The sequence below is a fragment of the Lagenorhynchus albirostris genome, chromosome 12, assembly GCF_949774975.1.
Source record: "Lagenorhynchus albirostris chromosome 12, mLagAlb1.1, whole genome shotgun sequence".
NCBI classification, from domain to species: domain Eukaryota; kingdom Metazoa; phylum Chordata; class Mammalia; order Artiodactyla; family Delphinidae; genus Lagenorhynchus; species Lagenorhynchus albirostris.
This window is the reverse complement of record NC_083106.1, coordinates 26,241,056-26,362,951: the sequence shown is the minus strand read 5'-3', so window position 1 is coordinate 26,362,951 and position 121,896 is coordinate 26,241,056. Positions and strand designations below refer to the sequence as shown.

The following is a 121,896-nucleotide window of genomic DNA, read 5'->3' as shown; positions in this document are numbered from 1 at the left end:
TTGGCATATATATCAACAAAAGCAACAGCATATTTTCCAGATGTCTTGACAGGGGGGGAAATTCCTTCAGTAGTATATTAGTCTATACAGGATGCCATAACAAAACACCACTGATTGGGTGGCTTAAACAATAGCTATTCATTTTCTCACAGTTCTGGAGACTAGAAGTCCATGATCAAGATGCTGGCAAATTTAGTTTCTGGTGAGGGGTCTCTTTCCGGCTTGTAAATGGCCACCCTCTTGCTGTACCCTCACACAGCTATCCTGCTGTGTACGCGCAGAGAGAAAAGAACTCTCATGTCTTTTCCTCTTCTTATAAGGACTCCAATCCTTTTGGATTAGGGCCCCACCCTTATGACTTCATTTAACCTCAATCACCTCCATAAAGGCTCTATCTTCAAATTTGGTCACATTGGGGGTTGGGGCTTGAACATATAAACTGGGGGTGGGGGGAGGGGGAACACAGTTCAGACCACCACAAACAGTAACACAGAGAGTCGTGCTCCACCATCATTTCTTGATAACTGTGGCAACGCAGTAGATGATATACATAAGCTATATGTTAGTTTAATGTCTCAAATTGCTTCTTTATTTTGGGCCTAAATTATTCAAATTGGATAGCTTAACTGACTATAAGACTAGATAATTGCTCCATGCGCTCTCATTTCCCTGATTTAACTACCTGAAAAATAAAAAAAACAAGCTTCCTTTCAAAGGGTGCATGGTCTTAGATCCCATTTAATTTAACACTTACTCTTCAGAATTTATTTCTTGAGAGCAGAAGTCTACTACGAACACAAAGACAGAAATAGTTAATAACAACAATAACAACATACTTTTGTCTTTCTATTTCAGGCATTTAACTAACTTTTTCAAATGACTAAAAAGCCAAGAGAGAAAGAAATCTAAACTTCACTGAGCGCTTACTATGTACCTGGCATAATACTAGGCCCTTTGCATAAACTGACCACTAAAATCCTTACAACAGCCCTAGAGGCTATTATTATATCCATTTACAGAGAAGAACTGCCCACAGTTGAACGGAGAGGGTGGAACCCGGATTTCAAACCAGATCTGCTTAGTTCCAAAGCCTGTTCTCAGCAATATTATTTGGGGTAAAACTGAATATACATAATGTCAAGTAGATTAAGATACTTCTATGTTGTTAAAAAGCATGGGATTAAGACTGTGTGTGGTTATGGAATGGTCTCCAAGATATATTGTGGGAATTTTTAACTGATAGTTGCATATGGTTTAAAATTAAAAGATTTAAAAAAAATATCCAGTGACTAGCAAGTCTTGATTCCATCTTATCTCCTAGTGTCTCCATTACTGCTTCCCAGTGGCAACCACTATTACCAGTTTCCTTGTGTTTCTTTTGAGATATTCTATCAATTGAATAACAGGACATCTACACACATACACACATTTTGAAAACACAAATGGTGGCATATTAAAGCCCTGTTCTGCACTTTATTTTTTTTAGTAAACACTATATTGCTCTCTGACCAGGGGCACTGAAAAGTTAGAGTGAGAAGGACACTGCTTCTCACTATATACTCTTGAATAATTTTTTTAACCACGTGCATGTATTATTTTTCTCAGTTGTAAAATGTACATACAAGAAAACGTCTGCATATTTTTAATATTTGGATAAAGATCTTAAAAACAAATAGTAAGATTTTAAAGAAAACTAACTCAAGGCCATTTTATGTCTCTTTTAATTTTGTGGCACAATTTCTTCTTCTTGAGGAGCATGATTTTCAGCAATATTTACTTTCTGAATTAAGCTTTGGGTTGTGATGCTACCTAAAATCAACTCACCTCTAACAGGAAATGTTACTCTGTTGTCTATGAAATATAGAATCCAAGTTTTGGAATAAAGTATGGCTACAGCCTGGTGGTCTTACTTTGAATTAAAAAAACCTTCATTTACAATCACTTTTCTTTAAGACAAATCTTGGAGTCATGATATTAAGAGATAAAAAGAGTCAGAATCTATCACACTTATTTTACACCTGAGAGAGAGTACCAAAATGTAAAGCAATGTGTCCCAAAACATAAAACAAAGATTCCTGACATTCAGCCCACTGCTGTTTCCATTAAAAAAAAAAACCTTAATAATCATTATCCTTATAAATATTTTATTCATTAAACTTGTCATAAAAAGGATATGACCTGCACAACCCCCCCCCAAAAAAAAGAGCAAATAAGAAAAGCAATTACAATTCTTAAAAATGATATTAGATGAATGTTCTTTTCATATTCAGAAGTTAAGTTCTAGAGATGAGTTAGAACTTCTGGAAGTATTCAACCTCGAGGGAGAATATGAAAGAGGACAGAGAGCTTGTGGGATAACAAAGCAAAGACTTTTCCTGCGTAGGGGGTAGCATTAAAGAACACCCAGAAAAGTTAGTGGGTGTAGGGAACAAAAGAATCTTTCAGAAGAAATCTGTAGGCAATCTGTGTTAGTGAGGTGGGGGAGGGGAGATTTTATTTTCTTTTTTAGCTTTTTGAAAGTTTTCTCTCTGAAGAGTGGGGGAGAATAAAATTAAATTATAAAACTTTTCAATTTACTTAAGAACATTAAAGTTTGTTTTTAATGCACCAGACTTTCTGTAAAATTAAGACTATTTTTTAGAGCTGTTTTAGGTTCACAGCAAAACTGAGGGGAAGGTACAGAGATTTCCTATACATTCCCTGACCCCGCACATGTGTTGCCTCTCCTACTATGAACATGTCCCACCAGAGTGGTACATTTGTTAAAACTGATGAACCTACATTGACACATCATAATCACTCAAAGTCCATAGTTTACATCAGGGTTCAGTCTTGGTGTTGTACATTCTGTGGGTTTGGACAAATGTATAATGACATGTATCCATCATTATGGAATCATACAGAATATTTTCACTGCCCTAAAAATCCTCTGTACTCTGCCTATTCATCTTTTCCAACCCCCTCAATCTCCAGCCCCTGGCATCCACTGATCTTTTTACTGTCTCCATAATTTTGCTTTCTCCAGAATGCCATAGTTGGAATCATACAGTAAGATTGGCTTCTTTCACTAAGTATTATGTATGTATAGTCCCTCCGTATCTTTTCATGACTTGATAGCTCATTTATTTTTAGTGCTGAATAATATTCCATTGTCTGGATACACCACAGCTTATTTATCCATTCACCTATTGAAAGACATCTTGGTTGCTTCCAAGTTTTGGCAATTATAAATAAAGTTGCTATAAACAACCATGTGCAGGTTTTTCTGTGGACATAAGTTTTCAGCTCCTGTGGGTAAATACCAAGGGGCACAACTGCTGGGTTGTATTATAAGAGTATGTTTAGTTTTGTAAGAAACCACCAAACTGTCTTCCAAAGTATCTGTACCATTTTGCACTCCACTAGCAATGGATGAGAGTTCCTGCTGCTCCACATCCTCACCAACATTTAATGTTGTCAGTGTTCTGGATTTTGGTCATTCTTATAGGTGTGTAGTGGTATCCCAGTACTCTTAACAATTCTCTAAGTCATATGGCTTCCAGATCCTTCACTGCTCTGCTTGCCCTTCTCAGAAGCTCTATTTTATGAAAAACTGAGGCTCGAAGAGATAAATTATTTGCTCAGAATCATACAGTCAACCACATCTGAGCTAAAATTTGTATTCATCATGATTTGCAATGGATTGACACACAATGCAGCCACTTTTTTTTTTACTGTGAATAATGCTGTACCGTAAATCATCACGCAGTCTGGGGACTATGAGAAGAATGCCAGACAACTTCTAAGATTTCTCCTTCACATGAAAGCATGCCTGCCTTTTTGCACAGGTTTGAAGGAAATCAGTGCTGTTTCTCTACTTCTTAGTTAATGAAAATGATAGCTTTTGAAGAATATGCTATTTTCCAGAGCTAAGAAATCCAAGGCAGGTAATGAACATACTAGGTTTTTAATGTCTGTTACTCACTTTTAAGATGACCATGTATGTTCCTTTTGTACTTGGTAAGTTGTTTCTCTATCTGAACTTATCTTTCTTAAGAATATATAAACACATACACAGTCCTGAGAAATAGCATCGTACTATTGTGCATATTTGTCTGAGAGAATGAAATATATATAGTCACCTAGGTTTGTGTTCATTGTAAATGGTAAGATTTATGAATTGTCGAGTCAACCTTACAAAGAATCCTGGAAATGAGTGATCTTGGTCTGACTGTCTTTTCTCCTTGAGGTCAGCTCTAGGACACCATATTCTGAGTCTTTATGCCACTTAGTCATGATGGGAATTATAGTTGACCTGGATTTCCCCATTGACATTTCCACTTGATTAGCTGTGTTTCATTCTAGACTTAAGTAGGAGGAAACTTCTGTTTTTCTTCTCAGACATATGCTCTCAAATCTATAGAAGTCAGAAGTCCTAGCGGAATCACACAACAGACATTTCTGGTATGTGATTCACCCATAGGGACTATGTGGGCATCAGTACAGGGCCTCCAGGTGTTACTTAACAAATTAGAGCCATTTCTTACTAATTCAAACTAATTGGACAAAGAAAAGTCTGAATTAGTAAAATCTTTAATCATATACTTAAGAAAACCTTTTAATTGTAATAATTTCAAACTTACAGAAAATTTATAAGAATAATACTTGAAGTGCCCATATATGTTTTACCCAGATTACCAAATTTTTAACATTTTAAACCACACTTGTTTTTATCTTTCTCTCTACTGTGCCTGTTTATATTATTTATTTTTTCTGCACCATTTGAAGAGTTATCCTTTTATAATTCCCTTTACCTCGTATTACTTCCTAAGTATTTCCTAAGAATAAGGGCATTCTCTTATGTAGCTACAGTACAGTCATCAAATTTGGGACACAAATGGATACAATAGTTTTTATCTAACTACCATTCATAGTTTTCAATTATCCCAATAAGGTGTGCATGACAGGCAGCAACTACATTCCTCAATCCTCTTGGCTGCATAGAACCTTAGAGATCAACCTGTTCAATATCTGTAAACCTTTTCAAAGTTTTTTCCTTCGTGAGCTCCAGAAACATTACGATTTCATAAGCAATCAATCAGAAGTTAATATCAACATTAGAGAATGAGAGTAACCACACTGCATTCACATAATCTCAGCCTAAAAACAAAGAAAATTAGAATTTCAGGCTGGCCTTTGATGCAGAATTATAAATGTCCAATTCCTGTTTGGCTTTTGAAATATTTAGATTAGTTTATCTAATCCTGTTATAGTTTTAAAGACCTCCTGGCTAGAAATGATTTATTCAGTTGAAACCTTTCCCTTTTACATAGGAAGAAACAAGAATCTAAGGAAAGTATATTACTGAAAAGTAAAGGGCAAATTGAGATTGAACCTCAGTATTCTTTGTCCTACAGCCTACTTGCCTTTAAAAGAGGAGTCTTCAAGTAATCAATCAAAAAACTCACGGGAAGGGCTTCCCTGGTGGCATAGTGGTTGGGGGTCCGCCTGCCAATGCAGGGGACACGGGTTCAATACCCGGTCTGGGAATATCCCGCATGCTGCGGAGCAACTGAGCCCCATGCGCCACAGCTGCTGAGCCTGCGCTCTGGAGCCCGCGTGCCACAGCTGCTGAGCCTGAATGACACAACTGCTGAGGCCCGTGCGCCTGGAGCCTGTGCCCTGCAACAGGAGGGGCCGCTGCGGTGAGCGGCCCGTGCACCACGGCGAGGAGTGGCCCCCGCTCGCGGCAACTGGAGAGAGCCCACACGCAGCAGCGAAGACCCAACACAGCCAAAATTAAATAAATAAATAAATAAATAAATAAAAACAACAACAAAGTACATTTCTAGTACTGGAATTTCAGGCAGTCCTTAACAGGAAAAAACAGGTCACTGGTGGATCAGGGGGTAGGCGTGGGTTTGATTGAAAACGGGCACAAGGGAACTTTCAGGTTAGTTAGGCTATGAAAATATACTACTAGGTTAGGCTCTCGTTAACTAGTTTTCCCTGAGACCAGGCCTTGTTAAGAAGAACCGAATGCGCTGGCTTATTTCAAAATGGTTCCTTTTCTCTTCCCCCTGCAGGAAGCACAAAGTGGTTTTTTCCCGATATTTACTGTGAGAAACTGGCTGGCCTCCTAGGCGTAAATCTCACAATACAGTAGAGCATGACTCTTTTCACCCCCGTTACCATAATCTTTGTTTAAATTCTTATCTTTTGCTTGAACTATTGCTAAAGTCTTAACTGGCCTCCCCATTTCCAATCTGTTTTCCAGTTTGTGTTGCCAGAAGATCTTTTAAAATGAAAACTTGGTCATCTAATTTCTCACATTAGAAAACTTTGACGGTTCCCCATTGTTTACGTTACAGTAGAAGTCAAATTCCCTTGGTATTGCACACAAGACTCTTCATGAACCAACACAATATTCTAGTCTCTCCGTCCAATACTCTTCACCATACCCCTTTCATCTGGGCAGGCTGATACCTGGCAGCCACAATCTCCTATGGGTCATGCTGTTTTAGGTCTCCTGTTATTCCTGCTCCTATAATGACCTCCACCTCCTTGTCTATTTAAAGAAAACCTTATCATCATTTACACAAACATTACTTGTTTTCTGAAGGTTTTTCTCCCATCCCCCATCTTCCAGCACTGACAATTCCTTTTAAAAATAGCCCCTATATATTTCTCATAGCATCTACGGTTTTTTGATTACACTTAACTGATGACACAAACTATATCGTATTGCATTTGAATCCCCAGTGCCTAGCACTGTACTTTGTGTATAAAGTGGCCATATGACTAGGTTTGTACCTGTTGACCTGGCTTAATTATTAACTGCACTCTCTTTTATTCTCAGAAGGGTCTTGTTTAACAGATAAGCAATATATGGCCACCCTCTACATGGTATATGCCTGGTAAATATTTGAATGGATGAAGGAGCCTTCGTTTTCAGCTCTGGCATCTGAGCACTTACTACTATACAATAAATATAGGAAGAATTTTAAAAAAATTTTAAGTTAGTTTCTTACGATGTTTTTTGCCTTAGCTTGACTACCGCTGATTTAACTTTGCTTTAATTTACCTCGGGCAACACGGCGCTCAATTGCCTTCTGGGCTCGCAGCACGGTTTCAGACTTTGCTGTAACTTGTCTCATTTTGTAATCATCAGCCACATTTCCTGATGCCAGGCTTTCAAAAGGTCAATAAATCAATAAAAACCAGATAGCCCGCAGTGGAGGCTGATATGTAAAAACAAAAGGTGTCAGAATCACCACCTAACTCTCAGAAATACTGCCCTCACGTCTACTTCGTCACAGCGGGCGCCAAGCATCTGTTTTGCCCAAGACAAAAATGGCCTCCGTCAGAGTCAATTCCCTTTCCTTTGCGGACCAATCGAAACCTAGCATTCAGGGCACCCAGTGTCCTCACTTCCGTCTCAGCTTCTAGGATCTCTAATTCTCTTAGCGAGTCCGGACCGGTCGCCTCCAGCTCGGAAGGGCTTCGGCGGTTGGGGCGGCCAGGCACGCAGGCGGCGGGCGGGATGAGCGCGGCGCGTGGCGGAGCGGTGCGGACGCTGCGGGTGACCGGCCGCCACGGCTATGCAGCCGAGTTTTCCCCGTACTTGCCGGGCCGCCTGGCCTGCGCCACCGCGCAGCACTACGGCATCGCGGGTGAGGCCGGGCCGCGCTGAGCCGCCGGGGCGGGGGCGGGTCCCAGCTGAGCGCCAGCTCCCTCTGGTGGTCCAAAACCACTTCCGACAGTAGACGGCGCCAGAAAAGAACACCAGGGGAAGCAGAGGAGGAACGCCTGGCTCCCTGACCGCCTTTGTCCAGGGTGGGGAGTTGGTTTAGAGTCGAGTCCATCATCTTTTCCAGTTACAGTGCGGAAGTAGCGTGTGGAAGATGCCTAGTGCCCCTAGTCCTTATGCCTTAGAGCGCACCGACACCATCGCCCCTAGTGACACACACCCCTCCAGGTACACGTGGCCCTGCGGAGAGCGGGCTGAACCTGTGGGGCCCCTTCTACCGGTCAGACGGGACCAACAGCTCTTGGAAGACGGTCTGCAGGGTCACCCCAGTACCCACTAATTGGACCACATTCCCCACAGGCTGCATTCCGGCTGTGCGTCTTAAGGATGCTCCTGAGCAGACGCCAGGAGTTTCCCCGCAAGTGCCAACACGAAATTGTTCACGTTCTTTTCTCGCTTTTTCTTGTCTCCGGAGGAATACAAACATTTGCAGGCAGTTAAGAGGTTCAGGTTAATGGTCTCTGGTCCTGGACTAGGTTGAAAGGCGGGGTTCTATTCTTGACTTACCATCTCGTAGCTGTTGTATACGTACTGAAGGTCTATGAAAAAATTCATTGCATAATGTCAGCTCTCGACAGTATTTTTTGTTGGGTCCTACAGTGATTTAGTGATTTCTGAAACAGAGAGGGAGAGAAATATTTGCCTTAATATTTTCACCATTAGCTTTTAGTGGTTGCAAATTCAGGTTTACAATACTTGCCTACCATTTAGGTTGAAGACTCGTGAGTTTGTAATGATATTTTAAATTAGGTCCTTAAAAAAAACGCCTTAAGAGGAATTGATACTTTTTTTAAGTCAGTCATATTTAATAGTTTTCTTTCCTTCAACCCAATAACAAATATAACTTTTAAAATATGCTGATCCTTTAGTAAAATAATTCCTCTTTGGTAGATAATGATATGTTGTGTTCAGCATTTTACCACCAAGTACGTGGTGAGTTCCAGTAGGCATTTTGTTTTAAAATTCCATGCTGAATTTATTTTATTTTATTTTTAAAGTATGGAACCAGTACTCTTTATTTATTTTATTTTTTAAAAAATAAATTTATTTATTTTTGGCTGCATTGGGTCTTCGTTGCTGTGCTCGAGCTTTCTTTAGTTGCACCAAGAGGGGGCTACTCTTTGTTGCGGTGCACAGGCTTCTCATTGCTGTGGCTTCTCTTGTGGAGCGTGGGCTCTAGGTGCACGGGCTGGGTAGTTGTGGCTTGCCGGCTCTAGAGCACAGGCTCAGTAGTTGTGGTGCACGGGCTTAGTTGTTCCGTGGCATGTGGGATCTTCCTGGACCAGGGATTGAACCAATGTCCCCTGCATTGGCAGGGAGATTCTTAACCAGTGTGCCACCAGGGAAGTCCCAGAAGGTATTGTAGATTTATTGTGAAGGCAGTGTGATGTAGAAGATACACAATCACTGGGGTCTGTTAGCCTGAGGTTTCTCACCTGTAAATAGGGATGATAACACCTGTTTGGAAGGTTTGTGTGCCTGTCATCCTGCCTGGCCATAGAGTATGCACTTAAATATCTCTCCCCTGTTAGAGCTGTGTCTGGATTCCAAGCATAGGTGAGATGGTAAGCTTAATATTTAATTAAGCACAATGTAGAGAGAGAGACAGAAATGGAGAGCACGGTCCTGATCATTTTGTATACATGGCCTCAAGTAACTTGAAATTTGTGACTGTAAAATTAGGTACTCAGTACTTGATACCTCTTTGCCTTGACATGGTCCCCCAGCGGGTTCAACAGCATGACCTCAGCATTTTTCTCCTTAGGCTGTGGAACCCTGCTAATACTGGATCAAAATGAATCTGGGCTTAGGCTTTTTAGAAGGTAAGATGACTCTAACTATTAAACTTATATGTGTTCTCTGTTGCTTTTAAGACCTTAATAGAATTAGTTTTGAATCTTTGTGATCAATAAGATGTTTTAATTTGCCGTATAAAAGAACCTTCAGGATTTGCATAGTATAGAGCTTATTTTTGCCATGAACTTGTGATTATGTCACTTTTCTTCTAAAGCTCTTGTCTCTTAGTATTCACTTATACATTGTAAAACTTAAACATAAAAAAATGTGAGCTAGTTGGTATACTGTTTGACATTCCTATCTTTGCTTTCTTCTTAATGTACTTTAGCTTTACTCATTCAGGAGCTAATTATCCATTTTGTGGATTATCGCTTCTTTCCCTTTCTTCTTTCCATGCCTGTCTTGTCTGTGTGACTGTTAGACTCATTAACGTCTCCATCAGAGTTAGTCAAGGGTAGAGAAAGGAAAGGAAATTTCATCAGAAAATAACTACCTGCTGATAGCTCAGGTGAAAGATTTATGGGAAACACTGAAATTATTGATCTAAATTAGTACTTTCAAGTGCTTGTTCTTCCCTCCTATGAAACACAGAAAGCAGTGAGCACCCAGGTGTGGCAGCATGTCCTCATGTAAATGGTGCCGTATTTCTAGTTGGGAGCCCTGATTTTAACCTAGCTGTGCAGTTTTCTGGCTGTGTGACTGGGCTGTTCTTTTAAGCTCTCTGAAGTTGTTTCTGAATCTGGCAAGTGGCTGCTCTACGAATCTCCCATATTTGTGAAGCCCATGTGAGATAATGTGAGTTAAAATAGGTGATAAACTGTAAAAAAAAAAAAAAAAGCAATGATTGTTATTTTATGTTCAGCTGCCTATGTAACTAGATTTTTTTGTTTTAATTTTCCTGGTGTAGCTTTGACTGGAACGATGGTTTGTTTGACGTGACCTGGAGTGAGAATAATGAGCATATCCTGGTCACCTGTAGTGGTGATGGCTCGTTACAGCTCTGGGACACTGCCAGAGCCACAGGGCCACTGCAGGTCTACAAGGAACACACTCAGGAGGTAGGAAGGGAATCTTTCTGGGCTGATTGTTTTTCTTTGGTTGAAATCCATTTGGGGGTGGAAACATGGGGAGATGTCTTCAGGGGACAAGAAGTTTAAGCTTTAGTGTTTCTTGTACATGTGTACATGTTAGATGTCACTTGTTATTTGATTATTCAAACATAAAGTACCTTTTAGCCTAAGGAGCTGGAAAAGAAGAAAAGGTCAGGCTTCTCATTAGTCAGTAAAAACACCTCCGGCAGGAAGTATACCGTGGCGCCGGTTCCTCCAGAGGCGCATCGCTTTCTTTACGCTGTAAGGAAGGATATGCCTCCATATGCTGCCTTAAGATAGAGGTAGGTGGACTTTTCACAGAGACATCGTAAGATTGCCTTTAGGACTTCACTATGATTCCTAAGGATTTTCAGAATATATGGAAGCAAGAGCTTGAAATACTGACTATAAGGCAGAGCTTACCGAAGAAGTTTAAAAACTAAATCTCTTACATGTGCTAGATATCGTGTGTGTGTATGGGTAGCATAGAGAATAGTTTGGCCTTCAGTCATATTAAAATACATATATACTTTTCATGAACATGATGGTAAAGACATTCTCTTTTGGTGTTTTACCTTAAATGTTTTAAGAATTTTCTCAAGGTAGCAATAGATGCTTCAAATGAAAACTTGCAAATTTACTTTCAAATTTGTGCCTGGCTCATGGAAAGACCTCAGTAAATGCTTATTAGGTGCAAGAATGTTAGTCTCTTGTAATAATAGACACATAATAGGTTATGTGAGGATTCTAGACATCATTTTTATAGTTCTAGCTATTAAAAATGAATATCTCTAAGATCTGACTGAAAATAATAGAAAATTTTAGTTCCTCCATTTCATTGTAAAGGAGGCTCTTTGAATAAATGTAGTTATAAATGATCGTGTTTTCATAGAACCACTGAATACCAAGACAACTTTGGTAAAGGAGGAACTTTAGTTTCAGCATGTTCAGTGCAAAAATCCCCACAAAGCAGCATGTCCAAAATTCAGACATTTTGGTACCTTCATGATTTTTGCCATTTTCTTATACCACTTAGATTATGATTAACTTAATGTTTTTCTTTCTTTTTTTTTTTCTCTTTTCTTTTTTTCTTTCTTTTTTAAAAATATTTTTCCTCTCAAAAGTTTTCTTTCTTTTTCTTAAATCTTTGGGCCTTGTATTGCTTATCTATATAAATTCTAGGGCTGTAGCTAACAAATCGTGAAATAATATATCCAGTTTTATTAAATGGTAGATACTGATTTAATGTTTTCCTTTAAATGAACTTTACATAGTTATTTCACTTATTCTAAAACAGCACATATTCATGAAACCATGGAATTGATAGCTTAGTATGTACATTTATTTCATGTATGGTAAAATAAATTTATAACGAATAAAATAAAATGTATGTACCAGTTAAAATCATCTCTTGTACAACCAATGGTGTTTGTACTGCTACTACTCTGGAAAATACTGTTCGAGAATGTTCCGTGTGATGGTCACGCAGTCTTTACTTCAGCTCAGTGAAAGTGAATTTCACTATCTCATGTGATAATTTATTTGACTTTTTGATTGCTCTATTGGTTAGATAATTGCTCTCTTAGGCCTAAATCTACCTTCAATATCAATGAACCGTTGCTTCAAATTCCTTTCTCTGACATGGTGAGACCAAGTGCAGTCCCTCTTTTCCAGGAGAATCCTTGAAAATCGCTGTCATGCCCCCTGTAAGTCTTCCCTCTTCCAGACTGTACATTTGTAGTTCTTTCGACCTGTCCTCAGGTTACACGGTCTCTATATCTTTCACCCTCCTGGTAAACTCCTTTGGGTGATCTCTTGTTTTACAGTGTTGCTTTTAATGTTGTAAAACCTGATTTATTCCAGAAATGTGTTTATTAGTGCTGAGCTTTATATGACTTCACCACCATGATCTTGAGCCTCTGTTTCTAATGATATTACCTAACATGGCTGTGCATTTTCCTTAGCCACGTTGTAGTGCTGGGTTACTTTCAGTCCACTTGTAAAGATCTTTGTACTATTGTTAAACCAGTGGTTTACATCATTCTATAATTATGTAGCTGGTTTTTTGAACTGAAGACTTATTTATTGTTTGTTTTTTCAGACTGTTGTTCTAGGTTGTCCTTCTTCATTTTCTTGTCAAATGCAATTTTTTTTTTTTTTTTTTTTGCGGTATGTGGGCCTCTCACTGTTGTGGCCTCTCCTGTCGCGGAGCACAGGCTCTGGACACGCAGGCTCAACGGCCATGGCTCACGGACCCAGCCGCTCTGCGGCATGTGGGATCTTCCCGGACCGGGACATGAACCCGTGTCCCCTGCATCGGCAGGCGGACTCTCAACCACTGCGCCACCAGGGAAGCCCTCAAATGCAATTTTAGATAAGCATTTTGTATCAGTTAGATGCCTTGGCTGTTACCATAAGAGAAAACCAAACTAAAAGTGCTTTCAACGATCTGAGTTTTTTTTTTTTTTTTTTGCGTTATGTGGGCCTCTCACTGTCGTGGCCTCTCTCGCTGCGGAGCACAGGCTCCGGACATGCTGGCTCAGCGGCCATGGCTTATGGGCCTAGCCGCTCTGCGGCATGTGGGATCCTCCCGGACCAGGGCACGAACCCGTGTCCCCTGCATCGGCAGGCGGACTCTCAACCACTGCGCCACCAGGGAAGCCCGATCTGAGTTTTTTTATTTCACATAACCAAGGATATGGAGCTGGGAATGGGTCCAGGTTTGTTTAATTTAGGCTTGGCAATGTCATCAGATACCCGGGTTTCTCCTGCCTTTCCGCTCTGCTCTCCTCGGTGGGTTTCTTTCTTCTAACGCTCCACAGAATTCCAGTTATCATCTCATCACATGCCCAGTCGTAACTCTGTCACTTGTGAGGGAAACAAGTCACCACTCGTACTTTCATCTAAGTAAGATTCACCCCTGGGATGAGGAAAGGACAGAGCTTTTCCTGAAGGGCAAAACTGGGGCTCTGTGAGCAAGGAGAAAGGGAGATTGGTGGTTGGGGAGTCCCCATCACTATGTGCCACAATATTACTTCTTGTCTTTCTCACGATTGTTAGTAAAAGTTGAACCACACCAAGGCGGATGACGAGCAGAGAACTGTAGGACCCTCAGAAAGGTTGTCCTCCATGAGATTGTTAAAGAATTTCTGGTGATCAATCTAAAGCTCAGTAGTATTATACCAAATATTTGGCATTTTTCATTAAAGAGAAATACGGCATTTATTTAAAGTTTGTCTCTTATACCAAATATGCAAAAACACTTAAAAGGATTGATTTAAGGTCAAATAGAGTTTTGAGGAGCTAATAAATATTTGTTGAATATTCAACAAATAGTGTTGAATGAAGTCCAACAGTCAGTTTTCAGATAGTCAGACAAGTACTTACTGAAGCAAAAAGGAAAATTCCAAGACCTAGATATATTTTAGGCCTTAAGGAATAAAGGTCCTGGTGAAATGAAAGAAAGAAAAACATGGAAGGTTTCCCTTTGCATGGCTTCTAAACTTAGCATCAAAGCAGGAATCGGATTCTTCTCTGTATTATTTAACTGCAGAGGCCGTTATGTCTTTTGAGCCCCATAAAATGCCTTCAGCTTAGGCTGCTGCTGAATATATAATAAGAATGGAAGAATAAGAAAATTTTAAAAAGTTCAGCAAGAAGGAGAAAAAAGAGAGTAATTGAGAATTTTGTTTCTGACTTCATGGCTTATAGCACTGTGCTGTTGAGAGTGAGTTAAAAGTGACTTTAAAGATGACAGACTCAGTTTAATATTCATTTCAGCATCTAATTCTCAGTGTTGTTATTACAGTTTTTTAAAATAGTTAAAATTTGTCTTCATTGTCAAATAGTGAGGCTTATCAGTTTGCTGAAAAATTTTAAAAGATATTTGATCCATTTAAAGTTTTTGATCATGAATTTATAAATAAAGGTAAAGAATCAAGGCATTTATCCTGCTTTTCCTGTATGAATTTCACTGTGGGGTAATCAAATCGTTGGTGCAGAAATTTTCTTGTAATAGAATTCTACCTAGTAAATGTAGAAGGGATAATAGAATTAGAAAATCACCATTTAGTAGCCCCTAATGAAATAATGACCCTAGGCAAGGGTTATCTGTGGATGCTAAAACCATTAATTTAAAAGTGACCCATCTTATGAACGATCTTAGGATCACCAGAAGTGGATCAACCAGAAATTACACACCTCCTAATACAATAGAAAGCTAAAAAAAAGATTGAACTGAATCAATCAAACCTCTAGATCTAACTTCCAATTTAAAGAAAATAGGAAGGGTAGAGGAAAAAGTTGAACACCACCATGAGGAAACAATTAGCCAAATCCAGAATGTATTTAGAACATTCCATAGGACCAATAACTTTGTTTCTTCAACAAGTAAATGTCATTGGTGGGGTAGGGGGACCTGAACCAAGGTGGGAAAGGGAACTTTCCTAGATTAGAAATAACTTAAGAGACATAACAGCTAAGTATAAAATATGGATTTTGTTTGGATCCTATTCAGATAAACCAACTATAAAAGGACGTTTCTGAGACAATCAGGGAACTATGAATATGGACTGAGTATTAGACGATGTTAGGAACTGTTGTTAATCTAAGATGTGAAAATGGCCTTGTGCTCATGTAAAAGGTGAAGACATTCTTTCTCCTGAAGTATTTGTGAGTGAAATGGTCTGATGTTAAAATACTCCAGTAAGTAATGGAACAGATGAAACAGGATGGGTAAAATATTGATAATTATGGAAGGTATGTGATGGATACCTGGGGATTTATTATGCTATTCTCTCTACTCTTATGTGCATTTTAAAATATCTATAATGAAAAAAAATTTAAATTTCACATTAAAAGAAATATGTAGCCCTTTCTTTTTTTTTTTTTGTGGTACGTGGGCCTCTCACTGTTGCGGCCTCTCCCGTTGCAGAGCACAGGCTCCAGACGCACAGTCCCAACGGCCATGGCCCACGGGCCCAGCTGCTCCGCGGCATGTGGGATCCTCCCGGACCGGGGCACGAACCCGCGTCCTCTGCATCGGCAGGCGGACTCCCAACCACTGCTCCACCAGGGAAGCCCTGTAGCCCTTTCTAATCGCTCAGTAATTAAAAGTCCGTGTCCCTTTCCTTTGTATTGATACAGATAAGTATGAACATTCTGGACACAGTTTTTATTTGATGATTTTTAATTAAATAGACCAACTTAAAAAGGGCAATGCTGTACAGTAGATTAAAAATGAGCTCTTTGGGAATTGGATTCAGTAATAAAATTTGTCCTCCTCAAACTGTGGTTCTGATGAAGTTCAGATTTCATAAAGCAGCACAAAATATTCTTCAGTGTTTTTCATTTTTCTTTGTGTAGTTTCCCAATTAATTTTCTTCAATTTTCTTTCTACCAAGAGTAATTTCATTAAGATAGGCCTTTAGAGGACCCTGCTTTTAAAGCATAGCTGCATATCTCTCTTCTTTTTATATTTCCCGTATCCACTATTTGAGTGGGAGTGGAGGGGGGAATTGGGAATAGGGAAAAGACGTAAGAGTAGACTAATGTGAGATGTGCTTTCTAGTCTCCCGCCCTTGTTATTATTTTCTAGTGTTCTTACTTTACATTATTTTTCTTAGTAGTTTTTAAAAAATCACAACCTGAAATTGTGTATTTATACTTACAGCCTATCTTCCCTTGCTAAAGTATAAGACCCATGAAGGCTGGGGCTTTTATCTGTCTTGTCTAACACTATACTCTCCCTCCCACATGCCTTGTTCGTAGTAAGTGCTTAATAAATATGTATTGAATAGTTATGTGACTTGAGGTTGGGATAATGGAATCTAGTCATCCTTTTTCAGCTGTCTCCCAAACATCTCTCTGGTTGTAAACTTTTTTCAGGGCTTGAGGTTAATGCCCAAACCCTGTTCTTCCTAGACATTTCCACTTGACTGTCAGGCTGTCACCGCAAACTCACTGTGTCTAAAATTACACATTATCTCCCTTCCTCCAGTCGTCCAGCTTTGTTAATGCCACCGTCACTGACAGTTCTGAGGCACAAAACCTTGGTGTTATCTTGCAGTCATTCACTAGTCCTATAATCCCTAGGGTGCTTTATGTCCCCGTTTATGTCTTTGGGGGAGTTTCTGGTCACTATTTTCACCTCTGCTTTCTTTTTTTTTTATTGACATTTTAGCCAGCCCTCAGGGCCCTGCTAGGATGCTCTCTTCTGGGCATCAAGCTGAATTTTCCATCCCTCCAGCTTTTGTATTTATGGTCTACAGTTTTCATTTTTTTGTTTTAAACACAATATCCTGGCTTATACTGTTAGTTTCTTTCCCATGTCCTAGTATATTAAACACAGTAAAACAAACAAACAAAAAGTATATGTTGATTGAGTCACCTTTATTTCCTTCTTTTTTATCCCATTTTTAACCTCACCATGTATGTCCTATGCTTGATTTTGTCCTAGACCCTGGTGCTTGCCACTTTGTTATGAGTCACATAGAAGAGCTGGCAGCAGCCCTGGTATCAGCATAGTTTTCTTACGTCGTGTCTCTTGTTCTCACTGGGGCTGGGTTCTCTCTGAGCCCGCGGAGGCTCTTGCAGTTTTAAAAGGTGAGAAGTTGTCAGGTTTCAAGTCCTCTGTCATGTTGGAAGTGTGTAGAGGTAGAGGAGTCTGAACTAATGATGTTATCTTTTAATTGTATTTGTTCAGTTATCCTCTAAAATGAAAACAGTAGCTCTTTATAACTACTTAGCAACAGCACAGGTTGTGGAGATAAATTTGGTTGGTTAAATCATTTTAACTCAGTTTCTTGAGTGCCTGTTATATTGCAATGAGCATGAACAAAATGGTTCTGTTTATGATGGTTCTTCCAGAATATAGCAGGTGTGGCAGTTATTTAACACTGAATTTAGTGAAGCATGGTGCATGCTGAACTAGGAGTAGGTGTAAGATGCTGTGGAGTGCACAGAAGGCAGCATCTGACGCCTCGATGCCTGAGGGGTTCATCAGGGAGGCTTACTTCACAGAAGATTTAAAGGGGCTGAGTCTTGACAGATGAGCGGGGGTTCACCAAGTAGATAGATAGGTAGGGGCTTTAATATGGGTATGGATAATCCATGAAAACAAAATGCAATCAGTCTGGGCCCAAATGGAGCTCCAGTGAAGGGCGATACCAACAAGGGCAGGGTTTTGTTTCCTTAATATCACAGTGCAAGGTCACTGAAAAGTTCCATTTTAAAGCGCCGTCATGCAACATATCGTAGAGACAGCCTAGCATCATGATTGAGGTGGACTCTGCGATTAGGCTGCCCAGGTTCAGACTTCAGCTCTGCAGCTTACCAGCTGTGGGAATTTGGACAAGTTACTTAACCTCTTTGGGCCTTGGCACGGTATCTACTGCACAAAAGTGAAGATGAAATGAGATAAAATATGTAAAGTGCTTATGACAACATCTGGCAAACAGTAGGTGCTCAATAAAGATTTCCTATTGTGGTTATTTTTGACTGTTCACATCAGCTTGGAGCAGGGGTTGGCCAGTTAGTACTCGTGGGCCAAAGCCAAATCCAGCCCACTCTCTCATTTGTAAAGTTTTATTGGAACACAGCCATGCCCGTTTATTAAGTATCATCTGTGGCTACTTTGTGCTCTACAAGGCTGAGTTTAGTAGTTGTGACAGAGACAAATGGCCCATAGTATATTTATTATGAATATAATAAATATATTAATATAGTTATTATATAAATATTTAAGGCCTAAAATATTTATATGGCCCTTTACAGAAGAAGCTTGCTGAGCCCTGGCCTAGAGGGTAAAATCAACCTCTTTGGGTCTCAAGCTCTTCCCTGATTGCTTCCGAGCCTGCCTTTTTCCATCCATAACTGACAGATGGCTGCAGCAGCACTTTGGATTTTGCTGACCTTTCTGTATACTTTATGAGCTACTCTCTGTTGCTGGATCATGATTTCTTCAGTGTTCCAGCTGCTTTTCTCTCTTGTGCAAGAATATGGGCCGCAGCAGGGCCAGATCTGGGTGGTGAAACACTCACCTTAGTACATAATTTAAGTACATAATTTAAGGGGGCCCCAAAAGCTCAGTAGTCAAGATAAATAATCTCTTAATGCCGTATTTAAAAAATCAAAATTAATGTAAGAAAAATCTACGATGAACAAAATATCAAAGTTTTAAGTAAGGACATAATCGGTATTACTAATTATTTTTTGTTTTAAACTCAGGTTCCAACATGGCTAGGCATAGCACTAGGCAGCAGAGAACAGGGAATCCATACTTAAGCCACAACAAACCCCAGATAGTCATGCTTTCTGCATAAATATGGTAGAGTTTTTAGATTCAAAATAACCTGCTGGCTGATCACATTTAATGGCATACTCAGGTCCATGGCAGGACTACTTTTGTAAAGTTTAATTATACACATATTTGGTTGAACTTAGCTTCCAGTAGTGATCTGTATGTAATCCGTTGTATCAAATAACAGAATTAAAAGTATTTCCATAAGTTTTCATATAATTCATTTGAAGTGGTTTACTGAGAGCAGCATTGGATAACTAAAGCTGTTTACCAAGAGATCTGAAAGTATCACGTCATTCTGATAAGCTTTTTCAAAGAAAGACCAGAAAGGGATATTAATTGAATTTTAATGCTTTCTGATAAACATTGACCTGGCAAGCTTTTTTAGATGACTAACTTTCTAATCTGCTCTGACATTTCTTCAGGGTGCTGCAAACAGTGATTTGTTGGTAGGTTTAAAAATATGTATAATTTGTTTTAGTGAAGAAGGTTTTGGAAATATTCTGTAGGATCCTGCTAAAGTAGAATGGAGTCTTATCTGTTAAGGGTAAGGCTGGAGGAACGGACAAGATGACCTTTCCCTTTCTCAGACACCATATTGAGATTTGCAGGACTTTATTTGATGTTTCAACGAAGTGAATTAGTTGTTCTAACTGGCTGTCACTGTTACAAACAGATAAATGTAATAGTGAACTTGATGCTCTTTTGCATTCTAAATGACACTTTAAAATGTTTTTAGGTGTACAGTGTTGATTGGAGTCAAACCAGATGTGAACAGCTTGTGGTGTCTGGCTCGTGGGATCAAACTATCAAACTGGTATGTCCACATTACTGTATTTAAAACCAAATATTCCCTTCCTCAAAGCTTCCACTGAAGTTTTTTCTTTTCTGGAATATACTTCTATTGCTTTTCAGTTAGGCAGTAAATTTTCTTTTAAAAAAATATACTAAAGCATTTATTAGAATTTAAAATTTTCTAATCTTCTAGGTATAAACTGATAATTAGCTCAGTGTTGATTATTTTGGCCCCTTAAATATCATCTTGCTTTATATAAAAATAGACTTTTGGGCTTCCCTGGTGGCGCAGTGGTTGAGAGTCCGCCTGCCAATGCAGGGGACACTGGTTCGTGCCCCGGTCTGGGAGGATCCCACATGCCGCGGAGCGGCTGGGCCCGTGAGCCATGGCCACTGAGCCTGCGCGTCGGAGCCTGTGCTCCGCAACGGGAGAGGCCACAACAGTGAGAGGCCCGCACACCGCAAAAAAAAAAAAAAAAAAAAAAAAAAGACTTTAAAGAAATCCTTGAGATATGTATGTATATTGTGTGTGTATATAGATACATATATATGGTAATATAAAGCATAATGGATTTGCCTCTGTTAAGTAATTGACCTATTCATTTATTTGTAGTGGGATCCAACTGTTGGAAAGTCTCTGTGCACCTTTAGCGGCCATGAAAGTGTCATTTATAGCACGATCTGGTCGCCCCACATCCCTGGTTGCTTTGCTTCAGCCTCAGGTAAAGAATTCACTTACCAAAAGCGTTATTTGTAGGGAATGGTGGCCTCACTTTCCCCAGTAGGTGGCACTGTGTACCTTAGATTTGGAGAAGAAAAGGGACTACATTCCTATTTGAACTCTTGAGACTCTTTCATTCTTTCTCAGTCTCTAGGTAAGAATTAGCCTGGCCTGCTTCTAAACCTTTGACTTAACGTGTGCCTTTTTGGTGAGGTGAGAGGTAAGGGACAAAGTGAGGGCTTTGGCATCAGACTTGATTGAATTTGGAAACTCTCTTCAGTGGCCGATTGTGGGGCGTCAGGGTGATGCGATGGGTTTTCGCATCAGTAATACGGGGCTAAGAATGTCTAACTTACGGGGTTGTTGTCAGCATGAAATAAGGAAACATGTAAAATGTCTAGCACACAGTCAACCTCCTTTGCTTGATATTTACCCTCTTTTTAGGGATAGTCTCTTTAATTCATTGCCACTAAGCCATAGCAAGAATATGTTTGGTATGATCTTTTTTCCTAACTGTTTACTTTTGATTCATGTCAGCAATTCTAAGATAAAGCGGATACTTACATTTATATGTCTCTATGTTTTTTGTAGAGAAAAGTCATTTTACAGAAATTTAAAATTACACTTTGTACTGTTTGCATAAGGATTTACAAATTTGGTTTGTTGGCCGATTCCTAAATCATGTATAACCTGAACAATCTACTTTATATATAATTTGAAGAGAAACATTGCACAGTTTCTCTGCAGTGCCATTTAAAACAGCTTGGTCCACCTGCCAAATGGTCATTTAAATAGCTGTCCTCATCTTCACTCGCCGCTGGCTGCTCTGGAGTGGGTCTCCCCTGGCCATTGACCTTCTTCTCACACCCTGTAACCCTGCCGTCACAGCTCTTGTACTTTCCTCCTCTTACCTTTTCTTTCTGCCAGTCTATCCTGTCACCCTTCTGTTGTCCTGACTTTACATGAGCAAGTTCAGTGGAAGGGTCCTTCCATAAGGTGATGGGGAGTAGAAGCTGAGATAACAAGAATAACACTCCCTTCTTCCCATGGTTAGAAGGTAGAATCATTCCCAGTGGGGAAACAGTATGTTGGAAGGCATTTAGAGGTTATATTCATGTGGTTAAGGATATGGAATATTAATTCTCAGTGATATTGTAGTATCTGCCACAGTATGACTTTTCATACTGTGAATTTTATAAGCACAACTATTAATGAATAAGTATGGTTAATTAATGATTAATTAATGATTAATGGTCTGTCTTAGGCAGATCATAACCAGTTATAAATCTTTCAAAGTTGGGAACCAGTCTAGCTCCTTTTATTAGCTACTGAGCTGCTTTGCTTAGATGGCTTTATTTTTGGTTGCTTTATCAGAACAAAGGTTGAGTAACAGTTATAAGAATGTGTTAATTAATCATAAATATTTGTGGTGATTGACAAGATAATATCAGCTCTTTATTTCTTGCTTCTTTTATAACTTTCAAAAAATAAATTTATGAAGAGAAAACAGAAATGGTATCTCGATAATTCCTGTTTGAGCATATACGTAGTAAAGAAATTCAGACAAAACAGAAACATGCCAAGTAAAAGTAAGTGCTCATTCCCCTCCTCCTATAGAACTACTGTTAACATTTGCTTGTATTCCTCCATAAAAATTCTTATGCTCATTCCAGAATATATGTTCAAAAAATTAAAAATATTAATGGGGAATATTCTTCAGGAAAAAGTCAGATATCTTTAAAGGCTGAATTTGCTTAGTGATGTTAGGTTTTACACGCTTATAGGTATAAAACTTTTGTTGTTGTTGAAATTGTACAGGAAAATAATTTTGCAATTTTGAGTCAGAAAATCTCCTGTCCCAAATTCATTTTCCCCACTGAAAACATTGTTATTATAAGACAATTTTTGATTGTGGAGATTTCTTAGTAGCTGTAGTCCAGTATTACAGCTGAATTGAGTGAATCATACCACCATTCAGAAAGAGTTCTTAGACTATAGGTTTAAATACACTTGATGGAAGAGAACATCTCCCAATTATATATTATGAATTATACATATGCATTTATATTATATATTTAAGTTTATAAAATTAAAACAAATCTAAAGTAGAAAAAGAGGTACAACAGGTTTCTTTTATTTGATATACCACCAATAAACATTTGTCTAAAGAAAGATTTCTGATACTATTTCCTTCCTAAAAGCTCTGATACCTTAAAATACATTGCTTCACTTTTCTTTTAGATAATTTGTATAATGTATTGAGTGCCATTAAAGCTGTAAAAAGCGTAGAAATAAAACAAAGGTGAGCAATTTAATTGGCGTAAGCAAGGGCAGAGTTTCTTTTCTAAGGCTGCCTTTTTGAGTCACTTTCATCTGCCTCAGAAGACACATACTGGGAAGGAGAAACTGGTATCTGCTCAGGGTATTCCAATGTAAGGAATGATTCAATTAGACCATTTGGGAAAATGTATGCATAAATATAATCTATATGACACTTGTTATTTTCCAATGTGTTTATTTCAGGGCAGCAACACCTTATAGATTAGACAAAACAATAACAACTTTCCCGGTCTAGATGATGTCAGTTTATTCTGATAATGAGAATGCTGATAGTGTCAAGGCAACAGTTATTTTAAGGTTTGGACCTTGAAATGGTGAATGGATGTGTCTCCTCCATCTGTTAGAGGTTTGCCAATACCATGAATGAAAAATTACAACTAATTGTTGTTTTGATTTGTGTATTTGATTACTAGGACTAGTGAACACATGCAGTATGTCAACTGGCTGCAGTAGTTGTTCTTTTGTGAGTCACCTGTTCATGTCTTTGGCCTGTTTTGCTACTGAGAGCTGTTTGTTGTTGTTTTTCTGTATTGATGTATGAGCTCTTTTTTTTTTTTTTGCGATACGCGGGCCCCTCACTGTTGTGGCCTCTCCCGTTGCGGAGCAGAGGCTCCGGACGCGCAGGCTCAGCAACCGTGGCTCATGGGCCCAGCCGCTCCGCGGCATGTGGGATCTTCCTGGACTGGGGCACGAACCCATGGCTCCCCTGCATCGGCAGACGGACTCTCAACAACTGCACCACCAGGGAAGCCCTGAGCTCTTTTTATATTTAGGAATTAGTTCTCTGTATCTTACGTCTGTTACAAATATTTTCCCAATTTTTTTCTGTCCTTTAACCTATTTATTATATTTTAATTTTTACTGTATAAGCATTGAAACTTTTTGGTAGTCAAAACTATCAATTTTTTGCTTGATAGGTTTCTGACTTTCATTTAGGATAAATAAGGAGTTGGCTCAGTGAAAAGTGGGAGGCCTTAGATGGCATAGCAAGAGAGAACATTCCAAGCAGAGTAGTATATTCAAAATTAAGAACTTGATGTGTTTGAGAAACTGAAAGAGGGCCAGAGGGACTGTTGCCTAAGAGGAAAAGGGTAGTAAAAATGAGGTCAGGATCACAGGCAGGGGCCCAGATCATGCCTTGTGGGCTGGATTCAAGACTCTGGATTTTATCCTATGGACAGTGGGAAGACATTGAAGAGGTTTAAGCCTGGGAGTGATATGATTAGGCTTGCATTTTTAAAAACCCATTTTGGCTGTTGTGTAGAGAATAGTTTGGAGGTGAGCCAGAGTGGTTGCAGAGAAACAATTAAGAGAGAGATGAAGGCATGGATAAGGATAGTGGCAGAAGGGATGGAATAAAGTAGGCTGATTTGAGTGGTATTTCGAGATGATTTTATAAGATGTGGAAGAGGTGGGAGAGGGATGAATAAAGCATAAGTCCTAGATTCTTGGCAAGGACAAATTCATGGATGGTAATGTCATAACTGAGATAAGAAATACATTTGCAAACGAAGATCTTGAGTTAGTTTTAGAGCACATTGAGCCTGTGGGATACACATGTGGGGTTGTCAATAGCAGGTGGAGTTTGGAGCTGAGAAATCAGGCCTTATGAATAAAAATTGTGTCGTTGGCTCATAAATGGGATCTAAAGCCATTGCAGTACATCAGAGCACCCAGGAAAGACTAAATAGAAGAAAGCTTAGAATAGAGCACAAGTTGGCAAACTATTGCCCTCAAATCAAATGACCCACTGACAGTTTAGGTAAATAAAGTTTTATTGGAACACAGTCATGCCCATTCATTTATATATTGTCTGTCTATGTCTGTTTTCATGCTATAGTGGCAGAGTTGAGTAGTTATGACAGAGACTGAATGACCCTCAAAGCCAAAAATACTTACAGTTGGGCTCGTTACAGAAAATGTTTGCTGACCCCAGGTATAAGTCTCATTTGAGGGGAGATAAAGGGATGGAAGGTCTTTTGCACAGTGTGGTTATTTAGGGGAGGAGAGAAGGCACAGTAGCAGGGGAGGGGAAGAGTGCTTCCTGTATTGTCTCCTCGTTTCATTATCTAGCATCTGAAGATAGGCAATTGGTAGGATAATTGCTCCTTTCTTGCTAATAAGCTAAATCAATGCCCTGAGATGTTGAATCATGTTGAGTGGGTTCCACAGGAAATATAATATCACAGAAATCCTTTCTATTTGTTATGTTTTTTAATTCTAAAACTTAAAAATGACCAAATGTCCCTGAATTCTGAAGTATGACTAGGTTGGAGAACCTCAGAAGTGGAAACCTCCAGGTAAATTGTGAACAGACAAATACGTCCCATTTAGATTAAGCAATTTTTTTAGATCCTAAGATAATAGTGAATTATAATAACTTCTGTGTGTAGAGGTTCAGTTAACTCAGAAAATGTTTTGTTTGCTGATTAAAATTAATAGTATTTTCTAGAATGAAGAAAGGTACACTGATAAAATTATTCCTACTATTTTTAAAATTTCTAAGTTGTAGTTTCTCAGTCCATAATTTGAACCAAATCTTTTCTGAAATATCAAGTCTTTGGGGATGAGACCAGTAATATATTTTTCCTTGTCACATTTCCTTTCCCAAGCCTAAATTTCTTCTTTGATTTTTTTCAGTCTTTCTGTGGCACAACTAGCCATAAGGCTGGGTGTGTATTAAGTAAATGATAGCAATATTAACATACTTGTTTGAATTAACTAACCCTTTAGCTTGCATATATAACTTGAGTTAGTCATTTTTATGCTTTTAATGGAAATGCTAATGAGTTTCATGTTGATAGTGAATCAGATCTGCAAGATGACTGCAGTTAAGCATAATGGTTATAATTTGACCATTTTATAATTTTACTATTGGTGAAAAGCCCTAATACAGAGACTGTTAGTACAAGTTCAATTAAAATTCTTGTAAGGATGTGAATTAGTTTGACATTAACATCATTTTCTTAGTGTAGGGATGCCCTTTGGTCTTATATTCTACAGTTTCAAAGTATTCGCCTCAAACTCTGGAAGGAATTAGTGGTGTAGAATAGATCCATCTTCAGAATGAACTGAAACATACTTCTCTTCTAGTGAAGCAGAGAAGGCATGTCTGCTAGGAGCTCTAATTGGTAGCATTTGTAATAAACTAGAATTAATAATGAGTATAATTTAGAAAAGTATTAATAAATAAAACCGTAAATTACTGATACATTTAAAAAATTCCTTTACCTTACTATTGCATGTAATTTTATTAATTTGTATTATTATTTAAGGCCCCCAAATTATCTTTCTTTGTTTTTAATTGTTCTTTTACTGACCATGACCAAAGGTAAAATCTGATAGCGACAAAGTCAGGCAGGGGGAACCTACAAGATGGCGGAGGAGTAAGACGTGGAGATCACCTTCCTCCCCACAAATACATCAAAAATACATCTACATGTGGAACAGCTCCTACAGAATACCTACTGAATGCTGGCAGAAGACCTCAGACTCCCCAAAAGATGCCTGAGGGCAACCTACATGCAGAGGTGGGGCCAAAACCAAAGTTGAACCCCAGGAGCTGTGCGAACAAAGAAGAGAAAGGGAAATTTCTCCGGGCCACCACAGGAGCAGCGAGTTAAATCCCCACAATCAACTTGATGTACCCAGCATCTGTGGAATGCCTGAATAGACAACAAATCATCCCAAAATTGAGGCAGTGGATTTTGGGAGCAACTGTAGACTTGGGGTTTGCTGTCTGTGACTGATTTGTTTTTGATTTTTATGTTTATCTTAGTATAGTTTTTAGCACTTGTTATCATTGGTGGATTTGTTTATTGGTTTGGTTGCTCTCTTTTTTTCATTATTTTTATTTTAATAATTATTTTTTAATTTATTATTTTTTAATTTCTTTCTTTCTTTTTTCTCCCTTTTCTTCTTTTTAAAAAATATTTATTTGTTTTTGGCTGCATTGGGTCTTCATTATTGAGTCTTCGTTGCTGCACACAGGCCTTCTCTAGTTGAGGTGAGCAGGGGCTGCTGTTCATTGCAGTGCATGAACTTCTCATTGTGTGAACCTGCAACCTGCGAAAAGGAGACCACAGACACAGTAAGTTAAACAAAATGAGAAGACAGAGAAATATGCAGCAGATGAAGGAGCAAGGTAAAAACCCACCAGACCAAACAAATGAAGAGGAAATAGGCAGTCTACCTGAAAAAGAATTCAGAGTAATGAGAGTAAAGATGATCCAAAATCTTGGAAATAGAATGGAGAAAATACAGGAAACTTTTAACAAGGACCTAGAAGAACAAAAGAGCAAACAAACAATGAGGAACAACACAGAAAACAAAATTAAATATTCTCTAGAAGGAATCAATAGCAGAATAACTGAGGCAGAAGAACGGATAAGTGACCTGGAAGGTAAAATAGTGGAAATAACTACTGTAGAGCAGAATAAAGAAAAAGGAATGAAAAGAATTGACGACAGTCTCAGAGACTTCTGGGACAACAGAAGTGCATCAACATTTGAATTATAGGGGTCCCAGAAGAATAAGAGAAAAAGAAAGGAACTGAGAAAATATTTGAAGAGATTATAGTTGAAAACTTCCCTAATATGAGAAAGGAAATATTCAGTCAAGTCCAGCAAGCACAGAGAGTCCCATACAGGATAAATCCAAGGAGAAACATGCCATGGCACATATTAACCAAAGTATCAAAAAATAAATACAAAGAAAAAATATTAAAAGCAGCAAAGGAAAAGCAACAAATAACATACAAGGGAATCCCCATAAGCTTAACAGCTGATCTTTCAGCGGAAACTCTGCAAGCCAGAAGGGAGTGGCAGGACATATTTAAAGTGGTGAAAGGGAAAAACCTACAATCAAGGTTACTCTACCCAGCAAGGATCTCATTCAGATTCAACGGAGAAATTAAAACCTTTACAGACAAGCAAAAGCTAAGAGACTTCAGCACCACCAAACAAGCTTTACAACAAATGCTAAAGGAACTTCTCTAGGCAGGAAACACATGAGAAGGAAAGATCTACAAAAACAAACCCAAAACAATTTAGAAAATGGTCATAGGGACATATATATTGATAATTACCTTAAATGTAAATGGATTAAATGCTCCAACTAAAAGACATAGGCTGGCTGAATGGATACACAAACAAGATCCATATATATGCTGTCTACAAGAGATCCACTTCAGACCTAGGGACATAGACAGACTGAAAGTGAGGGGATGGAAAAAGATATTCCATGCAAATGGAAATCAAAAGAAAGCTGGCATAGCAATTCTCATATCAGACAAAATAGACTTTAAAATAAAGACTGTTACAAGAGACAAAGAAGGACACTACATAATGATCAAGGGATCAATCCAAGAAGAAGAGATAACAATTGTAAATATTTATGCACCCAGCATAGGAGCACCTCAACACATAAGGCAAATACTAACATCCATAAAAGGGGAAACTGACAGTAACACAATAAAAGTAGGGGAGTTTAACACCCCACTTTCACCAATGGACAGATCATCCAAAATGAAAATAAATAAGGAAACACAAACATTAAATGACACATTAAACAAGATGGACTTAATTGATATTTATTTATCAGAAAACAGCAGAATACACATTTTTCTCAAGTGCTCATGGAACATTCTCCAGGATAGATCATATCTTGGGTTACAAATCAAGCCTTGGAAAATTTAAGAAAATTGAAATCGTATCAAGTATATTTTCCAACCACAACACTATAAGACTAGATACCAATTACAGAAAGAAACTGTAAAAAATACAAACACATGGAGGCGAAACAATATGCTACTAAATAACCAAGAGATCACTGAAGAAATCACAGGAAATCAAAAAATACCTAGAAACAAATGACAGTGAAAACACAATGACCCAAACCTATGGGATGCATCAAAAGCTGTTCTAAGAGGGAAGTTTATAGCCATGCAATCCTACCTCAAGAAACAAGAAAAATCTCAAATAAACAACCTAACGTTACACCAAAAGCAATTAGAGAAAGGAAAATGAAAAAACCCCAAAGTTAGCAGAACGAAAGAAATCATAAAGATCAGAGTAGAAATAAATGAAAAAGGAATGAAGGGAACAGTTTCAAAGATCAATAAAACTAAAAGCTGATTCTTTGAGAAGATAAACAAAATTGATAAACCATTAGCCAGACTCATCAAGAAGAAAAGGGAGAAGACTCAGATCAACAGAATTAGAAATGTAAAAGGAGAAGTAACAACTGACACTGCCGAAATACAAAGGGTCTTGAGAGATTACTACAAGCAACTATATGCTAATAAAGTGGGCAACCTGGAAGAAATGGACAAATTCTTAGAAAAGCACAACCTTCCGAGGCTGAATCAGGAAGAACTAGAAAATATAAACAGACCAATCACAAACACTGAAATTGAAACTGTGATTAAAAATCTTCCAACAAACAAAAGCCCAGGAACAGATGGCTTCAGAGGCGAATTCTATCAAACATTTAGAGAAGCGCTGACACCTATCCTTCTCAAACTCTTCCAAAATATAGCAGAGGGAGGAACACTCCCAAACTCATTCTACGAGGCCACCATCACGCTGATGCCAAATCCAGACAAAGATGTCACAAAAAAAGAAAACCACAGGCCAGTATCACTGATGAACATAGATGCAAAAATCCTCAACAAAATACTAGCAAACAGAATCCAACAGCACATTAAAAGGATCATACACCACGATCAAGTGGGGTTTATCCCAGGAATGCAAGGATTCTTCAATATACGCAAATCAATCAATTTGATACACCATATTAACAAATTGAAGGATAAAAACCATGTAATCATCTCAATAGATGCAGAAGAAACTTTTGACAAAATTCAACACCAATTTATGGTAAAAACTCTCCAGAAAGTAGGCATAGAGGGAACCTACCTCAACATAATAGAGCCCATATGTGACAGACCCACAGCCAAAATCATTGTCAATGGTGAAAAACTGAAACCATTTCCTCTAAGATCAGGAACAAGACAAAGTTGCCCACTGTCACTGCTATTATTCAACACAGTTTTGGAAGTTTTAGCCACAGCAATCAGAGAAGAAATAGAAGTAAAAAGAACTGAATTGGAAAAGAAGTAAAACTGTCACTGTTTGCAGATGACATGATACTATACATAGAGAATCCTGAAGATGCTACCAGAAAACTACTAGAGCTAATCAATGAATTTGGTAAAGTAGCAGGATACAAAATTAATGCACAGAAATCTCTTGCATTCCTATACACTGATGATGCAAAATCTGAAAGAGAAATTAAGGAAACACTCCCATTTACCATTGCAACAAAAAGAATAAAACACCTAGGAATAAACCTTCCTAAGGAGACAAAAGATCTGTATGCAGAAAACTATAAGACACTGATGAAAGAAACTAAAGGTGATACAAATGGATGGAGAGATATACCATGTTCTTGGATTGGAAGAATCAACATCGTGAAAATGACTATACTACCCAAAGCAATCTACAGTTTCAGTGCAATCCCTATCAAACTACTAATGGCATTTTTCACAGAACTAGAACAAAAAATTTCACAGTTTGTATGGAAACACAAAAGACCCCGAACAGCCAAAGTCGTCTTGAGAAAGAAAAGCAGAGCTAGAGGAATCAGGCTCCCTGACTTCAGACTATACTACAAAGCTACAGTAATCAAGACAGTATGGTACTGGCACAAAAACAGAAATATAGATCAATGGAACAGGATAGAAATACCAGAGATAAACCCACACACATATGGTCACCGTATCTTTGATAAAGGAGGCACAAATATACAATAGAGAAAAGACAGCCTCTTCAATAAGAGGTGCTGGGAAAACTGAACAGCCACATGTCAAAGAATGAAATTAGTACACTCCCTAATACCATATACAAAAATAAACTCAAAATGGATTAAAGACCTAAATGTAAGGCCAGACACTATAAAACTTAGAGGAAAACATAGGCAGAACACTCTATGACGTAAATCACAGCAAGGTCCTTTTTGACCCACCTCCTAGAGAAATGGAAATAAAAACAAAAGTAAAAAAATGGGACTTAATGAAACTTAAAAGCTTTTGCACAGCAAAGGAAACCATAAATAAGGCAAAAAGACAGCCCTCAGAATGGGAGAAAATATTTGCAAATGAAGCAACTGACAAAGGATTAATCTGCAAAACATACAAGCAGCTCATGCAGCTCAATATCACAAAAACAAACAACCCAATCCAAAAATGGGCAGAATACCTAAATAGACATTTCTCCAAAGGAGATATACAGATTGCCAGCAAACACATGAAAGGATGCACAGCATCACTAATCATTAGAGAAATGCAACTCAAAACTACAATGAGGTATCACCTCACACCAGGCAGAATGGCCATCATCAAAAAATCTACAAGCAATAAATGCTGGAGAGGGTGTGGAGAAAAGGGAACCCTCTTGTACTGTTGGTGGGAATGTAAAGTGATACAGCCACTATTTAGAACAGTATGGAGGTTCCTTAAAAAATTGAAAACAGAACTACCATATGACCCAGCAGTCCCACTACTGGGCATATACCCTGAGAAAACCATAATTCAAAAAGAGTCATGTACCACAATGTTCATTGCCGCACTGTTTACAATAGCCAGGACATGGAAGCAACCAAAGTGTCCATCGACAGATGAATGGATAAAGAAGATGTGGCACATATATACAATGGAATATTGCTCAGCCATAAAAAGAAACGAAATTGAGTTATTTGTAGTGAGGTGGATGGACCTAGAGTCTGTCATACAGAGTGAAGTAAGTCAGAAAGAAAAATACTGTATGCTAACACATATATATGGAACCTAAAAAAAAAAAAAGGGTTCTGATGAACCTAGGGGCAGGACAGGAGTAAAGACACAGACATAGAGAATGGACTTATGGACATGGGGAGGGGGATGGGTAAGCTGGGACGAAGTGAGAGAGTGGCATGGACATATATACACTACCAAATGTAAAATAGCTAATGGGAAGCAGCTGCATCGCACAGGGAGCTCAGCTCGGTGCTGTGTTACTAGCTAGAGGGGTGGGATAGGTAGAGTGGGAGGGAGACACAAGAGGGAGAGGATATGGCGATATATATATACATGTAGCTGATTCACTTTGTTACACAGCAGAAACTAACACAACATTGTAAAGCAATTATACTCCAATAAAGACGTTAAAAATAAATAAGTCGGGCAGAATTGTATATATTAGCCCTTTATTCAGGCTGAGTCACACACACTTCTTTGTATTACATTGGCCTTTTGTGTAGCATATTATACATAATATTGACTCTGGATGTTATATATAGAGTATTCAGTGTGTGAGAGTGAGTAGCAGAAAAAGACTGTGTGTAGAGTGTTAGCAGTATAATTATAAAACTTAAGTATCTCTACTTTGTAAATAGATAGTATATAAAAAGAGTCTTTTATCAACAGAATGTCCATTTGCTTTAACAGAAAAAAGAGACAGTTTAATGACATTACCTTCATGTGTTATATTAGAAATGAATGTAAATTGTGGTCATACCAGCCAGCACGTCTTTGGTTGAAAGTGAAAGAAATTCTGACCCAAACTGCCTTAAGGTAGAAGGTAATTTGTTTGCTCACATAGTTGAAATGTCCAGAATTACACCTGGCTATGTACACACAGCTGGATGTAGGGCTCAAAGACTGTTCTTGCTATCTCTTTTGTTCTGTGTTCTGTTAAGTTGGTTTCAGTATCTGGTACCACATGATAGCAAGATGGCAGTAGCTCTAGCCCCTGCATCCTTTCTTGTTTCTGTGCAGTAGGAGAAAGTGGGAGATTCCTTTTCAGATATCTAAAAATGTTTCATTTTCTCTCACAGGCTCTGATGGCCTGTGTGGATATTCCTAAACTAATCACTGTGCCTGGGAGAGGAGGCTGTAATGTGTTGATTGGCTTGGGCCTGGCTCAGCTCCTGCAGTTGAGAATGGGAAATGGGAGAGAGGTGGTACCCAGCTACATATACTGAGAATGGCAAGAGTGAATCCTGGTTAGGTGAAGAAGATGGATAGGGGGTCAATATAAACTAAATTGTCTGCACATCCAAGGCTTGGAATAAATCAGAAGGGATTTGACAAAAACCTAATACTGGACCTGTGAGCTGTAACCTATGTTCCTTAAAAAAAACTGAATATAGTAAAGCCATTTTTCTGCCAGATTTTATGATTTTGGAAACTCATTGGAAGGTTTATTTATCAACCATTTGACATTTCCCTGAAATATTTCTTCATGATGATTTTTCCAATATTTGCCTACTCAATAAAGTTGAAAAGACTTAAAGTTTTTCTTCCACTCTACAAAAGGAGGGTTTGTGGCATAGTAAACGTTGGGGTAAGCGCTAAAGCTCTCATTGTGCCTTTGCCATTTCAAGAGAGAGAAGAAAATTTGCTTACCAGGCTGTGTGCAGTGCACTTCTTTGCATGTTTTCTTTGCTTGACTTGTGTTTGTATATTTCCTATAGGGCATGTATATTCTTTGACATAGCTGAGCACCTTACACAAGCAAACACCAAAGTTTTTTGATTATTATTATATAATATATGGGAATAACCATCTTACCAGAATTTTTAAAACATACTTAAGGTTAAATTTGATTATTGACAGGGACATTGTCAGTGAGTCAGTCAGATATTTAGTGAATGTCCACCTGTGTCTGGGCACTGAAGATACAGTGAGTGTATAGTCCAGTGGGAAAGAGAGATGCTAAGAAAAAGCCTAGCAACCATAACGGTAAGGAGCATGAAGCTCTTTGAGGACGAGGGCACAGCACAGTGGTTAGGGACATGGACTCTGCAGCCAGCCTCCCTGGCTGCTTTCACCACTGTTACGTGACTTTGGTCATGCTACTTAACTTCTGTCTCTTCAGTCCTCATTTAAAAAATAAGGGTGATAATAATACCCATGTCATGGAGTTTTGATGAGGATTAAGTGAATTAGTATGAGCAAAAGGCTTAGGACAGTGCCTGGCACAGAGTAAGGGCTCTCTGAGTGGTGACTCCTATGATTAACCTGTGTGCTCAGAATTCTGTGGAAACGTAACAAAGGATTCTTGAGCTTGTCAAAGTTGGCTGGTCAGAGAAACTTCTCTGAGGAAATAGTGTTTAAACTGCTACCTTATGAACAAGTAAGAGTTAGGAGATGAGAAGCGGGAAGCAGAGGGAGGGGATGTGGAGAGAGCAGGGCATATTTGAAGAAGATCTGAATGGCCTTTGCATACGTATGTGCTGTAAGGATTAAGAGTCTGCTTATCTAGAAACTAAAACTCTGAGAACGGAGTTTTTAGAGTAACTTGCTCCAGGTAGAATCTGGAATGCATGCTTGTGTAATAACATACTAGTCCAGTGATCCTGAAACCTGGCCCACCAACAGAGTCATTGGGAAGCTTGAAAAAACAACAGAATTCTAGCCTTCATCTTAGTCCTACTGAATCAGATACCTCTGAGAAGTGTATGTATGTATGTATGTATTTATTTTTGGCTGCGTTGGGTCTTCCTCGCTGTGCGCGGGCTTTCTCTAGTTGCAGCGAGCAGGGGCTGCTCTTCATTGTGGTGCACAGGCTTCTCATTGCGGTGGCTTCTCTTGTTGCAGAGCACGGGCTCTAGGTGTGTGGGCTTCAGTAGTTGTGGCTCGCAGACTCAGTAGTCGTGGCACACGGGCTTAGTTGTTCCACAGCATGTGGGATCTTCCCGGACCAGGACTCGAACCCGTGTCCCCTGCATTGGCAGGTGGATTCTTAACCACTGCACCACCAGGGAAGCCCCAGAAGTATATTTTTTAATCACCCCAGCTGAGTCTAGTGATCAGCCTAATTTGGAAAGCACTGTACTAGTCTGTGATGTCACTCTGTTTAAGATGCCTAAATAAATAGCTTATTTCTGTTGATGTAATGGGAATTGCATGTTTGTTTTAATAGAAATATGCTCATCTCTTTAAAAAAAAACCTGACAGAATGGTTTCAGTGCTGAATTCAGAGAGGAAGTGGTTTCCTTAGATTGAGAACTCTTTAGTTTTTTTCCTCAGTTTTGTCAGTTATAGTTTGAGTTATATTATGGTCTTTATCAGTTAATTCTCTTACTTTGTCTTCTTGCTTACAGACAAGAGCTTGCTATAAAACATAGTATAATCTTTGCATAAAAATAGTTTCAACTGCAGAATTCATGGTTGAGAAACCCAGTATTGTAAAATATTTGTCTTCACAAATATTACAAATGGTAGAAGCTTATATGATAGGCAGTCAAAACATAGTTTTATGTTGAATCCTGTGGCGCACGTATAGCTAATTATGTCTTTCAACTGCTTATAACAGTTTATAGTTTAAGATAGTATATGCGAATATAGCATTTGAGTTTTTCCAAGAATCTGGTCACCTTCAAAGTTGTATGGTATTTGCAAATCTAGACCTAAATATATCATTAGCTAAGTTAAGACAGACCAAAAGGGAGGAGTATATAGAGATTTAGATCTTCCTTAGCAGAGTTCTCTAAGGACATTGGTTTTGTTTAGTTCATGAAAGTTGTATTAGTACAGAATTCGTATTTCTAAATTAGATGAAAGGGAAGAATATTTGAGCTCTTTACATAAAGAGGATTAATATGAAGTAAACTTTCTTTTGAACAATGAAAACTAAATTACTGCTATTACAGACTCCATATAATTGCATAAATCATAGCCGTGCCTGAATATGTGGAGTCCAGTAGTTAAAAAAAAATCATTCTACTCTAAGAAAAAAGTCATATTACAGCTGATAGGCATCTGGCATTTCAAATAAATTATTTGGGCCCAATATGCATCCTTTTCCTACTCATTTCACTTCACGGTTTCAGATTCACTGTTTACACTTATTCTCCTTACCCAGTTACTTAACGCTGCAACTTGAATTAGACATAATAGTAGCCAGCACATCCTATACTATATTCTGCACTTAAATTCACTGGTTCTGCTGCCAGTGGCAAGTCTGCAACTGATAAGAGAAGCTGGTAATTCAGGTGGTTCTATGGCACTATCACATCTGGCTGACAATGAAAAGCCAGTTGTCTGGAAAATGTAATTTGAAAAATATATAAATATAGATGTCCTGGTGGCTAAAAGAGTTGAATGAGTCCTGGTACCAGTGGGCCAGAAGGTCCCTCTCCTACCTGGAAAACAAAGTGGTGAGGAGGAAGTGACGAATGTGTGCAGCAGAAGTGGAATTCTCAGCTCATTCAGAGCAGTTCTCACTTTTTTGTGCCCTTTAAATTAACGGCAAGAGGGGACAACCTAAGCCATGGTGTTTTTAAAAAGCATTGCTTGAATATGATGGTGAAGAACCAAAATATTGTCCCAGAGTAATTTGAAATACACATATATAATGTATATAATATAACAATACATTATATAATACACATACAGAACAGTGCATAATCTTAAGCATGTGATGAATTTTCACAATGAACACATCTGTGTACCAGCACCCAGATCAAGAAACAGAGCATCCCAGAGGCCTCCCTCACATCCTTCCAGTCATTACCCGACCCCCCCCACTCGAGGGTGACTACTGAACTGCCTTGTAATAGCATAGATTAATGTTACCTGTTTTTATGTTTTCATGTCTAGTTTCTTTTGCTCAACATTATGTTTTGTGAGATTCATCCATATTGTTGCTAGAATTACTAGTTGTTTCTTAATTTCCTAGTCCACGTTTATTGTAATATTTTGGTACTTTAAAGCATTCACATACACCCATAAAATGTAATTATTAGGAATGTAATTATTAGGATAAACACAAGCTCATTGAACTTTAAACAAAGCTTAGTCATGGTTATAGCAGACTTTATGATTTCAGACCTGATATTACATATAAATTTTTGAAAGCTAGTATACATCATTTAGGCATTTCCTATGTTTTAGTGGAAGGCTTGTGCCAAATTGAATCTTTTTCTGTGGGGCTAGGCTTTATAGAGTTTGAAGCTTCAGGTGAATTCCATTCACTGCTTCCATGATGATAAGGACTCACCTTGCCTGTAGGTGATAGAACTTGAGCAATCTTAGGTCTTTGTAGAATTTATTGAAAAGCAACCCCAAAAGGGGAAGGGATGCTTAAATGACCCCCGGACACATTCTCTGTCTCTAACCTGGACTTTTCTCTGCTTGTTGACTTGACTCTGCAGGCCAGCTTTCTCCATACAGTGAAACACAGGGCCACCAGCAGCTTCTCAATTTTATAACCTGTAAATTCTACTGTGAGAGAGGGACTGACATTATTTTTTCAGTTATACTTCAGAAAAATCCCAAGTAGATACTTTTGACCTGTCAGCTGTGGCAGGGGCAGAAAATGAGATAGTATGACCGGTCTTGCTTAGACCTGTCCTTGGCCAGTCGATTGTGTTGAGCCATAGGTCTTTCTAGAGTCACATGGTGAAAAGAGGGTGCTGTTCCTGGAAGGGTGTTGCTGGGCAGACCAAATCTGGACATCTACACCACCCTGCTGTAAACTCTGAAGGTTAGGGAAAGTCATGAAAGATCATTTAATCAAAGCTACTTAGACTTCTGAAAGAAATTCTACTGACTGGTGGCTAGACCACAGACAGTAATTATAATTAGGACCCCTGAAATTTTGGGAGCTCTAGTCTATACCAATTCTGAACCATTTCCGTTTGGTACTTTCAAACTCATCATTCCATCTCATCCCCACTGTCCTTAGCTAGATTCAAAAACGTTAGTCACTCTCTCCTATCAGAGTGGTTTTCAACCTTTTGTAAAGTAGGAGGATGATGCTTTTTAAATATAAAAAAAATTTAATCTCACACACAAACAATAGTACATATTTATGAATACATAAAAATGTTGTAGAAGTATTACCAAAACACAAACTACAGGGATGCACACCGAATTCAGGATTGTGGTAGGCTTGGGCAAGGAGGATGGGGAATGGGGTTGGAAATACAGTAGAGGTTTCAACACTATCTGTTGTGTTTTGTTACTTTTACTTCTAAAATAATTGTGGGGCAAATATGACAGAATGTTATGTGTGTGTGTGTGTGTCTATTAAAATTTTCCCCAATTTATAAAATAATTAACGTATAAATTAAAAGAATAATTTGCTCAAGGTTTCGCCAACATTGATCACGTGGCACTTCTCCTCCGACAACATTAGGGGGCAACGTTGTGTAGTTATAGTTCACACAGGCTAGGAAGCCAGGCAGCCTGGGTTCTGATTCTAGGCCCTGATTCCATTGTTTCCTCTCTGCTGACTTACTTCAGCTCCATGTGCTTCAGTTTCCTCATTTGTAAATTACTACAAAAATTACTTTTTATGTTATCAAAATTTTTACCTCACTTGTTGTGATGTTTTTAAAGTTAGTATGTTCATCTCTTGGTATCTGTTGGCGATTGGCTCCAGGACCCTCCCAAGGATATCAAAATCCCTAGATGCTCAAGTCCCTTGTATAAACTGTCATCATATTTGCATATAATCTATGCATATCCTCCTGTATACTTTAAATCATCCCCAAATTATTTAAAATATCTAATACAATGTAAATGCTGTATAAATAGTTGCCAGCACAGCAAATTCAAGTTTTGTTTTTTGGAACTTTCTGGAATTTTTTTTTCCTGAATAGTTTTGGCCCATGGTTGGTTGAATTCACAGATTTGGAACCCACGAATATGGAGGACTGACTGTACACGTAAAATGCTGACCAGCATTTGGCATATAGTAAGCACTCAATAAATATTAGTTATTATTTATTCATGTTATTAATAGGGACAGGAATGACTTCTAATCATGGTTATGTTTTGTTATTTTATTTTTAAAACTTTATCTCATTTCAACTTTATAAGGCAGATTTGTTTTTGTTGTTTTTTTTTGAAGTATAGTTGAGGTACAATGTTATATAAGTTGCAGGTGTACAATATAGTGATTCACGATTTTTAAAGGTTATACACCATTTATAATTATTATAAAATATTGGCTATATTCCCTGTGTTGTACAGTATATCCTTGTAGCTTATTTTATGCCTAATAGCTTGTACCTCTTAATCCCCTACCCCTATATTGCCCCTCTGCCCTTCTCTCACCCCACTGGTAACCACTAATTTGTCCTTCACGTCTGTGGGTCTGTATAAGACAGATATTTTATCATAGGTGAGGAAGGTAAGAATCCAGGATGTTAAGTAACTTGACTAAACGTCAACAGCTACCAAATGATTGAGCTGGATTAGAACCAAGCTCTGGAGCTCCAAAGCCCCCATGCTTAACTCCTACATTTCATTACCACCAGCAATTTCATTCTTATCTTTCTTAAACAACTTGCAAAGAAATCAGAAAAAAATGGTCTAAAACTCTTGAACTTAGGTAAATGACGTATGATTTAGAATTGGGATGATAGGAAATTGTATGTAGGTAACCAAAGGAAATTTTTAAAATTTAGCATTTTTATATACCACATATTAGCGTATCTACTGTATTCTAGAGACCATGCTAACGATTTACAGAAACTTTGTTACACTAAATTCTTATACCATCCTGCATGTAGTCATTCTGTTTCTTTTTTAGAAATGAGGGATCAGTCTCAGAGATATTATATAACTTCTGCAGGGTCAAACAGCTACTAAATGGAATCAAGACCATGCCTGCCATCATATTGGGTTTTTTTTTTTTCCATTAAGCTGAACTAGCTTTCTCACATGATCAGTTATTGTTTGTAATTTAATTTTGATGTAGATATACGTATATTCAGGGTTTTTCATCTGGTCATTGTTATTTCCTCATAGTTTACAAAATTGAAGGCAAACAGCATGTAAAACATTTAATCAGGGTTGACTTTGTTCAGCTATGTGATATAAATCATTTTTGTAGTAATTCAGGGTATTATCTGTAGTAATCAGAGTAATTCAGAGTGTAATAATTCAGAGTATAATCATTTTTGTAGTAATTCAGAGTATAATGACAAATTTTCTCAACTTGGTTTTTCCAAGGTGAAAAATATACCTTTGGATGGCCCTTTAAAATATAATAAATGTAAAAGCTAAGATTTGAAAATTATCCATTTCAACTTGGTAGATTTTGCACACATTTAACAGTAAAACTATTACCATTTTGTTTCTTAGAGAATATGCTGGTATAGGGTGCTAACTTTATTTACAAGAAACAAAGAGTTTCAGGGCCTTTTCCTATCCTGAAGAAAAATGCATTGGGTGTGTGTTTAATCACTGCTATGTTTGTCTTAGTGTGAGATTTAGATTTTCCTGCTTTGAGTAGATCTAAAAACATTATCATGGTGCCTTTTTTTTTTTGTAGTTCATCACTTTTAGTAGGTCTTATGCATTATTATAGAACAAAAACAATGTATATGTGTATATGATATATAGGTGGCAGTATCCTGATAGTGAAAGTGATGTGTTTTCCCCTGACTTGTTGTCATGGGTACCGAGTATCCAAGTGGTGTGATGGAAAGTGATCAAGTCTTCCTCTTTCACCAGGTGATCAGACTTTGAGAATTTGGGATGTGAAGACAACAGGAGTCAGAACTGTGGTTCCAGCACATCAGGCAGAAATTCTGAGTTGTGACTGGTGTAAATACAATGAGGTACCTTGTATGGTTCTATCCTGAGCTGCTGAGCCCTTCCTAATGTTGAAATGTTTTAGATTTTATTTTATCTTTGTTTATGTGGACTTTGATAGTGTTTATGGACCATTAAGTTAAATTCAGTCCCTTTCGTTTCTAATTGATGATTGTGAGTGACCTGCATTAGCATTAATTGGATTTAAGTGCACATAAAACAGGCTGAATAAGAAACAGAAATTCTCAAAAGTTCAGTAGTGCAGCCTTACTTGTTTATTTGGGAGACTGCTTTACAACTTACGTAATTTTTTACTTTATTGCTCTTAACCCTGCCAGTTTGTATCATCTTTTGCTTTCATTTCTTGTTCATTTTGCTAGTGAGGCTGCTGAACTATTTGTAACTTGATTTTTAATTTGACAGTCCATCAGTTTTTAGAATTTTCTGTTTTATCTTCCCTTATAAGCCTAACCAAGCTTCATGTTTCTGTAAGATAGCAGTGTCCATTTGTAACTTTTTGCAGAGCTTCAGCTAACTATATGAGCATATGAATTAGAAATAGAAATGGATTAAATATGTGTTGATACGCTGTTTAAATATATTTATGTACCTGAAGTAGTCTGTTGACTATGACAAATAAGTATAACATATGCCTTATTTTTCCCACTTTTAAAGTAATCAGTGAAGGTTAAGAGAACATTGTATCAGCTGAGTTCTTTAAATAGAAAGAAATAAAATAGATTTAAAAAATATAGAACATATTCAAAATAATACTTGATTTTAATAAAATTTTCAGTGCTGATGACTACAGTTCAAATCTCTCTCGTGAATTTTCCAAATAGGAAAATGAAATTGTGGACTGTGTGTTATACTTTTAGGAATTCTAAAAAAGTTGCTGATATATACTTGAGAGTAGTTTAAAAATTTTTTTTTAAATCATTGCAGCTTTTTTTCAGATGAGCTTATATTGAAGCCGAAAATGTTCAGACAATGGATTACTGCCCTGGTTGATGTGGAATGGGGCTGAGTGTGGACGCAGCTCTTGGCCTCTTGAGCCATGAACTCTGGGTTCACCTAGGGTTCTAGATAGCAGAATTTATAAAACCTGACTAGATAGGAGACTTACCACTTTCTGCATAAATTCTCAGATAGTGTTACATATTATATTAAGACATGGCCCATGAGAGTTGAGAACAGTGATTGATTTAGAATTAGAAAAACATAAAAATTTAATTTATACTTTGCTCTTTCAAATATTTGTAAATTAGCAGGCCTCTTGCCTTTTAATGCTTGGTAGAAACCTCAGAGGATGCTGAAAAGAAGGGTGGGCTCGTTTGTCAGGTATAATTTTTAAAATCTTATGTTCTTATTAATATTCCTAAAAGTAGATTGGGAAATTTACAAAGCTGTTTGAGACTATGCCTTTTTCTGTTGTGTATAGTGTTCCATCATATGCCTAAAGCATATTGAGTTCCTTTTCTGTCAAGTCCTACTAATTTTGCTTTTTGATGTATATTTTGACTTCTTTCTATAATGTTATATAACTTTTCAAGAATGACTCCTGGGGTCAGATTAAATAAATACCAGAAAATAGACACTGTTTCTAGTAGGAAAGTTTGGGTACTGCTTAATTGCAAAGATGTCACACTTTACTTTTCTCTGAATTGTTTTCAGAATTTGCTGGTGACAGGGGCAGTTGATTGTAGTTTGAGAGGCTGGGACTTGAGGAATGTACGACAACCAGTATTTGAACTTCTTGGTCACACCTATGCTATTAGGAGAGTGAAAGTAAGTTTTTATCTTTTCTTTTTATACATAGAACAAAAATATAAATATATTTAATGAAGTATATATAAAAGGTGTTTAGGGGATGGGTTATTGATTCTTTTTTATGCATGTTTTTGTTATCCAATGAATGATAATGAATATTGAAAGCTAAAATTGGGTAAAATACTGGAATAATTGTTGAATGAATTGTAATAATGTAGTCAAGCAGTACTTAGGATTAAATAAAAATGTTTTTCTCATTCTGTCATTCCCATTCTACTATTCCTTTTAATATTTTTTAACTCTAGTAATTTACTTTGAGTATTATATTCTTTACAATTTTTCATTCAGTGGGAAGATTTCTTTATTTTGTTGAAACTTGCACAGAGAGAGAGTTAATTCTTTATTTTCCCTAACATGATTGTATATATGAATGTTCTCAGAAGTTTAGGGTAGAGACAGTTTTCCACTTTCTAAACAGCAGAGGATGAGGTAACTTTTTTCTGCTGATCCCCTCAAATTTGTCAGGTATAAGGTGACTTAAGTTAGTTTCCCAGCTTTTATTTAGGTAAATTTTGCTAAGTCACTGTGGAAAACATCTTATTAAAGGACATTTCCCAATTTCATTCTTTGTTTTTTTACATTAAGGATAAAAAGGTACCTTTTTGATCTTTTCATTAAGATAATTATGTTATTCCTATTTTAAAAATTCTAAATTGTAGTTAATATTTTAAATTTTACTGGTTACAACTCAACATATGAGACACAGTGCCCTGACTTTTTTTCATGGCACACAGGTTTTAGCAGTTAAAAAATATTTTCTATATATATTTCACAGTGCTTCTGAGAATGAAATAGGGTAATGTAGTGAAAGTATTTTGCAAACTATGAAGAGCATTCACATGTAATTATATTATGTGTATATAACTATTAAAGTACTGGTAAGAAAAACATGGAAGAAATAAAATTGCAATGGGCAGCCTGGTAAAACATGTTTATTACTAAATACTACTTGTCTTTAAATTTGCAGTTTCTGACCTTGATATCAAATTTCATTAGATGTGATATACAAAGAACATAAAAATTATTTTAAAACTTTTAATATTTAAATGTTTATTTGATACTTGTGCTAATAGCAATCATAATATGTATTCACAAAATTGGTTAAGTTAGATGAACTTTATTATAATGTTCATGGGAATGACCTTATGAAGTAGCATGTTATAATTACAGTTAACCTCAAAAAGGGTTTTTTGTGGTTTTTTTGTAGTTTTCACCATTTCATGCTTCCGTGTTGGCCTCTTGCTCCTATGATTTTACTGTAAGGTACAGTGGCTTTTGATATGTTTCATTGTGAAATACCAAGTACCATTTGCCTCTTTGCAGCTTTTCTGAAGGGTAATAAGTTATCTTACTAATATAAAAATAATCTGAGCTGAGCACATAAGAATATTTGCCACTGAGATTAATATTATTTTTTTCTGTTTTTATGATCTGGCCACATATATGAGTAAATTCTTTAGTATTTAAAGGTTAGCTTGATTGCTCTGTTTAAAAGCCTTTTTTCCTGACAGTTGTTCCTCGTAATATCTTCCTATGCTATAAATTGAATAGCCAGTATCTTTTAAATTAAAATTTTAAAAATTACGAAATTTTATTTCTTCAGTCTAATTATGTGAATCTTAAGGCTAAGATTGTTATATATGAAAAAAATCAGCATGAGTGTATGTATGTTTGTGAATATATATATGTGACTGTGTATGTATGTGTATGCACATGTGTATCTATGTATTAATATGTGTATGTGTATCTCTAATCATACCCCCAGTTCTGATCCCACACCACACAGGGTTCATTCTACTTTTTCTCCTTTTCCAGATTTAAAACTCCTGATTCTTATTGTTCACAATATATTTACCTATTTGCTACCCTAGAATTCTCGGAAAGTAGTTTAGAAATCACTGTATATCAGTTCATAGAGATCTTTTTCATTCTGTATAATACTTCATTATGTAGACGTACTATAGTTTATTCAACTAGTCTCCTACATATGGGCATTTAGCTCGTTACAAATATTTTATAAATAAACAGTGCCACAATGAATAATAACCTTGTAAGTACATACATTCACATCACTAGAGAATTAGCTTCAGAATATATTCCCAGATGTGCGATTGCTGGATTAAAAGGTAAACATATACATATATATATATGTAGTTTTGTTAGATATTACCAAATTCCCGTCCATAAGGAATATACCAGTTTCCATTCCAAGCAGCAGTGTTTGAGACTCCCTGTTTCTCTACCATCTAAAGATCATTGATTCTTTTTTTAAAAAATTAATTAATTTATTTATTTTATTTTTGGCTGTGTTGGGTCTTCGTTGCTGCGCGCGGGCTTTCTTTTAGTTGTGGCGAGCAGGGGCTACTCTTCGTTGTGGTGCATGGTCTTCTCATTGTGGTGGCTTCTCTTGTTGCGGAGCACGGGCTCTTGCCACGCAGACTTCAGTAGTTGTGGCACGTGGGCTCAGTAGTTGTGGCTCACAGGCTTTAGAGCTCAGGCTCAGTAGTTTTGGTGCACGGGCTTTGTTGCTCTGCGGCGTATGGGATCTTCCCAAAGCAGGGCTCGAAGCCATGACCCCTGCATTGGCAGGCAGATTCTTAACCATTGTGCCACCAGAGAAGCCCCAAGATCAATGATTCTTTAGGGGTTTCCAAGTTTGTGATCATATCATCTATAAATATAGTTTTACATCTTCAATTCCAATTCTGATGCCCCTAATTGATTTATCTAATTGCATTGACAGATACCTTTATTACAGTGTTAAATAGTGTTATAGAGGATGTCTTAATTCTTGTATTAGTAAGAATGCCTCTCGTGTTTCCTTGTTAAAAGTAAGATACTGACTTTAAGACAAAGTGTATGTATTTATTTATCATGCTAAGAAAGTATGCATCAACTCCAGTTTTCTTGAGTGTGTTTTTTTTTTTTAGAGTCAGGAATTGATCTTAAGTTTTGTTGAAGGCTTTTTCAGCATCTATGGAGATGATCATGATTTTTTTTTGAGCTATTAATGTAATGTATTATATTAATGGATTGAACCAACCTTGCATTCTTAGACTAAATCCCTCTTGTTCTTTGTGTATCGTTATCTTACTGTGGTGTTGGATTTTGTCTGCTAATATTTTATTTAGAGCTTTTACATCAATATTTGAAGGTGATATTGACCTATATGTGTATGTGTACCTCTAATCATACCCCTCATTCTGATCCCACACCACACAGTGTTCATATAGGGGTTTTTTTCAGTTTCTTTTTTTAAATTTTTGGTTTGTGTATCAATGTTTTAATTGCTTCATAAAAAAGAATTAAGAAGTTTTTCTGCATTTTCTAAGCTCTGGAACAGTTTGTGCAACACGGAGGGTATTGGGTTTTTGAAGCATTGGTAGATTTTCCCTGTGAAACCATCCGGGCATGGCTCTTTTTGTGGAGTACTTCTTGATAACTCTTTATTTCTTCTATGGAAATTTGTCTGTTTAAACTTTCTATCTCTAATGGGAGTTTAGGAAATTATCCTTTGCTTATAGGTTTTCACATTTATTTATACGGATGTCTGTAGAGTCATGACTTTTTAATTTCTTCTGATTCAATGGTTATTTCACTATTGTCATTTCTGATTTTGTATATATGTGATTCCTACTTTAAGTTATCTAATGGCGTGTTTATTTTGTTATTTTTTCTTCAGCATACAAGATTTTGATTTATGAATGAGAACTACTGTTTTTCTATTCAGTACCTCATTAATTACTGCTTTTATCTTTATTTCCTTCTTGATACTTTCTTTTGGCTTACTTTCTTTTTCCAACTTTTGATCTGGGAATTTACTTATTTTTATTGTTTCATTTTGTTAATAAAGTGTTTAAGGCTATGAATTTTCTTCTAGTTTTCATTTCAATTGTAACTCATAAATCCTGATATATAATTTTTTTCATTATCATTAAAAAAATGTGTAACTTCTATTTGTATTTCATCTTTCTCCCAAAAGTTGTTTAGTAGGAAGTTATTTAATTTCCATATGAAAGTGCCTTTTAATTTTTGAAAATTTGTTAATAATTTCTACTTTTATTGTGATCAGAGAACACTGTTATTAGTCATTCTGTTTTCTGGAATATGTTGATTTTTTTGTGGAGGAGAACCTAATAAATGATCAATTTTTGTGAATGTTACATATGCAATTGAGAAGAAGGTATATTGTCTATTATCACATTGTAAAGTTAAATATATAACCATAAGCTCTACTAATTGATTATGTTATTTGGATCTTCTGTATCCTTTCTTATTTTTGGTCCACTTAATCCATCTTGTACTGAGAATGGAATGTTAAAATCTCCTATTATCAGTGGGTTTCTATCTATGTCTCCCTGAATCTCTTCTAGTTTTGAGTTCATAAAGCCATATGCTGTATTATTTGGTGCATAGATATTTTCAACATACATTAGTGAACTGAGACTTTTAGCATCAAAGAGACTCTTAGCATCAAAGAGACTCTTTCTTTGACACAGCTAATTGCTTTTTAGTTTTAATTATGCTTTATCTCTTACTAGTATCATTGCCTCTGCTTTCATACTATTCCCATCTTCCAGGTATACCTTTTTCCATACTTTTATTTTTAGTTTTTTTGAACCATGTTGTTTCTGGTATGTCTTTCATACAGAGCATATATTTGGGTTTTGCTTGGCAAGCTAAATCAAAAATCTTTTTATTATAATATGCAAGTTTAACCTATTCATATTTCTTGATAAAAATATGTTAGATAGCAAGTCTGTCATATTATTTTATGTTATGATTATTATGTTCTGTTCATTGTGTGGTGTATTTTTTTGTTTTGCTTTGGGGTTTTTTTTTGATCTTTTATCAAAAAATTTATATTTAGGTAAGTTTTTTTCTTTGTTTCATTGGTTTCCTTTGGTCTTATAAATTTTGTAATGCTTTTATTCCCTTTATTTTGTTTTATTTAAACTTAGAAAAAAACACCCCAAACAGTTCACCCACTTCTCCTTCTCCCCATCTGCTGCCTCTGGCAACCACCAATCTTCTGTTCTATCTGTGAACTTGTTTTCTGTTTTGTTTTGTTTTTGTTTTTTTCCATCCATGTTGTTGCAAATGGCACAATTTCATTCTTTCGTTATGACTGAATAATATTCCATTGTATACATATGCCACAATTTCTTTATGCATTCGTCTGTTGATGGACACTTTGTTTGTTTCCATATTTTGACTGTTGTAAATAGTGCTGCAAGGAACATGGGGATACATATATCTTTTTTTTTTTTTTTTTTTTTTGCAGTACGCGGGCCTCTCACTGCTGTGGCATCTCCCGTTGCGGAGCACAGGCTCCGGACGCGCAGGCTCAGCGGCCATGGCTCACGGGCCCAGCCGCTCCGCAGCATGTGGGATCTTCTCGGAGTGGGGCACAAACCCGTGTCTCCCGCATCGGCAGGCAGACTCTCAACCACTGTGCCACCAGGGAAGCCCTTTTTTTTTTTTTTTTTTGACATATATCTTTTTGTGTTAATGTTTTCTTCAGATAAATACCCAGAAGTGGAATTGTTGGATCATATGGTATTCTATTTTAAGATTTTTGAGGAACTTCTGTACTGTTTTCCATAGTGGCCTCACCAATTTGCATTCCCACCAACAGTGCACAAGGGTTCCCTTTTTCTCCACATCCTTTCCAACACTTACTATTTCTTGTCATTTTTTTTATCATTTTGATAACAGCCATTGTAGTTTTGATTTGCATTTCCCTAGATTCATGATGTTGAGCAACTTTTCATGTACCTGTTGGCCGTCTCTATGTCTTCTTTGGAAAAATGTCTGTTCTGATCTTCTTTCCATTATTAAAATTGGATAGTTTGGTTTTTTGCTATTGAGTTGTGTGAATTCTTTATATATTTTGGATATTAGCCCTTCATCAGATATATGATTTTTAAATATTTCCTCCCATTCAGTAGGTCACCTTTTCATTTTGTTGATGGTTTCCTTTACTGTGCAGAAGCTTTTCAGTTTGGTGTAGTCCTACCTGTTTCTTTTTACAATACCAGTACCATACTGTTTTAATTACCATAGCTTTGTAATATAGTTTGAAATCAGGGAGCATGATGCCTCCAGTTTTGTTCTTTCTCAAGATTACTTTGGCTATTCAGGGTCTTTTGTGGTTCCATACAAATTTTAGGATTGTTTTATTCTGTGAAAAATGCCATTGGAATGGCCATCAAACTCAATAGTAAAAAAGCTAAAAGTTTTTCCTCTAAAATCAGGAACAAGACAAAGGTGCCCACTCTTGCCACTTTTATTCAACATAATATTGGAAGTCCTAGTCAGAGCTATTAAACAAGAAAAAGAAATAAAAGGCACCCAGATTGGAAAGGAAGAAGTAAAATCGTCATCATTTGCAGATGACATGATATTGTATCTAGAAAACCCTAAAGACTCCATAAAGAATGTTAGAACTAATAAATTCAGTAAAGTTGCAGGATACAAAATCAGTACACAAAAATCTGTTGTAATTCCATATACTAATAATGAACTATCAGAAAGAGAAATTAAAAAAATAACCCCACTTACAATTGCATCAAAAAGAATTAAATACTTAGGAGTAAATTTAATATAGGAGGTGAAGTACCTGTTTATTGAAAACTACAAGAAATTAATGAAAGAATTTAAAGAAGACACAAAGAAATGGAGAGATATTCTGTGCTCCTGGATTGGAAGAATTACTATTGTTAAATTGTCCATACAACCCAAAGCAATATACAGATTTAATGCTATCCTTATCATTAGTCCCTTGTTTTTCAAAACATTTAACCATTTATTATCTGGTTTGTGAGTTTTTAATGGTATTTATTTTAACTCCTACTTGCTGCATTTACAATAACCGATGAACTTATTTTACTGTCCTTTTTTTTTACCCTCCCTTTTGCATCAAATTTTGAGTTGTCTTATTTATATTTTGTTAGAACATACCACATATAACATGTAATACATACCATGTTATATATTATTCTTCCACTCCTGTTTCCAATTTTGTTTTCATCTTAGGTACATAACTAAATATATTAAATGCTCATCATCAATCTTTTTGCTAAAATTTCCTCATCATGTTTTAGTTTGATGAAGTTTATATTCTAGTAAATTCCTCAAGAAGGGCTCATGGGTACAGACTTCTCAGGAGCTCTCGCATATTTAAAATTATTTCTCTGTAGTCTCGATGCTTGAAGGATAACTTAGCTGAACATGAACTCCTTGATTTACATTTCTTTCCTATAGGGACTCCAATTAAACATAAATTGAATCTCTCTTACTTGTCTTCTATATCAGATGCTTTCTCTCTGATACGTTTTTAGTCTCATTTTCATTCCTTGGTTATTTTTCTCCTGTCTTTGATGTCCTTATATTTTTGTGTAAATTTATTCTTTGAGCACCATGTAATTTTGTCTTCATTTCTGATATGAATTTACCTTTTTTCTTCTATTTCTTTCTTGTGTCCAGTTAGCTCTATTTCACTTTTTCCTGTTTTTGTCCACTTCTTTTCTTTGTTTTTGAATTCTTGATTGTAAGGGGAAAGCTCTATACTTCCAACACCAGATCTATGTGGAGTTTTCCCACACCAAGAAATTCTCTAATTCTCAGCAGACACCAATGGTGTGTCCTACAAAGTTAACTCAATTCTAATTCTATCTACCTGGAGATAACATCAGATCCCACAGATTAAGAACTCAGTTCCACTAGACTGCCCTGACTTTAGATGCAAATTGCAAGCCTAGATTGTCACCTGTACTTCTGACTGACTAGCTGTAAATTGGGGTTCCCAAGACCCCCTCCTCAGGTTTTATAATTTGCTAGAATAGCTCACAAAGCTCAGGGAAACCTTCACTATGTGTACTAGTTTATTGTAAAAGATATTATAAAGGATAAAAATGAACAGGCAGATGAAGAGGTACAGAGGGTGAGGTCTGGAAGAGCCCTGAGTGCAGGAGCTTCTGTCTGTATGGAATTGGAGTGCCCCACCCTGCCAGCACATGGGTAAGTTCACCAACCTTGAAGCTCATCAAACCTTGTTCAAGAGTTTTTATAGAGCTTAATTTCCAGCCCTCCCTCTTCTCTGGGAGTTCAGTGGATGGAGCTGAAAATTCCAGCCCTCTAAACACATGAGACTATGTAAGGACTCCATCCTAAGTCACCTCATTAGCATAAACTCAGGTGTGTTCCAAAGGGACTCCTTATGAATAACAGAAGACATTCCTATCATTCAGGAACTTCCAGGGGTTTTAGGAGCTCTGTGCCAGGAACTGTGGACCAAGATCAAATATATTTCTTATACTACACTGATCTAGGTCAATTATTTTTCCTTCCTGTCCCCAGATGCTTGTTTAGAGATATTAATTCAGTTTAGAATGTTATATTACAGTTTTTCTTACACTTTGATATTTATTTTTTTGAGGTGGTCTTTTGTCAGGTGAAATGTTTGAGTTTATGGTATCCATTTTATTTTTATGTTTTTTAAAAAATAGATTAAGACTTTATGTGTTTCTGCATATCCATGTACAGGATTGATGGTTTGGGATTGGTACATTTCCTTCCTTTTAATCCTCTTTTCCCTTTAAACTATTAACTTCCTAAAATAACTCGTTGTGTCCATATACTTTAAAACCTGTACTCTACTCTATGCTAGGCTTTTTTCACTATTTTCACTCATAGGAAGGTGGTGGCTCTAAATCAGTTTTAGACCTTATCCTAGCTCTTCTCGGTTCTATTCAGTTTTTCCTAAATTGCCCTTGCTGCCCAATAAAGCTTGGATCTAGAACATGGGAGAATGCACATTGGGATTCTGGGGGATTTTTTTGTTTTGTTTTGTTTTTTTACATGTAATTACAAGTTTGGATATGTTGAAGCCTGAGTTTTATGTAGTTTTATTTGTTCTTTTTGTTGTTCTGTATTGGTTTTTGTGAGGATACACTAAGAGGTTTGGATGTACATGGCCTCATTGCTTCAAACTACCCAGAATTCCTCTCCCCTTTACTTCTGAGTCAGTATTTGATATGGCAGAAGCTATGTAACTTTGTTAGTGTAGAATAACAATAAATTACAACAATGCCTTGGGAGAAATTACATGCTCTAACTTGGTTTTTTTGACTGATCCAATACAAGCAGGCAGACAAACTGGGAAGTATAATCACACTGTCTTCCAGCTCTCAATTAAAACGGTACCATAACAAGTTTTTTTCTTTAATAGTCTGTATAAAATAGTATGGAGTGATTATAGAATTTTTAGCATGGGAGCCAAAAAATGGCAACCTGGCAGACAGGAAGAAAACTTATCAGTTGTTCACCACCCACCCCAATCTTTTCCAAAGTGCATCTCTGGAGCTAGATCATTGGCTGGAGGTTAGGGCTGTAAATATGGCTTTGAAGACCATTAACTTACTGGTGGTTTGGTCCATAGGAATGCATCAATCAAAGGGCGATAAGTTTAGAGAAAGAAAAGCAAAAAACAAAAACAAAACAAAACAAAAAAACTATCTTCAGGAGGGAATTAATGTTGGAAGGAAGAAGGGAACAGCCCACCCAAAACAGGAGGAGACCCCAGAACATGCAGTATGTCAGAGAAACTGCCGGCAAGGATATCAACCAGATGTGGATGGCCAGTAATGTGAGATCCTCCAGGTAGGCTGAGCAAGATGAAGAGTGAACTTGGAATCTTCTCTCTTACATAGTGTCACCTGTGGGCTCAAAAGGGATTTCCGAGTATAGAATCTAGTTCTTGGATTTCAAAGTCTTTTCTGGTGTTTAAAGCTGTTTGCAAAAGTCTTGACAACTGAGGTGGGAGCATTAATCTTTTGACATCTTAAATCCATTTCACTGTTCTGTTTCTAATTAAAGGGGAAAACCTAGTGACTACTTATTCTTTCTTTTCAGGATTGTCATTATGATCTTAATTCTACTGACCACTCCCTGTTTTATCTATATACTTAAGTATCCTAAAACACCCAGTTGGGAAATGCCTTACCTTTGTTGATGTAGGTTTAACTCGGGAATATGTTAAAACTGGGCTTTTGAATGCAAACTGCAGTACTCTAAAATCTTGTAGGTACCTAACTGTGCTCAGAAATCATTACAGTTTTTGGCTCAGCGTGTTAATATTCCCTCCACTTCTTACTGAAGTATAGTTGATTTATAATATTATATTAGTTTCAGGTGTACAACATAGTGATTCAGTATTTTTATAGATTTTTTTCTCTCCACTTTTAAAAATTAGGCTTTGATTCTTTCCTGAATTCTGAGCAAGACTGGAGATTGGGGGATAGATGTTTAGTGCTTCTGGGGAGAGAGAGATGGCTTAGGTCATGGTTCTGTGACACACTACAAGATCAAAAACATCACAGCTAGATTTGTAAGCATTTGGAAAAATTGAGATTATAATTAGGTAATATGAGATCTTAAACATAGTTGAAAAAGACTTCAAATAGGCAATTTTTCTATATAACTTAGAGTTCAGGTTTCTTACTATGTAAAATGGAATTAGTAATATCCTCATAAGCTTGCAAGGTGATTATAAGAACTGCATAAGAGAACATACTTGAAAATACTGTGCTAATTCTTTATCTCGGTTTCCAACCTTTGCTTCTCTTCTCAGGCCACCCGCCCCCCAACCCTATTCCCTGCACTTTCAGCAAACAACCTTATTTCTCTCTTTAAAAAAATAACTGTAGGATGCAAGCACAGATTATCTATTTTCACTGCAAGCCTGTAAACTTATTTAAATCTCTACCTATCCGTTCCTCCTCTGCTATTCAGAAGTCTTGCACGAGTGCTCTTAACCCCATACACTTCTGTGTCCTTCAGCACTTTGTTCCATTAAATTACCTATTCTCTCTGTTATATCTTCAGTCTCCAACTCTCTACTGACTTTCTCCTCAGCCTGTAACTTCTTCCTTTATCCTGTATTTACCTTTAAGTTTTCTTTCCTTCTTAGCCAAGCTTTTAGTGTCGCCTTAAGCTCCATTCACCAAGGCCATAAAGGCTCTGCAGTCCTAGGGTGCTCTGCTTGGAGGTCTTACCCTATATCATTTGAATCTATAAAATGGATCCACATCGCTGATTAAACATGGCTAATTATCTTGAAAAGCTTTTTAGACTTTGGCTTTTGAAGTCGTTTGGCAGTGAGTGGCTCACTTATGATTGATTATGATTTCTTGGCAATTATTATGCTTACTTAGGAATTTTTGTGAAGTGAAAAACTCTAACTTAAAAATTGTCTTCAAATGGAATGAAATGTTTAATACAAAACTTAGCAGTTAATAATGTTAATTTATATACACTTAATTAAAAATTGATTTTAATTTTCAGCTCTTAGACATTTTTGTGGACCCTTGAAAGCATATAGTCCTGGGCACTTATGGCTATATGTGCATTTACTCCTAAGCCCACAGCTGGCTTTAGCTACACTTCTTTACTGAAATTGTTCTGGCAAAAGCCATCATTGGCCTCAGTAATACCACATCCAGTCCACTTGTCAGGACCTGTCATACTGGACCTCGCTGCTGTATTTCAAATTGTTGATCACACCTTCCTTCTTGAAACTCCTTATCCCAGGGATTCCATGTTCTTCTTCTTTTTTTGTTTTTTCTCATCCTCCCTGACCCTTCCTTTTTGTACTTCATCATGGAATCTTTCTCTCCCCCTTAAACTTGGCAGACTCTGGCTTAGTACTTTTTTACATGTCCTTTCTAAGTGATAATGCCCACCCCCCTTTTCCAGCTCTGACCTCTGCTGAGAGCTTCAGGCCTGCTTATTCAGCTCTATGCTGGATTCAGGTACCTAGTGTCCAAACAAGCATCTCACTCTGAGCTCTTTATTTCTTCCCTTCCTTCCCTCTGCAAGGCTTGCTTATTTATCTACATTATTTGTCTCAGTTAATGAGAACAGTATCTCTAGTCAAGTCTGAAACTTGTTCTCCTTTTCTGCTACAAAATTGGTAAACATTTTCCCAATATGAAGTGGAGTAAGAAAACTTAAACCAAATTGCTTCACTGGCAGTATAAGAAGCGACATCATTTTACTTCCAGAAATAGGATTTTAATTTTAACATACATTATAGCTACTATTACTGTTCCACCTTAATACTAAATGTAACAGGGGCTACTAATCATATATTCCAATGTAGTATTATCAAAGACTTTCTTATGCAAAGGAAAATGAATAGAGAAAAGAAAACAAAATGATTTGAAAAACTTTAATTTTTGAATGTATGTGTATATGTATGCATATTTGTAACTCTCATCACATGTTGAAAATACGACTTTTAATTGTACTAATGCCTTGTGTGAGTTTAGTCTCTCATTACTTTTGTGTGGTGACCACTCATTAGAAAGGTCAGAAAAGGTGCATTTTGGGTAGATTTTTACACCATGTGATATGAGTTAAATTTATCCTCTGAAGAATTTTAAATCTCAGTGGATTGATGATATTTTTAGTGGCAGAAAAATTATTTTAAAACAAAAATGATTTGAGACATAAGACCAACAGTAACCTGTTTAGTAACCTGATAATTATACAGATATCACTCTAGATTCTGTATGGCTAGTTTTTGTAATGTAAACTCTTCAAATATAAGTTTTCATTTACTTGCTAATTTATATTTTGTTTATTTTTTTAAGCTTTTAAAATAGTTTATATGGTGGGCATTATATCAAAACCGACACTATTATGGATATTTTAGTTTTATAAATTGCAAGTTCCATATTTTTTTACATGGATCTATTATCATATCTAATAGGGAAAATCTTTAAGTCCTTTACCTGTATAGTAGTTCATTATGCTTCATCAAGTAAGTAATAAAGATCTAGAAAGTAATGTATAAAACAGATTTGAAATTATTTTGTATGGTTTAGGTTAAATAAAAATTCCAACCTTTTGGAAAAAATATCAGAACTCTCTTCAGTTGATGGGCAATATATTCTGTAAAAATAGACATTGGTTCTTTCTAAACTTCACTGAAGATAGTACTAAATTTAAAATATTTCAGAGTGGATTATTTCCATTCTTTTATGAATGTTATCATCATAGGTTTTAGCATATTATCTTTCTTCCGATGTACTTTCCATTAGGTTACTGCTTCTTCTGTCAAGCCGTGTTTGCTGTACCAGCCACACCTAAGTATGGTTTGAGTTCTAAATGCTAGTGTTTGGTTTTATACCAAGTAGATCATTTCATAAACACAGGCAGAAATCAACAAACCAGGTATATATGACAGCCAAACAAAATAAAAGCTATAATTATGTTTCTTCATTAGGAAGAACATTTTTTCTCTTCCATGTTGTAGCAAATATTTCTCAGATAAAGATATAGCTTTCATAAATTGCTAAAGCTAAATTGATGAGTTTAGCCTCAAACAGAGCAACACTATTCTGTTTCATGATACCTTTATAAATATTCTAACCTTTAAAACATTTTAAAATCAGTGATCTTTGGTAATAATAAACCAAATAGCAGGGTTTGTTTTAGACTTACAGATTTTTTTTTGGCAAGAAAAATATGAAGTGAATTTTAATTCCAGTGTTTTCAAACTGTACTCATCTACAGCTTGTATGATGTGAAATTCTTTGCCCATACCAGCAATTTTAATGTTTCCAACTCAACTGTTAAGCTCCTTTTTGGATATAAAATGATACAGCTGTACTCTGCTTTAAAATTCAGGCATATTTTACAGAATGGCTGTTATCTGTCAGCCATTGTGGTAGACAGTTTGGAATATCTTTCTGAGGAAATGATGAAAGCAAAGGCTTAAAGAGAAATAGAAGCACACAAAGGAACCCCGAGCATGTCAGTTGTGTTGGCGTAGTGGGAGATATGTAGTCACAAAAATAGATGTGGGGTAGTGAAAGATACATGTTGAAGGGACTAACTGTGGGTTGGCACATTCCCGGGTAACACAGGAGCTAGGGCCACAGACTATGAAGCCAGACTGCCTTTAACTCTCTGTATAAGCTTGAACAAGTTATTTTAAAACTATGTGGCTCAATGTCCTCATCTGTAAAATGGAGATAGCGATAGTACCTACTGCATTACGATTACTGTGAGGATTAGGTGAGTTAACATACACAAATTCTGGCACAGAATAAGTGCTATACAAGTGTTTGCTACTATAGTCGTTATTATCGCCAGAATGGATGGCGACAGAAGAGCATCTCTGTGGGGTTGAGGCCCATTTCAGCTCTAGTCTTCAAGGGTAAGATAATTTTTATTTTACGACAACAAAACAGGCAGCCTCAACCTGGCCTTTTGTTGGCCCCTGCCTCCTTGGAGTTCAGTTTCTTAGTGACAGTGTGAAACTTGTTGTCAACATGTTCTCCAATACATAGCTTTTACATTCATAGTTCTAGCTCTGAGTTCTAAAAATATAAATACAAGGTAAGAGTATTTTATCAATGCTTCTCTTGTGTGTAGACCTGATAATGACACCATGTGAGTTTACTAACAATTTGTTATTCAACATAAAACACAGTGAGGGCTGACCAGTGGTGTGCTGATAGATATTTAACAACCAGCTCTTTAGGTGGGTGGGGGGAGCCTGATGTGTAGTGTTTGAGATAGGAGTTCAGTGGTGTCAATACCCCTACCAGGGCAGTATCAAGCTACCTGTGTGGTAGGATGTCAGTAAGCATGGGGTCGGGAAGAGATGTGCGCATCCAGCTCTCACAAGCCAGTATGAGCTGGCTCCAGCGCTCTGCTGGGACTGGCCCTGGACGCTTGCTATCTTAATAATTATTGATTTTTTAAAAACTTCTGTAATTATATGTGCATATATCTACATTTTCATTGAAAAATGTCTAGAAAGGAAAGGTATACACCACATAAACTTTACTTAAGCATTCTCTATCTCCTCTCCTTTCAGGGGCTTTCTGCCCCCTTGGCAGAATGTTTTTTCCCTTCAGTGCATCTTAGATTTCTAGAACTTTCACATTGTCTCCATGGACTTCTAGAAGAACATTCTTACCCATTTATTTATATGGAGGTAAAAGGGCTTAAGGCTTAACGTGTATGTTTTCCTAGTTACACTTACACTTTAAGTTACACCTTCAGTAATTCTTAGTGGGGACATATTTGATTTTGTGGCAATGGTGGAAGACAATACTGGCATTTGGTGGGCAGGGACCAGGCATAAGGTCCTGCAATGGCAATGACAGTCCCTACAGTTAGGAATTGGCTCCCCTTCCTCCAGTGTCAGAAGTGCCCCGATTGGATTGGATTTCAGGCAGTCGGAACACTGAGTGGGATAGGGCCAAGAGAAGATGAGTTTTTATTATGCTGAAAATCCTTCCACATCAATATCTGTTCTTACATTTAACTTCTTAGTTTTGGTTATCTGGGTCTAACTTATATTTTCACACAACACTGCTGTGGGGCGTGTGCTCATTTTATCCAGAAGACAGTTGACTCAGAGAGAGAGAAAGACTGGCTGATGTCACATAGAGCCAACTTGAACCTAGATCTTCTATTTCCAGTCTTTTTATGTTACTTGATACCTGAAAACATCTTGTAAGCCTAGGGCTCTTATGTTTCTGATCGAAATTGCTGAAAACAAGCAGAATCACTAAAAGACTCAAGTCATGTCTGTAGTTTATTTTTAGATAGCTCAGCAGATAGTATTTTATATACATATGTGTAGAGAGAGAAAGATAAAGCAAATGTGGCAAAATTTTAACAACTGGTAAATCTAGATGAAGGGTATATGGATGTTCAGTATATTATTCTTTGGATTTTTCTGTGGGTTGGTAATTCAAAATAAAAACATTTGAGAGAAAAATAAGCTGTATTTGCTCATGTAAAATAAGATGCTGAAAATGTTTCTTACTATAATACCTTTAAGTTAATTATTAAATGTGATATTTAATTATAATGTTTAATTGTAAAATAAGATAAATAGCTTTATTATGTTGCATAAGTGTGAAAATGGCCTTTAGGTGGATTGTGGTGAATTTAGAAGCCTAACAAAGCAGCAGACACAGAAATACCTTTTATCTTTGTCACATTTACTCTCGTGGGATTTGCCTTTATACAGTAAGTGTCTTTACTTTGGTGTGCATGATGGGCTTTTTTTGATCCTTATGATTATTAGCACAGAGATTTCCACTAGCAGATACTTCTTTTTCTTCCCCTTCCCCATAAAAAAAGGTCAGCCAAAGTAAACAGATAGTATAGCTGAATATGTACTCTGTCTCACAAACCTTTCGTTTCAACTTTACCTAGTCCCCCTTACTCACAAAAAAAGGTCAGTTAAAGTAAATAGATAAGAAATGTGGCTGACTGTGAGCTCCTGTGCAGGCTTCAAATGATCATTTTACTTCATCTTTTAAGAGAGTTGCTTTTAATTCCTCTACATTTGTTCTTCAAACCACAAGAAATTGTGTGGCTAATGGTATGACACTAACTGTTAATATTTGTAGGAACTACGACTGTATTCTTAAAATGATCCAAGAGTTGTTTAATGTTCCATACCTTTCAGACATCTTAGATACAAATGTCTTTGTAACTCTATCACATTTTTTGCTTTGTAGCAAAGGTTCACTAAACTTCATCACTGATATTAAGAAAGCATCTTAATGTAGTTGTCTTTGGTTTCCTTTTTAATAGGGTGAATATTTGCATTCACACCTTTGTTTAATTCTTGCAAGGATGTTTTAGTACCAAATATATTTTATGTTAATAAAGCATGTTGCCTGATTACAGGGTAGGACTTATCTGTTTCCTTGTTTTGTCCCTGGCATCCGGGGCATGGATGCACTAAATAATTGTTTATAAATATAAGTGAATTTAAATTATATGAAAATATATGATATCCTTTGGTCACTCTGATCTTAAACGCCTGCAAAAGATTGTATTTAAATGAGGTTTTCACTTTATGTTTGAAGTAGTAATTAATAAAACCAAATTTAAAACAGAAAGTCCTATTGAGATAAGAAAATGATATTTTTCAAGGAGAAAACTTGCTGTTCTCTTGTATTTAACTCAGTAATGGCTAGATTGCAAAATTTTACTGTTGAACAAAACTTGGAATCTTTTATTGGTATCCTGATTGTTAACTAAAGTTACAGAAAGATGTTTTATTTTTTTCTACAGTCAATTGTAATATGCACTTTACTGTTAAATCTCTTTAAGCTTTATATTCATAATGCTTAAGATATTTGTAGGTATGAACCAGTAACTCTCAAGTTCATTGATATGTCCCCAAAGATTTTTTCCATTTGACTTGTTTAAATTAGAAAATTCTTAAGGTAATTATTCTCATACTGGAAATATCTTTTGATGAAGTGAAACTTAACTTTGCTAGTTAAATGCCAGGTGAAAAATGAAAATAATTTCCTATAAAATGAAACAATACACATTAATTAGAAAAAATGTGTAAGACTTTGGATTTTAAATACCTTGATTGATAACTGCAGAATGTTTTTCAGAATTATTTAGTACTAACATTTTTCTTTAAGAATCACATCAAATCCATGTCTAATTCAAAACCTAATGCAAGCACATGAAGAAATAGATCTAAAAGGAGTGAGGACGCTGGTCAGAATGGCCGTCATCAAAGAATCTACAAACAGTAAATGCTGGAGAGGGTGTGGAGAAAAGGGAACCCTCTTGCACATTTAGTGGGAATGTAAATTGATATAGCCACTATGTTGAACAGTATGGAGGTTCCTTAAAAAATTGAAAACAGAACTACCATATGACCCAGCAGTCCCACTACTGGGCATATACCCTGAGAAAACCATGATTCAAAAAGAGTCATGTACCACAGTATTCATTGCGGCACTATTTACAATAGCCAGGACATGGAAGCAACCTAAGTGTCCATCGACAGATGAATGGATAAAGAAGCTGTGGCACATATATACAATGGAATATTACTCAGCCATAAAAAGAAATGAATTTGAGTTATTGTAGTGAGGTGGATGGACCTAGAGTCTGTCATACAGAGTGAAGTAAGTCAGAAAGAGAAAAACAAATACCGTATGCTAACACACATATATGGAATCTAAAAAAAAAATGGTTCTGAAGAACCTAGGGGCAGGACAGGAATAAAGATGCAGTTGTAGAGAATGGACTTGAGGACACGGGGAGGGGGAAGGGTAAGCTGGGACGAAGTGAGAGAGTAGCACCGACATATATACACTACCAAATGTAAAATAGATAGCTAGTGGGAAGCAGCTGCATAGCACAGGGAGGTCAGCTCGGTGCTGTGTGACCACCTAGAGGGGTGGGATAGGGAGGGTGGGAGGGAGACGCAAGGGGGAGGGTATATGGGGATATATGTATACATATAGCTGATTCACTTTGTTATACAGCAGAAACTAACACAACATTGTAAAGCAATTATACTCCAATAAAGATGTTTAAAAAAAAAGGCCACTCTAGGAAACTGTAAAAATAAATAAATAAATAAAGGAGTGAGGAATGTTAAGCCTTAGCTTAATGCAGTAGAAGTCACCGCTTTGAACTCTGAATTGTGCTGATTAGTTCCAACAGAAATTTTATGGATTTTGTCAGTTAATTTGCATTATAATTTTAAAAGTCTGTTGTGCAGTGTCAAAAGGCAACTGAGTGGATTTTGTTGTATATATTTGTACAACATCTAATGTAAGTGTTGCTTTGCCTCATCTTCCATAGTAGGAAGTCAGAAGATAAAATCTGAAAATGAAAATAATCAGTGCATTCTGTGTGCGTATTATTTAGAAAATATGGACTAAAATATCAGAAGAAACAGCTAAACGAATTGAAAGTGATTGCCTCTGAGGTGAACTGCTCTTTGTCATGAACCTTGTAGAAGTAATGGACTCTAATCTGTGCAATTATGGTTTTTAAGAAAAAAGTTATAGAGCAGGGAACCTCAGTGTTTTCCTCTCTTAGTGGCTTGCATGCATAGTCAGTCTCTTTATTTAGATCAGTGGGGTACTGCCTGTCAGCTGTTAGTCGTTTACTCTGTCCCCTGAGAACTCAGGGATAAATAATTCACCCTTGAGGGCTGTCCTGAAACCCCAGTGTAGAATGTGGGAATACTAAATGTTCTAAAACTGAATTCTTAGAGATTTGACCTAATAGAATGAACTATATGGAGAATAAAAAACAATTATTAATCTGTTTTCATCTTAAACAAAATTCAGCATCGTCCCTTTTCTTTCTTCACTATTAGATCGTGTGTGTGTGTGTGTGCACGCATGTGTGTGTAAAACAGTAACCATCTTGAACTAGCTTCAATAGAAAAGGGGAATATTTCTCAAAATATGGGATCCCTCAGAGTCCAAGGCTAGGAGTGTAGCAGAACCTAAGGAAACTACTGAAACTGCTTTACTCCAAATGCCTGCTTCATCATTCCTCTTTTTTTCCCTTAAGCTTTCATGTCCAATCACCGGAAAAGAAACAGAATTACTTGGTCTGCTCTGTCTCTGTTTTTCTCTGTCCCACCCTTATTCATGTCTGTCTTCTTCGCCTCACCCCCTTCACTGTATCCATCCTCCTCTGAGGAGAGAGTTGTTCAACAAAGGAGATCCTTGTAATCTGTGCAGACATTTCACGGCCTGATAAACCTGAGTGGGTTTATTCACAAATGCTTAGCTGCTGAGGTGAAGACATTAAGTATTTCATGGTTATAGAGCTAATCAATGACCAGAGCACAGGCAGGCGGCTGCTGTGAGTTTAATGTTCTTCAGCACTGAGGTGTGGAGTGAGGTTCCACTGCAGCCTCATCTGATCGTGTTAATCACGTTATCGTCTGTACTTCTGTGAAGTGCTCTTCTGCTCCAGGTACTCACATGTTGGCACCAGTTACAGTTGAGATGTACATAGACTATTCTTATCCCTGAGATACTGATAACTACTTCATGAGTAGATAGTGTTCTTACCATTTCTTTTTTAGTTTCTTTTTTAGTCAGATATTTGTTTGGAACTTTACTGCGAAATTATTTCATGGTTCTTCAATTTGTACCAGTAAGCAGTAAACAAACCCAGTGTGAGTTTTTCTTTTTTCCTTTATCTCCTCTTGTTGAGGTGTGGCATTCTTCAGAAAGTCATCTGCATCCCTATGGATCGCAGCCATAAATACTTTCAGAACGAGCCTTCCTTTAATGGTTTTCTTTAATTTGTCAAAGTACTCTAGGCCTTGTGGCGTATGGTTCCTGGGCTTAATGTTTATTGTGATGAAGTAGAGTCAGCCCATCTAAAATACTGATCTAATTAAAATATTAATTGAAATATTATTATTAATTCATTTAGATAAAGAAGCTTAAGTCTAGAATTTTATCATATTTAATCCTGAAAGTTTGTAAATATGGTATGGTTTCCGGATATCTGTAATTCAGTGTTCTAAAAGTCATCTGTGAAAATTGTTAAGTAATTCTTCAAAAGTAATCATATATTCTTCATTTAGCAGGCAATTAATATTTTTCTGTTTTAAACTTTATTTTTGTTATTACCAGTTCCAAAAACAAAAAAACCCACAAATAACTCTCCAGTCTAATCATTTAAATGAGCATTAGCACTCAATAAGCATTTTTGAATTAATTAATGAAAGTTTACCTCTTTAAAAAATTGTTTCGATAGTCTACAATTTCTATTTTTTTAATCCCCTCCAAAAGTGATACAGATGATAAAATAATAAGGCCATGATTTCATGTGTTCTACTCAGGGGCTTGTGACTTCAAAAGGATGGGAATCTCTGAGGTTACAAAAAGAGCTGATCAGTTGAGTGATACCCAGGTTAGGAAGCGACAGCAAGGTAGATGAGAGGATGCAGTAAGTGCACATACAAAAATATTAGAAGAGAGAAAGGAAAATTCCTATGCTTCTTGCCATGGGAAATGCAGATTTATTCTAATTCATGAATTCCTTGGGGTATTGGTTTTGAATGTAAATTGGCAGGCTAATGGAGTCTTGGTGTGAGCTTTGGTTTATGAAATTTTCTATGGAGTTTGAGGAGTTTGGGGGAAGCCTGACTTGGTCCAGTTCATTTGAATTTTCAGGATGTTAATCAAAACCACCTGAAGAGTCCCAGATCCTTCCCAGCTATATTCCAGATTCCCTGGCATGGCCCAGGCCTAGAGAAAAAGGGAATGGGAGCATCTTTCAGTAGAATGTACTGGACTTGAAGCCACTAGTGTCTCGTGCCTTGGGGCTGCCGTTAATTAGCTATGTCACCATGAATTGCTTAATTTCTTTGACCATATTCTCCTCATCTCTGAAGTGAGAATAATTATACCCTGTATATCTACCTTGAAAAGTTTTTGTGCTGATCAAAAGCAGTACAAGAGAATGAGAAAGCACTGTGTAAACTGTGTCAGTCTTTGTTGCTGAGGATGGATTGGGTAAAGTGAAGGAGTCAGTTTTGGATCATCTTTGTTCTTTATTATTGGTAAGCTGGAACTAACAGCTGTTAATACACTAACAGGTTATTAATAAATTCTTCCCAGTAATTTGGTACCACCAGTGATCAGTGATTCTCAAAGTGTGGGTTTAAGACCAGCAATATCAGCTTCACCTGGGAACTTGTTTCGGAAGCAAATTCTCAAGCCACACTCCAGAACTTCTGAATCTGGTTTTAACAAGCCCTCCAGGTGACTCTAATGCAAACTTAAGTTTGAGAGCCACTGGTCTAGATCAGTGATTCCCAGTTAATGGGTAATGTGCCCCAGGGAGGTCAGACTCTCAACCTGGGCTGCACATTACAATCACCTGGAGAATGTTTGCACCTCCCAAAGTACCCCAGGCCAATTAAATCAGGATTTCTAGGAATAGTGCTCACAGGTCAGTATTTTTTTAAAGTTTCTCGGTTGATTCCAGTATAGTCAAGGTTGAGAACCACTGCCCTATTGGCCTCACCTTCTGCCTGAAATCACTACTGTTTCTCATGGGAATTTATCAGATCTGTATCTTGAAATAATTTAAGTTTGAGAAGTACTGCTTTGGATGGTGATTCCCAAACCTAGCTGGTTGAGCATCAACATTTCCTGTGAAAAGCTTTCTGGATTCCTTTCAGACCCAGTCAACTGGAATTTCCAGGAAAAAATTCCTCAGCAAGGCTGGGGCATGTGTATTTACTGAATGTCTGGTATAAAGAGTTTTTGGTCCATCATTTGGGAACCACATCAAAAGGTGATTTAAAAGTTACCTTATTTGTGAGGTTGGCCTTAGTTATCTATCTTGTCCTTAATATCCTCACTTAATTTTTTTATTCATCCTTTCATGAAATATTCTTTGGGTGTCCATGTGTCAGACAGATACTTTTATACATGTAAGAGATACAAATAGGGTACTGTCCTTGAATTCAAGGAGCTTGGTGCCCATTAGAGGAAAATAGATCTATAAATAAATAAATGCATGGAAGCATTGTAAGTATTATGATAGAAGACAGAAACATGGGAATCATTCTTGATTTCTTCTGTCCTGTTAATTCTTCTGCCTAAATTTATCTCCAGTCCAGGAACCTTTCTTAATCTTCACTGTTACCGCCTTAAATCCAAGCTGCTTTCTCTGCTTTCCACCTGGCTAACTCCTCAACCTTCAGATTTCAGCTCAGTGTCACTTCCTTGGGAGTTCATTCTTACATCCCTCTGCATTGTCTTTTGGGGCATTTGTCAATTGCAATTACATTTGTGTTTTTGTGATTAAAAAAAAAAGTGTCAGTCTACCCCACTGGACTGTGAGCTGTGGAAGGGCTGAGGCCAGGTCTCTCTTGCTTCTGGTGCTTATACCTCACACGTTCTAGGGCTTATAAATTGTTGAATGAATAAGTAATTAAATAATGAGAAAAGAAGTTGTTACATTTTTGCTCATCACTCTAGAGAGTGCTGGACCCAAATAGTGCAAACAGAGGGAATTACAATGGTGCAATTTGCTTAAAATTTCAAAAGCACTAGATGACTATGAGTTACTAATAAAGGACCTAAAATGCCTTCTGGTCCCTAAAAAATTAAATTATGAGCAGTGTGAAAACAAAAACCTCACAACTACTATCTGATTACTAATTAATAACTAACTTAAATTAATGTACATGCAAGGCATTGAAAAGTTGCCAAAACATTTCCCCATCTTTTTCTTGTAGTTAGGAAAGACTCACAAAGAGTTAATAACTAACTCAAGTTGAAAACAGGAAAGAAAAAGGAAGAACTTTGAAAAATATTTTAAGCCCTCTGTTGAATTCACCTGTAGCCTTAATTTCAAAAGCATTGGTATAGAGATTTCAAATTACATTTTAATCAAGTAAAAAGTAATTTCAGCTTAATTTTTGAAATAATTTTGGTGTTTTATTTGACGCAGTGCTACATGCTTGCTTTGTTCAAGAACTGTGCATTCAGAAGGCAAAAAGGAACTCAACCAAGACATTGTACTGTGATGAATTTTTCTCTTTCCATCTCCAATTTAAATGAAAAATGTCCCTACAGTTCTGTAATATTTTTAATCATTGGAGGCCTGTCCAGTATATTTACTTCCCATGAGAGAGCTTAAATAGTCAGTGATTTCATCAGCAAAGAGACAAAAAGGCACCAAGCAGTATATGTGCTGGACCAAAACAAACATTTCACTTAAAAGTAATGTGCCTTATTTGACCACTTAATGATATATGTAGCCTGACTTCTCCCATATTAAAAGGAGCCCATTTTACTTGTGTGAGAGGTGCATGAAGGCTCTCGGATATATAGAACTTTTGGGGCCCTGGAGTCCAGGGGAAGATTGCACGGAGAGACCTTGCCCACTCCCTTAATTGCAGTCGTGAGAAAACCTGGAGAAAAGCTCGCCTCCTCCTTACAGTTCACCCCTTCCTGTTGGCACTTGAACGGAGATAGATAAAAAAATTCTGGCAGTGTACATGTCAAACTGTTAACAGTGGTTGCCCTTGGAGGGTGGGAATGAGGAAGGAAGGACATACATTTCTTTTGTTATTTATTGAAAAGGCCATTTATGATGAAAAAACAAGTTATAGTTTATAGTCATAGTGCTCAGCTTTTGGTTTTCTCAGCGTATTTAGCTTATGCAATTTACTGTATTCAACTTGATATTTTTTGATAAGACATTTTAATTTACTGAAAATTATTCATATTAATATTGCTTTTTCTGGTTTTCCTGGCTCCTCCCTTTGAGGTTAAGAAAATTGAAGCTCAGGTTCTACCTATTTCACACACCCTCTAAGGCAAAAGCTGGTTTCCAGTTCCACGTCCTCCTCTGGGTTTCAGTGTTTCCATAGTTTTTACCTGAGTGTTCCTCACTGATGCTTTTGTGAAGTTTTTGTGGTGTTTGTTTTTCTGTATTATGTAGGATTTTGGTTTTTTTCAGTAAGAGTGTTGGTCTAGGCACCTAGTCAGCTATTCTGCTGGGAATGAACCTCCCATCATTTTTGCAGCATAATGTACACTTTGTATATTACATAGTTTCTATCAGAGCTATGAAATGGTATCATAACCAATGGCACTTTTATGGCATTCACTAGACTAGCCCTCCCTTCACCAAATACTAACCTTAGAGTTTTAGCATGCGTTTTGTTTGATGAGTTTTTTTTGCAAAATGCAGATAAATACTTGATAGTTTTTCCTATGTTAAAATTAGGGTGGTATGAATCTGTGGTGTGGAACTGGGTGGGGCTGTGACTGCCCATCAAGTTATGTATTAGCACAAATTCAAATTGACTTTTTGAGTAGAATTTCAGCCCTCCTGCATGTGTGACTTTCCCTATCACACTTATTCAAGCTAAAGTTGGATGGTTTCACACATGTGTCCTTATTAGGTAACCTAATTTTCATAAGGCCCCACCTCTCCTGTCCTCAGTGTAGCCTTATCCTTTAACTGGCTTAAAATACCAATAAAAACTGTTTTCTAGGAACTTGTCAGGAGGGTATAAATGAATCCTTGTTGCTTTTTATTATCCCTAAAAAATTCTAAAAGAAACCAATCTTTATGGTTTGTCTAAAGAGTAACCCATTCTACTGAAATAAAATCTAAATCCCAAATGAAGTCAGAGAGCTGATACCTGGATTAAATTGACTTTCCCATAGAAGGGACTGCTAAACTACCCTTTGGGGTGATGCCATTGACTCATGAGTAACAGCCCATGAAACAACATCTCTGTGTTTCCTTAAGAGATGTTGAGGATGCTCTTCATTACCTAAGCATAGGGTTTCTTCTCTGTGAACTCCCAAGGATGAATTCCCTTCTGAGATTTCCAAGAGCAATTTGGATGTAGACACTATGAATTCAGGGCCTGATCGTGTCTCCCTTTCTTCTTTGGCTGATGGAAAGCTTAGCGTCTCAAGGTCCTCCCTGTCAAGTATATACAACTTCATGAATATATTTTTGTTTACCAGTCTCATTGCAGGTTTGAATTTACTTTACTATCCTTACTTTTCATTTAAATTATATATTTTTGCCATATTAAATGCATATTTTAAAACCATTTTGAATATTTTTTGGAACAAAGTGGGTATATACAAAATCATTTGATTATTGTTTCAAATAATGCAAATCAGTGAATAACCATGTTTCAGGAATGAAATTACACAATTACATATTTACTTTTGGTTATTCAAAATCTGGAACATTAGATTTCAGTACAATTTCTGTCTCTAGACCCAAAGGAACAAATATGCATAGACAGTGGAGACCACTATTATGATTTCTGAGAGAGACTGCAGCCTGTTCCCTCATTTGTTTGGACAGGAAAATTTTCAAAAGTAAAATCACTCTCTTTAAATATTGTGTAGATTTCAGTAATCTGATAAATGAACTATTTATTCATTGTCTCTCTGGTACCCAACAGTGGATTATCCATAGCAACAATCCTTTTCAAACTTAATGAGACCGACTCTGTATTTATTAGGGAAATAATACCACCAGGTTAAACAAACTGACTGTTGGTTCTGTGTATTTACTCTCTTTCAAAGAGATCTGCTAAACCTTCAGTGTGTTCCATGTCGTAGATCATTAGGGAAGCTGAATTGGATATGACTCTATGATTCTGAATATGCCATTTTTGTGGTGTGTTCAGAGTCAAATAATAAAGATGATGAGCAAATAAAGCTTTAGACATAAAGTACTATTTTGTGCATTGAAAATAGGGCCAAATTCTTCTCCATACAGTAGAAATCAGAGATATATTATGATAACTATTACCACTCCCAGTCTATAGAGGATAAATAGAATACTTAATACTGGCCCAGGAAAACATATGTCAGTTTTTCTTTATGCTAGAAATTACATTGACGTGGACTCTATAAGAAAGGTCGTGCCTCAGAAAAAAGGTAGTTTCAGAATTGCAGAGATTTTCATAAGAGAACAGATTCTTTTTAAAGACTTTGAATTGCTGTTGAAATGTAAATTAAACCTGCAATCTTTTCATGTCAGTTGTTGAGAAATGAAGTAGTATTTAAAAACACAAAATGTTAGAGTTCATGTAATCCAATATCCTTATTTTATAGCCATGAATGCTTTTAGAAATTGCTAAAAAACTCTAGTGTCTCTCATCTCAAATGTCCTTGTACTATATAAAAAAACAAACTAAATGTGTTAAGCTTCCATCCTACAGAGTATGCTAATGGGAATATAATAAACTTTTGCAAGGGTAGATTGAGTAATAATTCCATTTGGTTTTTGTCTTTTTATATACAGTAGAAAAGAGCACATTTTTTTCCTTATTAGATTTTTAAATGTACATTAGTAGTGGGGCTCTGCATTTATGTATTGATTGAACCTGTTTTGATGAAATCTGCTATGTTAAATATCTATTTTTTCTTAGATAAAATTTTTTGTAGTTTTAATATTTAAATTATTTCTTTTTCTTTATGTTCACAGATTCTGGAACTTTTCAAAACCTGACCCTCTTCTTGAAACAGTGGAACATCATACAGAATTTACTTGTGGTTTAGATTTAAGTCTTCAGAGTCCTACTCAGGTAATGGATCAATCTCCGCATGTTTTTTCTACCCATACAGTTTACAAATAGCTCTACGTGTGGCATGTGTTGCTTTTATGAACAAGAGTCTTGCCTTTAGGGCAGGGCAAAGTACATTTACTTAGTAAACCTGATCTTTTTTGCTGTATAAACTTGAGCATTTGAAATACTAGGGAAGAAGAGGTATCCAGAAACTTGGCATACCTCTCTCCTTTTGAGAGATTGACTTGTCTGAGAGGAAAAGGAAACTTCCCCAAAAGTATTGTGCTTAACATTGTAGACCTCTTCCAATGGGTAACAAGAGAAGAATGGAATGAGGAAGGATTGTCCCCAGAGGTTGGTGGGAGTCAAGAGTGTGTGGTCCTGGATTCAGCTGTCCTGCTAAGCATTTGAGATGATGGGCAGGTCATTTCCCTGTCAGGACTGTCACCCTCATCTCCACACCCCACGTTGGAAGAGAGGCTTTACGTGAAGAACAAAGTAGAGGAGAGTGGCAACTGTTTTAATTACTAAAGTTCATATTTCCGCCCTTTTTTTCTCTTGAGAACTTCAGAGTCAATATTTTAGATTTTAAATATTCTTCAAGTTTTTTAAAAAAGCAGTTTCAGTTTTGAAAATTGTAAACTCAGGTCAGAAACACTGGACTATGTTGAGTGATAAGATGCTTTATAATACAGACTATGTGAAAACAACATATCAATGGAACAAAGTAATACGTGAAAATTCTACAATATGACTAAGAAGTTACGCATTTATGATAAATTTTAGAAGTTAGACAAAAAGCAAATTACATTTCTCAATACTGTATTCTTAAGTTTAAGTGAATACATGGGTTTCTTTTTTTTTTTTTAATTTATTTATTTATTTTTGCTGTGTTGGGTCTTCGTTTCTGTGTGTGGGCTTTCTCTAGTTGTGGCAAGTGGGGGCCACTCCTCATCGCGGTGCGCGGCCCTCTCACTATCGCGGCCTCTCTTGTTGCGGAGCACAGGCTCCAGACACGCAGGCTCAGTAATTGTGGCTCATGGGGCTAGTTGCTCCGTGGCATGTGGGATCTTCCCAGACCAGGGCTCGAACCTGTGTCCCCTGCATTGGCAGGCAGATTCTCAACCACTGCGCCACCAGGGAAGCCCATGGGTTTCTTTTTATTTTAGGAGTTCAGGACAATTCTGAGTTTAAAATGTTTTCATTAGACATTAGAATATTCTCATTAACATTAGAATAATTGTTTGAAAATGACTTAACAGCATCTAAGAAGAGAACAAATTGAAATAGTGAGGGGTGAAATGGCATTATCTTTAATGTGTATACAATGTGCTTTAAATGTACTAGTTCTTTTTCTGAGAAAAACATTTATTATAGATGATTTTTTAATAAAATAATTATACCTGTTTGCTAGCCCAGTTTAAAAAAGTTGTAACGTACCTATTGAAATATGGCAATACCCAAAAAATGACCCTAGATAGATATCTTCCTTCTCGTATATTTCTATTAACCCATCTCTATGATCCCCAGACTGTGGCCTGAGGCAACACATGTGCCTCCGTGACACATGGCAGTTCCTCACCCAGGTCTTGGAGACAGCCAAATGTCGAATTAGTGTTTTCACTTTCTTCAGATAAGTACGTCGAAGTGTAATTACTGGATCATATAGTAGTTCTATTTTTAATTTTCTGAGGAATCTCCAATATTTTTTTCCATAGTGGCTACACCAATTTGCATTCCCACCAACAGTGTATAAAGGTTCCCTTTTCTCCACATCCTCACTAACGCTTATAATTATTATTTGGCTGCATTGGGTCTTCGTTGCTGTGGCCGGGCTTTCTCCAGTTGTGGTGAATGGGGGCTGCACTTTGTTGCGGTGCATGGGCTTCTCTTTGCAGTGGCTTCTCTTGTTGCAGAGCACGGCTCTAGGCGCACAGGCTTCAGTATTGCGGCACGCAGACCCTAGAGCATGCAGGCTTCAGTAGTTGTGCCACATGGGCTCAGTAGTTGTGACCCGTGGGCTCTAGAGTACAAGCTCAGTAGTTGTGGCGCACGGGCTTAGTTGCTCCGTGGCATGTGGAATCTTCCCTGACCAGAGATCGAACCCGAGTACCCTGCATTGGCAGGCGGATTCTTAACCACTGTGCCACCAGGGAAGTCCTAGAGTTAATTTTTGTGTATGGTGTAAGATAGTGGTCCAGTTGCATTCTTTTGCACATGGCTGTCCAGTGATTTGTGTTTTTAAAGATCATTCTGGCTGTTGTGGAAAAATAGACCATAGGTATGATTGGAAGCGGGGAGGTCATATTGGAGTATCTTGGAGTAATCAGGGAAAAGACAATGGTGACTTAAAATCTAAGAGATGTAGAGATGGAAAGATTCAGAATAAATTGCTGGATGTTTCGTGTGGTTCAACTTAATAGTTTGGAGATAGTGATTGTAGGATTTGCTGCTGGATTGGAAATAGGCTATGAGCAAAACAGAAGAACCAATTTGGATTTGGATCTGGAAAACAAGGTGAGCTAGGGGAAGAGGAAGGAACTTCAAATAGGAACAATCAAGAGTTGTGTTTCAGATGTCTTCTGTTAGACATTCAAATGGAGATAGGCAGTTTGATAGAGGCTGTCCACCTCAGGGAAGAGTTTAGGGCTAGAGACACAAATATGGGAATTTTTAGCATATAAATGGCTTCAAAAGTTTGGGGGCAGAGTGAAATTATTTGGAGAGAATATGTGGAAGAAGAGGCTCAGAAAAAACTAGAAGCCTGAAAGAAGAGAATTCCAGCAAAGGGGATTGAGAAGGAATGACTAGTGAGGTAGAAGAAAAACTATGAAAGTATGGTATCTTTGAAGTTCAAAGAAAATAGTAGTTCAAGGAGGAGAAAATCACACATGCTGCTGGTGGGAATATAAAATGTTGCCATCACTTTGGAAAAGTTTGCCAGTTTCTTAAAAAGTTAAATGTAAATTTACCATACACCTCAGCAATTACACTCTTAGATATATACTCAAAAGAAATGAAAATATATGTCCACATAAAGACTTGTATGTGAATGTTCATAGCCAGAAAGTAGAAGTAATCCAAATGTCCATCAACTTGGTGAATGAATAAACGAAATGTGGTATACCAATGCTACAACATGGATGAATCTCCAAAGTATTATGCTAAGTGAAAGAAGCCAGATACAAAAGACTACATATTGTATAATTTTGTTTATATAAAATGTCCAGAAAATGCAAATCTATAAAGATAGAAAGGAGATTAGTGGTTACTTGGGGAAGGAGCTAAGAATGGGAATTATCTGCAGATGAACACAAAGGGTCTTTAGGGAGTGATGGAAATGTTCTAAAACTGGATTGTGGTAATAGTTATACAGCTATGTAATGATACTAAAAATCATTGAATTGTACACTTAAAATGGGTGAATTTTATGGTATTTAATTTATATTGGGTTGGCCAAAAAGTTCATTTGGGTTTTTCCATAAGATGTTTCTGAAATACCTGAATGAACTTTTTGGCCAGCCCAATACCTTGGTGAAGCTGTTTAAAAAAAGAGAGATAGAATGGAAGAAGTTCTGATTTTTCCTAAGATGTAAAAAGATGAAAATCTTTTCACTGTAAAAATAAGAAAAAAGGCAGATAAACTATAAAATCAGAACTTTGTGAACCCATCAGAGAGCTGAGGTGGCAGGGAAAAAAGAAGCCTGAAATCCGAAGAGAGACAGACCCCTTCCTCTAAGGAGAGATGGGACACTAGGACTATTTTACCTGTGACAAAGCACAGGAAGAAGACACAGCTGCTATACAAAAGGGATATAATGGAAAAAGTGAACAACATGTGTGAACAAATGAGGGATTTCAGCAGAGAGATGAAAATATAAGAAAGAGTCAAATGAAAATAGGAAAAAATTTAGAAGTACGGTACAAGGGATACAGTCCTTCAATATACTAATCAGTAAATTTAGAGATAGGTCACTAGAAACTACCCAAGCTGAAACAATAGGAGAAAACAAGAATGAGGGAAGTAAAAGAGAATAGAACATCCAGGAACTATGGGACAATGTCAGATTGGAGTCCAGAAGGAAGGAGAGAATAGGGAAGAAGTATTTAAAGAAAATTTTCCAGGGAATTCCCTGGCGGTCCAGTGGTTAGGACTCAGTGATTTCACTACTGTGACCCAGGTTCAATCCCTGGTTGGGGAAGATCCTGCAAGCTGCATGTCATGGCCAAGAAAAAGAAAAAAGAAAAATTTCCAAAATAGTAGAAGTTGTCAAACCACAGATCCAAGAAGTCCAGAGAAACCCAAGCAGGATTTAAACAAAGAATCAAAACATCAAGGCATACCCATATTCAAACTGCTAAAAAACAAAGATAAGGAGAAAATTTTAAAGGCAGACAGAGGAAAAAAGAAACATATCCAGAAGACTAAAGATAAGAATTACAACAGACTTCTTGTCATAAATCATATAGACCAGAAGATGATGAAATGTCTTTTTAAAGTACTGAATGAAAAAACTGTGAACCCATAATGCTATACCCAGTGAAAGCACCATTTGAATATAAAGAGAAAATAAGGAAATTTTCAGACAAAGGGAAGCTGAGAGCACATCTCTGCTGTAAGAAATGTTAAAGAAAATTCTGTGCAAAGAAATAAGCCCAGACCAAAACATGAAACTATGGAAAGAGAGAAAAGGAGGGAGGGAGGGAGGAAGGAAGGAAGGAAGAAAGGAAGGAAGGAAGGAAGGGAGGAAGGAAGGAAAGGAGGAAGGGAGGGAGGGAGGAAGGAAGGGAGGAGGGAAGGGAGGGGAGGAAGGAGAGAAAAGGAAGAAGAAGAAAGGAAGGGAAGGAAGAGAGGGAAAGAAGGAGAGAGAAAAAAAAACTCTGGAAATGGCAAAAATGAAGTAAATATACAAGTCACTGTTTAAGTTAATTTTATCACTCTGAAAAATAATTAACTGCCTAAAGCAAAAGTAGTATTGTATTCAATACATTTGTGTACAATATATTGTAAGGTTTTTAATATATGCAAAAGTAAAATGTAGGACAATAATAGAACAAGGGAAGAGAGGCAGGAGTTAGAAGTATACTATTGTAAAGGCATTACTACATGTGAAGTGCTATAATACGATTTGAAGGTAGATTGTGATAAATTCAAGATGTATATTGTAAGCCCTATGGTAACCTCTAAGAATTTTTTTTTTTTTTTTTTTTTTTGTGGTACGCGGGCCTCTCACTGTTGTGGCCTCTCCCGTTACGGAGCACAGGCTCCAGATGCGCAGACTCAGGGGCCATGGCTCATGGGCCCAGCCGCTCCGTGGCATGTGGGATCTTCCCGGACTGGTGCGTGAACCCATGTCCCCTGCATCGGCAGGTGGACTCTGAACCACTGCACCACCAGGGAAGCCCTCTAAGAAATTTTTTAAAAAGAGCTATCATTAATAAGCCAATGGTGGAAATGATTATTTTAAAAATCAATTACTTCAACATAATAAAAGCCACATAGAAAAATGACACTTAGCCAACATCATACTCATTGGTGAAAGACTGAAAGCGTTTTCTTTAAGATCAGGGATAAGACAAGGACGTTCACTTCTACCACTTCTATTCAACATAATATTGGAAGTCCTAGCCAGAGCAATTAGTCAAGGAAAAGAAATAAAAGGCGTCTAAATTGGAAAGAAAGAAGTAAAATTATATCTGTTCTCAGATAACATGATCTTATATGTGGAAACCTTTGAATCCAACCATTTCAACAATTATATTAAATGTAAATGGTCTAAACACCGAAATTAAAAGACATTAAAAGTGATAGATATGTGAGGGACTTTGAGAAGACTAGGTCAAGATTTAGTGACCTATCAGATTTAGGGTTTGAAGAAGAGGTTTTCTGACTCCAAGTTCTAGGATTTGGTTACTTTCTCTATAACATTTTCAGTGATTAGTTTATCCTGTTCTTCTCCATTTTATTTATACTGTGTCTTGGACTTTAAACTTTCCTTTCAAACTAAGATCATGATCCCAACCAGTATGTTTTTTTAAAAAAACATATCTAACATTAACACATTTTAACCCAAACATTTATTTTTATTATTAATGTATAGTTTTACCAAGTAACATTAAACTCCTTTCTAGGGGAAGTAAGAATCAAGTTCTTAGTGTATCTCCCTATTTTTTTCTCACTTATTTTATCTCAGTTATCTATTTCTATATAACAAACTCCCCCACAACTTATTGGCTTAAACAACAATTTTCTTTGCTCACAGTTCTGTGAGTCAACAATTTGGGCTGAGCTCAGCCAAGCAGTTCCTCTCTTGGTGTCTCATGTGGCTCTGGTCATCTGGTGGCTTAACCAGGACTGGGTGGTCTAAGATGGCCTCACATAGATGTGTAAGGTGTAGCACTGGTTGTCTTCTGATCCATGTGTCTCTAGATAAGTTCAGGTTTCTTCACCTAGCATTGTAGCTTTCCAGGAGGACGAGAGCAAAAGCTGCAAGGTGTCTTCAGGACTAGACTTTGAAGTCACACGGCATTCCTTCTGTGGCAAAGCAAGTTACAAGGCCAGCTCAGATTCAGAGAGTGACAGAGAGACTCCACGTCTTGTTGGGAGTAGCTGCAAAGAATTTGTAGCCATTTAAAATCTACCACATTAACCTTTTGTTGGTATAGTTGCTAGTTTAAGTTATTTTTGACATATAATATTTATTCTTTATTCTCACAAATATGTATTCAAGTTTACTTGTTGCATGTTAATTTAATTTCACTCTTTGTTCATAGCTTATTCTCTTAGAAAGTATCTTTCTCTCACCTCTTAGAAAGTACCTTTCCATCTGCTTTCAAAAATGTGTCACCTCTGTGGTGATCTTAACAGCTGTGAGACTTTGCTGATGTTACTTTTGGGCTCCCATGTCTTAATATATTCCCTGTCTTAAAAGAGATTTTTCTTGTATTTATAATTTTATATTTTTCTTTTTAGCTTCTCCATTCTTAGAGATCTGAAAAATGAGATCCAAAGACATTCTTGTATTATAACCTTCTTTCTTTTTGACAGAGTGTAAGATCTTGTCTTTAAAGGTTTAAAACTTGACAAATAAGTGTCTGGGGTCATTCTTTAAGGGTAATTGCTGAGAAATACTCTGTGCCCTCTTGTTAACCAGGCTGAAATCATCTTTCACTTCAGAAAAATTTTCTTTGAATTTTTTTCCTCTGATCTGGCATTTTCTCTTTTCTTTCTTATCATTATCTCTACATTGGAAACCTTTTTTTCTGTTTTTAGGCTTATGATTCTAGACCTGTAATATGTCCATTTGTATAATTGGGATTTTCTGTATTAATGTATTTTTAGAATCCCTGACTTTGTGCTCTGCAGTATCAACTCTGCTCTTTTGAACGTTCATGGATATTTAGTTTAGTATTTATAAGCTGGGTACAGGTTTATATATCATTACACATTCCTTTTGGAATATAGTTATTTCTCTTTTAAATCCCCTTTAAAGTAGGCATTATTAGTTCATTCCAAGACATCTCATCTATGTGTTTAATAAATTTATCTTTTTTCCCCATGATGAAATTGGAAAATTATGTTTAGAAGAAAGAAAAAAGATTACCCATGGTTTTGCCACTCTAGAAGCAATCTCAATTATACCATATTAACTTGTTTCTTTTCAGCCCTTTTTTAGGAATTGTTATTTGAAGTGTAACACCCATATTGGAAAAGGCACATATTTTAAGTGTGCAACTCAGTTAAGTTATCAAGAAGTAACTATACCTGAGTAACTACCATTTAGGTTAAGTATGGAACACACTACCAGCATCCCAAGAAGCCCACTCATGTTTCCTCCCAAATCTTATACCCCTTTCTCCTTCCCAAAGATAAGTACTCTCCTTTTCATTTTGTTTCAGTGGAAGATGCTTAGATTTGGTTCTGATTTAAACTAGTTCTGTAGGTGTAGTTTTTTGGGGTTTTTTTGTTTTGTTTTTTTTTGTGGTACGTTGTGGCCTCTCCGGTTGTGGAGCACAGGCTCCGGACGCGCAGGCTCAGCGGCCATGGCTCACGGGCCCAGCCGCTGCGCGGCACGTGGGATCCTCCCAGACCGGGGCACGAACCCGTGTGCCCTGAATCGGCAGGCAGACTCTCAACCGCAGCGCCACCAGGGAAGCCCTGTAGGTGTGTTTTTTAATGTATATTTGACTTTACTGATGTTTTAGTAAAAATTATTAGCAGGGCTTCCCTGGTGGCGCTGCGGTTGAGAGTCTGCCTGCCGATTCAGGGCACACGGGTTCGTGCCCCGGTCTGGGAGGATCCCACGTGCCGCGCAGCGGCTGGGCCCGTGAGCCATGGCCGCTGAGCCTGCGCGTCCGGAGCCTGTGCTCCGCAGTGGGAGGGGCCGCAGCGGTGAGAGGCCCGCGTACCGCAAAAAAAAAAAAAAAAAAAAAAAAATATTAGCAATATGTGCGCGCGCGCGTGTGTGTGTGTGTGTGTGTGTGTGTGTGTGTATATATACACACACACATAGAATCATTATGCTGTATACCTGGAACTGATAAAATATGGCAGTTCTATCTCAATTAAAATAAAATAATAAAGAAACAACAGCAAAAATATTAGGGTATCATTTAATAATTCAGCTTATGTTTTGATTCAGATCCCTATTCCACAATCTTAGATATCACGTTTACAGGTTGACAGTGGATAAAATATTTTAAAATTCTCAGTATGAGGTTGGAAAATCATATTTTGAAGATGGCTAGCATTACTGGTAGTTAGGATATATGTGTCCTGTTCACCTTTAATCTGAGGTGATATTTTCTGCATCTGTTGCAGACTAGCTTTAGAGTTGAAAAGAACACGTGCCAGAAGCACCCAGTGTCCTGAGGCATTAGTCTCTGTTGTTTCCTCTTTGTTGCTTTCATAATTGTGTAATTTTTAGCTTAAAACTGTATAACAAATGATTGTTTTCCCCCAGCCATAAAACCTTCCCCAGGCCCGGCTCCGTAGGATCTTGGTGTAACCCTGTGTCTACTGCCCCCTGCACTGCATGAGCTGCCCTTGCAGTAAGAGCTTCTCAAATTTTTGATGCCTTAGCCTCTGCTGCCTCTGGGCTCCCATTCCTGAATCAGTCATTTACTCTCTTATTCATTTTTCTTTCTCTAGACTATAGAGCATTGCTTAAAAAACAGCAGACTTGACACACAACAAGTTACTTTTCAAAAAAAACTTCATTTGGGCTCTTGGTCCTACTCAACTTACCTCTGAAGTCTTTTTGATTTTGTAACCCATTCTCCACAATATCGTTTCTCAACCTTCTGCAGTATCATTAACACTCCGGACATTTGTCCTTACCTCCTATCTTATTGTTAAAATAGACAAGAATGAATATCTTCTTCCAGTTCTATCACCTCAAAATATTTATGTTCCATCTCTCTTTTTCCCCTTTCCATTAGGTTCCTAATTTTCTCATTGGCTTCTTCGTCCAGGTCAATAATCCACTGGTTTTTGTTTTGTTTTTAGACCATCAGTCAGTTCTTTTCTCTATTTTCAAAACTCACTTGATCCCACTGTCTTACCTCCCTACCAGTAAATTCAGTTTCTCATCTATTATTAGACATTAAGAATTAGTAGTTTACCTGTTGCTTTTAGTTTCTCAAAGTCAACACTCTCTTTTAAGCCCCTGCATCTGTCTTCCTTTCATCATTCAATTAAGCCCCAAAAGGTCACTAGTTAAAGCTCCTGAAAACCAAGTTAGCCTTTTCTCAGACTTTTTTTAGCTATATAATGTTAATTTTTTTTAAAGAAAAATCTTCCCCTCCTATTGCTTTAATGCTAACCATGCTAAGCAGTTTTCCTTACCTGTTTGCTAAATATCTCCATCTCTTAGGCCAGTTTCTTCCTTACCATCCTTCCAAAAGCAGATATTCTCCAATATACAAGTCTTAGTCCTCTAACTTTTATGCATCTTCTTCTTGCAGTTGGCGTTTAATTATATGTTAGTGATCCTTGACCCGTTTATCCAATTGCCTTTACTGTGTGATCTCAATAGATGTTATTATATACTTATCCTTCAGTATTCCTAACATGGTCAATTGATTGCATGATGGGGCCAGACTAGAGACCTGGGAAAGCATCCTAGTTTTCTTGTTTCTCTTTGCATCCCTAAATTCAAATGGGCATCAAGCTTATGAATTTTTCCTCACCAATATCTCTGAAATATGGACCATACTATTCTAGCTCCACTGCCTTAGATAAGCATTTATTAGTATCTCTGCCATGGAGGACTGCAGTAATCTCCTAACTGGTCTCTAAGCTCTTTCCATCATTCCACTGATTTCTCAGCACTGCTTATGGGGAGAGCTCTCCATAATGCAAGTATGATTTTGTTAGTCCTTGACCTGAAATATATCAATGGCCCCATTAAAGGCAGCAACAAGATGAGGTTTTCCACCCTTATTACTGTTAATCAACATGGTTCTAAAAGTTGTAGCCAATTAGTAATAGGAGAAAACAAAATGGAATATAAATATTTTTAAAAGGTAGAAAATTTTATCATTATTTGTACTTCATACTATTGTCAAATGTTATAATCCAAGAACATCAACTTTAAACCTATTAAAAATAATAAGTGTTCGGGGCTTCCCTTGTGGCGCAGTGGTTTAGAGTCCGCCTGCCGATGCGGGGGACACGGGTTCGTGCCCCGGTCCGGGAAGATCCCGCATGCTGCGGAGTGGCTGGGCCCGTGAGCCATGGCCACTGAGCCTGTGCGTCTGGAGCCTGTGCTCCGCAACGGGAGAGTCCACAACAGTGAGAGGCCCACGTACGGCAAAAAAAAAAAAAAATAATAATAATAAGTGTTCAATAAGGTCATTAAAGATATACAAAAATGAATACCATGTGGATACCAGTAATCATCAGTTAGAAAATAAAATGGCAAAAATTACTTTTACATGGCAAAAACTATGTGTGTGTATGTATGATACATAGAAGAATAAAAATTTTTAAATGTGCAGGACTTTAGATAAAGAAAATTATATACCTTCACTAAGGGACTTTTTAAAAAGACTAGAATAAATGAACAGACATATCATGTTCTTGCAACAGAACACGTTTTTTTTTTCTTACGGCTGTCATTTTTTTAGGCCTTTTTCATCTTATACAGATATTACGTTTGCCTCCTAACAGGCCTTTCTCTTTTTGGAATGCGTGGTCAGTCACTCCTGTGATTGCTCTTTAACTAGTCTGGCCATTAACTTTCTGCCATACTAGTTATATACCAGTTTTAATTTACAAATCAACATAGATAAATTGTCATCCTCATCATGTCCTCTCAGAAAACTTTCAAGAGGCAGCTTATTACCTCCATAGTAGAGTCTGAACTGTTAATCTTACTTTCAAGACTCAATATTATCTATGTTGCTTTCTAGTTTTATTTCTCAACCATCCTATGTAATCTCCCTATTTCATACCAATTATATTTTAATATTTGTGATCTCCATGTGTTTGCCACTTTTTCCCTCACTGTCCTCCACTTCTGCCTGGGCAAAGTATTTCTGCCTTTCCAAGTCCTGGACAAGGTCTTCTATTCCTTCTCTCCTTCCTCTTTTTTTATTTCGGTACATATTCGAGTGCCAGCCATGTGTCAGGAGTTACATAGTGAATTTATGCAAACTCCCTGATATGTATGTACTAAATAAATGTTGAATGAATGAATGAATGAAAAGACCTTTTTTTAGTATATTAGTCAGCACTTTCCTTACTTTTACTTAAACTCCATACTGATTAACATAATAAACCACGTTCTTCTCTGTAGTCACTTCCTTCCGGAAGCTGGTTGAGTAAATAAGACGTATTTTCTTTAGCCTGTTATTTAATACATTGCAACATAATGTCTGGGCTGCTTTTTCAAAATTTAGAGTTGACTGTGATTTCTTTCATTCTCTTTACATCTCTCTGCTTATTTTTCTTGTTCATTTTTGCTAAAGAGGTCATATGTCATACAGATAATTATAGTAGTTTGAACAAGTTTCCCAAGGGCAAAAGCAATTGTCCACAAAATTGAGAGAAAGGAGTATAATGATAAATAGGAAATGGAAAACTTGTCAATAAAGTAAATCTCTTAATGGGTCTGTAGGGCTTCTTTGTTATATTAATAGCCATATTAAATCATTTGAAGTGTTACCTTATCAGTGGCATGTGTAAACATTTTAATAAAATGGAGAAAATTGATAAATTAAGGAATATAAATTCATTTTCTAAATTATACATGTATTTAAAGTCTGATATTTTCATTATAATATTTCCTTTTCCAAAATTTGCATTTATAGGATCATTATTATTGAGGATGTTTTATGACAAGTCTTATTTGATCCATCAGTGATAAATTTTTATTATAAACTCCTTATTGACTGGGTTTGTTTCTTTAATACCCTTGGGTCTACTGTAGAACTTAGCCCAATACTTTGCACATAGGAAATGGTAAAATATTTGTTTAATACAGTTGCTCTCAAGCATTCCATGTATAACAATGTCATGATGTATACACTATAGCTGTATTCAGAAATTAATGGGCTATAGTGATAGATAATAAATTTCTATTCAGTTTTTCAAGAATGTTTCATTATATGTTTTAAAGAAATTGACATATTAGGGTAGTAGCAAGAAATTCATATTTCTAATTAGTGTGCTTATTCTTAAAACTTAGAAATATCTATTGTGCTGTTCAAAGTAAAATTGAAATAACTAAAAATAGAAGTTATATGGACTCTTATCCTATTAATTATTTTCCACTACCCTAGGAAATAGCAGCTTTTAAAAATAATAATGAAAAAGGCTGATCCTGTCTTTAAACTTTACACTAAACAAAGAAGTATAAAACTTTTTGACAAACCATTTTTCCTGTAATGTCGATAATTTTCATTTTGAGTTTTATTGAAAAGGTTTGTGTTTTGATCTCAGATTAAAGGAAACTTAGGGGAGATAGGGATGAAATGTACTGCAGTGGGGGCTTGCAGGTTAAGAAATAAGTTTTCTACTTGAATATCCTTGCAGAAGATGTAGAGACTGGAGGCTCCTACCTTGTGGTGTCCGCGTGCACAGCACCGCAAGGGGAGAGGGTCACACAAGATAGGCCTTGGCAGCCAGCCTTCAAGAAACCCTAGACGGGAGTCAGACAGGAGCCAGAAAAAAGCCTCTCTCAAAAGATTAAGAGTTTCATCAGAGGACTTATAATGCAATTTAGTAACCTTTAAGCTAGAACTTTTAGTTTTTCATTTATTCTTTTTTTGTTGTTGAAGTATAGTTGATTTACAATATTGTGTTAGTTTCAGGTGTATAGCATAGTGGTTCAGTAGTTTGGCAGATTATTCCATTACAGGTTATTATAAGATAATGGGTATAATTCCCTGTGCTGTACAGTATGCCCTTGTTGTTTATCCGTTTGATATGTAGTAGCTTGTATCTGTTAATCCCATGCTCCAAATTTGTCCCTCCTCTCTTCCTTCTTCCCTTTGGTAACCATAAGTTTGTTTTCTATATCTGTGAGTCTGTTTCTATTTTGCATGTATACCCATTTGTAGTATTTTTTAGTTTCCACATGTAAGTGATATCCTATGGTATTTTCTTTCTCTGGTCTTCATTTATTCTTATTTATTCCACTGCCTAGAACACTTTCCTTCTCTCCATTGTATCCCTGCCCCACAAACAGAGGCTCTCTGGCTTAGCCATACTTCTTTAAGCCACAGCTTAGATAATATGTCCTCCTGAAAGCATCCACTTTCCTCACATTTGGTTATAGTGACCCTTTTCCTATTTCTACTAGACCCTGTCATTCCTCTATCATTGTTCACATCACTCTGCACTGTAGGTATCTATTTACTTATTAATCTCTCTGCTGGACTCCAGATCTGTGGGGACAGAGACGAGGACCATCTTGTTTACTGTAATATCTCCAGCATACTTCTGACACAGAAGAGGTGCTCAGCAAATATTTGTTGAATAAATGGATGAATATAAGTATATATGTATATGTGTATTATATTTTAGATAGCTTCGTAGTGCAGAGGAGTATTTTACTAACAGCTCCTGGGACATAAAAGAAAGCTCCCTATGAAACCTCTAATTAATACAGGCAGACCTCGGAGATATTGCAGGTACGGTTCCAGACCACCACAATAAAGCAAATATCTCAATAAAGTGAGTCACACAAATTTTTTGGTTTCCTGGTGCATATAAAAGTTATGTTTACCCTCTATTGTAGTCTGTTAAGTGTGCAATAGCACTAGGTCTAAAAAAAAGTCCATACATTAATTTTAAAAATACTGTATTGCTCAAAAATGCTAACCATCATCTGTGCCTTCAGTGGGTTGTAATCTTTTTGCTGGTGGAGGGTCTTATCTCAATGGTGACGGCTGCTGAAGGCTGGGGTGGCCGTGACAACTTTGTAAATAAAATAGCAGTGAAATTTGCCGTATTGATTGACTCTTCCTTTTACAAACAACTTCTTATACTATGTAATGCTGTTGGATAGCATTTTTACCCACAGTAGAACTTCTTTCAAAATTGGAGTCAGTCCTTTTAAACCCTGCTGCTGCTTTGTCAACTAAGTTTATATAATATTCTAAATCCTTTGTTGTCATTTCAACAGTCTTCACAGCATCTTCAACCAGGAATAGATTCCATCTCAAGAAATCACTTTCTTTGCTTATCCATAAGAAGCAACTCCTCATCTGTTAAAGTTTTATCATGAAATTGCAGCAGTTCATTGAATTGAATCACAATTCAATCAGGCTCCACTTCTAATTCTAGCTCTGTTGCTGTTTCCACCACTTCTGCAGTTACTTCCTCCACTGAAGTCTTCAACTCCTCAAAGTCATCCATGAGGGCTGGAATCAGCTTCTTCCACATTCCTGTTCTTGTTGATAGTTTGACCTTTCCCCATGAGGCATGGATGTTCTTAATGGCATCTGGAATGGTGAATCCTTTCCAGAATGTTTTCAGTTGACTTTGCCCAGATCTATCAGAAGAGTCACTATCTATGGTAGCCTTATGAAATGTTTTTCTTAAATAATAAGACTTAGAAGTCGAAATTACTCTTTGGTCCATGAGCTGCAGAATGGATGTTGTGTTAGCAGGCATGAAAACAACATTAATCTAATTGTACATCTCCATCAAAGCTCTTGGGTGGCCAAAGTGCATTGCCAATGAGCAGTAATATTTTGAAAGGAATCTTTTTTCTGAGTAGTAGTTTTCAACAGTGGGCTTAAAATATTCAGCAAACCATTTTGTAAGCAGAGGTGCTGTCATCCAGGCTTTGTTGTTCCATTTCTGGAGAACAGGCAGAGTCAATTTAACATAATTCTTAAGGGCCCTAGGATGTTCAGTATGGTAAATGAACATTGGCTTCAACTTAGAGTCACCAGCTACATTAGCCCCTGATGAGAGAGTCAGTCTGTCCTTTGAAGCTTTGAAGCCAGGTATTGACTTCTCTTCTTGAGCTATAAGAGTCCAAGATGGCATCTTCTTCCAAAAGTAGCCTGTTTAGTAGTCTGAACATTGGGAGTGTGTTGTTTAGTGTAGCCAGCTCATTGTCTTGGTTTGATCTTCTGGATTAACTTGCTGTAGCTTCTGTATCAGCACCCTCTGCTTCAACGTTTATGTTATGGAGAGGGCTTCTTCCCCTAAACCTCATAAACCAACCTTTGCTCCTCCAAATTTTTCTTCTGCAACTTCCTCACCTCTTTCATTTCTTCATAGAATTGAAGAGAGTTAGGACCTTGCTCTGGATTAGGCTTTGGCTTAAGGGAATGTTGTGACTGGTTTGATCTTCTATCCAGACCACTAAAACTTTCTCCATGTCAGCAATAAAGCTGTTTCACTTCCTTATCATTCGTGTGCTCACTGGAGTAGCACTTTTAATTTCCTTCAAGAACTCTTTTTTTTGCATTCACAGCTTGGCTAACTGGTGAAAGAGGCCTGGTTTTGGGCCTGTCTTGGTTTTTTTTTTGTTTTGTTTTGTTTTGTTTTTTGCGGTACACGGGCGTCTCACTGTTGTGGCCTCTCCCATTGCGGAGCACAGGCTCCGGACGCACAGGCTCAGCGGCCATGGCTTACGGGCCCAGCTGCTCTGCGGCATGTGGATCCTCCCGGACTGGGGCACGAACCCGTTTCCCCTGCATCGGCAGGCGGACTCTCAACCACTGCGCCACCAGGGAAGCCCTGTCTTGGCTTTTGACACGCCTTCCTCACTAAGCTTAATCATTTCTAGCTTTTGGTTTAAAGTTAGAGACATGCGACTTTTCCTTTCACTTGGACACTTAGAGGCCATTGTAGGGTTGTTAATTGACCTGTCTTGGGGAGTAGAGAGGCCTGAGGAGAGGGAGCGAGATGGGGCAGATGGCCAGCTGGTGGAGCAGTCAGAGCACAAACAACATTTATTGATGAAGTTTGTTGTCTCGTATGGGCACAGCCGTGGCACCCCAAAACAATTACAATAGGAATGTGAAAGATCACTGATCACAGATGACCATAACAAATATAGTAATAATGAAAACACTTGAAATATTGCAAGAATTACCAAAATGTGACACAGACACAAAGTGAGCAAATGTTAGAAAAATGGTGTCAGTAGACTTGCTTGATGCAGGGTTGCCACCTTCAATTTATAAAAAACCACAGTATCTTTAAAGCGAATCACGATAAGACGAGGTATACCTGTATTCATGGTGCTCAGAAATTCCATTCATCCCCCAAATCCTATAAAACTTTTTGCCTTTACCCAGATCTCTGACCTCACACCTGATTAGGTGCTCGTTACCACATTTGAGGCTCTACTCAAGAAAATCTTTGGAGGAGGAAAATCACTGCGCATACATGGATTCATTCATTCATTTATTCAACAAGCATTTATTAAAGGTTTATTATATACAAAACACAAGGAGTACAGATTTGCTCAAGACATGTAATCAGTGACTCTAAAAAGATCCTGTTTAGGTTTAGTTGTACAAAAGTGTTTACATCCATATGTGAATGTTGTTAGAAAACAGAAGCTATATTGCCCAGAGGACTGTCACTTTCTTCTTAGTTGTCATAAAGCATAGAGCCTAATTTATTGTGCAAGTGTGGTAATGTGCTCAGCTCTGATGCCTGAAAGATTTTGCTCCATTTGTTCCCTTTAGAACAGATTTTTTTAAATCTGTATTTCCTTAATTTGGCCCTGTGGGTTTTAGCCCATTTAGAACTCACCAGGGTACAAATCTCAAATAAAATGAGTAAAATAAAAATATTAACCATATTATTAACCATAGTTTAAATGGGTAATAAAATTTTCTAATGCGTTTAAGTAGAAATTCTGGATACTTGCTTATGTATCAATAGAATAAGATCGGGAAGCTATGTAAACTTTTGGTTAAGAACGCTTCAGGTAGGACTAGTGTTTTTCTTTAAAGATAGTTCAGTCATGTTTCTTCTTTCTTCGTCCTCCTCCCAATTCACGGTCTTCCTACCACATATCAACCTACCAGATTTGAAGCTTAGATTCTAAATAAAAATGTGAAAACATGGCACAAGGTGTTTTCCATTGTATTAGTGGCAAATTAACCTCTTCTTTCTCCTCAAGAAAGGAAGAGAAATTTTCCTTTAGAAGATTATTTGAATAATGCTAAATTTCTTTTTAGTCAACAACAAAAAGTTCCTGCACATAAAGTACTCCCAAAGAAGTCCAGGTTAGTGCACAGGACAAAAGTCCTGTTAATTGATATACAGTCAGCCTTCTGTACCCACGGGTTCCCCATCCACACATTTAACCAACTGCAGATTGAATATTAGGGGAAAAAAATTCCAGAAAGTTCCAAAGAACAAAACTTGATTTGCCACACACTGTCAACTATTTCTGTAGCGTTTACATTGTATTTACAACTATATACATGGCATTTACATTGTATTAGACATTATAAGTAATCTAGAGGTGATTTAAAAGTATATGGAAGAATGTATGTAGGTTACATGCAAGTACTACAGCATTTTATATAAGGGGCTATAGCATCCATGGATTTTGGTGTGTGTTGGGGTCCTGGAACCAGTCCCCTGCAGATACTAAGGGAGGACTGTATAGCGGGGGTTCTATAGTAGAGGTTCTCATTTCTGGCTGCATATTAGACTCTTCCCTACGTATTTATAATACTCAGCTGGTGAATGCTCTGGATTAACTTTTGGGGGGCCAGGGGTTGAGACTCTGAAGGAAATTATTGATTTTCTCTCCCCTCTCCTCAAAATGTATATACCCACAAAATACTGCATTGTGGACTTTCTGAAGCCCATCTGTGGACCTTGGTTTAAAGACCCCCGGCTGGGGCTTCCCTGGTGGCGCAGTGGTTGAGAGTCTGCCTGCCGATGCAGGGGACACGGGTTCGTGCCCCGGTCCGGGAAGATCCCACATGCCGCGGAGCGGCTGGGCCCGTGAGCCATGGCCACTAAGCCTGCGCGTCCGGAGCCTGTGCTCCGCAACAGGAGAGGCCACAACAGTGAGAGGCCCACGTACCGCAAAAAAAAAAAAAAAAAAAAACAGACCCCCAGCTGTAGATCAGCCCTAGGTGATACCAATGAAGCTGCTCCCAGGACCACACCTTGAGGACCAGTGCTGTGAGGATGGCAGTCATCTGTCTTACCAAGCCTTCCAGGTGATTCTAATGCATGCCAAAGCTTGAGAACTACTGCCCAATAGAAATGCCTCTAGGAAACTACAGTTTAATAGTATGCTTTTGTCTCAGTTGAGGGTTGAGATGTTTATTTTAAAAACAGCCATGTGAAGAATGACTTGTATCTCTTGTAAATCCACTCTTTTGGTATTGAATGCTTTTTGTAGTGGAGGTATATTATTATATATTTCTCTTATAGTCAAGTTCTAGAAAAAACTTTATCTCCCCTGATGAACTGGTAAATTTATTATGCTATTTGCTTATCTTACATTACTGTTTGCATTTGTCAGCTTTGCTGTCAGAAGGTGGAGATAGAGCTCAATTTCATACCCCATTTTAGCAGTTATTCTTAGCCTCTTTTTCCTAGTATAATTATCGGCCCCTTATCCCCATTTCATGTGTGTTCTTTTAATGAAATGGCTTTTCTGTGGCCATGTTAAAGGATAATTTTCAAAATGGCAGTCATGGCTCTCATACAAATATAGCATGAACATGTGTCAAAGACCTTATGTAGCTTGTGAAGGATTTTACAACTAGCTCAAAGGAGCCGAAGAAAAAACACATATAGGCAATTGCTGAATGTGAAAATGAATTTACTAATAGGTGCAGAACTGGTCAGTATCTATAAGGCAGTAACATTTAATGATTAGAATCATCTCTTGGGAGACAGGATGAGGCATCAGTTGCATCTCCACAGGACAACCTTCATTTGCAATTTTAATGGCTGAGAATCATTTGATTACTATCAGTTTTCTATAACTTTAGAGTTGTAAAATAATCCAGTCATAGACATTGGAAGGCATAGACCCCTATAGAATCAGGTAACCCTGTGGGGCTCTTGGACAATGCCAGCATTCTGCTGAAAGAACACCTAGCAATCTTTTTGCTGATTGCAATCTTTCACAGTTTTTCCTGACAGCAAGGTAAGGAGCAAAGAAATGAGTCCTCATATAGGAGACTGAAACGGAGAAACAGGATCTTCGGTAGATGAGGAAGGAGATATCCTGTTATCGTCTTCTCATTCTCTATGCTGACTCTGGCCTTGAAGGAGTCTTCATGGCAGGAGTGCATTCCCGGGGATGGGAGGGAAAGATGGCTTGTTGTGGAGAAGCAGGATGAGACCTGGGAAAGATTCCTTGCTGTGTTTGACAAGCTAAAGCAATGAGTGGATCTCATCCAGTAAAGCAGATATTTTATTATCATGTCATCTGTTTGTTTATTTTTTGGTCTTTTTGTTAACCCTTATTTTTAGCAGTCTTTTTTTTTTTTTTAATGTCTTTTAGGCTGGCCTCAGATAGGTAGTATGGGAAATTAAGAAAAAGCCCCAGGGGCTTCCCTGGTGGCGCAGTGGTTGAGAATCTGCCTGCCAATGCAGGGGACACGGGTTCGAGCCCTGGTCCGGGAAGATCCCACATGCCGCGGAGCGGCTGGGCCCGTGAGCCATGGCCGCTGAGCCTGCGCGTCCGGAGCCTGTGCTCCACAACAAGAGACGCCGCGACAGTGAGAGGCCTGTGCACCGCGATGAAGAGTGGCCTCTGCTCGCCACAACTAGAGAAAGCCCTCGCACAGAAACGAAGACCCAACACAGCCAAAAATAAATAAATAAATAAAATTTAAAAAGAAAAAGCCCCATGTTTACCCTAAGTTATAGAATGCCTTTAAGGCCATTGGGGTGGTGATGGTAATTAATGAGTGCCCCCTAACCCGAGACCCACAGCGACCACACCGTCACCTTTCTTTACCAGGAAGTCTCTACAGTGCCTTCCTTAGAGAATCTGGAGCTGCATTGTTAGTTTACTAAAGTGCTTCTTACCTTATTATTTTTTTAATTGTTAGCTTTTTAAAACTTATAGCACTAGATGGGGTTTAATTAATTAGTTAATGGAGAAATAGTGTTTGCATTAATTTGAGTCAATCTTCATAATTCTGTATCATTGCAGTTTTAGGTCTTTCTCATATTACCAATTAATGTAGTACAGAATTATGAACATTTGCTGATTCAGTGGCCTTGACATCTGTTAGTTATAAGTTCTGAGTAATTAAGAAGCTGGATTGAAGGGTGCTAAATAGGGATTCAGAAAGGTAATTTACGGATACCTTATATTAGAAGCTTAAGTCTCATTTCTCTGATTCTTTTCTCCATAGTAGTTGACACTTAACATACAGAAAGGCCCAGCACTTGGAAAAAAATATACATAGGTGAGACGGATAAATTTGTATAATGATCTTTATATTCCGTGGTATAAAAATTTACAATTGCAGGATTAGGCAGATGACGAGTGTCAGTTGGCCTTTTGTGAGGCACTATTTTCAGTGGACAGACTCAACAGATTTAGGTTCTGGTTCCAACTCTGCTGCTCTAGTGTGGTTATGAGAAGAAATTAATCTCTGCAGTCTTAATCTATAAAATACATTCTTTGAGCTAATCTTCATTGTGTCATTGTTATGACATGGAACATGACATGGTCCGTGCCCTCAAAGAGCTGAAGACACATGTGTCAATAAATAAGCACAGCTGATTATTATAGGTACAGTGAATAACTTCACAGAGGAGGTAATGCTTAAATGGATTCTTCCCAAAAGAGGTGTCATCTCCAGGCAAAACAAGGTGAGGGGCAGAGGGAAAGGGAAGGAGAAAGAGGTTATTCAGGGGAGGGGATCAGTGAGAGGATAAGAGCACAGAGGCATGAACAAGATGCCAGGATTTGAGTGTGTGAGCCTGGTGCAGTGAGAATAAAAGAAGTGGGTAGCAACCAAATCTTGAAGAGTCTGGTTTTTAATGCTTAAATAAAAAAAGTTTGACTGAAAGGTCTCTAATGCTTTCTCTAGCTTGGATTCTGATCTGAGATATTGTTAATGAATGATAAGGAGTTAATATGTTCTGATTAATCTGAGCAGTTCCTGTATTCTATAGTGACAGCCAGGTAATTAGATTGACCAGGACTGTGAATTCCCTTATATAACTTTCAGCCTTTGCAACCATTAAAGGATGGGAAATACAGTGCAAATAACTTTGGTCAATTCCCTCTCCTGCTACTTCATCCTTCATGTTACTATCTACATTTTTTCATTTCTTCTTATTATTTTATTGTGGAAAATTTCAAATGTATAAAAAGCAAACAATAGGATAATGCACTTCCATTATCCAGCTTCAACAATTATCAATCAACATTCTTGTTTTGTTTATTCCTCTACTCATGTCCCACTCCTCATTCATTATTATTATTATTATTGCTATTATTGTTGTTGTCATTATTATTCTTACTATTTTTAGGTATCATCTACATACAGTGAAATGTACAAATCTTAGATATAGGTTTTTGACAGATACACTTGTGTAATCTACATCCCATCTCAATACAAAACATTTGCATCTTCCTCCAAAATTCCCTTGTACCCCTTTCCAGACTTTCCCTAGCCCCATCCCTCCCTCCAGCTGAAAAGACAAAACAAACCAAAGCCCTAATTTTTTTTTTCATCTTAGATTAGTTTTGCCTGTTTTAGAACTTATATGACGGAATCTCCTGAATGTACTCTTTTGTTTCTGGCTTCTTTCACTCCACTTATTATCTGTGGGATTCATCCACGTTCTCGTGCCCATCAGTAGTTCCCTCCATTGTTTTGCTTAGCAACATTGTGTTGCACGAATTTACTACAATTTGTTACCCATTCTTTTGTCTGTCTTTTGGTTGTTTCCAGTTATGCGGTATTGTGAATGAAGTTGCTGTGTACGTCCTTGCATACATTGCTTTGTGAAGATGTTTTCATTTCTGTTGGAAACCCCTCTAGGAATGGAATCACTAGGTATATGTTTAACTTTATAAGGAATGGGCAGTTTTCCAAAGAGTGGTTATACCAGCAAGGTATGAGAGTTAGAGCTGCTCTACATCCCTGCTAACATATGATATTGTCTATCTAAAATTAAAATTTTAGCCATTCTCATGAGTAAGTAGTGGTATCTCATGGTGGGTTTTATTTGCATTTCCTTGATGCCTAATGATGGTGAATATTTTTATGTGCTTATTGGTCATTCATATATCTTTTTTTATCTGTTAATAAAATTTTTTTTTATTTGTGTTGTCTTTTTATTATTGAGTTATAGTTGTTCTTTATATATTGTGGATACAAGTTCTTTGCCAGATATATGTTTTGTGAACATTTTCTCCCACTCTGTGTTTTGCTCATTCGGTTTCTTAGCAGTGTCTTTTGATGAGCAAAAGTTTTATTTTTGATTGAGTCTAAGTTATCTAATTTTTATGGTTATTGCTTCCTGTTTAAGAAATCTTTACTTACCTTCAGATTGAGACTATATTCTCCTGTGTTTTCTTCTAAAAGCTTAATACCATTAGCTTTTATATTTCAGTCTGTGGGCCATCCATCTCAAATGAACTTTTGTTTATGGTGTGAAGTTGGGGTTGAGTTCATTTTTTTCCATATGGACATCCAGTTCTAACATCATTTGTTGAAAAGACTCTTATTTCCCTGTTGGATTGTTTTGGTACATTTGTTGAAAAGCAGCTGTCCAAGTGTGGGGTCTATTCCTGAGTATGTTCTGTTCCTTTGACCTACTTGTATATCCTTATTCCAGTATTGCATTGTCTTGATTACTGTAGTTTTATGATAAGTCTTGAGTCAGACAGTGTAAGTAGTTTAACTTTGTTGTTCTTTGCCAAGATTTTTGTGGTTATTTTAGGTCCTCTGCCTTTCTACTTCAACTTTAAAAGTCACTTTCTCCATTTCTATTAAAAAGCCTGCTGGGATTATGAATTATTTATAAATTATTTGGGGGTAGAATTAACTTCTTAAATACTGAACCCATGAACGTGGTATATTTTCCATTTATTTGGGCCTTCTTTAATTTCTCTCAGCTGTGTTTTAGTGTGGACATTTTGCATATCTGTTGTTAAATGTGTTGCTAAGTATTTTGTTATTTGATGCTATTGTAAATTAATTTTTTGATTGTAATTTAAAATTTTTTTCTTGCTAGTATACAGAAATATGATTGATTTTATATAGTAATCTTATACCCTGAGACATTGCTACACTTACCAAATTTTTAACACACAGTTCCTGAGCACCATGAACTATCTTCCCTTCATGTTTTTATGTGACTTTTTGGACTCGAATGTCCATATCTCCCATGTCTGCCCCTAAAGAGGGCCAGTGTGAATGCCACGGCATTTGTGAAATCTTCTGACACTGCCCCAGTTGGATTCAAAGAGTTCCTCCCCTGAGACTCTCTATTAGAGCACTTTCCACTTTTGGTTTTGAATGAGCCATTCTTTGAAGGCAAGAGCTATACTTTACCTCCTTTTTCATCCCCACAATAGCTAGTATGATGCCTTGGTTCACAGTTTAGGAATGTATCTTTTCAACATTTATCTCAGGACCTATAGGGAATTGTGTAGCTCTGGCAGGAAATCCTTACAGGCAACTTCAATCATTTGGAACCAGTCCCCAAAGTGTATCTTTAAAAGGGAAAATAGACCTTTTTTCAAAAACGTGTCCCTGTGTACTTCCTATTTAAAGAGATGTTCCCTGGTGGATGATCTACTTACACGCTAAAAGACTTAGGCTTTTCTGCCAGTTTTGAACATTTGTAGATTATGTTTCCTTTTTGTTTTCAGGTGGCTGACTGTGCTTGGGATGAAACAATAAAGATATATGATCCTATTTGTCTTACCATGCCTGCTTGAGATAAACTACTCAGAAACAAAGGATATGACTGAAGAACTGCTTAGCAGGAAATAAATGATTGATAACATAGAGTTTATGTTTTTATATACTATTCAGATTGAAAATTGAAAAATGTATTCTGGAATCAGTTTTGAGGAAGCTGATAAAGACTTTGGCTCACTATTTAAGCTTCTGGTACCTGAGCCATATTTCTTAAAATCCTAAGGAATATTGAAGTTATGATATATCTTATAGTATCTGTTAAAATATAATCTTTCTAGTATAAAATGGATTAAAATATGAGAGATCTATAGATTATATTGATAGTGATATGTTTCATTTTTAATTTGCCATTTTTGATGAAAATATCACTGCTGTTGATAAAAATCTCAATAAACTGCATCCCTTGATCATTTATGATTTTATGACACCCCCAACAAGGTTACTTTTTCTAATATAGTATATATATATATAACACTATATAATATAGATATACCTATGGTTCAGTAACAGGGCTCTAATAATCACTGATTTATTCAGCAGTTATTTATTGAGCATCTACTGTGTGCTTGATACATGGAATGAATGAGATTCTTTCAAGGACTGGTGTCTGTCATGCTTTAAGAACATGGATGCAGAGAGTTAAGAGCTTACCTGTATTTTACATTTATTCAAATATTTTTAGATATTATACCCATGACCCTATGTCTCTCTTCCTATTTCTCTACAATCAAATTTTTAAAAAACTGGTCACTGGGCAAAAAGTCTTAGGTCCCACCAAGGTTTCAAGCAATTACCCTTGAAACTAAGTAATGAAAGCCCTAAGTAATGCTGTAAACCCTCCTTGCTGCCTCCCTAAGTCTTGAAAAACCTTTAGGTGTGACGACCTATAAAGAATTAGGTTAAAAGGGAAAAATTAGTAGAATAGACAACTTTGCATAACACTTATGTTTTTATATAATGTTAAAATAAAACGTTATAAATGGCAAAAATTGTCATTAAATTTTTAACAAGTTTTTGAGATTTTTTTAAAGAGCAAAATATACTTGTAATAATCAGAACAAAGATAAATGTAAATGTATGTATATTGTCTAATTTACATATTTCCCTGTTTACTTGTTACAGAAAAAAAATTAAGACAGCTTACAAAACACAAAAACAAGCCCACAGGAACAAAAGGAGACATAAAGTGGAGCCAGGAGTGGGCTTGAAAATATATGCCTTAAAGTCCTAGAAAGTTGCTACTGGCAGCATAAATGGGAAGTCTGGTCAAGTACACAATGCTGCCCAAGGCCTGAGGGCAAGGACTTCGTCCTAGTCCCTGGCTTGGCCCTAGCAGCATGCCTGGCACGTAGAAAGTGCTCAATGCATATTTGTCAAATGAATGAATGGTCTCACAGAAAGTATAACTCTTTTCAGTTCTTAGACCAATCAGTGCTAATTGTTTTTGAGAGGCCCCCATAGAGAGGACACTGCTTCACATGAATGTCTTGTAAGGAACAAGGTGCTCAAACGCATCCTTCGATGCGATTAGGTTGGTTCATAGAGCTGCTCTGTGTTGCATGCAGTTCAATATAAGTGGGTTCACAGTGAATGTTCTCTGTATCGGCAGAATTTATAATAGACCTTTTTAAATACCTAACCCAGATCATATTTACAGTGAAATGAAATTATTTTTCTTTTAGAATGCAAGAGATTTTATTAAAATAATCTACCATGTATCATTTGAAACAAATACTTGTGATTTAAAAACTAATATCTCTCTTGATTTATTTCCCCTCTATTTCAGGGATGTTAGAGATGTTTAGAACCCTAACTTCATAATACTTAACTCAGGTGCTTGGAGTCTCTCAATCTGAAGGAGGGTGGGTGAACATTTCTTCAGTGAGTTCCCTGAGCTAGGATTGGCAAACTAGAAGAAAAGGAGCTGGATTGTGTCCTGAAAGGGAATGCACACGATTTTGGAATTCTTGGTAATTCACAAGCCGAGCAGCCTCTGGATTTTAGAGGACAACCAGTCATTCTTCTAGTTGGGAAAATTAGAATTTGTCTCCTGGCAACTGAGTTCTTGGGTTTCATCCTGCCTGCCTCCCCAAGTTCCTCCTGCACCTGCAGTGACAGCACAGCACTGAGGAGTGGATGCAGGAAAGGGGAACTCAGGTCACTGAGCATCTTCTGTGATCTGGGCATTACATGAGACGCTTTCTGTATCTAATCCCCTTTAATCTTTATAACGTCCCTGCAAGGAAGCCCTCCCATTTTCCAGACAAGGAAACGAAGGCTCTCGGGAGTCATAGCAGCCAGGAAATGTGGAGCTGGAATTTGAAATCTGCTATGACTGGGTCTGGTCCTGCCATGTGGCCACCTTTTCCTAGGAATAACAGAAGTTGGCCCACTGAGAAATAGTAAAGCTGTGGGACACGCTGGTGACTAGATCCTGATCATTCCTGAGAAAACTGGCAAAATTGTGTTTCCAAGTCTAAAGTGCTAAGAAGCTGACCCTGGGTCTGGGGTGACCCTAAAGTATATCACCCCCAGGGAGACCCAGGCTGAGAGCCAGCCATCCCTTCTGCCTTTGGCAGTGAGTGTTCTCTGCATATCTTAGCTATAATTTGACTCTTCCAGCAATGAACTCATTAATTTCTTACTTAACTGGCCTCTTCTTGAAAGAGATAATCCACTTACGTGTTTTTGACTTCCATACTGACTACTCCCAAATCTCCTGCCTTCCCCACTTGGGTCTCCCTCAGCCTTTGCACTCATTTTCTTTCAACCAAATTCATCTTGCTCACCAAATGGGCTCCTCCTGCACATGCTTTTTTCATTTGTTGTCAATACTGTCTACCCAGGCTCTCAAGCTAAAGACCTAAATGCCATCCTTGTTCCTTTCCTTATTCCCACCTCTCCAGTCCAAGGCACATCAAATAGGTCACTAAGTCCTATCCCTCTCACACCCTAAATACTTCTCCATTCTGTCTCTTCCCCTCAATCCAAACACCACTGCCCTAGTTCAAGCCGTCATTAGCTTTTCTCTGGATGATCACAACAGCTTCCTAAATGATGTGTCTGTTTCAAGTTCTGTACCCTTGGAGTCATCCTCTTCAACACAGCTGCCGGAGGCTGATCTGAAATGCAATCTGACTACATCAATTTCAGTGTAAACCTTTTCTCTGCTTATAGAATTGTCTATGGGAAAAAGTTCAAGCTTACTAACCAGGCGGCCAAAGTCCTCTGGGGCTAGCCCTTGCCACTCTCTGCAGCATGGCTTCTCGCCACATTGTCACGAACTTTGTGCTCCAGCAGCACCAGTGTGCTCACTAACTCCCTGTGTAAATAATGCAGGTTTTCATTTCTGTCTTAGCTTAAGGTAGTCCAGGTGCCTGCATTACCCTGCTCTTGGCTTGGCAAATTCTTACCCATCATTTATTTGAAAGTCATGTGAAATGACTAAAGAAAAAGTTTGACAACACACAAAAATTAAAATAGCAAAACACACTCTTAGCAAAGCTAAAAGAAGACATATTGGAAGGATATATTTGCAACATATGTAACAAATGATTTAATATCCAGAATTTATAAAGAGCTCTTAAAAATCACTAAGAAGACAACCAAACATAAAAGCAACAAAGGATATCAATAGGAAAACAAGTGTTTAATATACTGCAAAAGGATACTTAGTTGAACTTTGTCTCATTGATGACAAAGACTTCTTTTGCTTATTAGTTTGGCAGAGATTTAAAATATTGATAATATCCAATATCGGTTAAAGCGAAAGTACCGTTATACACCTTTTTGGAAGGCAGTTTGGCAACGAAGGTTTTAAATTAGCCATTGACCCAGCAGTTTCAGGTCTAGGATTCCCTGCCTGTACCCACCAAATCCTTACAGAAGTATCTAAGAACAAACTTCCAAGGGTAATCATTACATCAGTGTTTGGTAAAACCTAGACACCTGTCTGGAGAAGAAAGATTATATGACAGAACAGTCATTTAAAAGAATAAGGTAAAACTGTGTGTGCTGACATGGAAAAACAGATTGTTATTGATATGTGTATTATCTGTTTCTGTGTAACAAATCACCCCAAAACTTAGCAGCTTAAAGCAACAAACATTTATTTATCTTACAGTTTCTAGAGGTTTGGAATCCAGGAGTAGTTTAGCTGCATTGTTTTCGCTTAGGCTTAGGTTTTCTCATGACATTGCAGTTAAGCCCGTCACCTAGGTCTGCAGACATCTGAAGCTCAACTGGGGCCGAAGGGTCAGCTTCCAAAGTCACTTACGTGATTGTTAGCTGGCCTCAGATGCTCACTGTAGAACCCTGCACTGGCTGGCTGAGTGTCCCTACGACATGGCATCTGGCTTTCCTCCAGACTGGATGATACAAGAGAAAGAGAAAATTCAAGATGGAAGCCTCGGTCTTCTGCACACTAATCTCAGGAGTAATGCCATCACCTCTGCTGCATTCTACTGGGCACTCAGACTGACTGTTGTACAATGTGGGCGGGGTTAACAGGAGTGTGAATATGAGGAAGCCAGCCATCTCTGGGGGCTGTCTTGGAGGCTGGTTACCACAATATGCTTTTATAGACAAATGTGTATGATATCCTGATTTTATTTTTTTTAAAGGGAGAATTATGTATGTATACATATGTGCACAAGAAAAACTGAAAGGTTCATGCCAAACTCTCAACAGTAGCCAGCTCCATGTAGTGGGACTGGGGGTGGGGAATACTGAAGACAGCATGTTAACTTATTACTTACAAAGTTTGTTTTCCTTTTATGTACTATAATGAGCATGTATTACTTTTACAATTAAAATAATGAAATAAGACCGTATTTCCTTCTCCAGGAAGCCTTCTAGGACACACTTCTCAAGCCGATGCTATTGCCCTCCTCAGCACTCTCCTTTCTGCCACAGGCCCCCACTGTTGCATGAGTGTCATTGTGTTGCCTCACCTCCCTCTGTGTATCCCTGAGGACTAAGATGAGTGCTCATCTTTGAATCCTCTGTGGCTAACAGACTGCCTGGTACAAAATACTAGCTCTGTATATGTTTGTTGAATGAATGAGCTAAAGGATTTATTTAATGCCATCAGAATTTATTGTGTAGCTCCAAAGGTAATGGAGGTTGAGTCTTGACCCTTGATACCAGTAGGTCAAATAGCTTTTTGACCTTCAGATCTACATTCATGTTCAATTAACCTTGCTAAACATAGTATTCTTTTTTTTTCTTTTTGTTATATTTGGTTCTCTATATCAGATTTGTTATCAATTGTTTGGTTAATGTAATCTGTTATCTATTTATATATGCTTATATATTTTGAAGGCCTGAAAAACTGTCATAGTCCCATGAAATTAAAGAAAATAGTTACTGAATGAAACCCTCTCCTCATTTTCTCCCAAATACAAGCCTGTAGTGGACAATTAATACTTTTTTAAAAATATTTTTAAGCCATTTAGAGTTGGGTTGTTTTTTTTTTTAACACACATAGTATTCTTACTTTTTCCATTTTTCCTTAGAAGATTTCCCATTTTTCTTTTAGGAGATTATCTAGTAACTGGTGTGGGAGATGGTATTAAATTTTTTTTAAATGAAAGCCCTAATGGAAAAAATTATATGCAGTAAAATGGAGAAAATGTACTGTTTCATGCCAATGTAGGTTTCAAACATTAAGCTAAATATTCTTGCCTAAATGAGAAGGGTAAGAGAGCTGAATCAGCCCCAAATCTTTTACCTAATGTTAGTATCACAAATGGAAGCAATTATAATTGCTGGCAGAAATGAATCATTCCAAAACTAGGTCTGTGCAGACAATTCTTTATATTCACTTAATATGGCTTAAAACAACCATCCTTTAATTGGAATAGTCCCCAGAAGTAGAAATGTGTTATTAGCTGATGCTGTCTTTAAAAAATTAATTTTCAAAGTTTTTATCTGAGTGTACTATGAATATATGCTTATACCACCACACATATAAACATAAATTTCAACTGTTGCTTCAAACCTCATTATTTTCTAAAGGAAGAACATCAACACTTGAAAAACAGAGTCTCTGAAATAGCCAATAGTGTGTAACCATAGCTTGTAGCTACAAAACCCAAGAATTCGCCAGGGAACCGGAAGCACAGTTTTCAGTATAATGCTTTCCGGTTGCCACAGGGGGCCATTCCGCAAGCATTTTCTTGAGTGCCCACTTCTGGGGGCCTACTAGGCCCTGGGCATACCAGCAGGAGGACTGGTCGAGACCAAGCTCTCTCCCACCAAAGGGAGCTCCCAGCACACACAAAGCTGACGCAGATGAAGGACTGCAGTGATGCTACCAGTCCCTGATGTAAACTGTTATTTTGCTGCTGCGGCAATAATAATCGCGGCTTCAACATCTGGGCTGGAAGCGTTACGTTTAGCACAGAAGGGGAAATATGGAGGAGGAAACAAAAGAATTGGTAGGGAAATGTGCCGTGTGTATTAGGGCAATGTGGTGGTTAGAAGGTTGGGATCCCAGTGGGGGTGGGTGGGTAATAGAAGTGAAGGAAAAGAGAGGTAGGGCGCCGCGATCTCGCGCGCTCTTCCTCGCTCCGGAACCCTGGCCAAGCCGGTAATTTTTAGGCAGCGCGAAAACTAAACTGTGCTCTTAGTGGTGACCTCTGCTGAGCGAACCCGCTATTGCTACCGAGTTTACGGTCCGGACATTACTTTCCAGGGAACGAAATTCAGATCGTAGGGACACAGAAGTCTTGCACCTGCAGAAAATAAGAATTTCATTCTTTTTACTCTTAGCCAAGTAAGAAGTAAACAGTTCACAAGTCCTGTGGGAGACAGACATGCCCTGGGCCGGGGAGGCAGGAGGTAGGGGTTGTCCTCCCCAAAGCGGCCCGTGACGGTTCCGCAGGTGGCGGTCGGTTCCAGGGCATCCAGAGAAAGCTCGGCTCTACGTCCGCGTTCTGCCCCTGGGACCACGCCCTCCCTCCCCTGCTTCCACCCACACCCCATTCCCCAGAGCGGCCAGTCTCTCCCCGCTCACCCCTGGGAACCGTTGCCCCGGCGATCCTCCGGAACTAGTAGAGGCTACTTGGACTTAGTTTCTGCTGTTTTGCCTATTTCACATCTTTGCCTCACTTGGAATAGGTGTCCCTGCCCCCGGCCCCAGGCTCGGCTGCCCAGCGAGGCCACGGCGCCCCCGGGAACCTCCCCCCGCCCCTAGCCGCGAGCGTAATTCCAGGTCCCTCCTCGGAAGGCGCACAGGCAGAAGAGCGTGTCGCCCGGGACTGGGAGGGACCAGCTTCCCGCCCTAAATAAAGCACGTCCCGGCGGCGGCCCGGGGCCCTGGGCTCCTTCGATATTGGGGCGTTGGCGCGCGAGAATCCGTGAGCCCCGCAGCCCGCTGGCACCGACCTTTTCCCCTTCCCTGGCCGGCAGCTGAACAGGGTCCCGCGGCTGCGCCGGGAGGAACCGTGGGTGGGAAAGCCGCTGCAGCTCAGGGGGAAGGGGGCCGAGGGAGCTGTCACTTGTTGCGGCTAATGAACGGTGCCCGACCGTGGAACGCAGCTGTTTCTAAAGTCTTTAGCTGTGCCCGCGATCCCCCAGCCTGCGCCCCTCAGCTCGGAGCCGGGAAGCAAGGGCAAGCGGGAGCAGCTGGCCATGCGGGAGAACAGAGGACCGCGCCCCGAGAGCCCACCTGGCTGGGTGCTAGGTGCCCGAGGGGCGCAGGTCCGGTCCCGCTTGCGGCCGCTGCCGGGGCTTCCAACCGCAGAGCGTCCTCCCTGACGGGGAAACCGCACGGGACACAACCCAACGCAGCTCGTCACCTACTTACAAATCGCTGTCGCTAGGATTCCCGCCACTCCTCTCAGACCAGCCCCCCACCCCTGCCACTTTTCGGAGTCCTCCGCCCCCGTCACTGCCTCCCCGGAGCTGCGGGGCAGTCGGACGCGGAGCCGCAGAGCCGCGAGGACGCCCGGCTGGAGCTGCCCTTTTGCAGCCGAGCCGGCGCCCCCTGCCCTTCACCGTGGTGTTGGGCGGGCTCCCCTGCCGCCCTCGCTCCGCTCCTCCCGGCTCTCTTCCCCGCTCTCCTTCCGCAGGTCTCGGAGCTCCACCACCGCCGGGTGCGGCGGGGCAGGCGCGATGCGGCAGCTGTGCCGGGGCCGCGTGCTGGGCATCTCGGTGGCCATCGCGCACGGGGTTTTCTCGGGCTCCCTCAACATCCTGCTCAAGTTCCTCATCAGCCGCTACCAGTTCACCTTCCTGACCCTGGTGCAGTGCCTGACCAGCTCCACCGCGGCGCTGAGCCTGGAGCTGCTGCGGCGCCTCGGGTTCATCGCTGTGCCCCCGTTTGGCCTGAGCCTGGCTCGCTCCTTCGCGGGGGTCACCGTGCTCTCCACGCTGCAGTCCAGCCTCACGCTCTGGTCCCTGCGCGGCCTCAGCCTGCCTATGTACGTGGTCTTCAAGCGCTGCCTGCCCCTGGTCACCATGCTCATCGGCGTCCTGGTGCTCAAGAACGGCGCGCCCTCGCCGGGGGTGCTCGCGGCCGTGCTCATCACCACTTGCGGCGCGGCGCTGGCAGGTGAGCGGGACCCGCGTGGACCCCCGGTACACCCCACCCCACCAGTTAGAGACCGCGGAGATCACTTAGGGCAAAGCCCTCACTTCCAGATGGGGAGACTGAGGCAGAGAGAGGCGGAAAGCTTTGAACGTGGTCGCTCGGCTCGAAAACGGTACTTCTGAGACCCAGCAGAGCCTTTCCCAGGGTTCCGGCCTCCCCCTTTCAGAGCCCCCTCCCCCGCCCCCCGTCCTGGCTTCCGACCCCCGCCCGTCTCACTCCGTATCGCCCTTCCGTTCTCGCCCTCCCCCTTCCGTCTTCCCCCTTTATTCGTTCCTTCCTCCGGGAGGGGTGGGAGAGCAGCCTGAGCCTGGGAGCTAGAGTCCCCAGACCAAGACGGATGGAGGAGGCCGTGAACTTCCCTGGGTCACTCGGGGCCGGAGTAGGGAGGGACGACGGGAGCCAAGCTGGAGCCCCGGGGCTAGTTTGGGATCTCCGGCGCCGCGCGGGGGCCTGCGGGCGCGAGGCAGAGGCAACTGGATTGAGACCCGTGCGGGCCGGGCTTGGAGGACTGAGCGAGATGGGAGCTGGCGAAGCGGGGTGCCTTCATTCGAGGGTCGAGGGGAGGGTGTTCTTCGCCCGGTTCCCAGCCCGCCGGCGGTTAGAAGCCACTAGCCGGAGCCCGCTCGCTCCTCCGGTGCCCCACGGAGGCGACAGGCGTACCACGTGCCTGGGTGACATCCGTGCCAGCTCGGGAAGCCACAGCGCCTACCCCGAGGGCATCTGCGCTGTCCTGGGCCTCTGTTTTGGATAGAGGTAGACGGGAGACCCCCGGGGATAAGGAAGGGAAGGAGCGCCTCTCCTGCCTCGAACTGGGCATTGGCTGAACTTGGCTCTTCCTTTCGATAAGCGTGGGTAGAGCTGGGCGCGAACCCTGTCTACTTTCCAACAGACGCCTTTGCCCCAGTGGGTACCCACCCTTGCCAACCCGGTGTCTCCTCTTTTTCCTTCCTGCCCTGGCTCCTCCGGCCTCTTGATGCGCTCCAGGAGCCGGCGACCTGACCGGCGACCCCATCGGGTACGTGACGGGCGTGCTGGCGGTGCTGGTGCACGCCGCCTACCTGGTGCTCATCCAGAAGGCGAGCGCCGACACGGAGCACGGGCCGCTCACCGCGCAGTACGTCATCGCTGTCTCCGCCACCCCGCTGCTGGTCATCTTCTCCTTCGCCAGCAGCGACTCTATCCACGCCTGGACCTTCCCCGGCTGGAAGGACCCGGCCATGGTGTGCATCTTCGTGGCCTGCATCCTGATCGGCTGTGCCATGAACTTCACTACGCTGCACTGCACCTACATCAACTCAGCGGTGACCACCAGCTTCGTGGGGGTGGTGAAGAGCATCGCCACCATCACGGTGGGTATGGTGGCCTTCAGCGATGTGGAGCCCACCTCTCTATTCATTGCCGGAGTCGTGGTGAACACCCTGGGCTCCATTATTTACTGCGTGGCCAAATTTTTGGAAACCAGAAAGCAAAGCAATTACGAGGACTTGGAGACGCAGCCTGGGGGAGAGGAGGCTCAGCCAAGTGGAGACCAGCTGCCGTTCGGCTTGGAGGAGCTGCCCGCGGAGGGTGGAAGTGGCGGGTCGGAAGGTGGGACGGCAGCAGGTGGCTCCACTCAGCAGGGTGGGCAAGAGGCGAGGGGCGGCCCCAGAGGAGTCCCGCTGGTGGCCGGGAGCTCGCAGATCTCACACAGTCCTGCAGAAGTGAGCAAGAGGTCATTAAAGGATACTTACCTGGAAGTGTGGAGGTTAGTTAGGGGAACCAAGTACATGAAGAAGGATTATTTGATAGAAAATGAAGAGTTACCCAGTCCTTGAAAAGGAAATGCATATATGTATATATGTACATACACTTATTTTCTATGTTAGAGATGACATATTTTAATGAGGAGCCGCCCAATATTTTGCTTTGAGGAGTGGGGAAGGGAAGCAAAGAAAGAAGCTGAAACGCCTGACAGCAACAAAATTAGCAACGGCGTGTGAATAATTTAACGCGAGTTTAGCCGAGCATCACAGAGACAAAAGAATGTGAAGGTGACTAACAAATTAAGGCAGGGTTTCCGGCTGCAGACTCCTGGCAAATTTTTTTCATTATGACCATAACCACGTATCTGCATGTACCAAGAGTCCCTCAACCACCCCCTACAAAGATGGAGTGTAGAAATGATGGCAGCGCTTAGTAAACTCAAAGATTACATGCAGGGGCACCTTTTTGATGATAGTTAGATCTATAGTTTTTATGGCCAGCTGGGAAGAGTATATTATTGAAATGACATTTTTAAATACACTGATGTTTACTGTTTATAGTCATCTAAAATATGTTTCCTCTAATATTTCCTCACTTTTAAAAAATATATAAGTGCTCTACTATTCTATTATATATTGGTAGAAAATGTTAAAGCTATTTTGAAACTGAATCCTTAGCTTTCATCATGAAGTTTAAAGTTGGCTTTTAGTAATTATAAAAACAATTGGAGAGGTTGTTTTGGTTCATTGCTTTATAATATTTATTACTGAATGCCATAACCTTTTTAAAAAACAGTTTGACTGTGTCCAGTATTCTCTCAAGTAAATGCAACGGCTGACGTATAATTCAGTATTAACTGAAACCCAAACAGAAATGAGACCGTTCTGGTAAGCTAGGCCTTTCAAGTTGCACTGCACATCCAAACCGTGTTACAAAAAGAGCAACTGCTATATTCACTTTATGATATTTTTCTATCTTAAATTTGTCAAAATAAAGTATGAGTCTCTCTGCTAAAAGGGATAATGTTAGAAATTTGTTCTAGACACATCTGTGTCCTCTTGCTGTTGTGTGGCGTGTGTTTGCCTTCCATGGTGGTGTTTTAGTCTCTGGGATGCAGGGCCCATCCCATCAGGAGCTTCCTAAATTAGCATGGCAGTTTGGTTTCAAACAACAACAGCATCAGAAGCACTCTCATTTTCCAGTCAAGGAAAAGTAAAGTAAAATAAAGTCCTGCCTCATGCTGCAGTGTGAAAGCCATCCACAGCTGACTTCAGTTAACATAGAGTTTGAGACATAATAGTAGCGGGCAGCCAGGGGGGAGTCTTCCTGTCAGCCCTCTCCTGGAGAGGTACTTGGAGGGTGAAGACACTCATTATTTGCCAGCGTATTTCTGAGAGTCTCAGATGGTGGCGTCCTTTATTTTTCTTTATTTTTCCAAAAATCAAAACAGAGCAAAAAGCAGAGGCGTCAGTTTGTCTCCACAAGCTGGTTAAGTGACATTGTAATGGTTTGTAATGGTTTGTGACTGGGTCTGGTTGACTTGTTCTCACGGCAGTTGATTGTTTCCATAGGTACCTCTACAAGCCATTTAAGATGTAGGAGCTCCCACTTGGCTGCAGTTAGGAATGGTTGGCTAGAGTTATACTGGCTTCTTTCAAAATAAGCATTAGTTGTAATGCCGGCATGCCAGAAGGCAACATCCTGCTGCAACTCTGTGAAGCTGAGAATTAGTGAAAAGCAGCGAAGTTGAATGAAGTATATATATTTTTGTTAAGTCCACTATCAGGCAAATGGATAAAATGATTGTTTTTCACTGAAAAAAGAATTCCTTTTGGTTAAAACTGTTGGTTTGCATTTATTACAAAAAGATTAACTCTTTTCTGTCAATAAACTTGTGGAGACACTGTATCAGTTAGGATTCTCCAGAGAAACAGAACCAAGAAGGTGTGTGTGTGTGTGTGTGCATGTGCGTGTGCGTGTGTGTGTATACTGAACCTAGAAGATCTATCTATCTATCTACTTTAAGGAATTGGCAACTGTGGGAGTTGGCAAATCTAAAATCTGTAAGACAGGCCAGCAAGTGGGAAACTCGGGTGGGGCTTTTATGTTGCAGTCTTGAGGCAAAATTCCTTCTTCTGCAAACCTCAGTCTTTGCTCTTAAGGCATTCAACTGATTGGATGAGGCCCACCCACATTATGGAGGGTAATCTCCTTTACTCAAAGTTTACTGAGTATAAATACTAGTTATATCTTAAAAGTGTCTCCACAGCAACATTTAGATTACTATTGGACCAAACAACTGGGCACACCACAGCCTAGACAGTTGTCATAGAAAAGTAACCATCACAGACACCTATGGTAGGAGGGGTGAGGGGGGTATGATAGGATAGAAAAAACCCAGGAAGATCAAAAGTGTCACATGCATCGGTTTGGGCAAAGCTTGGGAGACTCTCCGTGGAGCAAGCAAGTCACAGGGCAGGGCAGCATAGGAGTTAGTGCTGGAGCTCAGCCACGGGAGGGCATGATTAGGTGGCAGCCATGGCCTGGTTTGCAAATCCTTCCTCCATGGTCAGTAGCACTTGAGTCCATCCACAGACTCAGGTCCATCCTGACCTTTGGGCTCTGTCAAGGCATTGAGTCAGGCACGAAGGAGGCTTCTGACATTCTCCAGAGTATCACCATGGGAGGGACTCAGCTGGAAGTCACAACTGTCGCGTGAGTGACCCAGTCTTTGTGCCCATTTCTGACAACTTGGATTCTCCCTTTTTCGGAGAATATGCCCCCACCTTGTGCGCCTTTTGGTGTCTGGTCCCAACTGACAATCTGTTCCTCTATCAGTTCTTCAGGATGGAGGCCCTGCCTCACACTCACTTGCCACTTCTCAGCTGGAATCTGTCTGTGGAACACAGCGTGATGTCAGGCCTTCTCAATGCTGGCCCTGAGCTGGACCCCTACCCAGATTCTGTCTAGAATCTCTATCTAGATTGAGATCTCTATCTCTATTGTTAACTGAGTCATAGACCAATCAGAAGCTCTGGGGTAAAAGATTTCCCAGAACTGTGCAGGTGAGAGGGTATGTACATGCTACTGTGGGTTGCTGAACAGAGCTGAAGCAGTGACCTAAACTTCTATGAGACTAGCCGTCCTGAAAAGTGGTGTCAGAGGGCCTACTAGTCTGTATGATTAATAGCAATAGTTCACCAAGACAAAGCTGGGTGAAACTCACAAGTCCTTACCTGACTGAAGATTTTTTTTTTTTTTTTTTTTTTTGCCTTTTAGTTTGAGAAGTTTCTATTGACCTATCTTCAAGCTCACTGATTCTGTTTTGGCCATGCCCAGTCTGTTGATGAGCCCATCAAGGTCATTCTTCATTTCTGTCAGTGTTTCCGTTTTTCTAAAAAACTTCTAGCATTTCCTTTGAATTCTTTCTTAGAGTTTCCATCTCCCTGCTTACATTGCCCATCTGCTCTAGCATGTTGTCTACTTATTCCATTAGATCCATTAGCATATTAATTATAGTTATTTTAAATTCCCTGTCTGGTAATTCCAGAACCTGTGTCAAATCTGAGTCTGGTCCTGATGCTTGCTTTGTCTATTCAGACATGTTTCATCCTTGTTACTTAACATGCCTTATAACTTTGTTGTTGTTCTTGAAAGCTAGGTGATGTATGGGATAATAGAAACTGGGGTAAATATGCTTCTAGTGTGAGATTTCATGGTAATATTGACTTTGTTTAATGTTTACTGCAACTGTTGTCTTTGGGCTTCTCTAAGAGCTCCTCCTTAAATAGAGTTTGACACACCTCAGCTCTTACAGCTGTAATCCACTCTTATTAGATTGGAGCCTTGTCGGTGTGCTGGTAAAGTGTAGGGGCGGGGACGTGTTCTACAATCTTATTTTTACATCTCAGTCTGTTAGTGGCCTGTGTCCCTGGGTTGTGACCTTTCACAGGTGTTTCTTAGCCTTTTCTTTTTTCTCTACTTAGATGATACGGGAAGACCAGAGGGGCCTCCAGTGGGAAAAAATGCCCTTTCCCCAGGGTGGGAAAGTCTGGTAAGTCCCTGCCGCTGGAGAGTAGGCCTCTGTTGTGAAGAACCCTCTGGGCATATTTCAAAATGATTACTCTTTCCCTCCCTCTGCCAGAGTGCCAAGGTTTTGGAGAAGTCAAACCCATGAAAATGTAGTGGCTCCCCTAAGACTCCTCCAGGAGTTTCTCATGTGGTAGTCCACATTCAGCCTCCAGAAATTTATAAAATTTACCATTGAAGTGTTTCTACCAGTTTATAGCTCCAATGGCTTCTGCTTCACGTAAGGAGGTCTCTGCTGTAACTTCCTGGATTTATCTGTCTATCCAGATTTAGGGGTGGCAGTTTGCCCTGTGACCTCAGTTCTCTGAAGAGTCCTTGAAAAGTCATTGATTTTCAGTTTGTTCATCTTTTTCTGCTTGTAAGGAAGATAGTAACAACTTCTAAGCTCTTTATATGATGGAGCTGAACCAGAAGTCCTGGCTGAAGATATTTGAAAAGTCTGCTCAATTTCTATAACGACAGCCACTGTGAAGGGAAAGTAGACATTCCTAAGGAAGGTTCCAAAAGAAAATAAAAGCACCCAGAGCTACTGGCCCTTCTTGTAACTCCTGACCTCTGCACCTCATGTTGAGTGTTGGCCACTCCTGCACTCAAGCTGTGGTGATATACGCAGGTGAGTGTGGGCAACTTTTGAGTCCAAGTGTGAACAAGGGTCAATGCACATTGAGATTGGTTGCCACAGTAGTTGTCATTAGTATAAATCAAAGTCGTTTTTATTGTTGCTATTTGCTTAAGTCATTTTAAGTTGAGATTTCTGCCACTTTCAACCCAAAGAGTCCCAAGTGGCACAAATATAAATGAATGGTTCTTAGCCCACAGGGTGGGGTGAACAACAAAAGAGGTTTTTGTTTGTTTGTTTTTGTTTCTGTTTTTCATTTTTCACCATGCAAGCTGTTACCTGCACCTGGCTAGGGATTAGATATGTCACCCTGGTCTCTTACAAATTACCATCTACCATGTATCACCTATGGTCTTAAACAACCCATGGTTTTACCTGTCGTCTTTCTCTTCAGTTTACAGTTCAGTTGAATCCCACATTCATGCTTCACAGATTCACTGGACATTGGAGCAATGTTGTGTATTGCACACTATTATAAATAATAATACCTGAGGTTTATTACTACAGTGCTTGCTATTTGCTCGAAGCAGTTCTAAGTGTTTTATATGGACTAATTCATGTAATTCTCACAATATTCCTACAGGTTGGCATTAATATTATCCCAATAATACAAAGGATAAACTGAGGCATGAAGAGGCTCCGTAACTTGCCCTGGTCTCATAGCTGGTAACTTGTAGGTGTGGGAGCTGATCTGAACCCAGGTGGTCTAGCTCCAGTGCCCATCTGTCTCACCATTATGCTATTCTGCCTCTTGGTAAGAAGCACTCAACCTCACATCAGAAAGCTGGAGGAGGTGGGAGTGGTGGTGGGCAGTTCCAATGCTTGTTAATTTTGCAACTCAGTGAGGACCCAGACTCTATCCATGATTCCTTTCTGCTGTCCTCAAAAAGGAAAAGGATCCAACCTACATGTTTGTACGTACGAACAGTTTTCTGTTTGTGAGCACTAAGGGACCCAGAGAGCAGTTGAGGTACCATGAAAACAGAATAGAGATAGGGGTCCAATTGCTATTTTTTTTTGGCGGTACGCGGGCCTCTCACTGTTGTGGCCTCTCCCATTGTGGAGCACAGGCTCCGGACGCACAGGCTCAGCGGCCATGGCTCACAGACCCAGCCGCTCCGCGGCATGTGGGATCCTCCTGGACCAGGGCACGAACCCGTGTCCCCTGCATCGGCAGGCGGACTCTCAACCACTGCGCCACCAGGGAAGCCCTCCAGGGAAGCCCTCCAGGGAAGCCCTCCAATTGCTATTATAACCAAGTCCCCAAGATCTCCAGGCTTTTTGGTCCATCTCTCATTTAATAGTCAAATAAAACAACTTAATCCTTCACCTTAAATAACCCTGAAAGGTACAGAGCTTCAGACTAGTGTGTCTGAGGATTCCTTGAGCATGCTCAGTGTTGTTGATGACTTCCTTCTCCCAGCTGCTGTGCCAGTCACTTAAAAAAAAAAAAAGCTTTATTGAAATATAATTTACATCCATAAAATTTGCTCATTTTAAGTGCACAATAGTCATTAGTATATTTATAGAATTGTACAACTGTTACCACCATCTAATTCTAGAACATTTTTAACATCCCAAAAAGAAATCGTGTACCGTTAGAAGACAGTATCCATTTCTCCTGAGTCTTCCCAGCCCCTAGCGTCACAAACCTACTTTCAGCCTCTATGGATCTGCCTCTTCTGGTTGGATGCTTCCTGCTGTCCTGAAATTGCTCTTTCAAGCTGCTCTTCCTAACCCGCTCCTGTGCTCCTTTTTTACGCCACCTATTGCTAATAGACAGTTGATGTTGGGATGCAGTTGAGGAGATCTGCTAAATGCTTGAAGCTCCCTATCATAAGGGCATTTCAGTGCAGGAAAGGAAAACTTGAAAGTTAACGTCGGAAGTCCTTGCTCTTGCTGTCTCTGAGTATTTCTCTCCCTACTTGGGCCTTGCTTGCTGCTGTGCACAGTCCCTTTCCCATAGTCACACTTACCCTAGACGTAAGCCCCCAAGTTCCTTATTTTCTTAATATTTTTCTGAAGAAGTAACCGGAAGGGCTCTAATACTGTTCTCTAAGACAAAAGAGCAATCATTCTCCAATATAATTCTTCACCACGTCCTAGAATGTAGAAAAGCCATAGTTATTAAAGCATCACCCCTTTTCTGTCCCACTACACAAAACACACACACACAGATATGTATATATGGGGATATATATATATATGTATATATATATACATATATATATACACACACATATATATGTGTGTGTGTATATATATACACACAAATGGATAGAGAAAGTTACTCTGGAAGATTTTACAATTAATGCAAAGTTAATTGCCCATTTGTCATCTCCCAGCCCCTCTCCTATTCTTCCTTGCACACAGAACTCTAAACTTGTTCAGGTACAAGCAGCAATGTGCTCAGGGAAGGTGGGCTGACCCCCTAGTTGGATTAGTCATCATTTTTCTAAAGCCGTCATGGTGGACCCATAGCTCTTTGCCAATGATTGGTTTAGCGGTGGGCCTGTGACCCAGCTAGAGAATGAGGTGAATGAGTAAGTATGCTAGGGAAGGGGTTCTGGGCAATTTCGCTCTGATAAGAAGACGCTCTTCAGAAGAAACTCCCTTTATCCCACCTTTGCATGCAGTTGGTGTGGATGTGATGTCTGAAGCTACAGTAGTCATTTTGCAGCCGTGATTGGACAGCCCTAAGGGTGTACAGCAATGTGCTGAAGGCAGCCAAGAAAATGAGGGAAAGAGTCTGTTTCTTGACACCGTCATTGTGCTGCTGAATTAGGAACACTGGAACTGCCTACTTCAGGCTTCTTGTTATAGGAGAGGATAAACTCCCATTCTAAACTCCTATCCTATTTTTGGTTGGGCATTCTTTTTCTTTCAGTCAAAAACTTCCCAACTGATATAATTTAAATTTGATAATTACTTTTGCTTCTGAAAGAAAATACACTTGAAAAGCAACACCGATTTTTTCCATTGCAACACGGATTTTAACCCATCTATCCATAATTTATCCCTTTATTCAACATTTATTAAGTTAATATTATATACCAATTTCTGAAATGTGTTTCCTTTTTTAAAATATTTCTTTATAGTCAATGTAATTAGTGATTTTATATACATGAAGGATTCCTTCCAAAAGGGCTAATTTGAGGATAAAGACTAGTCAAAACATTCTTTGAAAGGGCAATAAAAACTCTAAGGTTGGGCTTCCCTGGTGGCACAGTGGCTGAGAGTCCGCCTGCCGATGCAGGGGACACGGGTTCGTACCCCGGTCCGGGAAGATCCCACATGCCGCCGCGGAGTGGCTGGGCCCGTGAGCCGCGGCCCCTGAGCCTGCGCGTCCGGAGCCTGTGCTCCGCAACGGGAGAGGCCACAACAGTGAGAGGCCCGCGTACCGCAAAAAAAAAAAAAAACCCTCTAAGGTTTATCTTCTAAAGTTTATCTGAAAGACACAACTGGACAATGTTTCTCATATTCACCAAGAGTTTAAAAAACGAACTAGAAATGTGATTAAAAAAAAGGGGCAAAAGGTGTCAAAAGAAAGTTTTTAGCAAAGGAGATCAAATGTCTCTTATACAGATGAAAGAATCCTTAACATCATTTAAATAGGAGAAAAGCAAATTAAACCACAATGAAAACACGCATGTCAGCAAGGCTGTTGGAACGAAGGTTGTTCCGGAGAAAGCACGTTGGTACCACCTCTGAAGACAAGAAAATGGATGATAAATAATGCACCTTATTATGGGCTGAATGTTAATGTCTCCCTCCTCTACCCCCAATTCATATGTTGAAATCCTAACCCTCAAGGTGTTGGTATTAGGAGGTGGACCCTCTGGGAGGTGATTAAGTCATGAGAGTGGAGGCCTCCTACCTGGGATTGGTGTCCTTATAAGAAGAGACAAGTGAGCGTGCCTTCTCTCTCTGCTCTCTGCCATGTAAGTGTACAAAGAGGAGCTGGCTCTCTGCAAACCAGAAATCAGGCCCTCGCGAGACACGGGGTCTGCCATCGCCTTGATGTTGGACGTTCCCGGCCTCCAGAATTGTGAGAAATAAATTTCGGTTGTTTAAGCCACTCAGTCTATGGAATTCTGTAGTTCAAACTGACTAAGACACAGCTAATATTTCATCCGGAATTTATCCTAACAATATGATTGCACATGGGCACAACAATATATGTACAAGGACTAAACCATTTTTGCCATACCAAAAATGACAAGAATCCTAAACTTCTATTTAAAGAGTGCTGGTTAAATAATTTATGATACAGCCAAACAATAGAAGACCTGCAGTCATTTACAAAGAAAGACTTGGGGATGATCTTCAAGATATGTCTAGGAAAAGCGTGCAGTATAGAAAAGTGTGGATTGCATGCTACCGTGGGTCTACAAAAAGGGATGCTGTCCTTTTGTATGCTATGATATCTTTGGAAGACTACAGAAGTTGGTAATAATTCACAGTTGTCACTGTGAAGGGGAATCAGGTGACAGTGATAGAGGGGTCAGAGGAAGACACACTGTGTACCCTTAGTACCTTTTGGATTTTGTGTCCTCTGAATTATCTACTTAAAATTATTAACATAATAACTTAAAAAGGTGACTACATTCCATGACGGGACCAACAAAGCCTCTTTGTCTCCCAAATTCCCCTTTCCATGGGTTCTTGCTAAATACTGGTGTTTGCTGGCAGCTGTTGAACATGATACTGACAACCCACTAATAAATACACCAAGGCTTGGTGAATCCTTAATATTCCCCCCAAAGTATAGAGGATAAATAAATCAAATTCAAAATATGTGCTTGTGCCCGATAAGATTGCTAAGGTCTGAATGTTTGTGTCTTCCCCAAATTCATATGTTGAAAAAATAATGCCAAATGTGATGGTATTAGTAGGTGGGGTCTTTGGGAAGTGCTTAGGCCTTGAGAGGGGAGACTTCATAAATGGATTATTGCTCTTACAAAAGAGACAAAGATTTTATTTTAAATAAATACCTTTGGTGGGCACTTAGTTTTCCCCAGGCATTCCTTCTCCCTTCTTCCTTCTGGTACTGGAGCGCCCTGCTTTAGCTGCAGACCTCAGACTACAATTCCAAGTCTCCCTGAAACTAGCTGCAGCCAATCGGATATGAATGAATAGAACGAGGACAATGCCCATATCACTTGTCTAAAAGAAACTTGCTTGTTGATGAGAAGGTTTTGGAAATGGATAGTAGTGATGGTTGCACAACATTGTGAATGGAATCAGTGCCATTGAATTGTATATTTAAAAATGGTTAAAAGGGCAAATTTTACTATGTATAGTCTGGTCAGACTGCTATAACAAAATACCACTTTAAACCACAAACATTCATTTTCACAGTCATGGAAGCTGGAAGCCCACGGTCAGGGTGCCAACCGGGTTGGGCTCCGTAAGGACCTGCTTCCTGGCTTATGTAGACAGACACCCTCTGGCCATGTCCTTACTTGGCTAAGCGAGAGCTCTGGGCTGTTCATCCCCTTACGTGGGCACCAATCCCGTCGTGGGGCTCTACCCACATGACCTCATCCAAATCCAATCATCTCCCCAAAACCCCACCTCCAAATACCACCACACTGGGGATTACGGCCTCAACATATGAATTTGGGGAAGGTCACATTCAGTCCATAGCAATATATTTTACCACTATTAAGAAAATTAATAATGTAATATACCCAAGTCCATCGACGGGTACACTTTAAACGGGTGAATTGTATGGTATGCATATTTTTAAAAAGTAAAACAAACCTGCTTGTCCTTTCCTCTCTCTCTCTTTCCTGTCCCATGGCTGGACTGTGGATGTGGCACTGACCCAGCTATGACCAAACACATTTAGAAGAAAGCTGGGAACCTGAATAATCCTGTGAGTGCGGTTTTCTACCATCACAACCCTACCCCTACTTTCAGACTATTGTGAGAGAGAAATACACTTGTTTGTTGAACTTCTGTACTCAGGATTCTTTTTAGTTCAGCAGTTTAGCCAGTGTTCTCACCGAAACACTGTCATCTCACTTGTCACAGTGAGAAAGACAATGATTTGGAAAAAAGAGACAGGGATTGAGGGCATCAACCTACTCTCTTTCTTCTGCTCCTTCCCTCCGTCATCTTGACCAGCATTCCATTTGTAACCGGCAACGTCCCAGGACTCCACAATTCCTATACCCACTACATAATTTTACTTTAATTTACAGAACTGCTGAACGCCCAGTACTGTATATAAGAGTAAGCTACTACTATCCAATTTTTTTTCCTTTGATTTCATTAACAGTGGATGGAGTTTCATTGAGCACAATATTCTACAGTAGAACTTAAATAAGAATTAGTTCATGGTTCACACCAACAGAGTCAATTGAATATATCAACTATGTTCAAATAAGCAAATCAATTTTTTCCCTAGCTATCTGAGTAATGTCTGTTTGCCATTTGTTCCTTTTATTTCACTACAGAAAAGATTATGGAACGTGAAAGCAGAAGGGTAGAAACCATCACTTTTCTTAAATCCATCCTTTATTATAAACTAATTCGGTAGATCTTCAGAGCTTGCAAGAATGTAGCAATGGATTAACTTCAGTGATATGTTCTCAAAATAACCCATAAAGTAAATTTGATGCAACGGAAAGAACAATTACTTATTATCAAAGGGCATGCCTTTGATTATGTCTCTTCACATGATGTAATTCCAAATATGTTTGGCTCATTTCTGCCTCTGGATCAACCTTTTCCTGTGATGTGATGGAAGAGACAAAGGTTGATTTTAATTGTTTGATGCCAAAACACCTGTTGAAAAATTTAAAAACTTGATAATCTTGATGTTTTTCTATCTTGATGCAGACCTAATTCAGAGAGATCTGGAGAGTGGACCAAATTCCTTGCTTTTCGTTTGGCTATTTGGCTTCATGCCAGATAGCCGTGTGTGTGTATGTGTCCTTGTATCAAAGATCTCTTAATGAATGAGAGACGCTGTTGGTCTTGGACTGGCTTTCCATACAATTATGATGAATCTAGAGTGCTAATCTATTGTGTGATTTAATAAAACATCACCAGTTATAAATTTCTGCTATATAGCACCCCTGCCTTGGATTAGTGGAAGTTAACACAGGTCATGTCTGAAATTCAAAAGTCCTGACTATATGTGGAGTGCTTTCACACTGATTGCCCAGTTCTCTGAAGGGCTACAATTCTTTCTCATCAATGATTGCTGTGCCCAGTTACCCTTAAAGCAGCCCATTGCAAGCAGCCCAGTTCAAAAGACCAGTTTCCTATTTTCCTTTCAGGAGTAATGTTCAATTTTCAAATGAATTAGACAGGCAAATTGGTGAAAGTTTTACATTTTGCAATTTGCCTAGTGGGTGTCTTCCAAAATCTGCAATATATTTTATAAACATTATTACTGACTTGGTAAACGGCCATTTCTGTAGGCACTTACTGTCATTGTGATGGTATAAAGGCAAATTCACTTTACCTAATGTTCCCTAAGCCTTCCAGAGTGCTGCAGTAATCATAGGATGGTGCTACCTCTTCCATGTGATGAATGGCTTTGTAAACAAACACTCTCCCCTTTAATTCCATCACCATATGGAGAGATGATTGTGGAAAGGGAGCCAGTAAACCAGGCAGTTCACCGCACGAAGGCAGGTATTCCACCGTCTTATCTGCCCTATTTCCCACTGCCCAGCACTGTGCCTGGAACGTGGTCCAGCACTCAATAAATATCTGTTGACTGACTGACAAAAGAAAACCAAGTCATGAAAAATCAAAGCACAACTTCAGTTTTCTCATTCAATTGGAAACTACATTGGATTATAAGCTCTTTTAAGATGGCCTGATTGGTAAGCCTGATTTCCCTAAAGTGCCATTCTTGGAAAATAAAATGCTGTAAATTGAATCTGCTGGGTAAGGAATTGGCTGTGTAGTCTCTGCATAAAAGGCAGAGGCAGGAAGGCTTGGTGCAGACTGTTTGGAGGTCTGCTCAGTGAGATGGGGAGCTCTCACCCAGCACTCTTGGTTCCCTGAGGCCCCATGCAGTCAGGTTTTAGGAGACTTGCTCTGACTCAATCCAATAAAAATGTTCATAAAGAAATTTTTTTTTTTTTTTTTTTTTTGGCTAGGATGCTTGTCTTGAAAAATAATATAGAACATTGTTAACAATTCAGACAGGAATGGTAGAAATAGGTCAGACAAAAAATGAAGGGTGAAATTGTCCTGGCCTTTCTTTAATCTTTTGAACAGTGTTTGAAAGAGCTCTTGGCCGATGAACAAATTTGTTCTGTATTGTGGAGTTAATATCTGTGCCGGGGTTTTTGTCATCCCTCTGGGCATGGTGATCAATATAACTAATAAAGAGGAAATGGCTAGACTGAGCCCACTGGAGGCCAGCAATCTCCCTAATGGGGCCCACAAAAGAAGACACCCTGAGATAATAGTCACACTGAGTTTGGAGAAATGTGGGTCTTCACAGAACAGTTAGTGGCTCCTCAGTTAGCACTGAGTTACCTTAAGGAAGCTTGGCAACATCCAAGGATGACACTAGAAAAGAGACAGCAAGAGAGTGAACCAAGTGAGGGAGGGAGGAAGGAACCATAGAAGACAGTGAAGGAGCAGAAAACAAAGGAGGCTTTAAAAAAAAAACAACTTTATTTTCTTAGAGCATTTTTAGGTTCACAGTGAAACTGAGAGGAAAGTACAGAGATTCCCTACACAATGCATGGCCTCCCCCATTATCAACATCCACCATCAGAGTGATACATTTGTTACAATCGATTAGTCTGTCCTGACACATCCCTCTAAGTCCATAGTTTTCATTACAGTTCACTCTTGGTGTTGTATATTCTGTGGGTTTTGACAAATGTACACACATCCATCATTATAATATCATACAGAGTATTTTCATGCCCTAAAAATCCTCTGTGGTGGTCTGCCTATTCATCCCTCCCCCACACTCCCAGCCCCTGGCAACCACTGATCCTTTCGTTGTTTCCAAAGTTTTGGCTTTTCCAGAAGGTTATGTAGTTGGAATCACACAATATCTAACCTTTTCAGACTGGCTCCTTTCCCTACTTAATGATACGTATTTTAGTTTCCATGTCTTTTCATGGCTTGATAGCTCATTATTTTTCAGTGCTGAATAATATTCCATTTTCTGGATGCACCATGGTTTACTTATCCATTTACCTTCTGAAGGGTATTTTGGTTGCTTCCAAGTTTTGGCAACTATGAATAAAGCTGCAAAAACATCCAGGTTTTTGTGTGGATTCAGGTTTTTCAACTCCTTCGGGTAAATACCAAGGAATATGATTTCTGGATAACATGGTAAGAGTATATTTAGTTTTGTAAGAAACCACCAAACTGTCTTCCAAAGAGGCTGCACCATTTTGCCTTCCACCAGCAATGGATGAGAGTTCCTGCTGCTCCACATCCTCACTAGCATTTGGTGTTGTCAGTGTTCCAGATATTGGCCATTCTAATATGTGTGTAGTGGTATCTTACTGTTATTTTAATTTGCATTTCCCTGATGATATATGATGTGGAGCATCTTTCCAAATGCTTATTTGCCATCTGTGTATCTTCTTTGGTGAGGTATCTGTTAAGGTCTTTGGTCCATGTTTTAATGGGATTATTTGTTTTCTTGCTGTTGAGAAAGGATCCTTTATTAGGACAGCAGAAGAGTTTACTGATGTTGGGAGTGAACCAGTGGTCTGTATCTGATATATATATATATATATATATATATGGTATATATATATGTATATGTTTATCCAGTGCTAACACAATCTAATATATATATATGTATATGATATATATCCCTGATATATATATGTATCCAGTGCTAACACAATCTAAGTCACACCCAAGAGAACCTCTGATTAAAACACAGCGATAAAGAGAAAAATATGTAGTCACCAACTCAAATGCAAAGGGAAAAAATGCATGTTATCGGAGGTATTGTTTGAGAATCAGATAGAAGCCCTGGGTCCAATAGGATTTTTAGGTTTAATGGTTCAATGAGAAAATTAAGGAGGTTTTTCCCTTTAGAGGACAGTTGACTAATTGCCAAAATAGAAACCAATCTAGTTACCAAGTCCTTCAACGTTAGCAGGAAGTTAAAGATGTGTATGAAGAACTGCAAGGCATGAGCATATGCTTTACACCAGACTCCCATTATTACCCAGGGTGGTCTCAGTTTTCCTTTTAGAAAACTGGGATGATCAAAGAGCTTCAGGATTAAGTTTTTTAGTTTCTTTGTTTCTGTTGTTGTTCTACACCTTGGTTAGCTTAATATTTCAAATTCTGACTAAAAATGAAATAAATGATTTGCTTTGCAGAAACTTGCTTTACAGAAATTGCTTTACAGATTCTAAACACTGTTTAGGTTAGAAAGTTACCACATGGGGGAAAAAAAAGAAAGTGACCACATGAGAAGAGGCTGTTCAACTTCCTCAAGCCTCTCCCAGAAGGATGCACGTCAACACCTGTTAGAGGACTCCCCCCACCCTTCCACCAGCTATGTTTTTATTTATGTTTGTGTATTTGTGTCCCCACTAGACAGAGCTTCCACGGAGCAGGGCTTGGGTTTGTTCATCTTTGTATTTCTAGTGACCATGTGCTTTATAGCACCTAGTGTGCATTTGGTAAGTGCTTGCTCAATGCATGAATCCCTTCTGTGTTGAAAATATGTTTTCAAACAAAGAAACACTTGTAATAAAAGGAGTTCACAGGCCCTTCAATGGCAGGCCTTGAAAAACAGTGATGCACTGAAAATCCTCCCTGTATTTCCTGCTATGGTAGTGTTGTCAAAATGTTCAAACCAAATTATACCACAGACATCCAGTTAATTCTTTTTCCCTTTTTATTAAGTCGGCCATGCATTTCTTACTTGCAAATTATTTTGTCCTCAAACCTGGGCATGTCACTGTTATGTAAGCTGGACATTTAGGGACAAAGAATTTGTTTTTTGTTGTTTTGTTTTCAGGTTCAAAAATGGAAAAAGATCTTCAGGGAAACTAGCAAAGCTGGATGAGTCCAGCTGTGGAAGGGTAGGAAAGGTGGCTTTCTAAAAGAGGCCTAATCAATGGAGCCACGTCTATGTGGCTGAGGATGCATTCAAATGCCTGCCAGACACTGTTATTAGTTCTGGATGAACAATGAGAACTGTAATTTTTATTGGCTTAACTTTGAGGATTTTCCCAAAGCTGGAGGCACTCTGATTAAAATCTCCAAATTTGTTAACTAACAAACATTCCTAAGCAGGCCAGAATTTCTCCTGATTGAACACTCTTAATATACAACATCGAAGTGCAAGGTACCCCAGTAGATAATTATTTAAATGAGGTGCCAAATACTTGTGTTAAACAGACATCTTAATTAGCAAAGCAGATATATTTTTGCATTTAAAATACTTAATAATACCACTATTCAAGAGTTATAAAGACTGTCTTCTCTGAGAAGGTCAATGAAGTTCCTACGTTGTTCATCTCCATGCATCCCAAAGTGCCTTTCTTATTTCCTTCTCTTCATGTCATTCTCATGGATTTGCTTGAGGTGTTGCACTTTCCTGAGAGAATAATTTTTATTGTCAGATATGTAAAATGATGTTTTCCTAAGACTGTATGAATTGGCAAAACTGAGCATAAGAATATAACCTAAAATATTTTGTAGAGAAGCATCTAGCTTGTTTGTGATGGTTTTATTAGCTGCTTATGGCAAAAAAGTCTTTTTTTTCTTAAGGGTTCAACAATGCATGATTTTTATTCTGTCGCTCTGAGAGCTTGTATCAAAATATATATATATATTAAACCAAGGAAAATAACTGAAGATTTATGGGCCTCTTGTGCTTTAAAAAGGAAAAAAAAAAGGTAGCCACTAATTTGCTCAGATACAGCAGGCTTAGTGGTCCTGTACTTTGAAGATTTTAAGAATGTTTCTTAAGGTGGGAGGAAAGGGAAAACATTCACTATCCCTTTCCAGAATTTAAACAGAGGGCAGTAGACATTCTTTACACCCAAATAAAATTATGGCAGCAGTTCACATGTGACCAAGGTGAATGTAGAATGGAGATGTTCTAAACACAGCTAGGACTCTCAGCAAAGCTAATACTCTAAAATCATATGATTACATTTTGAAAGAAAATGCACAAAAACCAAATAGGAATTTTGAGATTTTTCATTTGAAGGTAAATCTTAATGCTATTAAATTCACAAATATGTTAATTTAAATACCCAGTCCTATTATCTAAAACACACATTGCAAACATACAAATATCTATTCTCTCCACATGTCAGAGCCCATTCATTTCATGGTTTGGAAATGGGGAGAATAGATCCCCTTAAACTGCAAGTCAGCAGTTGTTTCTTTACAGTTAACTTTAGCAAAACTCATTCAAAATAGTAATTAACAATGATCTTCTTTACTTGTTAACTCACAAGGAAACACCTTCAAAACTGCATTTTGTTAAAGTTTCTGTACTGAAATGTAGAAAAACTGAACTACACAAATATTGAAAAGTTAAAACTTCCTTAATTTTTTATTCCTGGTACCACTACCACAATTTACAGGACAATATACCTGATTTAATAAAAATAAAAATAAAAAGCTACAACAGATAAAAGACCTCAGGAATGTACATCTAATTGACACTACAGTGCATTCATCAATAGCTGCACTTTTTGCAAACTGTGGCTATGACAGTCCTGAACAAGAAGGGTTTCCTGTTTAAGCTGTAGTAACTTTTCTGACTGAGGATCATTGTTCCTTCTGGCAGATTTTTACAGTTCCTCTAATGCATTTGGGACGACTGTCTCAAAGTAACCTGCAGCTTTCCTGATAACTCCTTGCTCTCTCTCCTGCTAAGAACTGTAACCCTTTTCTTCTGGGTTTTTAGAACCTTCTGCTACCATCCACCACTTCCACCACCAGATCCATAACCACCACCCTAGGGACTTCCCGAGCTTCTCCCACAAAAACTGCCCCCCTTCATGGGTCCATAATTTGATTGCTGTTGTCCACTATAATTTCCAAAATCATTATAGTTCCCACCATACCATAGTTACCTCCAAAATTTCCTCCTTTACTGTAACCATCATATCCCCCCCACCACCGCCACCATATCCCCCACCTTGGTTTCCATATCCTGGTCCACCACCACCATAGCCTCCTCTACTACTGTAACCAGGACCACTGCCATAGTTACCACTGTCGCCTCCAAATCCATCATATCCACCATCACCTCCTCCATGACTACCTCTGCTGCCACCACCTCCACCACCATAGCCTCCTCTTCCACCAAAGTTTCCACCACGGCCAGTTACCTCCACC

At 38.6% G+C, this 121,896-nt stretch overlaps 2 protein-coding genes across 3 annotated transcripts; both read left to right on the top strand.

Annotated features, from left to right (window-relative positions):
• Positions 1 to 7,439: 7,439 nt before the first annotated feature.
• PEX7 (peroxisomal biogenesis factor 7) lies at positions 7,440 to 93,860 on the top strand. 2 transcript variants are annotated; one of them, XM_060167340.1, is made up of 10 exons: positions 7,440 to 7,652; positions 9,555 to 9,612; positions 10,494 to 10,644; positions 19,716 to 19,793; positions 20,385 to 20,493; positions 40,342 to 40,448; positions 42,097 to 42,210; positions 43,460 to 43,515; positions 69,079 to 69,178; positions 93,469 to 93,860. In XM_060167340.1, exons 1-10 carry the CDS (start codon positions 7,523 to 7,525, stop codon positions 93,535 to 93,537), a joined length of 972 nt encoding a protein of 323 aa, XP_060023323.1. In that variant the 5' UTR covers positions 7,440 to 7,522; the 3' UTR covers positions 93,538 to 93,860. The 2 variants fall into 2 exon arrangements, with proteins under 2 accessions (XP_060023323.1, XP_060023324.1); XM_060167341.1 differs by lacking the exon at positions 93,469 to 93,860 and adding an exon at positions 89,987 to 90,018.
• Positions 93,861 to 101,585: 7,725 nt separating this feature from the next.
• Positions 101,586 to 104,471, top strand: SLC35D3 (solute carrier family 35 member D3). The gene is made up of 2 exons (XM_060168125.1): positions 101,586 to 102,077; positions 103,101 to 104,471. The coding sequence occupies exons 1-2, from the start codon at positions 101,639 to 101,641 to the stop codon at positions 103,928 to 103,930; spliced, it is 1,269 nt and encodes a 422-aa protein (XP_060024108.1). The 5' UTR covers positions 101,586 to 101,638; the 3' UTR covers positions 103,931 to 104,471.
• The last annotated feature ends 17,425 nt before the right edge of the window (positions 104,472 to 121,896 follow it).

What these genes read in the sequence shown, in the direction of transcription:
- PEX7 (XM_060167340.1), top strand. Translation starts at nt 7,523, where the DNA reads ATGAGCGCGGCGCGTGGCGGAGCGGTGCGGACGCTGCGGGTGACCGGC. An exon ending in GCAGCACTACGGCATCGCGG is followed by an intron (nt 7,653 to 9,554) that starts GTGAGGCCGGGC and finishes TTTTCTCCTTAG; the next exon opens with GCTGTGGAACCCTGCTAATA. An exon ending in ATGCTATTAGGAGAGTGAAA is followed by an intron (nt 42,211 to 43,459) that starts GTAAGTTTTTAT and finishes GTTTTTTTGTAG; the next exon opens with TTTTCACCATTTCATGCTTC.
- SLC35D3 (XM_060168125.1), top strand. Translation starts at nt 101,639, where the DNA reads ATGCGGCAGCTGTGCCGGGGCCGCGTGCTGGGCATCTCGGTGGCCATC. An exon ending in TTGCGGCGCGGCGCTGGCAG is followed by an intron (nt 102,078 to 103,100) that starts GTGAGCGGGACC and finishes GATGCGCTCCAG; the next exon opens with GAGCCGGCGACCTGACCGGC.